General features: G+C 40.1%; 1 protein-coding gene across 1 annotated transcript; it reads right to left on the reverse strand.

Moving 5' to 3' along the window:
- Positions 1-47,130: 47,130 nt before the first annotated feature.
- TRIQK (triple QxxK/R motif containing) lies at positions 47,131-95,187 on the reverse strand. Its single transcript, XM_086609456.1, has 4 exons — positions 95,151-95,187; positions 92,822-92,902; positions 57,830-57,915; positions 47,131-47,354 (listed from the first exon to the last, which is right to left on the reverse strand). Exons 1-4 carry the CDS (start codon positions 95,185-95,187, stop codon positions 47,241-47,243), a joined length of 318 nt encoding a protein of 105 aa, XP_086465582.1. The 3' UTR covers positions 47,131-47,240.
- Positions 95,188-144,179: the final 48,992 nt, after the last annotated feature.

The following is a 144,179-nucleotide window of genomic DNA, read 5'->3' on the forward strand; positions in this document are numbered from 1 at the left end:
TACTTTGGATCGAGTCCATTATCTCTGCTTCTCTCGCTCCTTTTTCTTTCGGTTGAAATGTCACGTCTCACTTAAGTGCTACAAGGGTGGCCAACTGAAGAGATGGAGCCAGCAACAGGAGTGTCATGAGAATACATGAATGAGATATGTATATTCATAGACGGGTTCATTTTAAAGCAGAATAGCAGAGCGAAGATGCACCAGTTGCTCTTACACACTGATAATTTACACATTTTACACATTATTACTTTGCTGTTCTACGGCAAAAATGTAGTTACTATAGTAACTGGTTTGTCATACGATCAGAATGCTATTTTTAATATCGCTCAAAGATGTGTATTAACATGCATAATATACGGACTGATTACAGTGGCCGGAAATATATATACTAACATTTTTAAGCGTATAAAGGGTAATTCTTTTCAATTTCTTTTACTGTCTGCATTTTTTTATTAGGCTACGTAACTAAAGACTGTCAAAAAGTGATGGAGTTAAAACTGTCCTTACAGGTCCTGGTGAACCCATCCAGTTTTTTGCATTGTGGTAGAGGAGATCAGAGGTGCCTGTCGGGTTCAGAGCTCCTGAGAGAGTCCCAGGGCACTGCCAGGGTCCATCTGGATGTTACTGAGAGCTTTGACTCCTGAGTATCTTTATCACCAGCTGTCACCCTCTTCTCCTACATTTTCGTACCATGCTCCTGAGTCAGCTTATTTTTTTGGATGACCCGTATCTAATGAATCAAGAAGACATCTTAAAGCATCAGTTTCTTTTCTCAGTTGAACATATAAAATGTTTCTGGAAAGACGTAGTCCAGCTGCAACAGACACAAGCCATTTCCCAATATCATAGCACTTCTGAAGTTCCTTGCACCAGACAGCTGATATGATTCCTTTCTCTTTGCTGCTAAGCAGAATTTATCAAATCATGGATTTTCAGTTCAGTGGTCAAAGTGAGTGTAGGCAAAGGGGATGTTCTGGGAAAAAATAATTTTAGAATGGTGGTGGGAGAAAGTTGTACTCTTTTTCTCCTCATCTCATTGACTACATTATTCTGAAGCTTTTGGCAGTGTGGGGATAAGGAGAATTTTACTGAATTTGAAACTCCTATTCTGGGAGCTGAATATCCATGCACTCATTTGACACAACAGCCAGGGAATACACTCACAGCAGAGCTTCTCAGGTTACTCCAGCTCCGTTTGTTTTGGAGGCCAATGTAAAGCATTCCTACTGCTCTATTGAGCCTTAAACTATTCAAGATTGTAACTGGTTAGGGAGGGGGAGGGCTCCCAATTCAAATTATTTCAACCTTTTTATTCCCTGTAGAGACTTAACATGCTGTCAAGTCCCTCTGACTTCAGTTGATGGAAGACTTAGATGGTTTCTACTCCAATATATAGGTTTAACCTTACAGCTCCCTTAACACAGAACTCCATCTATACCATGCCCTATAGCCTTCAGCAAAGTTGCCCACATTGCAATTCTGAACTCTCAAAGGTAACTTTGAAGTGTAACTCAGGTTCTTTCTTGTCGTAGGAAACTTATAGGAATCAGTTTGCATGTCACTGACTTAAGAATAGTGGAGAGAGGTGACAGATGCAGAGCTGTCAGAAGTCAGGAAGGAGGACTTGTGGTATTTCTCTTGCATGTCTGAGCCTAGAGGATCAGGTCAGTTTCCAGCATCCTGCAGGAAAAAAGTGCATCTGTCTCTTAGCATGTTCATATCATCTGTGGAGCTTCAGTACACGGTGGATGCTGCAACTGCAGCTCATGCTGACTGGGTGACTGTGTTGTTCGTTGGCTGGTGTGGGCTAAAACTACTCTCAAATTGACCCAAACTTCAGTTTCAAAGGAAAGTATCTCTCTCCTGCTGTCATACTGCTGCAGAAAGTCTGCCACAAAGTACTCGGCTTCTAGGAAGCCCACCAATTGTTTTCACAAGAAAAGACAGAGTATTTTCGATGCAAAGAGCCTGGATGAAATTATCTCCTCACCTGACTGAAAAAGAGTCCAAAAATCAGCATCCCAAAAGGTTTGGGATCATGAGGAAGTTTGCGGTTAAAAAATTATTTACCCTATTCAGTGGCTAAATGGTTTGGACAAGTGAAAAAGATCTTTCTGTAGAGAGTGGCTCTGATATCTTGGCATAAGGAATTTATATGTAATTATTTGCGCGGGAGTACAGAATCATGATGAATGCCTTCTGTAAATCCCAGTAAATATATAAATCAAAACTGCTATCGTATAAAGACCTGTTTCTGTTCCTATGCTATTATCATGATATACAATGGAAAGCTTCATTATCTATTTACATCAACACTCTCACAGGCCAGAATGCTTTTTTGCTTGCTGTTGCCATTATGTTGTATTATGTGTGGCAATGTCATAGCAACCCAAGATAATACAAGTACTGTAGGGCAACAATGTAATATTTGCAGGTTTTTGTTTTTGAATGAGACAGAATACAGCTACCCACTCTATGCAAGCAATCTACACGTACCAAAGATTTAACACAATGAGTAGTAATTAACAAACCAACGTTACTTATTGCAAGCAAGCATTTTTCTCTGTTACATTCCAAAGTTTTAAAATAACTCAAGGCTAAAATTACAGCATTGCAAAGGTATGAGCAGTATACATAGCAGTGTAGTTCACAGGTTTGGTGTATGTCAGCGTGCACTTGTTCACGTTTGATCTAATTGAACATACGTATGAGATGTCTGGCAACTGACATCTGAACTGGGTCAGGTCTTGGATTAATAGACTAAAGGATAAGAATCATCTTAGGATATGTTTATTTGGCATTCACCTAAGATAAGAATCATCTTAGGATATGTTTATTTGGCATTCACCACAGCAGTACTATTTGTAATTGCAGTTGGTGAGAATAACTAATCAATATGTGCATGCAGAATAAAATGACATTTTTAGTCATCTTAGACAATGAGTTCAGAGTGCCTTCTCTGAAATATGTAGTGATTACCATGTCATGACCTTGGCGGAATAAGGTATTTACGCAATCGGACACAGGAAAGAATAAAAAAAAAGGTATTATTGGCTAAAGTACCAAACTTTCCTCCGGCTGTGCCCTCAAATCTCTTATGTTCTGGGGATGATGGAACCTGCCAGAGTTCAGCTTGTCAATATATTGGGATGCTCACCACAGAGTGCACATTGCTAGTGGTCTGGTTTTGTGCCTTGTATCTAAAAATGATATACAACAAGACAGTTCACACTAGCAGGATACACTCTGTGGTAGGACACTTTGCATTAACTTGACTACTTTCTTTTTTTCTTCTTTATAAGTGATTTTTTCCCATGCTGCACTAACTTAGTTACATTAGATGGGGATCAGATGACAACTGTTTTGCAAAAACTGACTTATTGTTGCTATGTGCAGAAACTAGACATCTAAAAAGATTTAAATTTCATTTTAAAAACGGTAATAAAAGTGATCTTACCTGTCAACGAACAGAGAAAAAAAAATATACCATTAACGTTTTGATTAAGTGTTGTTAAGACTGACATCTGTAACTACGGACCTGATGTTCAGATGCTTGGGAGGAGGCAAGAAGCGTACTTGGGCAAACAGATAATGACTGAAAGAGCTTCCTAACCCCAAAATACAGATATATGCAAATCCCCTCAGGAATCTGACTTATATGGATGCCAAAGCTTTGCTGACCCCTGTGTGTAGGAGTGGATGAGGATGATAGAAAGAATGTGTTTGGAGGCAGACGAGGCAGCTTAGGTTAGAGTCAGAAGCAGGAATGCAGTGAGGCTCTGCAGAAAAGCCCATCTAGGGCAGAAGGTGCTCTCTGGGACAGGCTTAAAGATACAAGTAAGACAAGACAAACTAAAACCCCCAAACCATCTGGAGTCATTTGATCCTCCCATGTTTGTGGCGCAGGATATTGATACTTTCTTGTAAACAGAATTACGTGTAACATGCATGACTAATATGGTTTTTTTTCTTAACTGGTGTGATCTGCAAGATGTCCAAACTGTTGGATAGTTTCTTGGATTAAAAATGGAAAGACATTTTATAAATATAGTTGAGCCACAAGGTTATTTCACAACCATTTAAAAAGTGCTCATTTTTATAGTGCAGATGAAGCCAGAGTTAATTAACACTAGTCACTGGAGACAGCAGTAACTCACTCACCTATTTTTTTTTTCTTGTGCTAAATGGATTGCAATTACTCCCCCAGTAATACTGTGATAACAAAGTTTAATACATAGAAAAAGTATTAACAGCATCAACGATGCATCATGGGACAGCAGTAACGTGAGGAAAAATAAAGTAGTGCTTTTTTGTTCAGATCTGGAAAGAAAATATTTTTCCTAATAAAGAAATGTATTTTCAACATTGTTTTCTAAACCCAGAAAGGATGCAAAGATTCAAAACCAGAAATCTTAAGTAAGTCTTAAATACTTTTATAACTACATACATCTGCATTATTTTATACAGATGTTTGTGATTAGGAATGCATTACTAGAACAAGCAAAAGTCTTTTCTATCTATAAGCAAGCAGGGCCATAGTCTCAGGAAACTGAACAAAACCCATTTATTGTCCCTGCACATTTGTTTGTGGTTTTTTTTTCAGTATTTTTTTTTTGTTTTTGTTTGTTTGTTTGTGTTTTTTTTGTGTTTTGTTGTTGTTGTTTGTTTTAAAATGCTGGTATTCCAACTTAATACAGTTTGCTAGCAGAGCTCAAAACCAGCCTACTTCCATCCCATCAAGTCTTAATAGTACTGTTAAAGAATCACATACAAAACATTGTTGAGAATACTCATGGGAATGGCTAAATCATTCCACAACAACACAGTATGGATACTGTAAAGTGCAAGGCTGTACAAAATTCAGGGGTTTCATTATTATCCCTAAGAAACTGTGAATAATTCCGTCACTGTCCTCCAGATTAAGTTGGAAAATGAAACTAGACTTTCTGTTCACTCATCTTGGTTAATCAAATTTTAACGTGTTACTGAAAGATAACAGTAGGTTGTTCTATGTAGTTCAACATGCAGAACACGTCTCTTAAAAATCCCACTGTAGGTAAAAGCTGAAGTCTACGGGACACAAAATGCTTTAGATTTGTAACTATTCTGCAATAATATGGTGCTTTATTTTCCAAAGGACTATGTTAGAGAGGCATGCTGTAAAAATCCAGAGATGTTGCCAGTAATTAGGCAGCTGGGTGGCCTAGAAATCTTCTCCATTACACTTTTGTTTCCTTGCCAGTTCTTCATGTTCTCTCCTGAAAGAATGTTTTGTTTTTGTTTACATAGCACTTGTAGGCAGAATGAATAAACCTTTTTTCCTCACGCTTGCCAGCCTTCACTGATACAATATTGGCTTCTCCATTTATGGGCTTTGGACAGGTATACCAGAGTATTTGGTTTGACCAGAAATCAATTTTCATGTCACTAAAAGAAAACATCTTTATAGCACTCAAAGTATTTTGAACTATCAGTCAGGTAAAATTGAAGATGAAGTTTGTATGTGTTTTAGAAAAAGAAGTCTAGATGGAAACCTTGGTTAAGCTGAACCAGGACCAGTTGGGCACCTGCTAAGAGGAAATTCCCTACGGAAAAAACACCTTTCCCCTCAAAATCCTCAATTTCCTGTCTCCCTTCTTCCTTTTACCACCATCTTTTCACTGTGAGTGTTACGTCTGTTCTGCTGAGATATTTATAATCTCCTCATTCGAACCACCCCTTTGGGGCTCTCAGGCTGAGCAGGGCAATCAGGCAATGGGAACTCTCAAAAAAGAAGCTATTTCATTTTCTGCATGAAATATTTTGGCAGAAACTTATTGGGCATGCATGGGAGGAGATTAGTCAACTGCCTAAGATGTTTGTGATTGTTAACTTCTGCTCAAACTATCCAAGTATGTGGTCCTCACTGAAGACAACAGCTCAAAATTAAACAATCTATCTTGTTTCTTGGAGCAGCAGAGATTAAAATTTTACATTTTTAACATATGGGGCACTTTTTCCCTTCCCATTGTCTGAAATGAAAAGAAAACATAAAGAAAAGGACTGTGGGATTTATTTCTAATTTTCAGAAGAATTATTCTCCTTTGGGCAGAGTCTAATCACAGTGTGTTTCAGAACAAGGGGAGAAAGTTTCAGAAAGATTTCAGTCACAGAATGTTCTTACACTGAACATTCAGAAACTTTATAATAAAGTTTTTACTGTATAGAATAATATACACAATATAAGAGTAAAGCAATGGTGCTACAAAAATCTTAACTCTTTCATTGAAAGAGCTTGTAATTTAAAATATTCTGCTAAAGAAAATTTTTTATATTCACCTAGAACAATCACCGGAAAGATCAGTACAGCTTTGTGACATTAGACTTGGCATTTCATGTCCCTTCTCATAGATACTGCCCGCTATTTAATATTTTCAGACATTTTCTGCTGTTGTTCTGAAATGCTCTGAGCTTCATTCCCTACTCAGATGTGAATATTTCTGGAAGTTTGAGAACAAATAAAAATAAGTTGTTCCATATTCTTGAAGTAGAATCAATGTTATTTTGTAGCAGATTAAAATTAAATACTGTAAAGATATTCCTTGCTTTGCCACAAACATCCTACATGACTTTATTCAAGTCACTGAGTCTATTTTTCGGTGTTGCTATAGATAGCAGAAGACAGTTATATGCTTGCCAACTGCAATGTTTTGTGCATATAGTTATCATCTCACAGTTCTTCCAAAATCTATGAAAACCTGGAAAAAGAGTGAATACAGAAATGTTAACTATCCATTTCCTTTTGCACCCATTTTCAAAATGCCCACGATGTCCAAAAAACTTTAGGTTTGAAATAAGAGATGCTCTGGGCACTAGTTTTAGAGGAACTTGGTCCACTTATGTAAGTGGACCATAAACTTTATGGTATATAATAAGAAGATGTCTGGAGATACCTTCACTTGCTCAGTTTAGGGCCAAAATTCTCTTTTAATTTCCAGGTGCAATCCTTCACACTGCTGTGTTTGTCTCCAAGAGACATGAGAGCATCCCCTGTACCCAGCAGAACGGAGACTCCCCTTGCACAGCGGCCATCCGTCCCCACGGGCAGGCTCAACCTGTGCCAGCTGCCACCTTCCACGCGAGCTTCCACCCTGCTTCCAAGCAGCTCACCGCCTGGGTAAACAATGCTGCTGCTTGTTTTGACAGCTTAAAAAAATATCACCGCATCACTGACATGCCACTGAACGTGTCAGAAGCTCGTCCATATCCCCGCGCTGGAGTGCTTTTCCTTTTATTGCCAGGCCTATAACAAGATTATTGAAATGATCCAACAATAGTCAAGCTGCAGCTATAGATACTTGTTGAGAGTAAATAATAAAAGCATTTTATCAGAATTGCTGTCATTTTCCTGTTGAGGGATACATCTGTTTCATAAGTACATTTTTACGTGTGCCTGCCTTATGTGAACCCGCTCTAATTTAGTTACACTGATAGGTACAGTTGTAGCTTTCTTTCTAACAATATTAACAGATGAATAGGGCAGTCATTTTCAGACAGCAATTTGCCACGGCTACAGTCAAAGTGGATTGGTTTGAGATTGCAACCTAGTAAGAACAGGGGTTTTTATTATTATTGTTGCACTTACTTTGTTGTTAGGTGGTTTGTTTGTTGCTTTTTTTTTTTCAAAGCAGCCTGCTGGAAACTGTTAGTTACGCAGTAATTTGAGATAAAAATTCATCACAAGGAAATCTAAATGGAGGTCAAAAACATTCTTATGAGAAAACCAGTGGTGAAGTACATCCTACAGATATAGAAACGTACAGAGAACATCACATTCCTGCGTCCTGAGGACTGTCTAGAAATGTAAACCCTGATCACACAACACAGCTGTCCGACATACATACAAACAGCAAGGGCCATTTTTAGAAGATGACAGCTAAAGAAAACTGTAAAGCAAGTGCATTTCTGTGTGAGGAGAGGAATCTGTGCCTGTACTTGGAGGTGCATGGAAAACTCGTGCGATTTTGAAACCAAGCGCTTTTGTAGTCAGACTCAAACCTCAAAGGTATCAGTTAGATAAGTCTAGATGCTGTTGTTCAAAATAGCAACCCCGTAAACCCTGCCCAAGCACTATCAGCACCTAAAGGCAACTAACCTCCACCTCAGAAGCACCTGTCCACTTTTACTGCCAAGTAAGTTTCAACCTGACCAATTTCAAACAGGTGTAACTGACAACCAATGGTCTCAAATATATGAAGTTCCACCTAGAAGTTGGTGACTTGACAGAGGAAAGAGATCTGAACCAACATCCCCATCTAAAGGAAAGTTGGGGTTCAAGCTCATAAGTGCCTCTTTCCGTTTGACTTCCTGGTTAGCTAACCAAACCCTTGCCTGTGTCCTGGGCACTAATGGCTTTTCCTGTCTTTACATAGACACTGGGGCTCCCCCCATTCCTACTCACAGCCCAGGACCTCGTTTCAGGCCCCCAGGACCGTCAGTCCCTGCCTCAGTGACACTGCAGCAGGGCTGGTCTTCAGCTCCCCACAGCCCTGCCCTGCCTGGCCATGGACCCTACTGAGCCAGGTCCACCTACAGGCCCATGTCCTGGCCCATCCTTGGCATGTTCCCTGTCCCCAGGGAGGTTCCCAGTGCCCAGAGCTGTAGCTGCCATGATCTCTGAACTCCACCTTCCAGATCCTTTAGGCACTGACCCTGTGGTCCTGCAAACACATAAATATATCCTTATATCTAATCCTATGTGCACATGCTAGAGGTTCTCAGACCTTCCCCTTCCAGGGGGCTAAGTAGGGAAATGCCTTGCTACTTGAACACCCACAAGGAAAGCTCCACAGAGCTTTTCACCCAGTGCTTTCCTCATGGAAAGCTTTCCAGGGAGGAAGACATTTCACACAAGTCTTCACCAGCACACTTTATTCCATCATCTAACATTGCATTAGACACCGGTATCCACCCTGCTTCTATTTTCAATGGCTGATAAATCAACGAGTAATGATGAGTGGCTCCTGGAGATCATCTGCGTTTCCTCCTCAGTGAAGCAATGGTTACAGTGATACCTCGGCCCCACCACTCCACCCTTCTTGTGTGATAAGAGGCACAAGGACAAAGATGGCCATAACCAAAATAATTTTCTTGTTAAATAAATAATGACCTCTTCCTGGGTCAAGAGGCTCCAAAGGTTAAATATATTGAAAATGAAAATAAACCAACAAACATTAAGATAAGACAAACACTGAATTAACAACTTTTCAGCATATGAATTTCCATTGCTATGAGTTTACAGATGTCAGAGTGCTTAAATCCCGTTACTTGTCTTTAATTTTCTACATGCATGTTCCCAGCTGGCAAAATTCAGGTAGCGGGAAAGGCTGCCGATGCCCTCTTTCCTTTAATTTGCAAGGAACCAGGAACAAAAGTGCAGTCATCCTCCAGAGACAGCGGTTTCTGAACAATATTGCAAACTGGCAATAATGAAATTCTGTCAATTTCTTTAGTGTTTGTACCTGATAGTGAAACTCAGAAACTCTCGCTTTTTGGAGCCTGGAAATCTCCAAGTCTGTTTCAATATCGATTACTGCCATCGCCTCAAGAATATCTACTGGAGGAAACAGGCAAAGTCTGTCTCTCTCCTCTGCTCCTGAACCGTATGGAGCAGTGAAACCTTACAGGGTAAGGGAAAGTGCAGGACTGCAAAGACAGTTTGGACTGTTTCAGAAATTCTCTTTTAACAACATTTTTTTTTCAATTCCCTTGCTTTTGCTTAGAAAAACACTGCTTTCCCTCACATTTATCTCCATCTTCTTCTCCTTTTAAATAATTACAGGAAGGAGAAGGTTAAGCAATCAACCTTGAGGGAACACCTAAGTCAAAGGTTACCTTCAGGGGTATTTTCCTTAAATTTATTTCCATAAAAATATACAATGGAAACAAGATATATATTCTGCAACATAGAGGACGGGAGAGCTGTGGCTGCATGAGCTCAGAGACCTCTCATGGTGTATGTTGCAGAGCGAACCCCCCCTAAACCTCACTCCAGAGCACCAAGGAAGAAATGAGTCCCTCCCTGCTCCTACGAGTTCTGCCTTTACTTGGCTTCACGGGAGCTGGCAGGAGCATCACTGTGGGCTTCCGCAGAGCCAGAACTTCTCCCCAGGATATGAGATTCAGCACAGTACTGTTAAACACATCCTGAAAATCTGCCACTTCTCATGAAAAAAGAGTTGGAGGTGGTTTCCCCCGTCTCCTCAGCAGTGGAGGGAAGCTCTTCACACTGTTTGTAATATGTCCAAGTATCTTCTTCAAACAAAATATTTCCCTCATGAAGAATCTCAGCCAAAAACCTGGATGAAACCTTGGTACAACTTTCCCTCTGAGATGACAGTCCTTACTGAGAAAAATAAGAATATAATTCTGTGACTGGGGAAGACCTTGACATCAGCGATGTGGGATGTCAGAATGAGGAAGGGAAAAAATAAATTCTATTGTTTCTAAAATAAAAACTAGTCTCTTTTCTTGTTGGCCTTTTTAAAAGAACTAAAGAAGTACTCAGTTTTTTTATGTGTATACATGTAAAGATAGATAGATAGATAGATAGATAGATAGATAGATAGATAGATAGAAAATTTATAAAAATATATTATGTATCTTAGGCATTAAAAGCCTAAATAATTGTGGAAGTTTGTTTATTTTACCTAGAAAAAGTAGACTAAGATCCTTGAAGGCAGAGCCTTTTCTTCTCAGTCATACAAAGTTTAGGACAAGGAGTCCTGGATAATACCAGAGATTCCTGGGCAGCACAGTGGTATAAAAGGTAGCTTACCCTTCTTGTCCCACTGTACATTATCCTATAACTTGTGTTGGTAAAGGCATGCCCATTCTTTTTTTCCTAGTTACTTCTCAAAGCTTTTCTGCCCTTACATTCAAAGAAAAAAATGTCATTAAACCAATGAAGATAATTTGCAGTGCTTTAGAAACCCAACTCCATTGGGGTCTCTTCTTACGGTTGGCATACAGAGAGCTGCTTGTTGTCCTTTTCTAACTGAAGTGGTCACACTGAAGAAACAACAAAGACAAATGTTGAAATTTTCTACCTCTTCTGAAGTAAACATTTCTATAAGTCAGATGGCCTGTGAGCAGCAGAACTAGCAAAGCCTTTTGTCCTAAATGTACATGCCCAACCACCCACATTTACACTCAAATCCACCACAGATCTTCTCAGAATACCTCCAGTTTCTCCTTTAAGTCCTCCTATGTATTACCGAGTCCCATACCCACTGGATGGATGAACCAGTAGTAGCTTATGCGGTGGCTTTTTGTGAAATAGGCATCCAGGAATACATTGAGGAACATACAACTTATTCTGCTGGTCAGCTATGCAGCACACAGCTGCTGGGCTCACTCTCCAGATTTTGGCTGTCCTCTTCTATCTGCTTGGTGATTTTCACAGATTTGGTATATTCCTATCTTTGAAGTACCTTTTGGTAGAAATTGGTAAATCGGCTCAAAAGGTTCGGGGAGAGGAGAGGACTAAGATTCCATGATAGCTTAAGTCTTTTCACATAACGCTAAAAATGCCTACTCTGAAAGAGCATCTTTTAAAAGATATTTTATCCACCAAATTTTCCATGCAAGTGGTTAATGTGCCACAAGGAGCAGAAAATCTGGAAAAAGATATTTTCAGACTACTTTTCTCAGGCCCAGCGTCTAGTTTTTCATTTCCACATTAAACAAAAGAGCCAGTCATATGTAGGTCAATAAAGTGAACACAAGGGAGATGTACCTCCAAATTGGAGCCAGACGGTGAATAACATAGCAGGAATGTACTTAAACCTTGGTACCAGCTCGTGACAAGGTCTGCTCTCTGTCTTAGCCCTTGGATTTTGGAAAAAACCTTCAGGAGCTAAGAGAAAAACTTTCAACCTGACAAATACTCCTTGGCTAGAAAAGGCTCCTGTTTTAATTCAACACAGATGTGACTTTTAATGAAAGCATTATGGCTTTGCAGCTGCATGGCTGATACAAACCTTTTTAAAGGAATAAATGACTCAAAATGCTTTATTTTCACTGCACCATTATTCTTGACCTTTGCTGGCATACAATCCTAAAACCAGCTACAATGCTGTTTATGGTTACCTGTCTCTTATCCAGTCTGATCTTGGGAGAAACGGGGCAGACTGACTCCTACTAGATGAGAAAAGAGAATAGCCCATGCCTCCCGGGTGGGACTCAGCACTTTGCAGGATTAGTATTTGCCTGGTGAGTATAGATGCCAATGGTAAACAAGAAGGAAAAAATCTAAATGGACCAGGCAGCTAACCGCAAAGAAATACTGGGTCATGTTAGCACAGAGTCACTCGATAACACTGAAAACTAGGTTAATGTGGGGAACACCGGGAGCTTTTTCTACAGCAGTCGTTCTCCAGAAATTAGGCTGGATCTAAAGGCTGGGTATTTGGCTTGCATTCAGACACCTGCTTCATGCAGGCACAGGGGTAAATCGTAAACTTAATTTCTTCCCTGCATTTCCCGTCTTAATTCTGCTGGGCAAGAGACAAGACAAGTACCTGTGTAATAAGCTTTTTTTTTTTATTTAGTCAGGTAGCATCATCTTTATCTCTCCTAACTTCTGCCTGATCAGAGAGTCCACTAGTCTTCCTCTGCACAGTGGCATCTCTGGGGGTAACTCACCACCTGTACCCTAGGATGAGATAAATCAGCTCCTAGAGAGAGCCTGTCTCTTTCCACATAAAGAAGCTCAGACTAGACAGTTTTCAGATGGCCATTAAGGTGTAGCAAATCCCACACTTATTATATAAGACCCCAGTGAGTAATTAAAAAAAAAAAAAGCCAGAAAAATAATGAAGATCAAGCAAATCTTTTCTACCTCCCAGAACAAGCACTATTGTTCTAAACACACAACTTGAAGTCACTTTTAGGTAAGACTTGTCAGTCCATCTTCTTTCTTGCTGTTGTTTCTGTATGCACATAATTCTCCTGATTTATTTCAGATTTGTTTCCCTGTAAGGAAGAAGAAATCAAACCCCTATGGTCAGTATTTTCTTTCAGCCAACATGCCCAGCACAGGCACTGCACTTGTCTGGCCCCGATTCAGCAGAGCACTTATCCATTTATTTAAAGACAGCTGAATCAAAGCCAGAGGTACCACCCTATGCTCAGCAGTGAACTAGTAAGCTAGATACTGTGGAGTCAAGTTCAACGTGCTGGAAAATTCACATTTCTCAACTTGGATTCCTGGAAGTCTCCACATTACTGTAAAAATTTGGGCTTCCAATGACTATACCCTTTGTACTGGAGCTGTAATATGTTACATCTTCTTATTGACCCAGCAAAATTTTAATTTTTTTTTTAACCAATAATCGTATAAAACACCAGTACAACAGCCTCCAATAACTGATCTAAAAAATATATATAATACGCAGAGCACATGGAAATAAAGGAAAAATTGTAACAGAAAAATTCTTTTCCAAGGGTAACAAGAAAAGGAAACAAGAGGACCCTGGACAACTGATGAGAGCGCCCTTAACAACTCTGTTTAAAGGGAGAAAGTTTAAAGTTATTATTCTTTAGCAAATCATCCTGAATGAATTTCATCATTCTTGATTCAAATGTGGGTTTTTGACACTTTAATTATGAAGAAACTGTTCCTCAACCAAACAATATGAACAGAGATGCCATAAGTTTAAGTAAAATGCTATTAACTCCTCATTTTGCAAAATTCACAGTCTCATTCAAATTAAACAGCATTTCTCTGCAATAGATGAAATGAATATTGCAAAAATGAAATTGTATACATGACTTCAGGAACATTTAAATCATTTTATGCTTTATATACATATATATGTGTGTGTGCACATATATATCAAGAATGGCATGCTGGCAACTTTGCAGTTTGATGAGTATATCTTTTTTCTCATAGTAACATACCCTTTTATCATCTTGGAAATGAGAGACATTCACTACAGCGGTATAATGAAGCAATGCTCATTAAAACAGGGTATGCAGGTAACGGATTTCTATTACCACATTACACCACCAGTTAACTAAAATACAGAGCACTCTATGCATTCACTGATTTTATTGCTTGTACCCTCCTGCTCCCCATTTATTATTGAGTTACCACATTTATAATTCATTTGGACAAGTTTGTTCCAGAATAAAGCACAACCAATCTGCACAGTACAATGTTTACCTGTTTATCTCTCACCTCTCCTCTTTTTTTTTTTTACCTCTCTTCCCTTTTGCAGTCCCAAATCATTTTTACAAGCTACAGCTGATTAGTTGTCAGTTTGCTCCCCTTTTTAAATTTAACACAAAAAAACCCTTGAGCTCAATTTGGTTTTCTTTAATAAATGCGTGCTTCTGAATAATGCAGGATGAGCAGTTACTTCACATATTACATAATACCCTAGCTCAATTGATAACATTTTAAGCCTGTAAATCAAGTTTTAAATTTGCATGACAAGTACAGCACATATGACATTTAAGCTAATGACTTGCTTTACAAATTTATGGACCCTTCTCATTCCTATAATGCTAGAAAAACAAGAAGCTTTTGTGCTAAAGTATTTTGATTCCAAAATATTGCAAACTCTGTGTTTCACATTTATGGGATCTGTGTTCCTCTGCCACGCAGTAAATTTTCAGGTGGTAAAAGGGCACTGCAGAGGGTGCAAAACATAAAAAGAGACAGACCGTAACAAGCCCTTTTCAACACTAGCCAGAAATGAACTGGAGCACTTTGCTCTACTACATATAAATAAAAAAATATTTAAAAATGTTTCCTTAGGGAACAGGGCAGGCATTTATAGAACTTATTTTCTTGTAAGGTGTCCTCAAGTCTATTTTGGCTGAGGGAGAGAAGTGAGATGATAGTTGCTGACCAGAAGCAAAAGCACAGCAACAAACCAAATGTCCCGCATTACCTCAGTTCTCCATTTTCACATTCAGTGTAGACGAATGCGCAAAGGCAAAAAAAAACCCAAACCAGTCTGTCTACACCATAGGTAAATATGCAGATATTTTTGTCCCACTGGCATTAGGGCTGCTAGGTTTTCACTGAGTTAGTTCCTTGCTGTACCTCCCTTGTCCAGCTCTATTAAAATACAGAACTTAAGTGTGTTAATTCAGATTACATAGTTGTATATACACATACTGACCTGATTTATAAGAACAATGTTCAGTAAGTACTTAACACCTTGAATCTCCAGCTCAGCTGCACTCAAATGACTTATATTGGACTCAATTCTCACCTCAGCTTGCTCAAATACAAAATTCCCTGTTGTTCAGGAAGCTGGTGGCTAATGAAATGCCAACCAATTAATGAAAAATAAGAGGTAGATACCAGATAGACTGAACACCACCAGCCAGCACAACAGGAAACAAAGCTGAGTGAAATGATAATTTCAGAATGCTATTATTAATTTGCAATCAAAGAAGGAAGACTAGTCTTGTGGTCAAGAACCTGTAATAGGACTTGTGACCAGACATATGATTTGCTTCTTCACGATGTTGAAGTCTCCCTGAATAACTTTCTACCGGCCAGTTTCTCTTCTATGTCATTTTCTCATATATGACATGATGATACTTATACCTGTTTCTCTTCCTGTCTCCCTGTCCTGTTTCCTCACCTTCGTCTGTGGAAGCACTGGAATAGGAGCTGCTCTCTCCTAAATGCCTGTTATGTAGAATTTCTACCCTTTAGGGATTTTCTACCTCTATAATTTTCAAAACGGAGTTTCATTTCCTTTTCTTAAAAAAACTCTCATGCGGTGTAGGTTAAAGAAATCTGAAATGCAAAATCTTACAATAATATTATTTAAAAAAAAAATCTATTAGCATGGCTAAAGAAAAACACTATCTGAAGATTCAGTGAAACTATATCTTTCTGCTAATCATAAAACACAAACGGTACACACATTAATTTATTACCTATATATTTCAACACTACCCAACCTTATTGTATCACAAGCTTGACTCTGTAGAAGTACTATTTTTTTCAGTAATATTGAACTGCATAAAACCTTCTGCAAAATAAATAGAAACAGATATGCTTTAAACATGATTCAATCTTAAATAAGTCTGTATATATATTTTTACTATAAAATCAATAATATTTTCTATTTTTTTATTAAATAATATAGTCAGCATTTTTCTCTAAGCCGGGCTGTCTTTTGGTGATGTTCTAAGGCTTATATTATGCAAAACATCATACTACAGGGCCCAGTTCATACATATATGTAAGTTTTCTTCCAGCAGCATCAGCAATTATAAAAATTTTCCATTTTTGTTAACTTTACACTGAAATACATTAATTCAATGGACAATATCCATAAGTGTTAAACCATAAGGGCTTGAGTGACTAGAGAAAAGCCTGTTTTACCTATATGAATTGGCCTACTGCCCTTCTCTTCACATAAATATAATCAACAAAGGCTAAATTTAATATTACTATTTAAGACAAAAATGTAGAAATGCTTGACTACACATAGAAAAGAATATAAATTAAAAATGCTTTAAAAATAGTTTTCCTTTACTTTAGCAGTATGTACAGCATGGTGTATCTCAACACATTTAATATATTAATAGATGTGTGCGTTAATAGATCAATATCCAGAACAAACTTGTTCATGATGCATTACAGATGGCTCTCCTCTAACAATTTACATATTGCTATATGAAGTCTATGATGCTTACTGCTTTGATGGTACTTTGAGTTACTGTTTTGATGACTGTATAACTTTGAAGCACTTCAAGGTGATGCTGCGTTCCACTTATTCCTCTTCTGTTCTTATATATGTGCTTAGCATACGAATTGGACAATTTCTATTTGCAGGTCAGACACTAAGTGAACAACAATCTGTATAGGATAATCTAAAGAATATACTAACTTATGCTTCTTATTCATTGTTTATATAGTTGACCAGCCAGCTTAATCTTTTGAAATTTAAGAATGTTTTCTCTACTTGCAAAGTTTGTATTGCTTTCTTAAGTATTTGTCAATAATAATGCTCAACAACTTTTCAAAGTGTTTCAGGAATAAATCTCACGCTAACCCTCTGATCTACGCTATTCTTCTCGAATGACTTTAAAAAATGTTAGTTGAAGCATTATCCTTTGGAGATTAGTTTTCTCCATCCAAAGCCTTATTTTTCATAACAAAAGATACTTCAGAAGAGAAAATTGTATTATTCAATGTAATTGAGAAGAAAGAGCAATGCTATATTAATAATAATATATAATATATAATAATATGTAATATATAACAATATATTAATAAATAATAATATAAATAACTGATTTTAACATTCAGAATAATCTTCCAAGCATATACATGTACCATTTCCATTGTTTAGATATAACTATGAAGTCAATTTACATACTCTTTTCTGATCTTCCTGAAGGAAGAATGATACAAATCAGAAGAACGAAGGACTTTGGAAATGGTCTTGCAGGAGTGGAAGAGGCGACTTTTTGTAGTATAAAGGTGGAAGAAGGCTTCTGCAAAAACTCTTCCAAATTACTTTGTTCCTCTGAGTCAATTTAATCCGTTGGAGAGAATATCTTCTGGAGTGACCTCCTTGAACCTTTGTGACCAATGCAATAAAACACTAAAAGACCTAGAGATTAGAAAAGAAGCCTTGAAACTAAAAAGAGTGTTCCTCAGGGCTATAAGTTACACCAAGAGAGTGAGAATGAATCCCAGTGGGAAGGGAAGATCCTGTATCCCTACCATTAATTATCTGCTTCGTAATCTACTCCCATTATAATTGTAATACTTTCCAAATGCAGCTCTCCTTTCTCATGCCTGCAGCAATGCACATTGTTCCCTGTCTGACAAAGCCCCTCTTTGTTTGGGAATTGCAAGCTATGTAAACTGTATAATAGTCTTTAAGAAAAGAATCGGATCTTTGTTGTGTTTATGCTATACATTTCTCTTTCTTGTTTTATACTAATGATTTGCCCATAGAAACCACATGGATGTTCCAATAGCATAACTTAAGAAATACTAAGCTACATGTCTAAATGCTGTTTTAGTCGGTGCGCAGCTTTACCCACTGTATCCGTTTTCATTAATTATGTTTGTTCTTCCCTGTCATTTAAAAATAAAGGAAACTAATTTTATCCTTGGGTACAATGAGAACACCAAAGGCTTGCTCAAAGTTATCCACAAGAATCATTTTGACCGCAGACAAATACAGTGCACATGTTTAAAAGAGGAAGAATGCGTTTATTCCCACAGATCATACAACTTGCCTCCACCTCATATAAGGAGCATTGTACATTGGTACAACACAATCTGCAAACAACAGTCCCGCACAAGCCAGCTGGAGGCACTACAGTCATATCTCTTGCTTTACTGCCTGGCCATTCTATAGCATACTCTGCCTGAAGTCCAAAGATAGGCTCCTGGGGGAGCAACTAAATGCTGTTGTCTCTAGTTGCAGAAGACCTCCCTGGTCTTGCCAGGGTTGCACTGGCTCTGTTATGGCGCATGCACTGCTAACAGAGCGTTTCTTGCAGCTTCGCGGTCCTAGGCCTTGAAAAATACAGGACATGGAAGTTTTCAGAGAAGGTAATAAGACATGAAATGCACACCTGTAATTTCACAACAAAGTCAAATTGTATTTTATGCCTATATTCTACATGGTCATATATAGCATGCACCAATTTTAGAGGCATTAATTGGTTTTTGCTCATGTTTTTTTTCCCTTTTCCCAAAATTACTAGAGCACTAAGACTCCCTCAGTCAGCATTGCTGAGTACAATCTTTCCTAAAGCCTGACTTCTGAGTGTATCAAATATAATTCAGCAACGGCTCCGTTGTTAATGAAATGTAAGAAAGATCCCTGAAAAAAGAATGAGACCTGTAGCTTGTGAAAGGATTTGTGGGAATTGGGGAACAATTACCTTTCACTAAGACACTTGCTTTGCCAGTTGCATGCACATATTTTATCTCCATGAAGACTAATCCACAAAGCTGAAGCAATCTTTCAGTGAAGGCCAATGTTTTGAGGGGTTCATCATTACAAAGGCAAGCAAAATAATCAAGAACTAGCCATTTATAATCAGAGCTTTTAGTAATAGACACACTGATTTGAATCAGGCATGTTTCTAAATTATTTCATAGTTATTCAATATCCTTTTTATTCTTTGCTTTATTTTTTTTTTTTTTTCAAAAAAAATATTTGGGTCAGATTTTATCTTTAAGGTTTAGTGTTCAATTTTCTAATACTTTTAAAACAGAAGAAAAGTGGCAATAGAGTAATCATTTTACATTAAGCAACAGCAGAAGAGTAATGAAGTGGAATCACAGTGTTCAAGTCCTTCATTTACAAAACACTCTTTTATCCCAAACACCTGCCTCTTTCCTCAGGCTGAGGGAGCATTTTGTCTTAAAACAGAATGTTAGAAGCTTTAGTGCATTATCGCTTCAGATCACCTACAGCAGACTGATTCTGGGTGTCAATTAATGTTATTACCACCTAATCAAATGCTACTTAATGCAAACTGTGGGCTATACTCTTGGCTTTGTATACAGCTAGGGATTCACAGTTGAAGAAAAGAAGCTGTTTTCAAAGGGCAGTTTACAGAAACTGCAAATATTACGCTAGTTTGTAAGCCAGGCAGAGAATTAAAAAGAATCACGTGTATTTCAAGGGAGAAATTTTAGTGTAATTACTTTCAGTGAATTGTATGCAAAGGTCATCTTGTCTAGAGTATCATGGGTTTAGAGGTTCCAAAAACATAAGGGATGTCTTGCCTGAGGGACGGGATGCCATCCAGAGGGACCTGGACAAGCTCAAGAAGTGGGCCCATGTGAACCTCATGAGGTTCAACAAGGTGAGGTGCAAGGTCCTGCACATGGGTTGGGGCAATCCTCAGTGTCAATACAGGCTGGGAGATGAAGGGATTGAAAGCAGTCCCCACAAGAAGGACTTAGTGAATGAAAAGCTGGATGTGAGCTGACAACCTGCATTCTCAGCCCAGAAAGCCAACCATATGCTGGGCTGCATCAAAAGAAGCATGGCCAGCAGGTCGAGGGAGCTGATTCTGCCCCTCTACTCTACTCTGGTGAGACCCCACATGGACTATCATGTCTGGCTCTGGAGTCCTTAGCACAGGAAAGACATGGAACTGTTGGAGCAGGTCCAGAGGAAGGCCACGAAGATGATCCGAGGGCTGGAGCACCTCTCCTGTGAAGAAAGGCTGAGATAGTTGGAGTTGTTCAGCCTTGAGAAGAGAAGGCTCCGGGGAGATCTCATAGCAGTCTTTCAACACTTAAAGGAGGTCTATAAGAAAGTTGGGGACAAACTTTTTAGCAGGACAAGGGGCAATGGTTTTAAAATGAAAACGAGTAGATTTAAAATAGATATAAGGAAGAAATTTTTTACATTTAGGGTGGTGAAACACTGGATCGGGTTGCCCAGAGAGGTGGTGGGTGCCCCCATCCCTGGAAACTTTCAAAGTCAGGTCAGACAGGGCCCTGAGCAACCTGTTCTAGTTGAAGATGTCCCTGTTTATTGCAGGGGGATTGGACTAGATTGACCTTTAAAGGTCCCTTCCAATACAAACTATTCTATGATTCTATAATTCTAAAGTCTTTATATTAAGTGGGACTTGCTCCCTGCTCTGTAAAAATATAAAATATTCCCAAAATGGGAGTTGGGGGCAGGGTGGACTAGATGATCTCCAGAGACACTTTCCAACCTTAGCTGTTCTGTTATTGTCTACTAGGTAGGGTTAGCCTTCCAGGTGGTGAGCATGCAATTATGATACACAGCCAGCTCTGGTAAACAACCTTGTGCTTTCTCACAATCACATGATAGGTATCTCACATGTGAAATCCAAGGTGCCTACCTTTTCACCTTTATTTTCCTGAGAACACATCTTAATCAACAGACTGTAATTTAAGGTGATATCTGAATTCTTCCTATCTTCTTTGTAAGCAGTAATGCAATATTCATAGTAAGAGAGCAGGCATACAGAGTGTGTGTTTCCTATGCTCAGTAGAAAGCTCAGACATAGAAACATTAGCCTTTGCTACAATTATGATATCATATAAAACACCAAAATATGCACTGCAACATGGTTTGGAACTTGGGGAATTTAGTACTTCTTCCCTGAATGATGCTGGGACTACTGAGCCTCCTTGTTCTTTCATTCCAGTAACTGCCAACATCTCCAGTCCAGATCCCATAAGGGCTGATGCTTATAGCTGTCTCCTGGGAGTTCGCTGGAAGAGTGTCATACCTCTGAAAAAGAATGAGGAGGAAGCTAAAACAAGACTCTCTTCCCTTAGGGTTGTACTCCAGTTGCTGACACCCTGAGTAAAGAAAACAACAGTTCTTCCTACAAGCATGAGCGTTGATGACAACGTGAGCTTTATCACCCGATCAGAGCTCTCTAAACAGAACATGGACAAACCTGCTCTTGCAAATCACAGTGAGGCAAAAACCTGAAGTAATCATATGATACAAAGAGCTAATCCAGCTGTTTAATTCACTTACCCAGTCCAAATTCATTCAAAAGTTCTGACAAAATTTTCCCACAGCCTTAATGCCGTATTCTTTGTCCTGCCAGAGGAAGAGTAAAGCCAGCATAAAAACGTTAAGTCTGAACTTTGTATTGCATGCTTTGGCTAAGTCAACAGAAATGTCTACATGCTAATTTTTGATCCAGATCAAATCTAGACTTAACAGATTGTATCCTGCACCATGCAGCCACCACCTTCCTGCAAAGGGGAGTAAGCGCTTCTCACGCGGAGGCCATCCTATCAACCTGCTTTGGTCAGGATTGATTTTTTTGGTTCAGTGTAACAGTATGCTTCTCCAGTTCTGATGCAGTATCATAGCATTTTGCACAAAAAAGTATCTGAATGCAGAGTGAACTCTTCCAAAACCTTCTCAGCACTCTATTAGATTTGGATGGGAGCTGGGCCTGTATAATGAGTTGGGTTAGTTGTAAGCCTGTCACACAATATGCGATCACTATCTGATACATTATTTGAAACCCTGCCAAAACACACTTGAGAAATAAGTTATCTTACAAATTATTTCTGAAGAATGTCTTTTCTATTATAATTAAAAGCCCACTTTATATACACTAGGCATCTTATTTCCTTAATTATTTTCAAACAATTCCTGAATGGTTTATGCATTCATTCTCAAACACACCAGCCTGTTATTCCCCACTGGAATATAACATATGCTGAAAATTAATTATTTTAATATCTAAATGACAAATATTCCTTTCCAATACCTGTTTGCTGACCAAACTTTCCACTATGAATTAAGCATGGCTAGGGAAGCTGCCTATTGTAAGAGCAGAGCAATGACATAACACAGACAAAGACTAATTTATGGTATGGACTGATCATGCTGCCAGATCTGCAGTACATGTTGCATGCTATGTCATGGCTTGAGTACAGAACCCTTCAGACTATACTTCTGCAACAGCAGCTGATTTCCACTTGACATCATTTCTTAGGGTTCTCCAGCTGGAATGTCAATGTCCACCACTAGACCTAATTGAGGCTCCAGGCTTAGTAGAATCCTATCTCCAGGCTGTGTTTGATGAAGTCCATCAGGCCCAGACTTTGACTGCTGCCATCCTCTAGGTCTCTGTGGTGGTCTTTGCTTACCTATGAGAGCTACCTTAAGCAATTTGTCTTAGTTGGTCACAACTGTGCCCTGAGTTTTAATGCCTACTGCTTCTACTCTTCTCTTTGGTATTATTTTCCAGTGAAGCATAGACATGACCACCTATATTTAAAAACAATCATCATTATTCTCTTCTGAACAAATGCCAAAAAGCTTTAAAATTAATAACATTCAATCCCTGAATAACACCTTTCTGCATACTTGAATGTGGCAAAGAAATATTTTCAGCTTTCAGTTTGAATTGTTTGGATTTTATTACAGTATTGCACATGACAACAATCTTAATAAAGCAGGAAAACATTTTTTTATTACATATTATATTTGATTTTTAACAAGTCAAATCCTTTTTGGTAAATCTTCATGCATCTGTCAGGAATCCTAAATATACTTCTAATTGCATAAACATTGAATAATTATACTTTTAACAAGAGAAAGACAATATATGGCTGGGTTTTTTGTGTGCTCCAAACTCATATCTAATTCTCACTTTAACTGCATGAGGTCAGGGCCTTGATTCTAACAGTCAAAGAAGAAAACAGGTAAATTAATTGCCATGTTAATAACTGCTTTCAACTCAGAAACCACCGAGGTAGCTGTACTTTATGTGCTAAAGCTGACTGTACATGGTTGTGACCATAATGAAGGCTTTTGAAATTTGGTGGTAAAATATTTGAAGTGAAAGAGGAGGAAGCTGTGAAACCAGCTCCTAAAAACAGGCCAGAAAAATGCAAAGTGCAACTATTTTGAAATATGACTCCATATTTAAAGCCTTTTTAACTTGAACATGCTTCTGCTGTAATTTTTCCCAACGAGTTAAGAGGTATAAGTGTAAAAAAATTTGTCCCAGAAAAGCATAACCAGACAGCCAGACTGAGAAAAAAGTGAAAGAGTAAAAGAGATGTTTTATATGGCCAGTGTTTCAAACAAGCAATATGTTAGCAACGCAAACTGCAGAGCAAAGTTTCAAGCTTTCTGAAGTTTGGGGTTTTGGTTGTGGTGTTTTTGTTGTTGTTGCTTTGTTTTGTTTTGTTTTTTTTTTAAGGCTCTAATTGTGACCTATTAAGAAAGTATGGGCTTGCTGTAATTATAGCTGAAATTCTAACTGTCACTTCTAAGAAGGAATACAGTCAGTTCTTTTTGAAGTGATATAAAAGACAAGTCCATGGAAAAAAGTCATACCTTGATGTAACAAAACGTTGGCTGCAAAGTTTCTTAAGAGAATGCTAAAAGCAAACAAAAGTCACTTGGGAGTTGGATTTACCATAATGAGCTTCCAGGAATATTTATGACATATCTACCTCAGTGACCACAGGTGGATATCCCTGCTGGGTAACACTCGGCTGCTCCTGAATAAAACAAGAGAGAGCAACCAAACAGAAGAGAAAAAAGGAAAAAAAAAAAAGAAAAAAAGAGAGATTTATGTCAGGGTACACTTAATGAACACCTGCACTTCACAGGCCTGGGTAACTATTTACCACCTTCTTCTCTCCAGATAAATATCTACTAAGAAATTACTCTTCTTTCTGTATCACTGACAAATTAAATGAAACCCTTGAAGAGTGCTTGGAGGTAAAACACGCATAGGTTAATTTTCCTTTTTTGTATGCCAGGAAAATAATCATCATGGGAGCACCTAATTAAAAAGGACTCAACTCTCTTGCATTCAGTCATGCTTGTTGCTTCGTAACAGAATGACTATTTATCTGGACACGGTGAATGCAGTTAAACAGAGCTTCCAACTTTAGTGGTCCAGCTGCTTGGGATCAGAGCAACCTAACAGTTATCCATCAGAAAATCACCTGAGTAAATTTCAAACCAGGCATAGTGAGAGAAATCAAAAAGTCTCAACATCCTTTGCTTCACTGACAGTCTAGGAGTTTGGTGCATTTGTCCAGATCTGCCCTCCTTCCTCTCCTCATTTGCAATCATTATTTATGCATGGGCATCCTGGGCCTGTGCAAGACATTTATAAGCCCAAAACAAGCTACCCAAAGAGGCTAGTAGCCTACCATCAGTCCTTGGCACTTTGCAACCTGAATGCAAGCTATATTTGCAATCCACATGCAACAGCTAATGAGAACCCTGACATACAAACATCCCACCCCAAGAGAGCTCAAAAGCTAATTTTGGGTATAGAGTATACTCTATATATACCACAGAGCATATAGGGACAGCAAAATAAGCAATGCATTCTAGACACCGTTCCAAAAAACCTCCCTCTTGGAACATGGAAAACAATCACTCTCCATTGCATACTGCAAACCAACTGGTACCAGTTGAGGTGAGGCCATGAGTTCCTCCAGACCTGCCCAGACCAGAAGCTGAAATTCTGGCATGTCCAGCACACTATTGTTCAGAGGGTCAGATCTGTCACCAGGACAGCGTGCCATCTTGTCCTTCAAACGCTTCTGTAAACCACCTGTGCCCTTGTGGTATGAAAAACACGTATGCCAACAGTGGGCAACCTGTTTTTCAAAGATGCTCCGTCAAGGACTGACATGAATCTGGAACAGCTGAAAAGTGAAGTTTAAAGAATAGAGGTAGAAGTCATCTTAACCAAATTTACTAAGGTGTCTAATCCAAATTAGTCACCTGAGCATATCTGGGACATCTATCCCACTTTGCTTGTAGTCCTGACCACAGACTGGGATGGTAGTTCATCAGGAGGTGACTGTTCCTGTTCAATGAACATAAACGGAAATTAAGCGTAAATCTGGAATAGCCATGGAGCGTCAGAACCTTTAGACTTGTTTTAGATTAAGACATTTGCATTTAGGCATTCAAACGTGCATGTCTTAATCTCAAACGGAATCCTGCCCTGAACTTCTAGCTCAGCCTAGGAAAATATTGTCTTCATGGGTTGAGGAGAAGCTACACCTGGAATAATCTTCCCCAGGTTCCCGTAATCAAGCAGAACTCTGTGTAGTAATATTTTATCTCCTGAATAATCCAAATCAGTCATTTTCAGATTTTCAACCTTTATGAGCAGAGAGTAACTCACAGCACATTCATAGAGGAGATATTCCTCAGGTGCTAAACTCCTGTTACTTTTTGTTTTTCCTTTAAAATATCCCAGAGGAAATAATTTCTTTCTAGACATATTAATGCTCTTTCTTTCATTCTTTCTATTCATCTCAGGCCCCTCTTTACTTTCTGCTACAACATAAATCACAGTGGTTTTCCTTCTTCTCTCTCTCTCCTTGCTTCGTAGCCTCACATGACTCCTTTTGTAAGTGGTTATGCAATCGTCTGCACTGCCCTGGATCTGAAGAAAACAAACTTTATATTCTTTATTTTAAATGCTAAACAAGGAGAAAAAGGATGAAAATTCTATTTGCAAAAGCTTCTTCACTCAGATTTCTATATTCTAACTACTGAACGTGCATTTTCTGCATTCATAAATTTTGACTACATAGTCAGAGCACAATACTTAGAGAAAACAGCAGTACTGGTATTATTGCATTAATGTCAAAACAAATGTTCCATGGTCTGATGGCAAGAGAGTCAGTCCATCACCAAGGGTCAATTGCTTTTGCTTAAGGTGGCTTAGTTGTCGTTAAAACAAATACACTGTTGTGACAAAAGCATCATAGGAATTATGCTCTGTGCCCCTTACAAAAGGAGCCTTGACATCCTACAACAAAACTGGACCTTTAGTACAAAAGGCCAAAAGCTTCAAATACTCTGTGTATGACAGAATAGAACAGGAGAGGTCAAAGTGCACCTACTGGTGTCTTATGTCCTCATAATAGCAGCTAGAGAAAAAATAGATTATCCTAGGAAATGGACCATATCCTACAAAGGCAGAAAAAGAGCTCTCAATGTTCTTTGCCAGCTTGACCAGGGGAAATCCTGACCCCAAGTCCCCAGTGTGTGAGCACCCGGGTACCCAAGCTGCTTCACAGTCAACTTGGGACACCCCCTCTGCCTTGCCCAACATCCTGACTCTGACTGCGGCCAAACTCCAGCTCTACAGGAAAGCACATTCAAGAACGTGGGATTCTGTCTCATTTGGGAAGTGTGAATTTGCAGATTCTTTCAAACATATTGCAAGATGTTTATCTCAAAGTGCGTTGATAGCAAAAAGATACCCACTATGCTGGAGTCTTCACAAACAAAACAATATATTACCTCAAACTGCAAATAAGACAGTAATTCAATAGAGAAATTTATAGACAACATACAACACTTGAATTCATTTTAAAGACTGCACTTAGAGTCCCCCTTGGGTTAAAGCTTTTCTAACACATCGGGGAGAATCAAGCAAACAAAGTCTATATTTTTGCATAGAGTGTTTTATGTTCAATACTTCAATATTTATGTGTGGCATTATTTACCCTACACAAAAATATAGGCTTTGTGTCTTTCATTTATTCAACACTTCAGAATTGCTAATACTCATGAGTATATTACACCCACAGGTTTATTCCTCTGACAATCCTTACCTCAGGAAAATGAAATTTTTACATTTTAAATTAAAGCTAACTTTAATTTGCAATTGTAATGTACTGTAAGAGATTATTATACAGTATGTGTGCCAAAGGAGCTGCCTTATGCTGGTAAGGTACACTACAGTAAGGGCTGCTGTGAATGAATGTGACACATGAGAATGGGAGAAAAAATAAATCAGGTAACTCAGGTTACTAACTATAACTCCACACTGCTAAAGTAATTTCAGATGTGGCTGATAATCTGCTAGAACCCACCAATCTCTTCAGCCTGGCAAGGAAACATCACTCACACACTACTTACCTGCAAAACAAACAATGTCTTTGTAACTATGCAGAAAAAGTGATGTCCCCAGGGTACCTCTCTTTTTTAATTGCCTTGGCATTAGCTCTTCTGTTGTAGAACATTTGATCAAGGAATCTTTCTGGATATGTTGCATAAACAGAAAATTCTCAGTGCATCAGTTACAAACAAGCATAGAACCAGATCTATTCTAAGTGTCGATGTCAATTCTCTCTATTTCAAGAAGCCACTCGGAAACAAAGCTGCTAATGCTCTTCCCAGATCTCTCTGAAATGCTAGCCTGCTCAGCTACCTTTGTTTAATTTCACTCCTATGACAAGGAAGCTCCTGCTCCGTCATCAGCCTCCTCTTCCTTCAGAGCTAGAAGCAGGATGCCAGGTAGAGCTTGGCTATACCATCTCCAGAACCCACTTCTATACTTTGAGTGGTGAAAAAAAGAAAGATTCACTCAGGATGATGCTGTACTACCTTATGTAGACCTGTCTGACACATATCAAGCCTAAATTACTCGCTCCCTGCATCCCAGAGATCACTTCCATGGCCTTGCTGCAGGACATAGAAGTTAATAAATCTAGTGCTACCATTTCTCAAAGTGTAGTTTGTTGTCCTTAATGCAGCAGGAACAAAAGAGCTCATGCTCTTTGACAGCTTTAGGTGCCTTGCAGAAAGGGATTGCCCATCCCTCATGAAAAACTGCAAGGATTCATAGGATTTGTGGTCTGAAACAGGCCAGATGTTCCCACAGAGCCCTTCCAGGGATCGGAGGCAGAGATGCCAAGCATCCTCTTACACTGGTTATGTGCATCGGTTGGCCTTATATTAGAAGAGTGTCTTAAAAAGGCATGTATGGAAACAGATCCCTTTGCCATCGTCCATTGTTTGCTGCCAGTGACTGCGGCATGGGAGTTACTCTCCCTGATGTGGTCTATCAAGTGTTTCCTGCTTAAAACCAATAAACTGTGAGAGTGTTATTTATTCCCCCACCTCTCACTTTTTTAATTTTCACTGCAAACACAGCTTATTTACACTCTGTCTCTTTTAAAAATCAAGTGTCGACCAAGTGCTAAACTGCAGCTATTTGCCAATGTTTCATTAACACCTTATTAACTTCCAACAGCTGAAGGTGACTGGACCCTCACCTCTGTTTACTTCCTCAAAGTAACAGTTAACTGGAGCATCAGGATAGAGGCACCCCTGTAAATATGACTGAAAACAAATACGCACCCAGAATATAATCACGCACAACTTCAGCCAGATCTGCTAACAGACACATCTAGTTAATTTTATGCACAGTCACATACTACTGAGTTTGGAGCTCAGATACTTATTAGAGATGATAATAAAAATTTCTGTGTGCTTTTTTCCCTAGTCCATACCAGAAACTGGCTAAACCAGAAATTTAAACCTTGTACAAATTATGCCACCAGTAGTCTGCTATCTCAGTTTAGATACCAGGTAGAAAGGTGTGATCCTCTTGTCATGTAAATCAGCACAGCTCCACCGATTCCCATAAAAACAGTGGTAGTTTACACAGCTGAGCCTCTAGCGTGTGCATATACATTCTTCTATACTGAATTTGTCCATGCAGATATAACTAGAAGAGAAAAAAAACAAAGAGAAAAGAAAAAAAAAAAAAAAAAGAAAAGAGCAAAACCCAAGAAATAAGACTCCCAGAGCAGGGAGACGGGAAATACCCTCCTTCGGAGGGACTCTTGAGGGGTTAAAACCTTTTTTTAGCTTTCCCCTGTTCCCCTGCCCTAATCTCTCCCCCTAACTCCCCCACCCTCCATCCCCTTCCCTGTTCTTATCTAATTTGAAAGGAAAGGGACAGGACAGCTTAGATAGATATGTTCGCTCTACCTCTCTCTTCTGTTTTCTATTTTATGAAAAATCTTTCTTGCTGTTTTTTGTCCTACACTTCCAGACCAGTATACTGCACACCTGGAAGAAGGAGCCAGTTTGGTGGAAGGTAATTTATAGAGGTTTTTGCTCCCCTCCCCAGATGAGCAAGGCCTTTTGAGCTTTGCTAATGCTGGAGGAGCTGGAGCTGTTCTGGTTGTTCTCCAGTTCATACTTCTATTTCTGATGGCATATTGGTTTCTACAACTGTATCGCACGTGTTAACACTGGGAGCTGGGCTATCAGAGTGCTAGTTATCACTTTTCATCGTTCAAACAGGAAGAATTCAGATGTTTCCAATAAGCTAAAAAGGGGGAGGGCTCTTCTATCATAATAAGCATTCAAGAAGAACTTTAACCAATCTGTTTTGATTCTGGTAATCATTCTCATAACAGCTATAAAATTTTCATACTGTTCTTCATGCACATAATAAAAAGAATTTGCTTTCTGAAATATCTCTGGAAAAACTGACAAATCATGAAGAAGCTAAGGTGGAAAGAGTAAAAAGTGAGGAACTGGCAGGTATTTGGGAGCAGAAGTACAAAGAACCATATGGGTGATTAATAAAACATGAATAAAGTAAATCGGATGTTGGTGCCACTAACAAAAGTAGCTTACCTCAGTCTTTGCAAGGTTGGAACTTTGCACTATTCTTCTCATCTCAAAATAATGTATTAAACTAGAACATTTTAAAAATAATTGCTAACTCATAATTTGAACATTAATGTAACTTATCTGATATGATTAATATTTTTTTTTTTCATCTACCAGGAACAGTCCCAGGTTTTACCAGTTTCGGTATAGGTTAGTGGTCAAATTTTAATCTGTTACTCTTTTAGTCCACTCTGTTAATTCTTACTGTTACACACAGACTTGTGTTCAAAGATTTAAAAAAGTCTGCAGGGTGGTATATTTTACTTGAGGATTGAAATGAGCGCTTTGCTCTCAGGTCTAACTCTGCAAGCACATTGGACCAGATTTTGGTCTCATTAGCACCAATATAAATCTGGAATAGTTCCACTAGCCTCTGTAATGTTACTCTTAATACATGCTGATTTAACTGAGATCACAAGCTGGTCCATTGACCTAAGTGGTGTCAGTGGGGATGTACTGAGAAGAAAATTTGATCTACTAAATTCAAATCCTTGAGGTGTTGTTCTAGCAGCCAAGTTATTTAGAAAGAAAACACTGAACTTGAATGTTGACCCTTCATCCCAGCTGGATCTCCATGTAAACTGTGCTCCTGCTGTAGCCTTTTAAATAGATCAGCAATTTACATTTTAAATAGATCAGCAATTCAAATTAGTGAAATGGCAGAATGTAGGTAGCATGGAGGGGGGAGAATTTAGCACTGCCTGAAATTTCATCAGCATTCAGCAGTGTAACTCTCCTTACACTTTCTGAGAGCAGAGACTAGATGGCTGTAAGGATTCAACTACGGCACATCTATACTCAGAGACAGCAGAAGTGGCTGTTACGTAAAGGACGGGCAGACATGGGCACAGCGTCCCAGATCTTGACCAGATCTTGACCGGCTGTAGCAGGTGAGCTCAGCCCTGAATCTTGCTGGGGAAAAACCTGCCAAGGGAACAGTTCAGACAACTGCAGCAGACACAACCATGTTCTAGCCAAGTGTGATTTGCTAGTGCAGATGTGTCCCACAAGTCTCCTCCAGAGCATGGGATAACCCAGGGGGAGCAAAGTATATGGAGCAGGGATGCAACAACCCTGCTGCTGACACTGGGCCCTGAGCCGACATGAGCTCAGAGAGCCCAACCATGCTTCAGTTGCCTCTTGGCTGCCGTGCACAAGCACTAGATGATGGTTTTGTGCTCTACTTCTTCCTTTAAACACCCAAATGTTTCTGAGAACAGGTGGTGTTTGCTCCAGCGAGCTCTGGGGTCTAAAATGGATGTAGGTACCTCTAGGGTTAAGCCGTGGCGGCTTGTAGGTTTTTAAATCATATTCTTGGATTTTAGCACCAAAGTAGGTGGTCTGAAGCTCACCAAAGATAAATTATTGGCAGTATTTTCCAATGTGTAAACAAAGGAAAATGTGGACGGAAAGGCCAATGTAAAACTGTATGACCGTGTGGCATTTTCTTCAGAAGGTCCTGGCCTGAGTGAGTCTGTCTTATACAACTGCTCATCAGGTCCCACTAGACAGAGATCTGTCCTTACATCTTCCCATGGAGTCGCATACACAACAACGGGGTCACTTGTTAACGAGGGCCCAACCTCTGCTCCTTACAACAGGCTGGAAGCAGCAGGTGCTTCTGATCTGCTTGCGGGAAAACATAAGACTGACAAGAAGAGTGAGATTTTAATGAGAAGTTTTGTTTGTTTGCTGCATTTTGCTTTGCTTCCTCATTTATTTGTCTCTCCCTTCAGGTATTTAATCATTGCTGCTGGGCACGGAAAGGACTTGGAGGTACGTTATTTCCACCTTTGACCTTCAGCACTCATCTTACTCTGAACACAGGATTTTTGGGTCATACAATGCTGCTGCAGTTCTCAAGGACGAGTTCATTTCCCTCTCGAGAAACGGCGAAGCCTCAGTGCTTATGTTCATCTCCATCGCTTGCTTGTCCCGCCGCAGCACTTCTGGCAGGCGGTCATCTGCTCCGCAGGGCTGGGGAAGGGCGAGCGAAGGGCTGGGAGCTCTGCTTTTGCTGGCAAGGGCCATGACAACTCTCTCAGAAGTACCCGGAGACGCCGGAGCGGGGCTGGGAGTGCGGGCGAGGCGGGCTGGCTGCTGAAGAGGGCTGGTTCAGCCCGGGGTTAGGACAGATCCTGCTGCCGCAGCTGCAGCTGCCGGGGCGTCAGCGGGAGAAACTTGTGGGATGCTGGCACGGCTCCACGGCTTTGCATGTGCAACATGAAACACGTGCAGAGGGTTTGGAGTATCTGCTCCTGTGCCTGAGGGATGACAGAGGCGATACAACCATTTACCCCTGCTTGGAGGAATCCCCCGTGGATGCATGCGGCAGTGCTGGCACACGTAGGTGTGAATTCCTCGCCCCGCAGGAGCCAGGCTCAACGTCCTCTGACTGTTCCTCTGATTTTGCATCAACCTAAATAAAAGTATCCTCTCAGAATAACAAATCACCCTAGGAACCAGGGATTTTTTTTTTTTTCTATTTTGTGTTTGCTAGCAGGAGATTTAAGGTTGTTTTTCAACATTGCAGTTTAAAGAGGATCTTCTCATCCACGAGAGCATCTAAATCAAACCTCAGACCACTCAGCCAGGGTCAGCACAAGAAAGCAACAAGAAAATCCAGTTACCTTTCAGCAGCCCCTTCCCTTTTGTGCTGTCCTCTTCTTCCCCCAACCCTCTGCCCCCCCGACCGGTGGTTAACCTTCCAGCAGCTTGACCTGCCTCCCCTTGCCTCTGGCTTGCAGCAGCACCAGGGCTCTTGGGACAGGAAAGCCCAGCAGGGCTGTCCAAAGCCCACTGACGTGAGTGGAAAAACTCCCGCTGACTTCAGTGGAGGCTGCAGCAGGCTTAGGTTGAAGCAGAGCCATCTTGCCTTCAAAACCTTTCCTTGACAGTTCCTAGGTGGGCGCTGGCCGCGTGGTGAGACTTTTGGAAGGCGAGTGCTGGCACAGCTGCTGGATCACTCCTTTCATCCGATGCCTCAGATAAGAGCGTGTCTCACAGCTTCCCTTTCCCCTCCAAATCAAAGGCAGCGACTGCAGCTGCACAGACCAGCGAGGCTGTTTAGTTTCTGTGGGCCAACAGCCACCAGCTGTAGAGGCTGCTGTGCTTTTTGCTGGATGGGAGCTTTTAAATCCAATAGACAATGTGTACAAATATTTCCCATATCAAAACTGTTCCATATCTTCCTAAGTTAATTAAATGCTAATTTTCTAATGAGGTGACAACAATGGCAACAACCTGTTATCAGCATGCTAGCTAGCACCCGTAACCAATGGGTGAACACAGAACCCTTGTGCTGTTATTAAACTGCATTCCTATATTAATTAATTACTTTTGCAGCTGTATTACTCTGAAGCTGGACAGAAATGTGGATAGTAATTAAACAAAAAAAAACGTTTACACTATTTGGAGATTGCAGAGTTGCTTTGTGGTATTTATTTTTTCGCAGTGTTGTTATAGAAACCCCTCATGCGTTTTCATGCCCACTCCATGCTAGTTTAGCAAGAAACGGTGGAAGGAAAACTCAGGATAAAAGTGCTGTTTAATACACATTGAGAATAAATTAAGGTATAAAAGTTTCCTCAGTTGTGCAATAAGAATGAAAAAGCCACTCGGAGTTCTGATTGAAGGATGGCCATGTATGTGTCACATCTTCATACTCAGAAAAGGACTTAGGCACTTAAAAGCTTGCAGAGGTGGAATTTATGTGCTTACACCCAAAACAGAGATTCTGCTGTCTGCTTCAGAAGGTTTCTAAACTCCCTCTGACTTCAACTGCCAGTATAAAAGCTCCTAAGGCATCTTGAATTCTGGTTATACCAAAGAGCTCATCAGTCTTAAAAACATCAAGTTGCCCGACATCCAGTTCAGGCACCAGTTTAACTGAGACCCAAAAAATATGTTCCTCTGTTATCTTCCTCCAGGGCTGGTTTGAGCGCTCTGAAAATTCCTATCAAACAGCTCTGAAATTGGATTTTTCATAAAACATAGTGGCAGCTATCAATTTATTCTGAATTATGGTCACTGGATTCCTCCCCTTTTCTAAGCTACTGCAGTGTTTGAATGGGATATGAGAGATACAGCTCAATGCCTCCTTCTGCCCAGTCAGAGCTCATTCCTCCTGTGACACACTCTGGTCAGGAGACTTCATCTCCCTGGAAGAAAAGGAGCGGTAACTCCCATCAGGACTGTGATTTAGAGATGTAACAGCTGCTCCACCTTTAACAAGAAATGGTTTAGGCACCTACTATCAAGTGAGCATTCAGACGGTGGGGAAAGGGACAAGTCTTCATGGTGAGACAGAAATTCAAAAGCCTATTAAAAAGCCATTCAAAAGTAGCGAAGTTCATGGGATTTCAAACAGGTTCCTGACTTCCACATCTTCTGTGTCCTGTGACCAGGCTAAGACAGCATGCCCCACCCTCAGGCACCTCCATGTGCTGGTCATGGACCTTCAGCACCCAACTAAGGATCAGGGACTAAGAAATTGCCTAATGCCACGGTAGAGTGTTGTGATGGGTAAAACCGTTCCTTGGTCTCGAATCCTCTTAAGCCCTGGGGTTTGTATTTGGGAACTTTCAAATATTTTTCTGCCATCAGCCAGGATGCTCCAGAGGTGCAAAGGACAGATTTTTCCCCACTGTTGGAGAACAAGCTATGTTAACAAAGATTGATCCAGATTTTATTAGGAATTAATTGTGTGCACCATGTTTAGATAATTAGGTAACAGATTTCCATGTAGAATATTTTACAGTCATTCTTTTAATAGTACAAATCTTGTCACAAGGAGCAACAGGTGAGATGATGCACCTGTAAATCATTTCTCTGAGTGCTTCATACAGTCAGTGTAACAATGTCCTACGATGGAATAATAAAGTGCCAAGAAAATGAAGCCGTAATGTGAAATTCATGTTCAAAACTGTTTAAAACAATTTGTTTACTGAATTCAGACAAACACCTCCAAACTGTTTTCATTACATTTAGTGCTAGCTGAGTCAAGGTGAAAATACAAGGTTGATAATAAACTATGAGTCCATTCACATTATGCAATAGGCACACAAATACCTTTGCTATATTCCTCCGTGTGGTTCTTTCTACTCCAAATATGGATAAATAAATTCTTATCATTCACTCCTAGCAGTTGACGATGATGATAATAATAATAATAATAACAACAGTAAAATAATCAACATTTAAATAGGATGTTTCCTCTCAAATCATTCTACAAACCTTGCAAAATGATATGGTGGGGCCACATTAACCAGTTACTGAAATGCAGCCATGTCTCGAGTGAATCACAACATCTGCTTAAACACGGATACTGTCAGTGCTGTGTGATAAATTAGGGTTGAGAAAAGGGAGAAGTGCTATGACTAAGTAATAATGACAGAGAAATTACTTCAGTGGAGGTTTGTAGGAAAACTACAGATAAAAACCCTTAGCTTTGGAGAAAAGTTCTATGAGGTGTTTAGTAATTTTTAGGTTTTTGAGATTTGCCTCATCCTAATGGCAAAATCTTAAGCTTGCCAGCGACAGGCCAGCACTACAGCTTCCCAATGGCTGTGAAACGTGTCCTGAGCAAGCCTCGGGATGAAGCCTGCCACCACCATGCAGTGAGCAAAGTGAACCGCTTTTTAAGATGCTGATTTTCATCCCAATCTATCGCTTTTATCTTAATGAATCTGGTATTATTCAGTGCGGTGGATTTAATTACAATATTTTAATTATTTAAATTAATGATTTAATAATTAGAAAGAAGTATTTTAATCCATGACTGAATAATGTATACAACTATTCAATTTATTTTTTTGGAAATGAGGGTCTAGGTTTATTCTTTTCCCTATATCTTCAATTCAAAACTATTGAGAAATTGCAGGTCTGCCACACTGGCTTCCTGCAAAATATACTGAGAGCAAAACATCTTATTTAATGCAGCCCAAGAAAACACACGTGTGTGGGAGATGGAAAGTGATACTGCCTCCTAAAGTTCTGCTAAAATCTCAGAGGTGGTTAGAGATACAGCTGTGTGAAAAACATCAGAAAAAAATGTCACAAGTCACAAACTAAAAAGGATATAATTATGCTAGAGCAAATTTAGAACCTTTACACCGAAAGTTGAATTACTTTGAATGTGCCCACAGAGTCTTTCTCAATACAATATTCATGCATATTCACCCTTTGTACAGGCAAGCAACATGGGCTACTTGGGGAGGAGCTGGGGACAGCCCTTCAGAGATGACAGCTCTTCAGAGATGACAGCTCTTCAGAGATGACAGCCCTTCGGAGATCACAGCCCACAAACCCAAGAACACCCAGAAGTAAATTTAATATTGTCATGGCATGAAGAGGGTCAGTGTGTTACCAGAAAGGCTGTTGCAAAGGTTTCCTGTGTCCCCACGGCAGACGGGGAGCAGCCAGCCAGGGCAAGCAGCAGCCCTTTGGAGGCAACACTCAACCAGCTGCAGCTCCAGACCACCTTCTGCTCTCCAGGGACTTCTGGTGTGGGCGTCTGTTCACCATACAGTCAGGATCAGCTGAGAATCAACCCTAAACCAGATCAACCTCTAATTTCCCTTCATTTCTGACTGGAGTTGGATATACACACTGTCCTCCTGACATCTTAGCATCCAGGCTCTGTGTCTCCTGGGGCTTCTGCTCATCCTCCCACCCACATTCCTGCCTTGGTTTTGCCTCCAGCATATTGCTTGCTCAGGTCTACTGCACAGATAAGCCCTGCCAATCCTTCAGCTGCTGGGAGGGCCAACGGGGCAGCAGGGAGCACGGCCAGCCGCCCTGGCCCTTCAGGCACCCAGGACTCCCAGGGCAGGCAATATCCCTGGGAGAAGTGCATCATGAGGGCATAACCACAGATAGGCTCCTGCCTTCTCTAGGACAAGCTGTCGAGCCGGAGGCACTCCACCCAGCACTGTGAGTGAGGGCAATCTCTGCCAGCCACAGTGAATCAAGCCACTATCTGTGTGGGCTTTTTTTTTTATTATTTTTAAATGCAGCTGCCATATATTCAAAAAATAAGTCATTAGGAACATTAGGGTATTAGTCAAATCGACTTCATTTTTCAGAGGGATGAAAGCCAGTGATATAATTCACAAATAGTGAGTGTTGGTGGGTGGTAGGATTACACAGAAGTTTTCAAGCTCTTTTCTCCTGTGTGAGCAAATTTTCATTCTTGGAGAGACATCCTGTGTAATTGCTGTTGAAGGGTCACACAAGGTTTGTTTTTCCCAAGGTCCTGGACAAAGTGAGCTGGCCGAAGGCTTGGGCTTCAGATGGAAAGGCAGTGCTGCTCCTTTGGGCCAAGGCACTGCTGTGGATTTGAGGCTCTGGAAGAAGGGGCTGCTCCACTTGCTGGTTGCTGTTCTCATTTCAGGACCGTCTATTCAGCCTTCTCCATCACTGATTATTCCTCCACTGGGACATAGACGACTCAAAGCTTTTCCACCGTGCTTTCCAAAGAGGAACAATAGCATCTTTCCCAGAGTAGTTTATCCCAGTTCTACCTCCAAGGACAGCTGTGATGTCTCCCTCTAAATGATTAAGACTAGCATATAGCAGAGGTTTTACAGAACGTCTTCTTTTTCCTCCTCATTAGCCTGCCAACTTCAGCTCTCAGCCTATGCTAAGGTCAAGGAACACCTTGTGAGAGGAGCAACATAAGACAAAATCTCTCACATACGTGACAGTCTTTATATACCTCAAGACTTCTGAGACACAGGAGAACTTGACAGCATGTGAACATGTTGGTGGACCTGTTTTTGATATTTGGCTGTGAGGCACGTAATAGTGGGGTATCTATATAAGCTGTAATTTAATGAACTGAGAGCTTTATTTCTGCAGCTCTCCAAACTGGGGCAGTTAAGTAGCCTGGTTTCATAATCCTGTTTTACCTAATTAAAGTATTCCTGTTGGTTGGGTGGAAAGATGTGTTACCCTGTTACTAGCACATGATGAAAGGAGGCAGACATCATTAGTGTACATGACTCCTTCCACAGACCCCATCAGAGCTAGGGCCTCTGTAACTCCTCTGGAGCAGAATTAACATATTTCTCATTGAAATATTTTTTCTCTCATATTCAGCTGCATAGATTTCCCCATTACAAGTATTAAACTGTTTGGTTATCTGTAATGTGCCTAGACTTTCACAAAGGTTCATTTACAAATGAACTCCTGCTGTTAGGTTAAGGAAGGTTTATTTTAGCACTTGCACTTCCTGTAGTCCTGAGATGTTAATGAACTGACCACCTTTTCATCACCCTTGGCATGACAGATACCTCTCATGGTCTTGACTTTTCCTCCTGAAGAGCAAAATTGCACTGGAGTCCTCTTGTAAGTTTTCTTGAGTTTGTGCCATTGGATGAGGGAGTGCGTAAGAAGCAGCATCTGGCAGTACATCTGCATCCAGTCCCTGCTGGCATCCTGAAATCTGTCTGCCTGGGCTCACTCCTCCCTTCGTACAGAGCTTGACATATCTGGTACCCCAGTGCCAGACAACCTCAGCAAATACTTTGCTCTCCAAGGAGGGTGAGTCACTTTTCCAGCGTCTTCATCTTGTGTTATCTCATTGCTAATACGATGGAAGAGTATGCAGTCTCTTTTCAAACTGCTTATGGCTCCCTGGAAGAAACCTGCTGAAGAGCCTTGAGTTGAGCAAGCTGGAAGGCCTGATCTAGGTGCAAAGATCAAAACCAGTCTTCTCCGGACCGATGACCCTGAAGTTTTAATTCTTTACAAAGGACACAAAAACTAAGATGGTAACTGAGATAAATGTTAATGAGTGGATGTGACAGATCTGTTCCTCAAGGCTTTGCAAGGAATCAGCAAGGAAGCGCTGAAGGCCCCCAGGCCAGCTCCATAATTAGCTGATCAGCTGAAAGTCAGTTAGAATTTTTTTTTTACTGTTATTCTACATCATTTTGTGTTATATGTTATTGTACATACCCTCTGGTAGATCATTTCAAAGCAACTGAGTAACTCAACTCTTAACAGGGATACTTTTAATTTCTTAAGTTCTGGGGAATACAAGATCATGTTTCATTCTGAGTTGGCAATGACAATCCCCAAACTAATGACGGAATAGGAGGAATAGTAGCTTTGTGGAAACTACTCTAAAGATCTATACTGTAAGGAATGATGGATATATGTGAGAGGAGTGAGGTCTACTTTTATTCTTTATAAACGTGCAGTCCAGTGGAAACTTCCTTTCTCTATTTACATTACTTTTTAAATTTAACACGTGCTGCAGGAATGATTCTTGTTTCCAAATGCCCTTGGAAGTATTTTTTCAGGGAGTATTTTTTCTTTCTCCTATCTGTGTATTTTACATGAAGATGTACAAACAGAAGTTATCTTCTGTATGTAGGAATTCATTTAGTAAGAGACATCCCATCTGTGTGTAAGAGCATAACAGTGTAGCAGAAACACTTGTCCCTGTGAGTTTGAGGGTGCAACAATCACAAGTAAAGTCGATGATTGTCTCAGCTGCGTTGTCTCTCCATCATAGTCCAGTCACAGCAATGTGTATACGAGAGGTTGAATAAAGCACATGAAGAGTCTCTTTAGTATTTTAGTTCTTTTCAGTTGTTCTTCAGTCACTACCCACTCATGATATCAACTTGAAAATTTCCTAATACAGAAGGTAAAACTCATTGACAAGAAAAAAATTCAAAACCATTGCTCTGGTTAGAGCCATAGATCTGATATTTCTGCGGAGAATTTACCAAATTTCAGCATCACAGTCTTTGGAAAAAGTCATACATATTACAAGTAATTCTTATTTTGAGGCAACCCTTAACCAAAAGGAGGTAGTTATCATTCTGTAACATTTCAGATGAGAAGCTACATTTGACCAAACTGTATCCCCCACAAACAAGGCAACTTTTCTATTAACTGAAACCAGCAGATGACTGTTTTATGAGAAAAAAATTCTGACGTATTCTCATGAATAACATAATCATGTTTATAATTTGTCTTATTTTAACATGAACTTGCAAGCCGTCATGTATAAGAGCAAAGACTGTCAAATGGCATTCACAAGAAGAAAGCAGGTTTTAAAGGGCTGGTTCTCAAAATAAAAACATACACAGCAACTGGGAAAACTTTCCCCACATATATTGCCCTACTCTAAATGAATTTATGGCTTTGGATATAAGAAAACAATTTTTCACTCTGAGGGTGGTGAGGCACTGGAACAAGTTGCCCAAAGAAGATGTAGATGCCCCATCCCTGGAAGTGTTCAAGGCCAGGTTCGATGAGGCTTTGGGCAACCTGGTGTAGTGGAGGGTGTCCCTGCCCATGGCAGGGGGCTTGGATCTAGATGATCTTTGAGGTCCCTTTCAATCCTAACCATTCCACGATTCTATGATCTGAAGAAGCTGCTCTACTCTTCTCTGTTCAGCACATCCTGTTATTACTGGAGCGGCAGAGACACAACAGTACAAAGGCAAAGCACTGCCTGAGAAGAGCAGGTCGAGAATAGGTACAATTATTGAGCAGATAAACACAAATATGATTGTTCGCCTTTTAAGGAGCAGTCACGAGCTCATTAGGGCAGGGAGAACCCATGGTACTGCTGTTAAAACAGCCCTGCTTTAAGTAGAAAACCATAGCACCTTCGCTCATCTTTTAAAATGAGAAGCTGAAGGAAGCCACCAAAAGGCAAGCAAGCAAATAAGGACATAAAACCTGACTTTCAATGTGTGGGCTGCTCTGAAGGCTCCTCAGGCAGGAAAGGCTAAATAAAGGTGCTCTGACTTCAGAATTTGTCATCCTTCCCAAAACAAAGCAAGTCTTACTACATCCCATGGTAACAGCTTCTTGAGGCTTCTTCAGCTTCAGCCGGGCGAGAGCAGAGGAGATGGCAGGTCACTCCCGAGCCCCTCCTCACTAAAGGATAATGTCTGCGGCTTTCCTAGCAAAAGCAGTAGGCATGAGCCTGGCACCTTTTGACTGGAAAGTAGTCCCACAGAGACCAAGGGAAATGACTACGCAGAATCAAGTTTCAGAAGGACAACAAACCCCAATTTTTCTGGCACCTTCCTGAGAACCTAATAAATAAAAGTAAAAAGCCTGAACATCTCAGCTTTTATGTATCTGTGATAGCAAATCAGGCACCAGTGATGGCAGGAGACTCGCCCTGCAGGTTAAGCTTTGCTCTGTTCTCTTTTGTATCCTGTCCAAAGCAATTCCGGACCACAGTCCTACTCTAAACACCAGCAGCTTCCCACTGAGCAGGGGTGATGCTTTAGGAGTGCAGAATCAGCAAAAGGGCTCCCCTGTCATTTCCCTCCTTGTCCGTCCTCTCTGCTGATACTATCACAGGAGAAGGTGTCTCTAGAGAAATGGGGACATTGCCAGTATCAGTACATTTACATTTAACTCAAAGCTACTCTAGCTTGGCCTAATGTGACATTTTTTTACATGAAGGAACAGCAATTAGCCTGACTTATGCTTTGTGAAAATCCCCCAAATCCCGTTTACTCCTTACTTAAATAAATGAATCATCGATCCAAGGAGAAACTGCTTCATTTCAGACACCTTCATCTCCTCCTGGCCTTTTTTTTACTCTATGAAAAATAAGAAGTTGAGGCAGCTCTGATTTAATATCAGAATTAGCTTTTCTTCCACTCTCTTCTTCTTAAGCAGCACAGTGAGTTGTGAAGTGGCTGTCATAGAATCACAGAAACAATGAACGGTTTGGGTTGCAAGAGACCTTAAACATCATCTAGTTCCATCCCTCCTGCCATTTTTCCTTCAGTTTTCTTCCACTCTCATTCCCGGGAGGAATAGCAATAGGAGAATGACATCAGTTTGTCACCAAACTCCACTCTTTAAAGTCTCTTTGCAAGATGGCAAACTCCCAAAGATCCATACACTGCTCAGTTTTTCCAAGGTTCAGCAAAATGAAGCTCTTTGTAGCACAGATTTATAACTGACCCGAACAAAGACCTTTTAGGGAGAACTTGGGCAAGGCATGAACTGCGCTGCAGGGCTGTCAGCTTTTATCTGCTTTTTCAGCCCTTCAGAATAAGACAACAGAATCAAGCCTGTTGTTTGACTAGGCATGTCTTTATTTGTGGCTTTAACATGCAAAACCAGTGTAACAATTCCAGAAATTAGAAAAAATATAGCACTGAAAAAAAGTATTCATGCAGAATGAGGCTTCTACTTGAATTATCCTTCACAATCACCCCTTAGTTGATTTGTCCCAATATTTATAGTTCATCATTACAACTGCCAAACCTGGCAACCACCAGGATTGTTGTCTCAATTAAGGACAGTAAACAGATTGTCCTCTTTTTTTTTTTTAATGAAAAAATCTAAAATGTAATACTTCACAGTTTAGCATGTTTATTCATTTAAACTAGCTAAAAATAGTGGTGTGACATCTGCTTGAGAGACACTGGTACCTAACATTTTGGCTGTCTCCTCACCAATTTGATTGTGGCTAAGGGGGGATAAAAGAAAGAGTAGAAGATTCTGTCAATTAAATGCATTGATGAACTACAGAAAGTATTTTTTCACTCTTGGAAAAGTATAGAAATACATCTACATTCTACTACAGAAGAATGTGTTACAGCAAACTAAGAGGATGATGGGGCAAAGTGTTGCAAAATATCTCCATCGGCTCCCTGAGGAAAAATATTGTAAGCATAAGATCACAGACAATCTTTGCCAGTTTATTCATCTCATGGATTCATTTCCCAAAGTGCAAGCATAATCCATTACAAAATCTTTTAAGAAGCAGTTCCAACATCACATTTCTGCTGTCTTATTGATGTGCCATATTGTTATTTTCTTAGTCATAAGCACCACTAATTATGATGCTACTGTAAGTAAAACTTGAAACGTGATAAAGATCTGTAGTATCCTGTTTGTTGGCACTCTAACTTGCCTACTCTGCATTTCCAGTACAGTCCTTTACTGAGAATTGTCCTGAATGCATTTGACCTTCGCCAACTGGCTCAGTTGTGCCTTACAGGCACAATCTCGTATCAGAGCAAAATGAATCATCACTCCACCGGGAGCCACTAGCAACGTTTTCCTCCCTGAAAGGGCAGCATTCAAAACTTGGCCCTAAGTCAGTGGATAAGCCTCTTCCATGGTACCAATTTTCATGGAAACGAGATGAGCGGTTTTGTAAGGCTTTCACTGTTGCCTTCATTTAGTAGGGTTGTTTAAAAACCGCTCGTTTTCAAACACAACTTGTTAGGTCAACTACTCTAGATGACACCTAGACAGACGAGTTTGCTCATCTTGCGTATGTTCGCAGCAGTTACGTGTTGCGGCATAATCTCACAGTCTGCGTGTCATCCCTGCTACAGCTGGTCTGACGCATGGAAGGAGCCACGACAGATCCTGAATCACATGATGTCTATCTGATATGCAACAGTGGACTTTAAATAAAGTGTTCTTCAAGAAAAGTTATAATATATCTCTAGGGTCCATTAGGGAAATGCTTAACATGCTTCCTAAGCTTCCAGTAAAATATATTTATGGACTCTAGGAAATAGAGTTAAAGCCTTTCCTTGGCAAAGTTCACCAGCAGCACTAGTAAAACTACTATATTGAGGCTTCTGTCCTGAGATGGTCTACATGCTTGTTCTGCTTTTGTAGGATCAAAGGGAAAAGGAAAACTGCTGAGGAAAGATTTACTGAATAAAATCACTGCTGGAAGACTGTCATGCCTTCCCAGCCAGAGACTCTTCCAGATGGGACGCTTGCTCCCACCCACAGTGTGAGGACTCGGTACAGGCATCTCCTCCACAACCTCTGCTGGAAAGAAATTCAGTTTACTCCACAAGCAGAGGGCAACAAAAATACTGACGTCTACCCTCTCCCCAGAGGTGAATATCCTCAAAAAAAAACCTGCCTCGTGAAGCTAGGGCTGCTGTGTAGATGGCTTGATCAGCAATCTTTCTTTGAAACAAGCGTATAAAAGTCTTACACTTATAATAAAGTCAATCTGCCTGAAGTTGATGGGAGCTACACGAAACAACCTTGCCTGCAGAAAGAGGTATTGGTATTTATACATATTATATATATATTATACCTTGCCTATTGGTATTGGGTAGGATGGCAAAGGAAGTTCTCTTTATTGTCTTAAGTATTCATACGCTATGCTTATTTTTAATATGAGCTTGGGGGCTCAAACTGCCTAGAATAATCCAGATATTCTAAATCTAGTGAGTATCACTGCTCGCATTTGAACATTGTGCTGTTTAGATTGCTTTAATGTCCCTTCAAATGTATATATAATACAGTGTGACACATCCAACATTAGTAAGAGCACAAAAATAGTAAAAATGCATTTATTATTAAAATAGACACTGAGTAACATATACAAAGATAGATGGTCCAAAAAACAAGAGGCATTCAATCTCAGATATAATTAAGGGGAAAATAAGCCACATGTTTGCAAGATTAAAATCAGTCTCTACTTTAAAATATCAGGCGTGGACAATGCAGTGCTCCAGAAAGCAGAAATAACTTCAGGTCAGTTTCTGATTTTCCCTTGGAGTAAATCAGTTGTTATTTCAGTGAACTTAGGGGAATCACAAATTAGTAAGCTCAGAATCAGACCTCATTGCTAATATTGTTGTGCTTATACGTTTTAGAAAACCAAGGACAAATAACTTGATGAAAAGTGGGAGCTTTTAGCTTAAAAAAACTATTGACATAGTCCCATTAGAAATTACTGTACTGGTAAGAGAAAAAATGTATTTGCTGCAATATTTACCATGCATTTCCATGTACATTTAGAAATTTTTGTGGAAATTTTTGTGGAAATTTTCTTGTTACATGAAAATATCTTTAATGTGAATGAGAAGGCCTAATCTAAACAAAGCCAACAGACAAACTGCAAACTACGGCACTTGTGGCAATATGGACTGATAAGCCACACATCAGGGAAGCTGCTTCAATCACACATACACGCACTTTGGATTTTGCCTATGAGTCATAATTATGGGAAACGTAATCTTCCTGTTCTAGGAACTCCGTGTTCATAAATTCAATAGCAAGAATAGCTTGCTTCTTGATGTAACTGATTCAGAAAGCAAATTATGAGACAACCTGTATGAAGAGGATAACGACACATTATTCTCAGGCCACACATCACTCAGAGAGCTACATGCAGACATTAAGAAGGCAATTCTTCCAGTACTTTATGGAATATGAAGCTCGCTCATGCAGAGTAACAGGAGAGGTCTGCAGCTCCTCTGACATGTGGTGTGGCACTGGTGAAGCGAAAGGCATGTCACATCCAAGGAGACAGCTTGTGATACGCTTTTCCTCCACTGAAAGTCAGACCATGTGTCAGATAACGCTTCATGATAAATGCAACAAAATGTTGCTAAGCGTCTGGTCATGTGTGCAAGTATTAGTGGACTCTAAGTCATATGAATGCATAAATGTTAGGATTTTGTGTCTGTAACAGTCATAATTAGAAAATGAGAAGTACTTGCACATATATCTTTATGCTTCTCTTTCATATTCTTCTTGGAAGACTGTTGCACTCTGAATTTCTAGAGGAGTTGTTTTGCATTGCAGAAAGTGAATGAGGAGTATGATAGATAAGAAGTGGATCCTTAGAGACTCATAATGTATATGGTCATAGTTACTGTATGGTTTAAAAATTAACTGTATTGATCTAAGTTCCTTAAGTGGTGATAATGGGACTGTGTCAATTTAAAATAAATATATTTTCCATTATAATAGTTGCTATGATTTGTATCCCTTTGTCTTCAAAATCTCTGTAAGAAATCTTAGTCAGGCATTTCTGGAACAAGTCCGTAAATGTCTCGGTTGCAACTAAACCTAACATTCAGCCCTGAAATTGGTATCAAAGATAAAGCCAAGCTAGTTTGCTAATAGAATTTCAGAATTATGGTAACTTTTCTGGAAGTCAATCTGCCTAACTCCCTTGCCACATTCAGCACCTATGCTTTTCTTGGTATCAAAGTGAATCCAAACTAGAGAAAGACTGATCACATTTTTAAAAGGATCAAAACTGAACCTTTACAACCACGAGCTCGGCTATATGCCAAAGCTGAAGCAGAACAGGATAAAGCCAGAATTTTACAGCTCCCTGCAGCTGCTTTGATATACTGACTTCTTCAAGTGGCTTGTGGTTATCAAAGGGATCAGAAACGTTATCTACAGTGCATATTCTGAAAGGTACTTTGCAAGAACTGAAGGATGTCATGGGGCCAAGATTTTCCCAATTATTAGTACGCATGAAAAAAAAAGGTTTCTTAATACTTACAACTTCTCACATTAGTTTGACGATTAAAATGATCGTATGACTGAAAAGCAATTTTTCTACAACATTCCCTTAACAGGTATGGCAAATTGATACCACAGCCAGCAGGAAGAGTATAATTAAAATACAATTTTGACTTTATATTAATAATAGAGCAATACACTAATTAAAACCAACATCGACTGAACTTTCTATTTACACTAGTTCAGACAGCACAGGAGGCAAAGAACTGTGTTTCAGAGGCATATGCGAATGTTAGAGCTTCTGTCATCCAGGTGCCATTTCTGACAGAACACATGTGTGCTGAACAGTTGGCAAAAGAATGAAAAAGATTACTGCAGATATATGGGCACACAGAATCTGGGATGACATAAAATTAAGTCCATATAGGAGGTGACAGACTGCTTCTAAAATGGTACTTTTTTCCTGCAATTTCTTCCATCTTCGTGCGCACGCGTGTGCACACATGCACAAGAAAGATTAAAAGGGAGAGAAAGGATGAGGGGTTTTGATATATTTTAAATACAAATCAAGAAAAGACTCTTTATTTGGTATTTCTGCTTTCTTTTGGGAAAGGAAAAGGAACCTAATTTGGCTATTAGGAAGCTTTGATTCCTAAATTTAGTCAAGGCAGACTCTCCTCCTGTGAAGTCAGCATCAATATCCATGATAATAATAGCACCTGTCTTTTGACATCAAAGTTCTCTGCCTGAGAAAAAAGTAACGTAAACAATAAACTTCATGTATTGTACTGCTGCTCCTGGCTTTGGCGTTAACCAAATACATTTGCTGTGCGTGAGTGTCCTCTTCTTTTGGACATCTGGAATGTAAAAATGACTGATGTATTGCAAAACTTTCTTATGAAATTTGGACTGCAAGAAATGGCATCATTTACTGTCTCACAGTGAAAGGACTGTATGTTCCTACGTAGTCTTGCTCAAGCTGAAGAAATCTTGATGATAGATTCATTGCATCTGTTAGTTTTCATCTGGATCCAGATCAAGGTCAACTTCATTGGAAATGTTAAGATAAAAGAAAGCATAGAAAGCCAACAAAAATACCAGTATAGCTGCAAGGACAAGGGCAACTTCCTGCAGAAATAAAATAAAAAAACAAAACAAAACAAAACAAAATCAAAAACACAAAACCTGTTAGAAATAGCACCATATTTTCAGATAAATCAGGAATAAATATTATCTCCATTTTATAATGCATATCAAAATAACATCAGACATATATAACTGCATAAGGCATTGATATTTTAATGATTTCTTCTTTGTGATTACCTTTTCAGGATGTTATAAAATCCATTCACTTAATAAAGGTTTTGGTGAGTCTGATATACTGCCAGAAATAGGATTTTTGGCTTGAAGATCTTTGGTCTGACCTAGAAACAGGAGCTTCACGTGCTTTTATTATGCTATTCCTTCTTTTTTAAAAGAAAAGACAGAATTCACAAACCACAGTTTTGAACACAAATTTAAGTTATGAATTTACACTGTGAATTTTGATGTTTTCTAGCAATATGTTACTGCTTTTTGCCAACAAATTTGTAATTTTTTAATGAAGCAAACACAGTATGGTGGAAGTCAATGAAAATTGCTACCTCTACCTCCCAACCTCCTGGCAGGCATTACAATATGGAGCTACAAGATTCTTCAGAATTGGACGAAACTTTTCTTCCTTCCCCTCTGCAATAAGGCAAAAAGCACAACAATTTGCACTTTCCTCTCTTCCCATAAAATATTGCAACTTGCTGCATCTTCCCTAATTAACATAAAAGAGTCTTCCAAAGTATACATGATTCATAGCAGCTTTCAGAAGCAGAAAAATGTTTTTGTACTACACGTCATACTCATTATGTGACTGCCTATCATCATATTCTATCTTAAGGCTGGACTCTGTTAAGCTCCAACTTGAGATCTCAGATACAATAAACCATAGCATGATCATCCTTTTTATAATAATACTTCTTTCAAAGTCTCAGTATTTCACATGTTTAGGTCTTTATTTTCCCGGAAAGCACAGCACGCTTCTTATAGTGTTGACTCTCATTTCGCTAGACAATGAAAGAAGAAATGTAAATTTGAGAAAAATCCTTATGTTCCTTCAGCTCACAAAGTGCCACTTCCACAGCTAACAACATGCACTGCTTCATTCCTTATCACCATGATGTATTTTTAAAATCATGCACCAAAGTGCTCAAAAGGAATGGGTTAGTTTGTACCCCCCAAAACCGTTTTCCCTCTATGAAAAGAAGCAACAACCTCCCCTCCAAATCTCAGCTTCATGTTAACCTGCAAACCATCTGCATTGGAACAATCCAGCTGTCTACTTGAAAGGAGAGAAGAACAACAGTTCAGTGACTTCATAACAACTGATCTGAATTGGTACAGAAGATGCCACATCAAATCTACTCTGCCAGTGGGACTGAAAGGAGATTCCTACACCGCACCTAGACAATCAGACACCCTTTACCGTTCAGGGAGAGAATCTGACCCTCTTCAGTGTAAGATTCATTGTGCCGTCTAAAAGAGGTCAGGTCAATCCTACCTAAAACCGCCTATTTCTCTCCTTAGACTAGAAGAGTGGAGATGGTGTCTCTGGTGTGGAGATTTGCACGGTAGGATGTATTCCATCCGGTACCTCTAGCTTAGTGGTGGTTTTGTGACCAACTTTGTGTGTCCACTGCCATGAAGGAGTTAAAACTGTGTTAGCTTCATTTTTTTAAAAACCTAGCCCATAATCTGGCATTCTTCTATAGAACAGCGTTTCATTTGCATTTACATGAATGCATTATATAGTTTATCAGAATGTTGGATCAATAATTCAACATATGCCATCTAATAAACTTTGAAATACTACTAGTTGGCGTATGCTCTATAGGAGTCTTTGTTCTATAGAAACCTTTGCTTTACATTTTATATGGATGATTAATTGAGACGTACTTTAAATTTATTTTACCACATTAAAACTGCTCCTGTAAATTTGCTGAGGCTGTTTGCTACACATTTCAACTACTTTTTTCCTTAGAATTATATCATCCTCTGAACCTCATCCTCATGATTTCATAAGATTTGATTAAAAAAATAAAGAAAGTACATCTAATTCTCTAATATATTAAAGGAAAGTGATTTTTGCTTTGTTGCAGTTGCAACACGTCAGTATCTCACAAAAGGGCATGGCAGCATCAGACAGGTTTCATTTATTTCCTTGTATCCACAGCTGTGCTCCCAGACCCATCTGGCCACACGGCTACTAATCTTAAGAGGATGTAATAAACAAGTGACATACAACTGCAAGCTCCATCTGCTCAGGAGAGTGGACAACAAAACCGTACAATGCAGGCACCGTTCACACTTGACACAGAGAGCAAATTCATTCCAGTATTAAAAAGTTTTTTCCCTTGTTTGGATGCCATGCTTGCCATGCTTTCTGCTTTACAATGGGTTCCTCTTTCCTCTCCCTTCTCCCCAGTCTCCCTTATGAAATGCTGTGGTAGCAACAGCAAAATTTTGGGGAATAGTTGCATTAAAGATTTGTTTTCTAGGAAGTGGAACTAGGAAAATCTTGATTTTTTTATTCTCAGGCTGCCCAGTGACTGCTTTGATGGGAGTAGGTCTTCAATTCCTCTGCCTAATTCTACAGTGAATAACACCATGATAACAATACTACTAATCTTACACAGACATTAGGAACTGGTTGGCTGGATCACTATTTATTAACCCTGGGAATGAAAAGGCTTATAGAGATTGCGGGTTTGAGAATTATGCAAGAACCTTAATTTTGAGTTACTGAAGAAGGCAGAGTAACAAAAATCTAAAATAAACGGCTTAACAAAGGACACCTGACTCTCAGCTAGGGATATGCAGTCTCTTAAGAATTGCATCCAGTTTACAAACTTTTATAAACATAAATTTTGCAGTGTAAATAGCAAATGAGATGCTACACCACTATACTGTCTTCGCAACAACAGTATATATTGTCATTTTAATTTGTTTTATACTTATCAGGCTTTGCTATTTGTATTTTAAGCCATGCATAGAAATGAAATGTTAAAATACTCCCCACTTGGCATATATAGCGCTTCTTTCTCTTGCACTTTATGGATCATCCCCATCATCCCTCTGCGAAACCCATTTACTCAGAGGATTTCACCATGAATAATTAACCAATATAGAAAAAGTCCTACAGAAATAAACTTAAAATGATCACAGGGCTTTCTCTGCTTTTCTTCTTTTATAACATAGTACAGAATGCTAGGAAATAACATCCCTGCTCTCAAATCCCAAAGTACAGTCAAAGAAGCCTTTAAAAGGAACAGAATTTTCTATTATATTCTCTTAATTTAGAATAATGTCTGTAGAACCCTACTGATTTCAGCTTGGTTAAGTTTTTCAGGAACTTTTCCATAAAAGAAACACATGCTATTACAGCATAACATAGATTTAATTCTCCTATCATTTTTTGTCAGTTTTATGTCTCTCGTGCCAAAATACCTGGATAATGTCCTCAGATTCACTGTGATGGAGCAAGTTGTGGAGTTGGAATCTAAAGAAGATTAATCAGGATATGAAAAAACAGGAGTGAGGAAAAAACATTGGCTATAATAACACAAATCTGGACACTGTGTATGGCAGCATCATCTCCTACACACACAGAGAAATATCACACTTTCAGGAAATTTGGGATTTTTTATATATTTTTAATTGTCCTCCAAAGAGAATCATACCTTTTTTTGCCTGAAACCAGCTTAAAAGTAGGTGAACAAGTATCACAAATTGTTATCTTTGAAATGCTAAACTATCCCTAGCTATTACTGAGAAGAGATGAAAAGAAAATCATGCTGACCAAGGATACCTGTAGAAATAAACCAAACATAAATGGACTTGACAATCAACCTTTTTATCTTACATAATTTCTAACTGGAAGACTTTATCTTGATATTCAGTGTGACCATTTTTAAGAGTTTCAATAAAATCATATTTAAAAATGGATGTTTACTTCTTTAATGCAGGACATTCTACATCTAATACAAGGTAACAAAAGTAATTTATTAACTTGTATCAGTAATTTTTATGTTACAGATTTTTAACTGAAAAAATTGGAGATGGAACAAAGATTATTATTGTCTCAAATACTGAGAACAAGGTACTATTACAGAGTCATCTAAAAGGCCTGGCTATATGATCACAAAGCAACAGGATTCATAGTGTATAGCTAAATGCAAGATAACATATAAAGGTATCAAAGACGTAGATAGTACTTACAAAAGGGAGGACTCTGCCTTGAAAAACTGTTTTTGAAAAGGTCTACAGATTTAAGGGGTAACCACTCCCTCAGCATGATCACTGGATATGCAAAGGCAGAGGGATTTCCAGTAGGGAGATGACTGGTATTTATTTTATCATAGAGAAGAATGAGAGGTAGTTTGGTTACAGCACGTAACTATATAGAATCATAGAATCATAGAATGGTTAGAGTTGGAAGGGACCTCAAAGATCATCTAGTTCCAACCCCCCTGCCACGGGCAGGGAAATCCTCCACTACACCAGGTTGCTCAAAGCCTCATCCAACCTGGCCTTGAACACTTCCAGGGATGGGGCATCTACAACTTCTCGGGGCAACCTGTTCCACTGCCTCACCACCCTCAAAGTGAAAAATTTCTTCCTTATATCTAATCTAAATCTGCCTTCTTTCAGTTTAAAGCCATTGCCCCTTGTCCTATCACTACACGCCCTTGTAAAAAGTCCCTCTCCAGCTTTCCTGTAGGCCCCCTTTAGGTACTGGAAGGCTGCAATAAGATCACTCTGGAGCCTTCTCTTCTCCAGGCTGAACAGTCCCAACTCTCTCAGCCTGTCTTCATAGCAGAGGTGCTCCAGTCCTTGGATCATCTTCATGGCCCTCCTCTGGACCCGCTCCAGCAGCTCCATGTTCTTCTTGTGCTGGGGACTCCAGAGCTGAACACAGTATTCCAGATGGGGTCTCACGAGAGCAAAGTAGAGGGGCAGAATCACCTCCCTCGTCCTGCTGGCCACGCTTCTTTTGATGCAGCCCATCCACCTGTATTTAACTAAGGCACTTCACAAAATCAAGTTCTTCTATCTTGTTTACAAGAACCTCTCAGGGTCCAGCTGTGATTAGATAAGCTCAGTCCTGACATAAGATGCCATTTCCTAGAAGCAAGAACGATTGAGCATTCCAGTTATCTCTTGGGGAAATATGGACTTTTATGGCTGTTAGTCTTGTACAGCCAGATCTCTCAAAAAAAGGACATTTTTATTTAGTTATTGGGAAGAATACTTCAACTTGGGCTTGTGTGAAAAGGAAGTCCTGGCTGCCAGCCTTGGAGTTGGCAAACACAGCCCTCCAGCCTGCTCCCCTCCTTCAGCGCCCTCAGAAGGCTGGGATTACTTACATGGTCAGTGCTATATTCTGAACCCTTGAAGTACCAGATTGTTAAAAGTAACGGCACCTCACGCTTCAGTGATTCAGACCTTTCTATATAGAATCAAAAGAAGTTTCTTTCTTTTTCAGGAAATTTTACTCCAACTGTATTGATTTCATTTCTGGGATTTGAGGTTTTGTTGTTGTCAGTTATCCTTTGAAGTGTAAGAGATCGGTCATAAGTAGACACCAAAGCCTGAGAAAGATGGACTACTGCTCCCAGATGGTACAGAAAATCTTCCTGAGCTCCTGCTTGGCGCGTCTTGTTCACATGCTCAAACCACCATGATTACTGTACTTACGTGTACAGGTCAGGCCAGGGTCAGATGGGAGCAATCTCATTTTGTTTTTCCTCTTTGTAAGGGTTTTTTCCCCTCCCTTCCATTTGAAGGTCAGGGATCAAAGTGTGACTACTGGGATCACTGGGAATATCACACTTTGTTCACTGGGGGCACATTAAGCTGCCCTGCTCCTGATTTGAGGCACGTAAGCTGGTTTGAAGACCCAGTATTTTGGCCGTTATAAAGTGCTTGGACTTCCTAGAAAGTATTTGGGTGAATTTTTATGATCTGTAATGCACAGAAGGCCAGATCAAATGATCCAATAGTCCCTTGTGGCCTTAATTTCTGCAAAGCTATGAAACTATATTCCCAACTTATCTTGGCAAATGTAGTAACTAACTTAGCAGATTATGAACAGCGTGAAATCAGAGAAAACCTTTTGCCAAAATACACTAGGAATGTCTTGTTATCTATTCATACAGAACTTGTTCCAGATGAGACAAACTCTTAATAGTGAGCTAGCTAGCTATACAATACACTAAGTAGACATGCAAAAGAATGACAGGCAGCAAACTTTCACTTTTTTAGGGAACACTTTTCCCCTAGCTCAATCGATGTACTACGTTGCTATTAGCTCTCTATGGAGTGGTATTCTGCAGTCAATCATGTCTTTGCAAGCAGGTGTAAAATACTGCTTCAGTATTTTTTCTACCTTTCAACAAGAGAGAAAACTTCATCGTCTGTCCCACAGACCACTGATTCATTCTTGCAGCACGCAAAAAGAATCTCCCCCTGAGAACTCCCATTACTTTCGGCCTCCTCACACCAAACCCCAGCTATCTGGGGCTGAGCTTCCCAACTCCTCAAACCACTTTCTGCTCGCCACCCTCCTGTTGGCACCTCTTCCTCACCTGCTGAGAGCAGGGTTAGTGCTCACGGTGCATACCCCTCACTGCTCCACCTGGCAAGGACAAGCAGGTGGGCTTCCACCAGCAGGAGCCCCCGTGGGGGGACAACAAAGCAACCACACAGAGAAGGTTCAGAGGCTCCCTTTTTGGTACTACTACAAAGAATTTTGGCTTATCCAAACACCAGGAGACATACAGCATACTGCTTTCTCTCCAAGTTGTTTCTCGAGACAGGGGTCTGGCTTTTACAAGAGACATCGTATATTTTGGCACTGTCTGCGTTGGTGTCTCATATACAAACAGAGCCAGCACAATACTCTGCTGCAATATTTAATTTTAAAACATATTTAAAGAGCAAATATTACACACCAAATACTAGCATGGTCACCCTGCTTGAACTAACTTTTGATAGTTATTAGTGCTTAGCTGCTTCTCTGACATTATCAACACAGATAAAATCTCTCATTGGGGAAATTAAAAAGTACCAAATGCCAGTGACTGAAAGAAACTTTGTTACTTTAAACCTTGCATTAAAATGACAAGGCAATCAAAGTTTGACAAGACAAGCTAATTAGTATGCCAGTGATGAAATGTGAAGGATCTCCAGAGGATTGGTTCTGAAAAGTTTTATGTCATTTACAGGGCCTTTTTTTTCATTCAAATGTTGTCTGCTCTCATGGTGAAATACACAACAGTTGAATTTCATTATCTTCATAGAAATTAAGGACTAAAATCCCTTCACTGTTTTCCAGTTTTCTTTTTTTTTTTTTTTCCCCTAAATATTACACCAAGTCTTAGTGTACAGCCAGGAATATAAGCTCTTCAGGATACCAGTGAGAAACAACTCTAGAGGTATCAATGAGCACTAAAAATCCTCATTGTAAGTGGCAGTGTGGTACTTATTGTGGAAGGTATTTCACAGAATTACAAAAACATTCCTCTTTCCCAGGCAGCTTGTACTTTTACATGTATGACAAGGACATCCTTCCAATGTTTTTATTAACTGCAACTTAGCTTTTTATAAGAAAATGTTAATATATTTTGAAATGTGCATACTGCATCATGAACTGAAACCTGGATAAAAAAATAAAATAGACGGTAAACACAGACGTATGTGTTTTCTCAAAGATTTACAAGAACTTTGGACATTTCTGTTTAAAGTGCTGCCTGTATTGCATTGTAATTACACCGCTTCTTTTTCCTCAATACAGACTGAAGTTGAATCAACTGCCACAGCAGAGAATTGGGTCCTATGTTATATAAAAAGACTAAAATCCCAGCCTTTGGAGGGTGAATCACGTCACTTATCACCACCAGAAAACTTTGTTAATATCAAGTGACAACTGTGACAATATCTTCCCAAAGGAAGAGCTCAAGCACACTCAAAAGCTCTGAATATTAGGAAACAATTAAAAGAATGCACTCTCAGGCCTCAGAACAGTTTCATGAATGTACATAACCTGATGGGACCTCAACTCTGCTGACTCTTCTGACAGCCAGAGGCACGAGGAACGGTTTAACACCCTGCTGTCACACTAAGCAGGAGACTTCAAGAAATTCTTGTTTCAAAATTTACCCAGAAGACAACAGAGAAGTATCTGGGATAGGTGTGGAGGATGAAGGTAAGAAGGTTGCTCTTGGACAGCGGGAGGAACTTAACAACAGACTGAGCAAAACAAGCCCTGCCTGAGAGAGGAGGAGAGGTTACGGGGCTTCACAACTAAGCAGGCTCTCCTAGGGCAGGAAGGGCGGTTTCCCTGCAGACACTCCAGGCACATCTGCCACCCACGGTGAAGCTCTGCTGAACCAGTTGGACAGAGCAAGGTGAAGTTATCACTGCGAGATGGGAAGAGGTGCAGGTTTACCCCGAGACTTTAAATATGCCTCGCTCCTGTGTTGAGCGCTGCAGGGTCTGTCAGTAGAAGTGCAGAGTTGTTTTCTACAGGGATTGCACATATTCCGGTAGAAGTATCGTAACTTTTAGTCAGCCTGAGGTTGTTGGCATTAAGCAGGCTCAGTGAGAAAGATGTGTACTAAGGCTTTGCTCACCTTCCCCCACAGCACATCCCTGGAGGGAAAGGTGCCCAACTTAACTTACCTTCCCTTGTGCTTCAGCTCTGACAGCTTTTCTCAGCAATTAGGAAGCAAAGCACATGACTGTGATCTGTTTGGGGATGATCCAGAGTCATACTTTAAGGTCCAGGCATGCAAAAAATATCACAGCCGGAAAACAATGTTTCTTTTTTTTTTTTTTTTTTTTTTTTTTTTTTTTTTTTTTTAAGGCAGAGGCAGAATTGCAAACTTGAGACATTGCACACTGCAACTAGCAGAATCCCAGAAACACGACATCCCATGACCTGAGGAGCACGTGTGCACCTTGATGGCAAAACTGATTCTTACTGAGAACTTGGCTGGTATCCTGCTATAACATGAAGGAACATATTTATACAGAATAATCTGTTCTTGATTTCTCTACTCACTAATACTTCGTCCTTCATTATACATATGACTACACATATGCTTTCCTATTCTCCTTCATTTTTAAGTAAGAATTACTTAAGAAAATAAGGAAATAAAACAGGTTTTGAAGGACCAAGGTTCATATTTTTTGCACTTGTGAAAGACATCCAAAAAATCTGCACCCTTTAAAAGAACTAGGCTGTACAGTAAAAGTGTCCAAGTAGAACACCACTTTTAAAAGGTCACGCCATTGAAAGTAAAATGAAAAGAAAAAGTAAAATTTAGTAAGAAAGGAAGGAAAAAACATTGAACTCAAAAGGTTAATAATCTATCCTTTAAACAAAAAAGGCAATCTACTTTTTCTCATTAAAACCTGACACACAGCACTAACTGAGGAGATTATGTTGTGAAAACATACTGCATTGCATGGTAATGCTTGATCGAGATCAGCAATCAGAAGCAAAAAGAAAGCACTGTTTCGTGATTATAATAGCAAATTCTGGAAGACAACCAAATACATCATCTGGCAGCTCAACAGCTGTTACAGCTTGGTAGTAATACCTTGGCATTTGCTATAAGCTATAACTTGAAAAAATTGATTTCTCATCTGCCAGAAACAAGGAAACGTTCTCCTTTTAACATTTCTGAAGTTTCTTTCACTAGAATGCCCAGGTACTTGATCCACTTTTTTATTTTGCCCAGTTTTTATCCTTGCTGCTAAGCTAATTATGTATCAATTTGATTCAAAAATAAGTTTGAGGGAAAAATAGTGGATGCAACTTAAATAAACAATGTGCATTCATATAAATCCCATTGTGATGACACGCTGGGTAGCAGATAGCACAAAAATTCTTAATTATCCTCCCTGCTCATATTGACACCCACGATCAACTAGCCGTCATTATACTTCATACCTGCCTGAAAAAGGGATGTTTCCAAAATAAAGTTCAGTACCTTTCCATGTGTTTTTCTGTTAGTTAAGCCTTCTGTTTCCAAGTCAGAGGCAATATACTAGGATGTAGACTGAGATAATAATGCTGAGAATTTACAATACTGAACAAATCCAGTCTTTAAATTACTCCTGGGTATAGAACAGGAAGAGGAAGAAGGAAGATGTTTATTGTAATTTCTGTAACTATATGAAATCATTAAAGCATTTGTTTTGTGTGTAGAGAGGCACCCTGAAAGGATCAATTTTCTAAGCATACAGTACTTTATTGACCTTAAAGTAAGTATGCATCATAAGGACGACATGGACTACTTAAAATCTTATAGCATTTCAACTATTCTAGTTAGTTTAGGGTTAAGTAAAAGCAATCCATCATAAATATTTTAGATTCTGGCATTCCACTTAGATTTTGAAGTGTCATAAACAATATCTCTCAGAAATCAATATTCACACAGTACATCTATGGGGAAAAGAAACAACATATACACAAAGGTGGTATAAGCTATCAAATAGATCTCTACCTTTACGCCTAGTGCAGTTTTCTTGGCCTCTGCTTTTAATCTTGTAGCTCTTAACATAGGCCTGGTTTTCTTATAATCTTGTTTTCCTAGAGTAGAAAAGCACACTTAATGAAAATTATGCAAAAAGAAGATAAAGAATGTCAGCAATTATTTCAGTTGAAAATTCAGACCTAACATTTTGAAAACATCCCACGGTCCAGCACTTTAAGCAGGAGCTACTCTATAAGACAGGGGCCCAATCCATGGAACGATGGTCCTTAACATAGACAATGACAGCAACAAGCAAGAGCCGACAAATCAACGTGGAACTCAGTACTCCAGAGAGACATATCAAAATACACGTATGGATAGCCATCCACTAGTACAATGTTTATTAAATTGTTCAGTAAGCATCAGACAGCAAATAAGTAGATTAAAGGTGGATGATGTTTTTCCCTTGCATTTCAGTCAAAACAAAATTTTCATTATAATTTTTGTTGGTTAGTCATCTCTAATGCATATATAAATGCGTAATACAGGACAGTATGGTGAGTGTAAATGTTTCATCATTCTGAACTGGGAAGTATCAGAACTCAGAGACATGCAGGTCAGTCCAAGTAAGCGCTAATAAAACCATTGCTTCACACCAGCTGCTTGTAGAAACACGTTACACAGAATCTGCTAGAAGTGTCTTAGATGGCCTTTTTAAAAGTTATGGGGACTATCTCTTGCAGCCACAAAGAGTGCAGCCAAGTGCTTGATTACTGTGATTCCATATGAACTGAGATCAGAGGAGGACAGGAAAGTACTTAGAAATGGCATAAATAATTTATCTCAATTTAATAATAAAGCATAAACCACTCATTATCTCTCAGGGATATTTCTTCTACCTGAAGGGCCTGTTACTGCTGAACTACGTACTATTAACCATAGCTTCTTTACGTCAACAGAAGTCAAGGTACAGATACAGTCACAAAAGGAGGAGAAGGAAAGGAGGAAACTGTGAAGAAACCTCTCAGAGGGGTAGAGCCTCACCACAACCACTCTGGCTTTTCAAAAAAGTTCCTCCCTTCTCCCTCCCCGACCCGCCCGACCTCCCCATGCATACATGTCTTTTTGTCCTTTTTGCCTATTTCCAAAGCTAGTCTACAATGCCTAAAGCAGAATTGTTTGGCCATTTTTAAAGTACTAATTTTACCTAGTTGTACATTAGCTTTCATTATTGTTACATTCAAATACTTTAACCCTTCCTCTAAAGCTGTGCCCAGTACTTTTGTGTATGCAACACTCTCATCTGCTCAACCGCATGTGATCTTGCATTCATAACCAACAGTGCAATCTTCTCATTTTATAGTCACCTTCAAAACTGGGATATTGTAGCAGTGGTGAAATTCTGAAACACGAGTGAGAAAAGAAAGGTCTTCTCCAGTGATATGCTAGATCCATGGAAACACATCTCTGTCTTTGTCTACTCTTTCTATCTCTATCTCTACCCTGCTCATATTTGACACAGAGCTCCTCTCTGTAGCATACTGTGGATGCTGAACTCGCATTATGAATTTGCTTTCATTGTATAATCTCTTCTCAGCCATAGGGATTATACATTGTGAAGGTCTTTTATTATCCTTCGGTCAGATATTATCCATAAAAGAACTAAAATAACTTAGAAAATACTCTATGACAAAAGGAAAAACAACTGAAACCATGTCTATTGGAAAAAAACTCAAACACATATCCAAGAAACCTTCTTGGAGTATGGAGTGAAGAAAAGATGACAGAATGAATATTTATGTATGATGTTCCAATATATTAATTCAGTCAATGTATCTCATTTGCAGGACATGACCACTGCAGCACTATTGTTGAGAAGTCAATGATACCTGGTAATAGGATGCAGCAGGAGTACAGCAATTTTTTTGAACAGTTAGGGAAAGAATTGCAGGAACCACCAAAACGGCTAAGTCATGAGACGAAGGCATCCAGAAAGAGAGTGTGTTTCTTCTCCCTAAAGCACTGCAGTCATACTTTTGCTACGAAGTAGTTAAAGAGCTGTCAGAATTTCCATTATAAATGGCAGGAGTTTATAACTCATAAAAATTCACTTCAGGCTGAAATTTGGCATAGATATACCCCAGTCTTGAATTTTTTTGTTTGTTTGTTAGGAGCCAACTTTCGATAAACTGATGCAGCTGTTCTTACTTACTTGTGAACAAACTATAGAAATGTATCCATCTGAGATGTTTTAAGCATGAAAAATACCTTCGTTTAGAAGTATAAAACTGACAAGGACTAGGTTCAATTTCAGCTCTCATAATTCAGGTTTGCTGTTCTCCCATCTAGGGTAAATAAAGCGGGACAGTCAGAGGCTTTCCTTCCAGTGATGCAACAGCATTAGATAATGAAAACTAGAAAGCTTAGTAAGGTTCATTAGGAATGGGAAACAAGTTGACTACTGACACCCACCTCCCTTTCCTCCTATTGCCCATTTTCCCTCCTCTCCAAGGATCAACTGTGAAGGTGACACGAGCAGGGGTAAACATTCAAGGAGCACCTTGGTCCACATTCAAGGAGCACCTTCTCCAAGCTCAGCAGAGGTGCATCCCGACGAAGAACAAGTCGGGCAAAAAGACCAGGAGGCTGGCGTGGATGAGCAAGGAGCTCCTGGACCAACTGAAAATGAAGAGGTTAGCCTACAGAGGGTGGAAGCGGAGACAGATAGCCTGGGAGGAATACAGAGAAGCTGTAAGAGTGACCAGGGATCAAGTGAGGAAGGCTAAAGCCCTGAAGGAATTGAATTTGGCAAGGGATATAAAAAGCAACAAGAAATGCTTCTATAGGTATGTAGGGGACAAAAGGAAGTCCAAAGAGAATGTAGGCCCCCTCCGGAAGGATACTGGTGCTCTGGTTACCCGGGACATAGAGAAGGCTGAGGTACTCAATGAATTTTTTGCCTCAGTCTTCAATGGTAAAGCCTCTTGTCTTACCACCCAAGCTGTGGAAAGAACTAGCAGGGACTGTGAGGATGAACCACCGCCCACTGTACTTGAAGACCAGGTTCGAGAACATCTGAGGAACTTGAAGGTGCACAAGTCCATGGGACCTGATGAGATCCATCCGCGGGTCCTGAAGGAACTGGCGGATGAAGTTGCCAAGCCACTGGCTATTGTATTTGAGAAGTCGTGGCGGTCTGGCGAGGTCCCCGATGACTGGAAGAGAGGGAACATAACCCCCATTTTTAAAAAGGGGAACAAGGAGGACCCGGGCAACTACAGACCGGTCAGCCTCACCTCTGTGCCTGGCAAGGTCATGGAGCAGATTCTCCTGGGAACCATGCTAAGGCACATGGAGAGCAAGGAGGTGGTGGGTGACAGCCAACATGGCTTCACCAAAGGCAGATCGTGCCTGACCAACTTGGTGGCCTTTTACGATGGGGTGACAGCATCGGTGGACAAGGGTCGACCAATGGATGTCATCTACCTGGACTTGTGCAAAGCTTTTGACACTGTCCCGCACGACATTCTTCTCTCTAAATTAGAGAGTCATGGGTTTGATGGATGGACCACTCGGTGGATAAGGAATTGGCTCAATGGCCGCACTCAGAGAGTAGTGGTCAACGGCTCAATGTCCAAGTGGAGACCGGTCACGAGTGGCGTCCCTCAGGGGTCCGTGTTGGGCCCGGCCCTCTTCAACATCTTTGTCGGTGACGTGGACAATGGCATGGAGTGCACCCTCAGCAAGTTCGCCGATGACACCAAGCTGTGTGGTGCCGTCGACACGCTGGAAGGGAGGGATGCCATCCAGAGGGACCTTGACAGGCTGGAGAGGTGGGCCCGTACCAACCTCATGAAGTTTAACCAGGCCAAATGCAAGGTCCTACATCTGGGTCGTGGCAATCCCAGGCATAAATACAGACTGGGTGGTGATTGGATCGAGAGCAGCCCTGAGGAGAAGGACTTGGGAGTACTGGTGGACGAGAAGCTCAATATGAGCCGGCAATGTGCTCTTGCGGCCCAGAAGGCCAACCGCGTCCTGGGCTGCATCAAGAGGAGCGTGGCCAGCAGGTCGAGGGAGGTGATTCTCCCCCTCTACTCTGCCCTTGTGAGACCTCACTTGGAGTACTGCGTCCAGTTCTGGAGCCCCCAACATAAGAAGGACATGGACCAGTTGGAGAGGGTCCAGAGGAGGGCCACGAAGATGATAAGAGGGCTGGAGCACCTTTCCTATGAGGACAGGCTGAAAGAGTTGGGGCTGTTCAGCCTGGAGAAGAGGAGGCTCTGGGGTGACCTTATAGCGGTCTTCCAGTACCTCAAGGGGGCCTACAGGAAAGATGGGGAGAGGCTGTTCAGGAGGGCCAGTTATGATAGGACAAGGGGTAATGGTTTTAAAATAGAGGGAGGTAGGTTCAGGTTGGATATTAGGAAAAAATTTTTTACTATGAGAGTGGTAGAACACTGGAACAGGTTGCCCAGAGAGGTGGTGGATGCTCCATCCCTGGAGACGTTCAAGGCCAGGTTGGATGAGGCCCTGAGCAACCTGATCTAGTTGGAGATATCCCTGTTCCTTGCAGGGGGGTTGGACTAGATGACCTTTGAAGGTCCCTTCCAGCCCTAACCATTCTATGATTCTATGATTCTATGATTCTATGATTAGGCTGGTGCTGTTTAACATCTTTGTCGGCGACATGGACAGTGGGATCAAGTGCACCCTCAGCAAGTTTGCTGATGACACCAAGGGATGCCATGCAGCGGGACCTTGACAGGCTGGAGAGGTGGGCCTGTGAGAACCTCATGAAGTTCAACAAGGCCAAGTGCAAGGTCTTGCACGTGGGTCAGGGCAATCCCAAGCACAAGTACAGGCTGGGCGGAGAATGGATTGAGAGCAGCCCTGAGGAAAAGGACTTGGGAGTGCTGGTGGATGAGAAGCTCAACATGAGCCGGCAATGTGCGCTGGCAGCCCAGAAAGCCAGCCGTATCCTGGGCTGCATCCAAAGAAGTGTGGCCAGCAGGTTGAGGGAAGTGATTCTGCCCCTCTACTTTGCTCTCGTGAGACCCCATCTGGAATACCGTGTTCAGCTCTGGAGTCCTCAGCACAAGAAGGACATGGAGCTGTTGGAGTGAGTCCAGAGGAGGGCCACAAAGATGATCCGAGGGCTGGAGCACCTCTGCTATGAGGACAGGCTGAGAGAGTTGGGGCTGTTCAGCCTGGAGAAGAGAAGGCTCCAGGGTGATCTTATTGCAGCCTTCCAGTAATTAAAGGGGGCCTGCAGGAAAGCTGAAGAGGGACTTTTTACAAGGGTATATAGTGATAAGAAAAGGGGTAATGGCTTTAAATTGAAAGAGGGGAGATTTAGATTAGATATAAGGAAGAAATTTTTCACTTTGAGAGTGGTGAAGCACTGGAACAGGTTGCCCAGAGAAGCTGTGCATGCCCCATCCCTGGCAGTGTTCAAGGCCAGGTTGGATGAGGCTTTGAGCAACCTGGTGTAGTGGAGGGTTTCCCTGCCCATGGCAAGGGGGCTGGAACTAGATGATCTTTGAGGTCCCTTCCAACCCTAATCATTCTACGATTCTATGATTCTGTGATTTCGCAGGAGACTCAGTCTATGAACTAGATCTATCAGTAGGACTAAGTCTATTTCTAGAAAAAGGAAAGCTTATTGGTATTCTTTCCCGCAGTTTCAAGCACTCATGTACTATTTATTCCAATATCGTCACTATGGCTAAGACTGGATTCTACTTATCTATAGAGAATACTTCCAGATTTATATTAAATCTGATATGAACAACTAACCCCCCGTATATAACAAATAGGCTATTTTCATAATGACTTTAGAGCTGGTAGTTCTCCAAATCTATGCACCTGTCATTAATTTACCACTCTCCTTGCTAAATGTGATAGCCAAAAGGAAAAAAAACCCCAAATGGTAGGGAAACAGTCTGAGTCCACCAAGTGCAAAAGTTTAAAAAGGGCATCTGTGTAGTCCTTTGTAATGAAAACCAGATTCAGCAATTGTACTAAAAGACTCTTAAAACATTTGAACTTTCTGAGGCCTTGGGAAAGACATCTGCACTACAGGACTATAAAGAACTATGAAATGCAAAGCCCTGCCACAAGTATACTGATCATTACCACCTGGAAAACAAGCAGAAATAAATAATATAAGCTCCCTATATTCTTTTGAGTCGGCAAATTCAACTAGTTGGAATACACATATTCACACTCTCAATGTCTTCTAGTTTTATCTCTTATCTTCAAGCTTTCTTGTGCATTTATCTGTCAGTCATCAGCTTAAGCTGTTTCTTCTTCACAGGAACTGACCGTCAAAGCCAGTTAAGATGGACTCATCAGATAAAGCCCAGTTCGCCTGCTTTATCCAATGTCTATTCGAGACAGACTGAGTTTTCCTGAGAGAATGTACAAAGACAAGAAGAAGCCAAACAGATAGACTTGGAAAATTTCCAGACCAAATCTTACTTTTTGTATTACTTAAGCAAAATCCTTTCCTCTTTTACTTCTCAGTATCATTATCAATTCTTCATCTAATCTCTTCTTTCAAACTCCACTGTCATCTTTCCTTAACTTTTTTTATTGTTAACTACCTCAACTCCCGTTTTTTGTTTGGTTGTTTTTTTTTTTTTTTTTTTTTTTTTTAACAAATTTGTTGCTTCTTTCTTTACAACTTTTCCCAAGTCTATCACTTTCTTTCCATTTTTAAGGCCAAAGATCTAGTCCATGATAAGGCAACTTTTCTTACTGACTACAGCCATCGTCTCCCTGATTGTCCTGCCTCTTGCCAGTCCCTCCCAAGAGTAGGTGCAAAGATCATCCACCTTTCCATTTCAGTATCCAAAGTTGCTTTTGCCCTTTGGAAGCTCTCCAGAGCTCACCTTTCATCTTGCCCCTTCCTTCCATCCTTCTTGTACAGTTTTTTCCAGTTCTCTTGTGGCAAGTGACCTCAGCAGCAGCTGAACTGAGTTGTGCTCCTTTTACAGAACATGCTTGGAAAACTTTCCACAGGTAGAAACGAAGACTATTCTACTAGCTGTAGAATTAGAAAAGGGTGAAGGTAGGGGTGAAATATAGTAGCTTGAGCTACTAAACACAGCTGTATTGTGAAAAATGTCCAAGTGTCTCCCTCAGCGCGAATATTAGGGATTCATACAATATGAAACCTGAGTTTGCTTCTCCTCATGTAACTAGGATTAAAAATCTCCAGATTTCACAAGAATTTTTGTGATTTATCTCTACTCACAAGGAAAACTGAGATCCCATATGTCTTCTGTTCAATAACTTTAATAACAGATTAGAGATAACCTGATCCGATATATTCAGTATTCTTTTTAACTAAATCTCCAATGACACCATGATTAATGCAAAACTTAAACTAAATAATACATACGAGCTAGACAAGCTCATTAAGTTCTAGGCGACCAGTTTTTTTTTGGTCTACAGAAATACTGTGACATTACCAAGTAGTATGTGTAACACTGTACTTTTGCATACATACCAAGCTCTGTTACATATGTAACTGAGATTGCAACATGCTGAGCACTATATTTAAGAAAACAGCCTGCATTTAAGATTGTGTTTAAAGATGCTGCCATTTAAGATACAACCCGAACAAATCTACAGAATAACTTTGAGAAGGAAAAATCAGATTCCCAGCCCTTCCAGATATTTACTCTTTCATTCTAACAATAGCTCATTACTGGAATTGAATAACAGACTAAAGACTGCCTCTCTGCTTTTCAATTCATCAGGCTTAAGCAGAAACGGGACTGCATCTTTGGCCTTTGTTGATGCTGCTGTCCAAGCTTATTATCATATGAATATCTAGTTATTGTTTTATAAACGTTCACATTTCGGGAGCTCCCCGCTTTCTTTTCTCTCAGTAGACTTTACAATATCCACCTTCATTATCATCATGTGGCAGCATTGCTCTTTGCCTGCATTTGCTACTTTAAAAATTAATGCACTGCTATTTTCTGAATACTGTACTGCGTAAGCTGCTTATGAGTACATTATGCTATCAAGCAAGCACATGCAGAAAAGCTTCCTAAACTGTTATTCTTTCAGTGAAAATACAGCTGGTTCTGCTTCAAAGGCACTTCTTTTCACCTGCAAATGGACTTGCTCCTACAGCTATTCCTCAATTCATTGTCTTTTATTTGTGTCTGCAAATCTTTAATTGCCTTTAATTAGAAAAAAGTAAATTCAGTGCTTTAATCTTGCAAATACATTCAATCATAATTCTGTCTGGGATGAATACCAAGTTCTATTCACTGACTGATCTTTATAACAAAGGTATATAAATTTATTGTCCGTTTATATAGACCACACCAATTAAGCCACAACGGAAAAGCAAATAGATAAGAGTCAAAATATTTGAAATGAGAAATGTGCAATCTAAATTTAATTACTCAGACAAATTATTTGAAGATGAGTTATTTACAGCATGCCAAAAAACCTGACAGATAGTAAAATTTGCTAATCAACATTACAGATTTAAAATTCCTTTCAACACTTTCACTATAATTCGTAACAACCAACAAACTGCTGTCCCGAATCTTTCTGCGCTGGTATTATAGTCATAATCAAAACATTAGTGAGACATTTCCATCCAGTAGCAGTCCATTTCATATGGTAAAGTATTGTTTAAGGTGTAATAAAACAGCAACTACTGAGTAAATTTTAGTTACCAGTAGCTGTTTAACTAAAGTACATTAAATGATGCTGAAACCCATACTAAAATGTATATGGCTATGTATAGCCAATTAGAAACTTGAGACAGTCTCTGGCAAGCTTTACTGTCAAACTGGAAGTGTGAAATCACACACCTAGCTAAGCTGAAATCCATGTTCTTACTATGATTATTGTTCTGAATTAGCAAAGGTTCCATGAACCCTTCACAAAACCCCACAGAACAAACACAGAACAAGAAAGCAGCCCGCTTGGTCTTCTCAGGGTTTCCACAGTTTGACCTCAAGCATCCTCTCCTTTTCCCCACTGTAACAAGGTGTTATGGTTTGATGTGGGGGGGTTCTGGTGGCAGGAAGAGGGGACTTGTTCCCTGTGACCTCCCTGGTTTTGGAACTGGGTCAGACCCAGTTCTGGCCACCAGATTGGACTCCCATCCCCCTCGGGGTTGAGCCAATCAGCACCTCTACGAATTGCCCTATTTAAGTCGGGACAAAGGAATCGGAAAAGGTGCTTTGCCCAGGAGTGAGAAGAGGGGACAAGGGCACTGCCCCCACTCCCTGGCTCCCGGCCAGGCGGCTGCCCGCACTGGACCAGCGCCACCCACTGAGGATGGCGGCGGTGGAGCCACTTGGGGAACTCGGGGAGCGCCTCACTCCCAGGGTGCCCGCTGGGCCGAGTTCATCCAGAGAGGACTGAGATCTGAGAGAAACGGCCACACAGACACTGGGTCAGTGAAGATGGAACAGAACGAGGTGTGCCGGAGCTGAGTTTCCCCTGCAACCGGTGGCGAGACGGCAGGCGGCCCCCCGCAGCCAGAACAGACTCAGTGGAGCAGAGACCCACTTGCAGCCCGTGGAGAACCCACGTCGGAGAAGAGATGCCTGAGCCTGAGGATGGTCGTGAAGCATGGGACGCACGACAAGGTAGAGAGGCATCTAGAGTCCGTGGGACAACCCATGCCGGAGTGAGAGGCAACAGCTCCTTAAGAATCCAAGAGTGTGGTAAAGCCCGCACTGGAGCAATACGATGGGGAAGGATTGCATCCGGTGGGTAGGACTCACACTGGAGAAGTTTGCGGATTTTCCTTGTGAGTAGGGGATCCACTGGAGCAAGGGAAAATGATGTAAGGACTCCTCTTCCTTTAAGGAGTGACAGGAGCAACATGGGATGAACTGATCTGCACTCCTCCATTCCCTGTTCCCCTGTGCCGCTGGGGCGAGGTAGAGCCGGGAAGAAAAGGAAAGGGGGATGGGGAGGTGTTGTTTTTAAGATCTGGCTTTGTTTCTTTTTATCCTCTCAAGTAATTGGTTTTCTTTCTCTTTGTCCTTTCAAGTAACTGTTAATAAACTGTTTTGCTTTAAGAAAGCCGAGTCTGTTTTGCCCGGGACCATGGTTGGTGGGTGCTCCTTCTCTGTTCTTATCTCGACCCTCAGTCCTTTTATTATATTTTTCTCCTCTCCATTTCACTGGGGAAGGAGTGAGAGAGCGGCTGTGTGGAGTTTAGTCTATGGGTTGGCCTAAACCATGACACAAGGGGAAGGGAAAAGCTGGCAGAGGCGAAGGTCCAAGATGGAGGAAGGCTCAGCCACACTATACTCCACAACCTCTTTACATGCAAGACACAGAAGGTCACAGCCATTTCACCTGACCTCAGTTTTAGGGGACTGCTTGCTTAGGTCTCTCTTTACTTCCTACAGAGAGATTTCTCCAAAGAGTGAGTGACAGCAGCCTAAGACAGCCTAAAATGCTCCCTGGCAGCACGTATTTTAGTGTCATTGACTAGAGAAAGCCTACCGTGGTTCAGTACCCAAGCCAGGTGGGTTCATTTCACCTCTAAGGTTAAGCAAAATGAGTTTGAGCCAAGGAAACTAGAGCTAAAGGACAAGTGGAGAAGGAGAACCCATCTCCTACACAATTTTATCTTGATTCTTGGGACATTTGCGAACATGGCCAAATTACCTTTGAAGTAATTATCTTAAGTATTACTAGCACTACAGAGAGAACATCACAGAGCTATGAAGGGACTGTAAAATGCATCTAAAATCATGGCTTAGCTGGTGGTTCCCAGTGAGTCCACCCTTGTTCTGCTACGCCATGGTGATTCCCAAGCCAGTTAGCTACCTCCATACGACAGAGCCACTGTCATGAAGATGTACCATAATTATCACACTGCTTCTTTGCAACCATTCCCGTGTGCCAGCTATGGTCCCTGGGGCTTTAAGCTACAGACTCATAGGATAGTTTAGGTTAGAAGGGACTTCTGGAGGTCTTCTGATCCAACCCTCCACTCACAACACAATCAACTAACTTCTAAACTGGATCTAAACTGAAAGTTAGCTCTGGTTGCTCAGGGAGCTAGCCTAGCTGCGTCTGTCTAGTTGAGTTTTGAGTATTTCCAAAGGTGGAGATTCTACAGCCTCCCTGAGCAACTTCTTCCAACATTTGACCATCCTTCTGGTGAAAATATTTTTCTCCTACCTAATTAGAATTTCCATGTTTAACTTGCCTGTTAACGATTGTTCATCTTTGAGAAAAGTCAGGCTTCACCCTGTCTGTTGCCTCCTATTAAGTATTAGTGGAAAGCAATAATATCTCAGATGAGCTGTCTCTTAGAGCTGAACAAACCAGCTCTCTCAGCCTGCCCTTGTACATCTGTGCTCCAGATGGTCATCTTGGCCCTTTGCTGGACTCACTCTGGTACGCTCATGTCCGCCCTCTAGTTTTCTTGAAAATGGGCTCAGCATTTGCCTTTTTCCAATCATCAGGGAACAGTTCCCTGGAACCAGCTAAATGGTTGACAACTCAGGAAGAATTTGACCATAAAATACATTGTCTGAAATACCTTAATGTATCTATGGCAATGTAACTAAAGTGCACCAAAGGAACCCAGTATGGTCTATAAACAACAAGTCAATGGACTAAAAAGTTCAAATCAGTTTGTTCTTTCAACAATTCCATAATTTTTTCAGTAGTTTGTTTTTTAATAGGAGGGTATGTAAGTATTTTTTTTTTTCTTATGTGCCCTGGGACTCCTGAAAATGGAGCTCTATCATCTCATGCACAGTAGCAGAATTTTTCTTTAAATGTCTTTATTAAAGCCAGCACGTTAAGTGTCTGGTATGGGGAAAGAAGTGTTCGCTCAACTGCTTTTATAACATCACCCAGATCCAAACAGGCACCTACACACCTGGCTTTTAAGGTGCACAGAAGTATATGATTAAATATCTTTGAGAGATTTTAAACCGGTCACTGCATACTCACTGAGTAACTGAATTTCAATCCAGTGAAACTCTGTGAAACTCTGCTCACACACGACACATCTTAAACACACGAGCTTCATCCACAACACTATAACTCTAAAACTGGAAATAACTATTTATTCAGGCTGTTAGAGGAACCTCAGGGAAACAAACTTCCAAAGGGATTTCAGGCCTAACCTCTGTTAAAATCAGACAGCAAATCATACATCAGGACTAGTGTTACAACCTACGTTTGAGAATCAGCGCCAGAAGTCTAGCTCATGTCTATGGAAACAAGACCAAGGTCCCTGGGATTTATTATTGGGTTTTGTGCTCTTAGTGTCACACAGATGTATTCAATGACCATTCTTTTCCTGAGAAGCAGAAGTGAGATTTTCTTGTTTTTAATTGCTGTGATTCCAAATGGAGTTTTTGGAGTCTTAGGTTAACAGAAACATTTTGATATGTCTTATACATACTCAAGAGTATGTCTGTACTCAAAAAAGGCATGAAAACCCCCCACAGCCTCTCTCTTTTTTATTCAGGTATAATGGCAGCTCAAATCACTGACCATTTTTCAATCTTGAGAAACGGAACAGCTTGACACTAATAATACATTTGCAAAGGACACATCATCATTTAACACAACATTAAGTGCTCAGGGACAACTTTTTACCGTAGACACAATGTGCTCTGAGCTCAGGGTTGACATTTAATGCTACAAAGATAATCCAACCAGTCATTCATGAGCGGTAAATTAATTTTCAGGCAACTATATTTCAGTTTTAAGCCAACAAGAAGGATGCATTAAAATGAGTAAGTTCCTTTTATGCTGCATGCAAGATTAAAAAAAATATATAAATATATCCAAAATATAAAGCATCCTTAAGTATACCACAATATACCCATTTAATTATGGCTAACTTTCCCTGATTCCAAAACAGAAGTTTGGTAATATTTCTTAAATATAATATTCTGACTGCAAACAGAATCCCTTAGAAAATCCCTCAGAATTTGCATAGATTGCCATGAAAAGCAGCATTTCATTAAAGAAATGCTTTACATTCAGAATTTGTATTAGACAGATATTGATTATGTTGATTATAATGAGTAATTAAGAACATATTTAATTTAACATCTTTTCTGATACTTATTTTAAGGAATATTTTAAAAATATATATAAGTAATTAAGAAAAGAAATTAGAAAACTGGTTATCGATACAGTACAAAACAAAAACTAACACCAACACTTTAAACTGGCTAATTAGTCAAGTAATTTCATTGTTTTCAATACCTGTAGAACATACTCAATTAACTGCAACACCATAATAAAAGACCTGAAGAACAGTGCTTACTAGGTACTCTTTTGATGGGCAGTCTTTTTTTCATGTGTTTCAATGCTAAATCATCTTTTATAATCTTTTGTTTAAGCCCAGTTGGTGCATGCCTACAGCCATTGAAAAGTAATAGCTCCATGTAAAAGGAGTATCTTGAACACACATGATGGCAGTTCTTCAATTAACCTTTCCAACAATCTCTTTAACATTTCGTACTCAGACAGACAACGATAAAAACATGAAATACCTTTCTTAAAAAGAAATGAACACAATTAATTAGAAACAGGTCACTGAGTGGGTGTTTCGCTTCCTATCTACACAATATGTACATGCATTAATGTGCTTATGTAGTTTTGAGCATATTTTTATTGCTTTGCTATGAAACAACTACTAGCAGTTGCACTTTCACATAAACAACCATGTTTTAGTAGAAATTCTGAAAATGAGAAAAGCGAAACAAAAATGCTACTGCTTAGGAGTGAAGTACCACCATTAACACAATTAAAAGCTGTATTTTTACCAACACTTGATTAGATGATTTTTGGACAATGGAAACTATTGTACTATTTCTTTGATGATGAGAGGTGTGAAAAAGGCATTGTAACGCATGGTAAGAGGGACATTCAGCACACAGAGTCTTCCTGCCTTTTCGACTGCACCCAACTCCAACTTGGCTTACACTGATTTTATTAACTTCGTTGGCTGCAAATAGAGGAAAATGTGATATACCTCAAAATAAGTGGACACAGACTTGTGGTCAAAGCTTTCTAGGAAGATGGAGATAGCATGCAGCACCATTGTTCCAGAGCTGTGCAAGTCCTGCAAGTGCTCTTCTGGTCTTTGTCATCTCTGGGCCTAGAGGCCTTGGACTTTTTTTAATATATCCCATTTGAAGGTACACTCATAGCTCACTTAACAGGGGAAAAAGCTAAACAGAAGAGGATCTGCCAGATAGAAGTTAAGTAGCAAAGACAAGAGAAAGAGAGATGATTACATCATTGTCACAGATATCGACCTGGAGGACACATCCAGCAACAATGGTCCCACACAGGGACTACAGAGTCACAGAAAAACAGGTCCTTAAAACCAGAGATGGCACAACCTCACTAGCTTTCCCCCAGTGCTTCACTAGGTTTATCATGAAAAGTTTCCTCATGTCCAGTATCTAACTTTAATTTCCCTTATTGAACTCTTAGCATCTTACTTTTTGTCATATCCACCATAGACTTGGAGGACCGTTGATTTATTCTCTTTTTCTTTCCATAAGACTTTCACATATTTAATGACTGTCATAACATCTCTCAAGTCTTCTGCTCTCGAGATTGAACTAGTCCTTCAGTCCCAGTCCTTCAGTCGTTGTTTTCTGGGCTCCTCTTGCTCTCCTCTGGACTTTTTTTTCTGATCCTTGTACAAAATCGAACACAGCACTTCACCTGAGGCCTTATCAGTATCTCATATATATACACTCTTCTTACACATTCAATCACAGTCTGCCTGTGAATCTGCTCATTGTTGCAAACACTTTCTCCAAAATTATTGTCTAAGCATTTCTTATCCATATTCAGTCAGTCTGTAGGTTGATTATATCTACCAAAGTTAAGAATCTTGCCCTAATCCTTGTTGGATTATATTCTATTTTTCAAAGTCATGTCATTGATTTCTAAAATTTAGTTTGAATTTTGATCTTAAACTCTTATCTCTTGATGGCCTCCCATCTTGGTATAATTTGCAAACTAAATTCATAATCCCACTTGTAATTAAAATATTGGGTCCAAGACAGACCACTATGGACCCCTCACTACACCTTTACAAACAGACGATAAACCATTAATAACTACTGAGGACAGCTTTCATATCAATTTGGTACCTATCTTGCAATAGCTTCATATTCATGCATCTCTAGTTTGTTTGCCAGGATATGTTGTCAAAAAGCCTTGACAAGGTCAAGGCATATGGCACCTCTTCCACTTTCCCATCGATAAGGTTTGCTGCTCTGTCAGAGAAGAAAATCAGATTGATTTGACAAATCACGTTGGCTGCTGCTTACCTCCTTGTCGTACCGTAGGTGCTTACAAGACACTGTCTGCCCCTGTCCTGAAGAGCTTACTGTGAAGGATGAGGAAGCTCCATTCAATAATTTATGAATATTATATGTCCCATCTGTTTGCTTTTTATTGTGATGTTGGCTTTATAATTACTAGAGGTTAGCTCCAATAAAAGCTAGCCTGTGCTTAGGCAGGAAGGTAGGAAAATACTACTAATAGTTATCCACTGAGAGCACTTAAAGACAATAAAGGAAAATATAGAGACTGATGACCAGGTCATCCAATTCAGCTGCCCACAATAAAGCATATCCATGTAACAGATGTTCCACAAAACATCTTCTCTGTTCTTCTCATCCCTGCAACTACACAGCCAGAAATTTATCCCACTGTCTTACATAAATTACATTCTTTTCACCTTAGACAGAACTGGAGCAACTGAGTTCACAGGAGAAGTCAAAGATTCCCTACTGGGGTATTTTTTTAAGGGAAAAAAAACAACACATATAAATGATCCTAAGACCATGATCAAAAGGAAAGCAATACCCCCTTCCCCCTTTCCCCACCGAAGAAAACCCCTTCAACAGCCTGAGCCTATCTGAACCAGCAAGAAACTCTTCCAGACTACATCTCTGGCAGTAAGTTTAACCTCTTGAGTACATAAACAGGACCAAACCAAACATTGCCTGAAAAACATTTTCAATATCAGTAATTTGAAATTTATTCCCAATTACTCTAGTGTATATCAGGCTACTGCCAGGCAACATGACTAAGTCATTCACAACAGTGGTTGCTGAATAAGCACCACAACATAACTGAGTACTGCAATAATAATATTAAACCTCCTGCATAAAGGGTCAGTGGTGCTTCAGGAAGGGATTTCTCTTCCTCTGCTGTAGTTAATCCTACACTATCTGATGTGTCCAAACTTATTAGGTGACCGGGACCTCTCCCTGGGGGATGTCACAGCAGGAATGTGGTACCACAGATCTGAAATCATCCCTTCTCCCATGCCCCTGCTTGTCCACGAGCACCCTCCCAGGAGCCACAGAACTTCCCAACCAAACCACAGCCATTCTGCTGTGGGACTTTACTCAGAGGAGAGATGGGGACAGCTAGTCCAGGAAAGGAAGGACACAGCCTGTCACCCACAGCTTCCTTTTCCCCAGCTGGAACAGAGAAGTCTTGGAGGTGGGACATAAAACCTGAGCAACTCAGAGAAGAGATGAGGCCATATGAAACAAGAATACAGGACTTCCACCTCAGATACCACATCGCATCTGTTTCTAACAGTTTCACAGTTTTCTGATCTCACACACAATAGGATGGCAGCATTTGAATGGTATTAGTGTATCACCCAGCATTAAACCATATATCTGATTTCATGAAAAACAAAAAAGCCTTGTGGCAAACAAAGGACATGGACAAAGTCACATGATGAACTAGGGGCAGAGCCTCAGAGACAGTGCAGCTCAGGAGAAGCTAGGGTCACTTCTCTCCAACGTCTGCCTTGTTGAACTGAAATCCCTTTTAACATTAACCTGTGTCCTTGCTGCCAAGATTAAAAACATTCTTTGCTTCAGATGGGCTCACCATTAATTCGCAACTGGTCACAACTTGCTAAAGAAAAGCTTCCCACCTCTCAATCAAACAGAGCCTGAACTGAAGACAGAACTTCTGTGTAACGGACTAAATTTACAGACTTAGTCCAAGTATGGGATTCATGGTGTTCACCTAGGAGTGGAGAAGCTGCAAGAGCTGACGGGGGGACACCCTATGAATAATCACGGCCACATCACACCTCAAGGACAATGGCACAGTCTAAAAAGGGAAAGAGTAGGGGAAAGAACAAAAGACATCTGGGTGAAGAGACTTGCATGAGGTCAGGCACCAGAAGAATGGCACAACCGTGATCCTGAATGCCTTAACTCCTGATCCAGTGTCTTATCCAGTGGATAATGCTTTTCTCAGAATTGAAAATAAATTGGATGCTGTCAGCCAAGATGCAGTAATTCCTTACTAGTAAGTCATATCACTCTGGACCAGCTGCATATTACACGACCATCCCAAAATACAAGTTGTAATTTATTAATTCTGCCTAAGTAAAAGGTTTCCAGTAATACTGTCAGCATTTGCAGTTCTCACTTCAATGAAGCATATTGCGAAGGATGCTTTGTCAGACCTATATATCACTGTCATTCCAGGAGTCAACGCACTGACAGTCTTAGCAGAGGTGGATGTTACAGGATACTGTGAAAGTGATTATGTAAGATGGAAAAGCAGGTTTTTGGAGTCTCACTCCAGCAATGCAGAAATCAGAGGCTTTTAATGGAATTAGCGGAGAAGGGAACATCTCTTGTACACATCACCATTATCCCTCGGGATCCTAAAATTACTTGTGAGGAATAATCTCTCCAACTCACTCATAATTTTAGCACTCCTGAGAACTACATATCTTCAGTTCGCCCATAATTTAAACTTCTTTCCTTCAACAGAAACACCACCTGACAGGTCTTAACTAAAAGTGAATGACAGCAATAGCAGCTTACTTAAAAGTGTAAAGGAAATGCATATTTATGAGCACCCAGAGTAATGGTTTATGGACTTCAGAACTAAAGGTGTAATAATGTCTTGAAGGCATATTAGGAGACAATTTTACCTTCAAAAGCCAAACTGGGCTACAGCCAGCAATGAGATCCGTGTTTGTGTTAAGATAACAGGATAGAGGAGCCTGGCTAACTTTAAAATTAATCTTTATTTTTCCAGACATACTACTCCTATCCTTTTGTTTTCCCTTTCTGAAGGCGCATAGAAAAGGAACTATGTGTGTATGCATGTAGTGTATTAAAACGTGTAAATTAATGGCATCTCACTCCTGACTTCAGGACTGGATTTGCTGCCTTACAGGTCAATGTCTGGTATCATTCACAAATACTGCAATCTTCAATATATAAAGAAGAATAGCTAAGGCTTTACTTCACATCTTCTCTTTAGGCATATAAATTTGACAAGTAACTTAAATGCTGTATTTTTCCCATCACTTTGCCATCAGAGTGATGGTAACATGTTTATCTGAGACCCTTTCATTTTATTTCATCATTTGCACCAGCATCAGTGCTCTGATGATGTTTTAATGAATAAAGTTGGTTTCAGTAACAGTCTTATTTTGAACATGACTATATTATAAACAATTTAAATAGTGAAAGACATGTATTACGGCAATTTATTCAAAGAAACAAGGATTGTGCTCAGCATAATTTTTTCTGAAACTTTATTCCACAGGATGATCTTTTAAGTACGCTACCTCTTGTAGGAAACGTACAAAAGCTGGAGAGACTGCTGAGGAAAATAGTCTACCATCTGGAAAACTACTTGATTAGAGCAGATAAAGCATGGAGCTGTTTCCTGTTCCTGAATCTTCCATAAAATTACTGTATGACCTTGGAAAATCTCTTTTCCTTGCAAGACTTTAGTACTCATCAAAAACTCTGAGATCCTGGTCTAATGGTGTAATAGAAGTGAAAAACACTCATGAGTGTTATCTATTAGAGATGATTCTCTGATGGCTTATATTAATTTCTTCATAAAGATTTTAAAATTACATTTACAAATATAATGAGAAACAATTAAAAGAAGTACCTGAAAAAGTAACCAAATCTGCTACTGACCCTTAAAGTCAATTTCTTATTCATTAAAGATGCGTGTTAAATATTTATAAACCCATGCACAAAGCTATTTCAGTTTCTGGAATTAAAAGCATAAAAAATTAAACAGAATTAAACAGAAAACTCACAAACTGTTTATATGGGCACCGCTCTGATCACCAAGGTTCTACGTAACCCCACACCCACCTCTCCCTTCCCTTGCTGAAGAAGTCCCTCTGTGTAGAGCCACCTGGTGTGGTCTAGCACACAATATGAGACACAGAACTTCAGCCACGCACCATTAGGTGACCAGTCACTCAGTCCTAGCTCAAGTGCATCTGCTGCGGGAAAGTCCTGATGTGCAGCATCAGCAGAGAAAATCCCCCACCTCCCATGATGGTCGGCTCCCAACAGACAGCACAGGCACTGCTCAGGGCAGATGAGAGCGGTTATTTGTAAAGTACCTGAACAGTTCTCTATTAACATTGCCTGCTCCGGTTGATTCCGTTCTTTAAACATACCAGGACTGACACATTTATTACACATAGCATGCAGAGTGAAAAACAGTCAATGCATTTCTTTTTCAGAGTCATGTTTAAGTTCCTCACAACCTAGAGATCTGTCTCACATGTGGAGTGTACTGTTTTTCTGAATGTCCCATTTCACAGATAGATACAGAAACACAGAACAAAAAAAGCCACACACCCTCCCTGTGGCCTGTTTTTCAACACTTCGTTTCCTTAGAAGAAAAGACACACAACTTCACTTCCAGTCACAACGCAGACATACTTTTCCTAGATCCAAGAAAAAGTCAGTGGATCTGATTATGTCAAGTTCTAAGAATTTAGCAAAAGGATTTTGCATATGTAGAACAGAGGACACTAAATTATTAAAATAAAATTACTGCAACTAACATTTGAGTGAAACATGCATAAAATGAAGATTTATATCGAGTTACTTCTTAGTTCTTCTGGTGCAAAATCCAGAGGTGTGGCAGATATACAATGCTAATTAATGCTTATGTTCTAATCAGTAAATTTTTTTTCTTACAATAAAAGGGCTACAGAGTGTGGCAAAGAACTCACTGACAGTTCACTCTGTGGTGTGCCAGTGCTTTATCTTTATTGTTTTTCTCCACAGAAATACCATTTAGGCACCCACCTGTATTTTTAATACAGATATGGATACTAACAAGTTCAAAGGCAGGCACTGAAAAGTCAAGGAATAAATATAAAGTTGTCTGCTCCTAACACATATATCAGAATACAGAATTTTATGTATTTTTATCATTTTATGATAATGTATGCTGCTCAGGAGTCCCTTCCTCTTTCAGTAGCTAAGTAAATATGGATGATAAGACTCATTGATCAAGTTGTATGAAGTGCAGTCAATGAGGCAGGGGACCAATGGAAGATAAGAAATGCATTTATGGTTAGGGTAACAGATGAGGACCAGGATATCTTTTCTTCTCTCAGCCACATGTTTTGAGTATGACCTCAGACAAGACATTCACATTTTGATTCCTCATATGTGCAGGCAGTCCTAGTTAACGGTCTTCCTTCTTTTGGATTAGGAAAAGTGCAGAGATTTGATGAGGTAAAACACAGCAATAGTCTTACCTCATTCTTCTCCGAGGCGTGCATCCCACACCACGATCAAGTGGCAGCCTTAGTTGATAAGGAAAGTAAGAGACTGGCATGGATGAGTCGAGACCTGCTGGTTAAATCAAAGGGCAAGAAAGAAATCCACAGGCAGTGGAAGCAAGGACAGGTATCCTGGGAAGAGTGTAGGGATGCTGCCCAGTTGTGTAGGGATAGAGTCAGGAAGGCCAAGGTGCAGCTGGAGCTGAACTTGGTAAGGGATGCAAAGAATATATAAGAAGAGCTTCTATAGCTACGTGTGCCAGAAAAGGAAGGTCAAATGTGGGTCAGTAGCAGATTCAGTTATTTTTTCAGGTATTTCTTTGAAATGTTTCTCATTATATTTGCCAATGAGCAAGACTGGCAAACTTTTAACAACAGACAAGGAGAAGGCTGAAGTACTCAACAACTTTTTGGCCTCAGTCTTCACTGGCAACCTCTCTTCCCACACCTCTTGACTGGATGGACTGCAAAGCAGGGACTGGAGAAGCAAAGTCCCTCCCACTGTAACAGAAGATCAGGTTCATGACCACCTCAGGATCCTGAACATATATAAGTCTATGAAATCTGATGAGATGCATCCCAAAGTCCTGGAGGGAACTGGCTGACATAGTTGTCAAGCCACTCTCCATGATATTTGAAAAGTCAGGGCAGTCAGGTGAAGCCCCTGGTGACTGGAAAAAGGGAAACATGCACTCATTTTTAAAAAGGGTAGAAAGGAGACACCTGCTGTAAACTGTTTCCAAACGCTTCCTATTTACTTACTGAATGAAACACGTTCCCAGCTTTCTTGACAACTTACAAATACTATGCGTTTCTATTTTCCGCCCCTCTGGACATGAACTAATTGCTAGAAGTATTTGGTATTAACCATTTTTTAGTTTCCCATTGACAATTTTTGATGACAAGAATGCCTGAGTCTCATCCTATTCCTACTAGTGGGACATGTTGCAACAGCTAGGGCCAGAAGGTGACATAGGGAAGTCCAGTCAAAGATGTACAACTGGGGATCCTCCAAGAAATTGCACACTATACTTAGCACTAGACTGTTAAGTACTGCACTTCTAAAATATAAAGAACAAAAAGAGCAGCCACATCAAATGTACACCTAGCAGTTTATTAAAAAAAGCATAAAAACAAACAGGAAAACATGATGCTGTGGAAATGTTTTGATATTTTCCCCACATTTATGTTGAGAGTGCAAACACTGAAAAACAAAGGTTAATGTTATGATCAAAATGTACCCCTTTTCCCTCATCTCTCTCTTTTCAGCCTGGACTTTTAGCATGAATTTTGTATTCTGTTCAACAAAAAGGAAAAAGCCTGTGAAATTCAAGATCATGTTTTCAGTTCTCCTGAAATCTTGATTTTGCTGAAAATACTCAGTATTAATTTTTCCACAAGTAAAACTACAGTCAGAAAGTTATGGTAATCCTTCCAAATGCATTTTCTAGCTATAAATACCTCGGAAAGCTGCTCCACTTCACAGTGAAACTTTGTCCATATGGAACATATGACTAGGAAGGACTTGGTGAACTACTAAAATCCAGTACTCTGTTAGTGAAGGCAACCATATCATTCAGCTTTGTTCAAAACTGATCATAGAAAATGATCAGTTGGAAAACAAGTTAGAACTTAGAGGTGGTTTTTTTTGTCTTTAGCTCTACCAGTAGGACATTACTCAAGAAGCTCAATCTCCTATTGGCAAGAAACTGCCTTCTAATTTCCAGCTGTGTTTCTTTACGGACAATTTATACATGGTTACAGACTGAATATATACGGACTGTTGTCTTTCCCAAGTGTTTGCTACCAAAACATTCACTCAGAGGAACCATATTTGTCTTAGTTTGTGTTCAGCTGTGCTAAACAAGGCTCTTGGTCACTCTGGTAGTTCTTTCAGCATCTCTTTCACTTCCAATTCATCTTTCTTAAACATGGATGAGCAAAGCAGTACTCAGTACTTCAAATGCTCTGTCTCCAGTGCCCTATTTAACGGCTTTAGTATTTCTTATCTCTACTTTAAATACATACAAGGCTAAACCACACTTTTTCTCATGACCATGGGTGATCATCAGAAACAAGGGGACCTTTCTTCTAAGACTTCTGGCTGATGAATTGACAGCATTGGTAGTGAGCTGGTTGGTCATCAAAGTAAAGACACAAGCCATGTTTTAAGATGCTGATGCAACCCACCCTAACATTCCCATACAGCAATGTACGACAAGCACCATATCATTAGTTTTCTATTTCTTCCTCTGCCCATGCACAGGACAGTACTGAGCAGCTCTGAGAACCTTTTCTGTGGTGAGACTCTACACGGTACCACTCCAATCAAACATTCCCAGCATTTCAGAAACAAATGAGAATAAAGGCAGAGAATGTCAGAATACTTCAGGATGGAATGGACTTCAGAAGCTTACCTACTCTAACCAGAAGGTAGGCCCAGGCTAACTTCAAAGTTAGATCATGTGACTCAGGTCTTCACACAATTCAGTTTCCAAAAATTTCCACAGACGGAAATTCTGCAACTTCTCTGGGCAACCTGCACTGTTTCCTTTACCGTGAAACTTTTCCAAAATTATTACTAAGTTAGCAACACACACAGTTATTTGACAGCATTTTAACAACAGACAACAAACAAATCGTGAAAAAACATAATAAACCTTTCCAGTATCTAAATGCTATTCATTTTTTCTTCACACTTACAGATTGGATGCTTCCAGTTACAAGGATGAGCATCTGAAATAACTTTGCTAAATTCAGTAGTGTGATACCTGTCCCAAATCTCCACCACCGTAAAATCTAACCTTCCTACTCATGGCCTCTTGACTGTAGGAAGTGTTTCTCTTCAGACTAAAAATTACCTGAAAGGTAGCTGGATAAAGCAGAAAAGTTAACATTGAACTATGTGTTTTAATGTCTCTTGATGCATCAGTGATAGAAGGAAGATGGGGAAGACAATCCTCTGCGGACTACATTTTTTCTGCTTTTGCCACAGCCAAAATATTTTATTCTTCCTCTCTGAAAAGTACATGAAAGCACTTCCCTTTGTCCTTTTCATGACGATTACTCATTAGAATTTGATAGTTCTCTACACAAACACAACAGGTCATATTTGCTTTTTCCATTAAGCCATTTGGACAGAAACTCTTCCATGGAATATATGCTATGGGGTCTGTGGTTTTCCAAGCTGCCTATCAAGATACATGGAGCCTCCTGTGTTACAGACATGAGTCTGATTTTCTTATAACTCTACCAATCGTTTCCATCTGGTATTGTACTTAACAGGTTGATTTTCTGAGACACTTCACACTATGAAGTATGGCAAGGATTGTACCTTCAGTTCTATTTGATTTGCAATTTATTCAATGTTTCTCCCTGTGCAATTCATTCTAGTTTGCACAGTCCCCATCTATTCCAGAAAAGACACAGCAGACTGCAGCCTATCTTTTCTGGAAAAGTATTTCTTTAGAGATAATCCCACTAGTCACTTCGGTCCATTTCTTTCTAACGTTTGGTAGGCAAAATACACTGTACTATACCTGAACATTATGGAAAAGGCTGTGCCAAAAAAAGAACTGCAGTCAGATTTTGTTATGCCTTCTACATGTATGGAAGACAACATTGTTGTTCACTGCAGACAGTTTAAAATACCTCTAAAACTACATGGATTTAAACTATCACAGTTATTATTTATAAAGTAATTCAGCCAGTAGGACTGATCCGATCTAGAGAGGCCACTGGACTGAAATGAAAAGTGACTCTAAGAAGTTGGAGGAAGCCTACACAGGAAGCTAATCCTTCTCATACTTTCTAATCTGTTCAATCTGCATGTTATACGGAATAAAGACTCTTCCTAGACTCACTCGAGGTGTGGCTTGGCTTTGCAATCTGTTCAATAGCAACACTGCCTTATGGCACTTGTTGGCCTGACTTTTGCCACATGCTTCAGTCCCTGCAGTGTGCCGTCCTGCCCTTCGATGCATATTAGCTCAGTTTGTGCATGCAGACAGATGATGAAGTAGATCAGGGAATTGATTCAACTGAAAAACTGCCCAGCACATCTTTTTCTTCAAGCTGGATCAAAATGGCACACAAACAGCTGTGTTATCCCAGAGGATAGCACAGTATATACTGTGACATGGGGCAGGAACAAGTAGAGGGAGGTAGGTGTTGCTAAAGGTCACTTTGTAATGTCAGATTGTACCCTCTGGCTATCTGGCTGCAGGTGTACCAATATGTTATACAATGCCAATAGGAACTGGAATTCAATGGTCTGCATGCTCCAATTGTTACAACAGTCCCTGGCACAGTTTGTGCCCAGAGTAGCCCTCTCCCAAGCAATTCTTACACGTGGCTCAAGAGTTAACACGGGCCTGGAGCAATTTTCAACAAACAGTTTGCAAGCAGCCATTCTGTTTTAGGGATAAAGACTTTAAGAGTATGGTCAGGGTCATTCGATGCCAGTCGGCCTCTGCTCCAGAAAGCAGTACCAGGCTTGTTTAACGTACATGTGCAGACGTGAATCACCAGCCCAAACTGGTGAGAACAGAAACCTACAGAGATGATTCTTACACATGCCCACCCAATGCCTGCAAAATTCCTAGGAGGCCCCGCCTGCATTCTGCTTCAACTTCAAACTTCTTCCAGCTCTTCAGCGCCAGTGCCTGGAGGTCCCTCAGGCCAGGACTATACAAACAGTTGCACACTCATTCTGCGTGTGATGTAAACTGGTTAGGTGCAAGCTTGCTTCAGACTGAGAGGTGCACTGCCATAATACACAGCGTTGTGGCCAAGTTAATTAGTTCTGCTAAGAGGCAGGTCAGCACGAGCATAACGCTCACGAGGTTGAAAGCTGAGGGATTTAACGCACCCTCTTGACTTCAGACTTACAACAGCTTCAGTGAATCTGGGCCACGCTCTCATCAGTATGCTGTAACCTTGAGCTGAAGGGACCATGTCTAATGCTTTCACTCCATATGCTAGTTCATTATCCAGCTCCTCTCTGTTTTGACTGCCAACAAATAATGATGTTTTTCAACACTTCTCCACTAGGAACTGAATGCACAAACATCGCATCATAAATGCCACCCAACATCTGCCAGGCAGTTACCATCTTCCCATGACTATCACCTAGGCTGAACCTGAGCAAGTGATTTAGTGACGAACTGTGTCACATCCTCTTACCTATAATATCCTAGATCATCCAAACCCCAATTCTTACGACCAAGAAAGCCCACCAGTATTTGGTTAACATACCATAGGAAAATTAATTCTAACAAAAAATCCTACATATTCTAAAATTACTCTTTGTTAATGAAAAATCAAATATCACAATCGAGAATATCAGTATTGCTACAAATCTTACAGCATCAAAGCAGATATGCTGATAATGATATTTTCTACCTTTCCTATTTAACGGGCAGTCAAAACTCTTCAAAATATTATTATTTGAGTTACTTTAGAACAGCACCAATAGCTTAGCAGAGCAAAACTCACTCAGTTGGTCCCATGGTAAACAGAGTATCAATGTAGCTGAGGTGATAACAAGGACTAGATTTCAAGTAATATATTTCAGAGATTAAACAACAGGTTAGTGACTTGCCTTATATTACCTGTAAATTTATTAACTGCAACCAGAGCACACAATCAGGGCAGAGTATTTGATTTCCCACACTCCACTTCTTGTTGTAGAGCTCTTTGTTCACTTCATGGTGCTTTGCTGCACTGATTCAACTGCTACACAAATGAAAAATCTCAAAGTAACTTTGAAAGCATGAATACTTTTGATAGTGCTTATTTTTAACCAGCCTTTACCATCGAGTAAAAGCAAAAGCTAGTCGCATGATGTTTGCAATTTCTGTAACCGTAATTCAAATTAAGCAACTGCCTTTTTATATTTTCATTGTAGCAGTTTGAGCTTACTAAGATCATTCTCGTGCTGCCCTGTTACTTCATTTCCCATCCAACACTTAAAGCCTGGAAGTAATATGTAGAGTCTAGCAGACAATCCCATAAATAGTTCAAGACCTTGAATGTAACCAGTTTGGAACTTTCTTCCAAAATAAGGCATAATAGAAGGAAAAGCTTCCACTGAAAAAGTATTTTTAATACAAACCAGTTACAGAAATCCCTGACAACGTGCAATTAATGGACCGCATGATAGCAATCACCAATGTGAACAAATTCATTACAAAAGCCAGATGACTGTTCTATGGTCATGCTTATCCTGAACACAGACATCTAACACATTTTTTTAAGGCCATAAATAGGTGCAATACCTGCTGAACTACATAATGCACATAGTCACATCCTGAAGCATGAAACACAAAAGTCCCTTCACTTAAAGCTCTTGAATTGAGCCAAGGGGACTGTCTTTCTTCTTAGACCAGTGACCCCTGCAATGCTCATCAGACTCCTTGCTGCCTTAATTTCTGCTAGTCCAGAGAGTGGAGGAGCAGCAGAGATTTAACAGACTGCCACCCTCCATTGCAGGACAATGGCTGGACAAAATTTAACTGCTCAGAAAACCTAATAAAATAGCACTACATTTCATAGCACTGTAACTGAAGAAATGCAGTTACAGCTACGCTTATGTCCACCTTAAACATCTGTCAAACACATCTTGACAGATGCACGTGCACTGAGCTTTTCATTCTTATACTTCTGCACTGCAGCCTTATTAAGAAATAAGAGGAAAACAGATTTGTAGTTCACTACCCAACTCTCCTTGCATTTATATTGACAAAATATTACCTACAAATACAAGCATATGCACCACGTGCAGAGAATGAAAATATATGAACACTGTATACATAGAAAACTTATGTCTGAGATTTTTTAGAAAGGAGTGTCTGAAGTTAGATTTACAGATTCATATTGAAAGATGAGTACTTTGAAGTCCACTCTTCACACATATAAGCTAAGATTTTCAAAGCCTCATGAAAGAATTTCTAAAAATATTAAACTGCTCTGCCTCTGAATGTAATATATACATGCTTGTATGTCTATAGTGAAATTTTTCTGTATTTTGGAGAGGATGCAAAGAAGTTGGTTTAGGTTGAATTTTTTGACTGCAGAAATGAATCTATTGAAGAATGGATCAGAAACTGAGAGTAAATACAAGCACAAATGGGTATCATTGCAAGAGCCCTGCAGACACCAGATATCTTAAAGGAATTGCAAATGCTTGAAATAACACCATGCTGAAACGCAGCTCAGCAAGTAGAAACAGTGTGTCAAATTTCACTCTCATTTACACCTATAAAAAAATTCCTAGCGACTTCACTGAGTGAAACGGTGATATCGTTGATGAGATTAAAATAAGAGCAGACTATGAGCCTCCATCTGTATAAAAGTACTAAACAAGTGTAATATTAATATATAGTAAAAGTAGTATAATCAAACAAGTTCAAAGAAACTATGGGGTTTTGCTATGGAGAGAGGATGGGAGCCAAGAGAGCTGGATACATCACCAACCTCCTCAGCACCCCTGCCCGGTGTGTTTACACACTCCCACAGCCCCCCGGCTCTGCAGCCACCCCTCTCGTCCCTGCTCAGGCTGGGGCTAAGGGCAAATGAAAACTAAATAATATCCACACTAACACAAGTACATAGCCAGATCTACCATCACCTTTTATGCTCTAAGCCAAGGCAGTAAAATATTGGACTTCAAAATATAAGTGATTGCATACTGTATGTGCTTAAAATCCATCATCAGCCTTCACAGAACATATTTAAAAACATCCCAATCATCACAAAATGTGGATTAAATTAGTACAGCCAGACTAGGCTTTACTTCACAGCAGTGTTTTCCTCTGCTGCTCCTGCCTGTTTCCAAGAAGTGATGCCACTGGCAAAAAAAAAAAAGAAATCAAAGCAGCAACCACTGACCAAAAGATCTAGTTCAATTTTTGTGACAAATAAATTCATTCCCGATAAAAATTTCCTCCCAAACAAAGGAAAAAGGACTACACATGGTATCTGTGGCATATCACTGTGAAGTATGAAATTCAGCATAGGAAAGGATTCCAAAACTTGCCAACAGTCGCACATAATAGCAAACAGAGGTTTTTTCCTACTTCTCTTTATTATGTGCTTAATAGCACATTTTTATTAGAAAAATTCAAGAGAGTAAATACAATGTTCCATATGGGAAAAATAAAAGGGCACGCCATGCACTGAAAATGCCTATTTCTTGGGTTTTTTTTTATACTTTAAATAAATGGTAGGAGAGGTCTCTTCCCATTTTGTCTCAACTTAGAACAGCAAGTATTTGTTTCTCTACTTTTCCCCTCCTTACCTTTCCCCCAATAAACAGGTGACTGACATCAAATATGGGGAAAAAAAAAGATGACTAATAAAAAATGAAATAAAATAAATAAATTTTCATTCCATTGACATCAGTCCTGCTACATCTTTGCTTATGACAGCAGAGAGCAATCTTGATGATGCAAATTCTGCCTTCTGGTCCTACGCCTTTCCTTAACAAATAAAAGGCACAGGAATTCCTGTTTTGTGACAAGCGGTGTGATTTTGAAATTTTCAGCACAAATTCAGTCTAAACGTCTTTTGCTGTTGCTGCTGTTGTCGTTGTTTCAGAAATGAATCTAAAATTTTGATGCTGATAAACATTTCCTGATCCAAAATGAAACAAAATAACACTTGAAATGAAACAAAATAACACTTGAAAACATGTAATATATTTCAGAAGAAAGTATCAAAATTAACACTTTTCCTTTTGTTGAGCTGAAAAAGACGACTGTTACCAGCCAGATTGATTTGAGTATGTAATGGCACTACTCAGGATAAGGAAGGCGGAGGGACATGAACTCTGTAAAAAAATAGAGCAGGTGAAGAATAACAGAAAACAGAGAAAAAGGTGAGGTGCCCTTCTTTTAGGAAGTAGGGCAACCTGCCACAAGAAGGGCTTCCCTCTGGAAACAAGGAGGCAACAGGCCCATGCTCACAACTGAGCTGGTAGCTGGAGGTGGGAATTCCTGAGATGTTCTTGCTGGCACTAGTCCCCATCCATCCATCCATCCATGCATCCATCCATCCATCTCACCAAGGTCTATTCCTTCACATTGTCAGTGCAACCGTACTACCACAATCGACTCCTGGTTTGGGAGACTGGGACTGCTGTCCTTTGCAATCATCCAGCAGACAGCTGAGCTTCTCTGTGCAGGAGGCTGGGAGGCAACAGAGCCCAGCTCTGCCCAGCATGCTCATGCTGAAGGACAAGATCTTCTCCATCTCATGGGGGCTACAGTGGGGCTGTAACCCTTGGCACTAGTATGAGGTGCATTTCTTCTGGACAAGTCACCAGTTCCCCACACCAGAGTTTAAAAAAGGGGTGATTTTACCCACAGAGTTTTATCAGTTCAGGTGGGCAGTTCTTTCTTCCCTCCTGTGCTGCTACAGCTGGGGTCTAAGGACTTCCACCCAATCCCCTTCACTGTCCCATCGCTCTGTGTGTGCTATGTCAATAAGGACCACCACCACCACCAAGCCATCATGCTCAGCCTAGCACCTTGCGCTCTCCAAAAGAGAATTTATTTTCATTCATAACTTCTACTCCTTCCCGGGGAGCAAAAGTACTCCTTCCGGGCTCCTTCCCAGAGCCTCGTTTACTCTAGAAATCCCCCGGGCTATGCCTATATAAGCTCCAGCCCCTAAAGGATCAAGCCAACAAGTCAGAAGACAGAGCAGACAATAAGCAGACCTCTGAGTCTACAAATTGGATGTTGAATGATTGGCAAACAACCTCTCCTTATGAAAAATTATGCTATAGCAACACAATAGTAATGGGAGCCAAAAGTATGTCTATTCCTGATTTGTAGACCAGGTTTTAGTTATGCTATAATCCTCTCAGTATGCCTGCTTAGGATCCCGCAATCACACGAGTCATGAACACTACCCACAAATCCTACGGCTTCCATGCCGAGCAAGCAACACACCAGATGAAGAAGGATGGAAAATATACATGTGGAATTGTTCTGGGAACTTAAAGCACACATAACAGTAAACAAAGCAAATATGGTGCAAAACCTGTTGCTATTTTCACAGCATTTGCGGAGCAAAGCTGCATAAATGCAGAAAGATACATGCTGCCTCACACCTTTCCTCCGATCCCAGCAAATTAAGCACAGCAGCACAAACAGCAGCAGCGAGAAGGAAACACTATGCAGAAGAGCTGTCCCATTTGCTGCTGCGCTACAGGTATATGTTTGGGTATGAGAGAGAGAGATGAAGAAAGAGTGTTAAAATTACTTCTCCTCATGCCTCCTCCAGAGCCTCGGCTGCTCACGTGGAACCGAACAGGAAGAGATTCCCTCTGCGCTGTCTTCCCTCCTCCAGGCATAGTCTGAGCCAGTTTGAAAAGGTTGCTGCTGTTGTTCCCCGTCCTGCTTGGGGACAGCCCTCACGAAGACGGTGCCAGTTTGGTCTGATAACTAGCAGGCTGCCTCTGCTCCTCGTGGAAAAGGCAGTGCCGCTGCCGGATACCGCAGCACTTGCTGAACGAGAGGCACTACAGACAAATTTTGGCTGGTGGCAGGAGAGATGGCTGAAAGCCAGCTGACAGAGAAGAGCAATATCAATCTCTGTACCAGGGGAATCCTCTGAAAATGCTACTGAAGCAAACAGCAACTGCTAACAGCACAGTGGCAAACAAGATACGAGTGATCCTGCGCTCACGGAGGAAAGAAAAAGGCAAACGGCTGAACTGAAGGGATCCACATGAACTTGAACCATGGCACAGGGCAAACATGTGGCGTGCCGTATGGAAACTCAGAACCAAACAGAAAGCTTGGAACAAAACGAAATTAAAAATCTGCTTTTATTTCAAATTACTCCACTAAACATCTAACTGAAAATTGTGTTGAAGTTGATATGACTTTGTGACATGTTGTTCCTTGAAGACTGCCATTTTCCATCAAAAAAAAAGGTATTACAAACGTTTCAATCTGGTTACCTTCTATCCAGAAAGGCGAGAAAACATTAAATCATGAGCTGAAAAATAACGTCACACCATTAGTCAGTAAGAGATAGCTGTTCAGCCAGCATCCATCATAGTATTTTCAAGAATCCATAGATACTGAACGCCTGGAAAGGAAGGACAGCAATCACTTCAAACGCAGGTTTGGAACTTTGATAAATCAATTTTTTTAAAGACAGGCCCCACACAGCCTTCCTTTGCCCACTGTTTCTCGATATAACCTCTCTGGGAAAGGGTGACCAAATGTCCATCTCCAAAACAGATGGGCCTTCTGTATCTGTTCTCCTACAAAAAAGAATGACCCTCCTATAAGTGACATGGTCCTGGACAGAATGACAGCATTCTGTATTCTGGAGGGTCCTCTACTGAAAAGCCTCAAACTAAAGCATCCCTGTAAAAGTACCTGAGCTGCCAAATCTAGAGCTTATTTAATGAACAGATTTTAACAAAAAACTGAAATTTCTAATAAGTATCTGAATGAAATCAGATCATGAAGAATTAGATCAGGAGGAGTTAAATAAAGGATCTGGAGCATCTCTCCTATAAGGAAAGGCTGAGGGACCTGGGACTGTTTACCCAGGAGAAAAGAAGGCTCAGAGGAGACATCATCAACGTGTGTAAATACCTCAAAGGAGGGTGCAAAAAGAATGGAGACAGGCTCTTCTCAGTGGTGCTCAGTGACAGGACCAGAGGCAATGAGCACACACTGAAACATATAAGGAAAATATTTTCTGCTTTCAGGGTGGTCAAACATAGGAACAGGTTGCCCAGAGAGGTTGTGGAGTCTCTGTCTTTGAAGATATTCAAAAGCTGTCTGGACACTGTCCTGGGCAACTGGCTTTAGGTGGCCCTGCTTGAGCAGTGGGGTTGAAGGAGATGACCTCCAGAGGTCCCTGCCAACCTCAACCATCCTGTGATTCTGTGATAAACAGGTGAATTATCGCTGCTGACACAAAACTATACAAGAAAGAAAAAAAAATCAAGAAGTTATGGCAAAAAAATGAAAGATTTCCATATTCATTACGGCAACAGAAGTTCTTTATTGGACAATAATTGTCAATAATACACCTATTTGTCCTATAATACACCTATAAGGTGTAATGAGATTAGAGGGATAGCTCCACTAAGCTCAGCTACCAGGCCTAAAGCTAGCTCAAAACACTTACATGTAAAACTCAAACATGTCCGCAGCACTACAATATAAAATCGTGTCCATAAGTTTTCAACTCCCCCCCCCTCACTCATTAAGTTCACTGGTGAGATCATAGAACTGATTTCCAGTGGCGAGCTCTATGACCAGAGTGAGAGCTGAAACAACCATTGTCAGAGCAAAGGCAGTGGATAGTCTATTTTAGTTCTTGTTCTCTGTCCTCTAAGGAATACTACCATCACAGAAACACCTCCTAGGTTATGCAGTTTATTTGCCTGCCGGTGTGAGATTCTTCCCTACAATAATTTTTAACACTTACTTTTGCCAAGTTAAGAGTAATGCATTGCATCTAACAAAAATGAGCTTATTATGAGCCCCCTCAGACACTGTATTTTGCAGCACCCAAAGGATCACGGTGCTGCATCGTATAACAGGGAAGGTGCCAAATTGTTCAGACAACATGATAGCCTGAAACTGGAGAGTCAGTTACATAACAGGATCCCTCTGAGTGCTGGGACCCGATACAAATCCTCTCACCCTCTTGCTACAGCACCGTACCCTCTCCCCTGCCCAGGGCGCAGCTGATCAGTCCTGGCACCTCACAGGTGTGAGACGTGCAGCCGCGGTGCCGCGCAGTGGTAATGTGCAAGAAATAGCCCAAACTGTGGAAGAGCAGGAGGTAATTTTACGAGTCTTAGACACAGCTTTACACCCCCCTGGTCCTCCAGGAGCCCAGCCTGCTGTCCAGGGATCCCACTGGAGATCACCAGTCTCTTTCACTCTGCGGAGGACTTCAAAAAATGACTCCAACCGTAGCCATCTGACGGTGTTCACAAAGGGAAGAAAAGCAACCCTAAAGAAGGTGGCTGGAAAAGAAGTGAGTGTGATAAAAAACGTGGAGAAAATGCTAGAAAGCTGATGCAATCATCCTTTCTCTGAACACCCAGCTACATGGGACAAGCTGTCCTGAAGATGAGTTGCAGGGCTCCCATTTCTCACCAAACCCATTCCGGTGAAATATTTGTGGTGTTATCTTCCGCTGGGTAATAGTTTCCTTGCAAGGTCTTCTACACAAAACCTAAACTGCACAAAAGCTGAGCGCCCATCTATGTAAACATTTTCCCAGTATATCCACTCCCATCCGTAAATGTACTCAGATGTTTTCAGCCATGTTTCTAACTATCTCAGAGAATTAGCCAAGGAAGCCAGCCACACTAACAGTCCACGATTAGGAAATATAAAGCATTCTACAGTTATCTAAACCAAATAAAATACATATAAAATAGTCCCTTACTTTCAATTTAAACACAGAAAAGACACGTTAAAACACATTAAAATAGTAAGGTAGTGCTAAAAAAATTAAGAGATGATAAAAATAAGATTGTTCACATATCCTAGCTTTTCACCATGAGAATGTACATTATAAACAGCCTTTTTTTCCCAGACACTTGCTGTTTTTCTGCATATTTAAACACAGATGTGGGTGCTTAGCAACTGTAAAACAAAGTCATTTACTTAAATAATTGAGTATAGATTAAGGTACTTCATTTTATATACGTACTTTTAAAATACTGTGTCTGTTTAATACTATTATTTAACACCTAGAGAGACATAATCATCATATATGGATTCCAAAAATAAGTCACTTACCTTTGCATTTAAGCAAATAAATAGGATTTGTGCCTGTGATGTACATATTTGTGTGAGTGTACGGGTGTGCGTTCATGTTTGCACGTGTGTACTTTGTGTACAAGTTACCTACACTTACGATGGGTAAGAAATAGGAAAACAAATGATTAAAACGTTAAAAGTATTCCATTACTGTGAGAACAAATGTCATTATACAATGCAAAGGTCTGTATCATTCAGCGTACCAAAAATTGTTACGAAGCTGGAACAGTATTTTGTCAGAAATGCCCATATTTTACACTGGAAACAAACAGAAAAAACAGGAAAGTTCCAACAGTTCAGAAACATCGTGTAGGCACTGCACTGCAGTATTTCACTAGCATTTCCAAATACAGAACATGGACTATCTTCAAGCTACACGAAATACTTGCTGCATAAAAGGTTTTGCTGAATGAATTAGTCAATAGCATATAAAAAATGTTTTCCTGGGGCATGCATTATTTTGCACCACTCACAAGCAACATGAACTTTTTGAAGGGGAACAATACATTTTGTTAAACAAGCTGGTATGGCTGCAAAAACAGAGATTTTTTTTTTTTTTTAAGCACACAAACTTTTTTTCAGATCTCTCACCTATTTGTTTCCTGTATTGGTCAACAGGAGTCCTTGCTGTAGAGGCATCTTTTCTACCCATTGCTTTCAATCCAAAAATCACTGTCAATATCAGAAAAAAAAAAAAAAGCAGCATTATTCCTAAATAAGTTACTAAGGAAATCTAATGATTTCTAACATCAGAAAAAACTGTAACGAGCAACATTTACGTGATTATACACAAAGACATAAGCGTTCTCAGAGCACAATGAGACACTGGAGTTAATCATCACTATTCTGAAGACTATTAGATAAATTCTAAACATACCTTTTTCCCCATTGCATGGTTTATTAACATTACAGAATGCCTGTTAGTTTGAATAAGTAAAAAAAAAAAAAAAGGATTTAAACTGATTGCACTGTAATTCAGCATTTGGTACCATTGAATTACATTCCTATATAATTTTTTTCTTTAGTAAACCAGAGAGTGAATGCAGTATTGCGAGCTGCTTCTATTGTCGGCAAACACATTTACACTACGCCCAGGAGCATGATGCAGAACCAGGCAGCGTGTGCACCCGCAGGTGTAACTGCTGAGGAACGCAGCTGCAGCCGCAGCCCTTGAGCCACCACGAGCAAAAGAGAGGGACACGCTACCTACAACTTGATGACCCCTCACTCTCTTACCTTCCCATCATGGGCTCTAGACATCTGCAAAGGAAAAGAAAGTGCAGAATAAAGGTGAGAGCTGGGGCTGTGCCCATTTCACACCTCTCTGCCAAAGTACTAAGAGTCTGAATCACCTTCAATGCGTTTAGGTAACAACCATCCTGCTCACGTAGTACAGCGCAAGCAGGTGACACTAGGATTGCACAGGGAACTGCACTATCATTCAACGAAAGATGCTCTTCTAGGTACTTTGGTGGTCCCACACCATCCATGTAACTGAACAAGTGCCACCCCAGTCATGTTTTAGCAAACTCCCAATATACCCATTTAATATGTGAAACCTTATGGTCTCTTATTCATCTCCTCACAGGGCTGCCACACAAAAGATACAGTAAGATTCTACGAACGTGCTCATTTCACCTCTTTTTCCATAGTCAAAAATTATAGGCTTTTATAGTTACACTTGTTGCTGAAAATACTGTTTTCAACCATTTTGGCTGGGCTGAAGACATCGCTCATCACAGTGACGATAAGCCCCACCTTTTGACCATCTTTTTGACACAAGCGTCCCAACATCAACTCCTGCGCTCACAAGAGGACTGACATTTTCCAGAAGCGTCAGATTTACTGTTTGAGTGTAGAAGACGCACAATGGCCAACGTTTGCCTCTTCCCAACCAGCGCCTTGGCGAGCACGGTGCCAAGGGCAAACCTTGGCTGAACCGTCCCGGGGAGCCACAAATTGTCTGCAGATTGTGCACAAATGGCCTTGGAGGAACTGCAAGACTTTTACTTTTCTGTTCTTCCCCAGACTCTGCCAAGGAACGCTGTCTGGGAAGTGCAGCCCTTGAAGGCACCATGACGCCAAACCATGGGCTGAAAAACATGCCAAGGCACTGCTGAACAAGCTACCGTCAGCATCACAACCTTAACCATCCACCATTATTTCCTTCATAGCTTCAGAAAACATTCAGATCATAGCTGCAGGAATGATCCCATTAGTGATTTGTGCATTTAAAACCCACAAAGCTTCTTATTTTGTATTTATTCTATAAGAATTATTGGCATTTAACGCCAAGTGACAAAATCGAACAACACAGATGGATCCAGGTTCCTTAATTTAAAGTGTGGGACACAGGTCATAAAATGAACTTTGGTGCTCAAAAATCAGCAAGCTTTTTAAAAGGTATTCAGGAGTAATAATATGGCATAAAAGAATACCATTATTTTGTAATTTGAACAGAAAAGTCAATTATAGTGTTCTGTTTCCATACATTACTTCAGTTTAATTCAGAGAATACTCCCATTTTATGCAAAACGCATAAGCAATGAACTGTAATTCACTGGGGTTTTTTTCTCCCTCTGTTATGCTACCCAGCTATTTTCTCGACTGAGTTAGATTTCTCACATAACATTCCCATCATAATGGCAAGAGTGGAAAATAGAAGTAACATTTGAACTTTCAGCAAGTCGAGGAGACAACAGATACATTTTACACTGCAAAACTAGTTCTTGGCTTATTTTACACCACTGTTAGAGACTGTTTTGACTTGCCTCTTGCAACTTCAATAGCCTACGAATGTTTTGTAACAAAACATCAGCTGTGAAAGACGTTTGCAGTTTTTGCAGTGCCAATAAAACACAAGAAGAAAACGCAGGCAAAAATTATTTCCCGACTTAATACGAGCCACAGAGATGCTGGCGTTTGCCCGTGTGGCTCGGTGTCAGCGACTCCCGCATCTAGAACCTCGACTCCTCTTTGTTCTTCAAAGCGATGCAGTAATCATCATTCATTTCCACCGCTTTGATGGTTAGATAGCAAACGCCCGAGAAACCCACGGAGACATTAGCACATACAGCCGCAACGTCTAATAAGACAGCTATTTGCATAAAAGATCAGCCACAATTTAAAATGTGTTGTGATAGATGTGGAAAGGGAATAACAGATCTATATTAGCATGTACGAAACCAAGATTGTTTTCACAATTTAATTCCTCAGGGACTGTGGCTCATCACCTTCTCTTGTAAAGAATCCTGCGTTCCCTGAGGAAGCAACTTGCCACGAGCTAGAGTTAAACTAAAATATGGATTAATAAGAGATAACATTCATTATTTATGAACCTTGCTGTAGGAGTGGTTTCTAACGTAACTTTCTGATCAGATTTCCATAAAGGAAAAGCCTGGGACCTTCATGAGTCATGAAACAATTTGAAAAGTATCTTTACCCCATATAAAGTAGCAACAGTCATCCTACAATAATTGGTCATCTTAATTTTACTGTAAATGAGATTTGCACTCAAGTCTTTCCCAGCCGTCTCTGGCTGCTCCTCTGCCTCTGATGTCAGAGAGTGAAGGATCTGGCTTTTCCTCTATTTCTTGCCGAACCAAAGGGATAGGCAGCGCGCTGTGCTACCTGCACCTTGAGCAGCCTTCAGGTCTCTGGAATTTTAATGACTACACAACCATTTAAAAAACACGTAAAGGAGCTTGTCACTGCTCTTTTTACAGGCTACTAAAAATACCTCAAGAGTAATTTCAGATTATTTCAAGGCAATGTGAGCCCTCCTCAACCTTCAAGCTTTTACAAAAGATGGTGTTAAGAAAATGAAGTGAGGTCCCTTAGAATGATGTTTTATTTATTTCGATTTCAGAGATACTACAAGGGCAAAAGATGTTTTTGGTTTTGTGATTCCCTTCACTGTTTTTTCATCCTCTTTCTCTTCTTCTCTAGTAATTCACCTGTGAAGGCTTACACTTTCAGAACACATGATTTTTCTTTTCCTCCTCTTTTATTCATAAGCAGTGACCGATAATAATTAATACACACAATAAATTGCCTATTATCACCTCCAACTGTCAATAGCATTTTATGAGATAAAAACCAGTTTTGAATGTTCATTCAAGGTCTGGCGACAGGAGTGTTTAAATCCCAACTCACTATTCTTGATGCATACATAGTCTGTATCAACCAAAAAAAAAATTAAAGCAATTACTTTAATGAAATAGAAACATATCATGAATTAACAACTTTAGAAATACTAATAAAAAATAAATACAGGGACTATACAGCACAAAGATCACACTTTGTGCATTTATGGTGCAATACAAATGACTCATAACAGTGATAAGGCTTAAAGCGTGAACCAGTGAATGCTCAAAGATCTACGTATGTGCATGCGTACAAACCTTCTTAGTGGTGGTGGTATTTGATAGTATGTCTGTATTCTTCAACAATAAGCTGCCTACATATTAATAGAGGGTACGTTAAAGATATAAAAATAATCAATGAAAAGACTGGTTTTGTAGCTGAAATATAGCTAGTCAGTTGACAGAAAAGCAAGTAAAACTTCAGGATAGAAGAGAACCACTACAGAATGTAAAAGTACTAGACTAAGCCTTCAGCTGTAATTGAAAATGCAGGTGAATATACAGTGAATATCTGCATATATGGAGAAGTACCTTATCCTTAACTGCAAATGGATACCTAATTTAAAAAACAATTTTTGTTGTTGTTGAATGCAATGCAAGTTGATAATTTGAACCATAAGCCAAATCATTCTTTAATATGATTCAAAGCTTACTGAGGTCAGTGAAAAAAAATGGTCTTTTACCAGTCAATTCCATAGCTCATAGTTTAATAAATAATGGATATCAAAACCCTTACAAGTTACAAGAGACAAAAATAGCCTTTTATCCTCCTCAGGTAAAATCCAAGGAGAACATCAGATCCTCTGCATACCTGAAGTTATTCCAAAGAACTGGTTGCACTGCATTTCAAATGGGAAGCTGTCTGTGTGTAGGTATTTTGGAAATCATTGCTGTTTGTTATTTTAATTGGCTTTTTTTGGCGTACTGCTGAAGTACAGTAACCAAGGTCTGTCTGTACAGTAGTGGAAGAAACGCAGTGGAAGTAAGTTGCAGTCAAAATTGCAAGAATAACGCAGCCAAATGCTTTAACCACACTTTAGTCAAGACAAAGAATTTAAAAACCTTTACTACTACTACTACTTTAAAAAAATATACAAAGAAAAAAAAACTGAAAAAAAAATAGGTTCATGTTTTATTGGTAAGTCTCACAGCAGTCTTCACCACTCCTCTGGAAAGTCCCTCTCAAAGGATGAGACTATTGTTTCAAAGGGAAGAGCACCTGCCCATGGTGCTTCTTGCAGAATCTAGCTCTACTGTCTTTGGGGATTTATTTCATTTTCTTTTAATAAAACTAATTTAATGTTTCTTTACTGAATTTAACCTTGAAAGCAGCAGAGATTATTTAAATTCAGTTAAATTCAGGAAAATTAATCAAAAAACAGGATCCATAACTTCAGTAGGAACAAATATTGCTAAAACTATCTCAACTTTCTACACAAGGACAGCAAACACTGTACCATATCCCAAGATTAAAAACATAGTGGAATTACAACTTTTATTCTGACATATATGTGGCTGTTTCATAGCTTCAAGTAAGCACTAGGAACAAAACACACATTGTTACTTCCAATAAGTGCCCTTTGGTCTCTAGGGAAAGGAGCTGCTCTGTTGTTTGTTAGTTATACAGCACCTACGAAACCCATGAAATTAGCTCTAAATTTACTTAACAAAAGTAGTACACAGGTAACAGTCCATATGAATGCTCAGAATATTCTCCTGGATGTTTCAAAATCCTGAGGCAACATATTTCATCAACAACCCAGGTTAGTTCCACCTAATTTCAGGAAGGTAAGTGAGACACCGAAGTTATGCAGGAGGCCACCTCTGCTTCCTTTACAGTGAATGGAGAAAGAGATGTCATGGTAAGGAATCCAAACCGCCTCTGGCAATCTTGCTTTCTCGCTATGCTCTTAAACCTCCTCTAAGTATCTAAAATTTGGAGGGATTATTTAGGCCCAAATATTTGCATTGGTTCCTCTAGTAAAAAAATCTACTTACTTTTGCTAGATGTAAAATGTTTTTAAATATGTGAAGAGTTGAAAAGATTATCATTAAATGTACGCACGATGGCCAGGAAAAAAGTGAAAATTTCAAGGACTGCAAAACCTAACATTTTTTCTTTTTAAAGACTTCATACTATTTAATTTTTTTTTTTTAAGCAAAAGGATGCTATTAAAAATCTTAAAGGTCCCTTCCATTCCCAGTAGAGTACAGTTTGTCACAGCTTCTAGGGGAAGAAGAATCAAAATGTACTAGGCCAAAACTCACTTATAAAAACACTACTTATATAGAAGGTATCTGTTTAGCAATCAGTGTTATATTTGTTATACAAATAGTACAACATTTTGCAGAGGAATATTCTTATTTGTAGTGAATCCATGCAGCTTACATTTACTTTTCATTATTAGGATTTGTTATTTGTCTTCAGAACCAAATTCCCTACTCACTTCAGAGCCGAGTAGAGTCATACCATCTGTGAAACATATATTCATTTTAATACGAAGACAGATCTTCATCTGAACAAATTTAAAATTCCAAACCTTCAAAGACAAACTTTTTTTCATTGTTATGGATATATAACAATGTTGGTGTGTCAAGAAAACATCCTTAAAGAAGTTCATGAAGGAAAAAAGCATACATGTAGCTCGATTCTGCCTTGCCAGACAGTTCAAACTGTAGTATTTCCCAGAGGAAAGAGTAATCTCCCCTAAAGGGAAAATTACACGATAATCGACACCATACGTAGTATTTCAGAATAAAATTCTTCAAAATAACAGAATCTGTTTAAACTTTTTTTGTTTGGGGGTAGGGGGGTGGGGTGGAATCTATGGTAGAAATCAGAGTAAAAAGGGTGGGAAGAAAACAGGCATCGAGACCACCCCAATGCCCCGGGGCACATCCACCAAGGATGGATACAGCCTCCATGGAAGCAACCAAGATGCTGTACAGACACCTTTGCAGTCTGAGAGTAAGTACACAGGACACTGACATCACCACCACCACCACACCTGCACAAGAAGGAAACGAAGCACACACTCTCTGACTCGCAAGTTAAAGTTCACCGAGTCAAGAACGACAACGAGAAACAATTATTTGCTCCGTCTCAGCAACTGAAGCAGCAGCAGTGAACATTCTGTGGTTCAGTTAAATCCGGGTGGTTTTATTCCTGCTTTGATCCCCATTACACACCCCTTCAGCACTCATTTCCTTTGATGAAGTAGGGAATAATTTAAATAACAGGTATAAAGCTAGAGGTCATAGACCTTAAATTTCCAAATCAGCTAAGTCTGCCTAAGCACTTCACTTCTAATATGTTATGAAGTTACAATTCTTGAATTTAATACAGCGCCACGTGGTTTCACTAAGGTCTTATTCCAAAACCTCAGAAATTTTGTTCTCCCTTGCTAGGTGTTACAGCAGGGGAACAGTGACTTCTTTTCCTTCCTTAAATCAGAAAATAACCCCTCTTCTCTCCCATCTCTTTAGTTTTGGGAAGTGACAAAAACTCCTTTTTTTCCAGATACTACTCCTCTCCTGGGACTGCCACAAGACATAGCTTGCTATGAGCCTGGGTGGTTTAATTATATACACTTGATAATTCCTCATCTGTAGATTTTAAGCTTAGACTCATTTTTGATGGAAATGGAATTCTTATTTCTTCCTTAAATTCTTATTTCTTCCTTAAGTGAGATGAAATATTTAGGGACTAATTATACTCTCCTTTAGCATATCCATCTTAAACTACAGTTCACAATCATCTGGAGGACAGAAAATCTATTTCAATAAGTAATTCCATATTGATTTTTTTTTTGTTTCTCTTGTGCCTTTTTTTTCTGCTTGCATTATCTTGGACCATTAAAATATAAAATTTCTGAGTGAATTATTTAAAAATTGAAATAGTTTCTTTGAAGAAATATATCAAAACAAGACAACTTGAAACTGCTGGAATTTTTCCTTGTCTCTCACCCTTTTAAAAAAAAAATTATTTTAAAAGTATGTTAGGCTAAGTTTCAGCTAAATTTTGTCCCCACTAATCCTAATACTGATATCCCATCTATTTTGACTCCATTTTCATTGAAATTTGTCTATCATTTGAGAAGAAAACCACCTCTCAGCAAATAGTTCATTCCTATTTGACAATCAACCTAATAACTGAAAATCATAAAACAGCCACAAATAAGCCACACAGGCACAAAGCGGGTGGCAGACAAATGTGCACTTCTGTTATATATTTCACTGTAGTATAAAACGACATCCCATCACACATAACTTCAAGTCATAATAATTGCTAAAACTGGTCACCAGTTTATAGCCTAATGATTGCCTCACTTCTTACCTTGACCAAGCATGCAAAAGCTGAAAGCACACTGCAAATGACAGCAGCAAATAACACTTCAGCACACGTAGACCTAATCGTAACACTTCAGCAAAACTGAATTATTAGTTCCATTACTAAACCCGGTGTTCGAAAGGACTTAAAAGGTAATCTTTCCATCCAGCGTTCCAAACGAATGTGGGTTTTTTTCCTTTCTCTGAAACTACTGCAGCTCAATAAGTATTAAATAGACTGATCTATCAATGAACAAAAATAGGTTTATGCCACTTTTGTTGTCTCACATGCTGTATTAGGCATTCAGGAAAGCAACTCAGCTTAAAAAAAAATAAATCATCTATTCTACTCACCAGAAAAAAGAAACATTAAGTGTAAATAGTTTTAATTTGGTCATTTTGGCATCTATGTTTTCTTCTATTTTTCAATGAGTGTTTAAAGACAGAACAACCTGTTAACCCTCCCCATAAACATCAGAAGATAAAGCTGACATGTATTTCCTTAGCCTTAATGCAATACATCATTTTTTGTAATTTTTCTTTAAAACTGTCTGAAGTGAAAACCAGTAGATAAGCCAGTAGATAACTTAGTGTTAACATATCAAATGTAAAGTTCGGCCTTACAGCACTTAATAGTGAGCTTAATAGTCAGGCTAAGAGAACCCATAGGTGTTAGCAGCAGCATTTTCAAAACCAAGACCTACTCTATTGGTTTTGAAGGATTAGGCCATAACTGGGTGAAGAGTTTAATACAGCTTAAATAACATCGGCTCAGTAGTTTTCAAAGTAGTTCAAAACAATAGGCCAAGAACGCTCTGCAGATTATATCTAAATTGCTCAAGACTTGGCTCTCCTGAAAGCCACCTACGGATTCCATTAAAGGCAATGATTTTTAAGATAAAGAATAAAATAATAGTGTACATGATACCATCTCTTGAGGAGCTTTATGTTCTATTTGGGCAAAAGGGAACATAAGATCACTGATATCTATCAAAAATCTGAATCTTGAACAAAAATTGAATTAAAGGAGTGGATGAAAATCAGGTTAAAACCTTCATATGCGCCAAATGAAAAAATAAGCTTTGATAGCCATCAGAAAGTGTGATGAACTGTTCACTTGCCTCATTTTAAGGCAGGGGAGACTAGGTGTGGAGTGCAGCTGGGAAGAAAAGGCAGCCAAAAGAAAAATTGTCAACCAGCAGAAAAGTATGAGTTGAAGCAGCAGAAGGTCATGTGAACGTCTGAAGGCCCTGGATGCAACCATCTGTGCCAATGTCTGCCTGGGTGAAAGGAAGAAATTTTGCTGCAGAGTTCATTGTCCAGGAGAACGCCAAAGGAAAGAATGACACCAACTGAGACTAATACACTGAAAAAAAGTAATCCTTTGGATGTTTCAAGTTACGCAGTACACATCATGAAATTCTATTTACTGTAAAAATATTATTAGTGAAATACAAAACTGAACACTTTTTCATGGGTTGCTGCTTTTGGAGCGGGCACATTTTTAAGATCCTGGGTTTTGACGTGTGAAAGCTTGGCCTTCTCTGGCTTAAAAGATACCTCGGATGGGTGATTCCTAACTAGTTAGGAATAGAATGGAATAGTTATGAGACTCCTAAAAGAGAGCATTTAGTAAGTAGCTATCAGCTCACAAGCATCCCTTCAAGAAACCCTAGCCTGCGATAAAACGGCAGATGACAATCCACTCCATTCGCTCTCGTTTCCTGACTGCATCTCTCTAAGCACTAGGGGTTTGCACATGCCCTTGGCTAGAGTCAAAGGAGAAAGTACGCTTCAGCACTGCCATAAAGTTTTATTAGGAGGAGGGGGATATACTGCCTGAAATCTAGCCTTGTAGACTGCACACAATACAAAAAAAACTGCTAGAGCATACAGTAAAAGAAGCTCAGACTGGTTTTCGTAAGAACAAAGAGATTCAACACCGACATCGCAAGAAACTGCGGGTCTTTTCTCTTCCTGCTACAATTGCTCAGCCTGGCCACTACTGTACCAAAAGCTGTACAGCCCTGCAACCAAGCTTCAGAAGTTTAAGGAGAGCTAGGTCAACTCTGAAAAGGACTTTAGCTAAGTTCCTTCTGCTTTTAACTTCCAAAATACTCTATCCCAAGCACTCAGTTTTACAGCTGTCTCAATTGTTCCCAAACTGATTTATTTTTTTTAATGAGGTGAGTTAATGCAGTAGAGGGGAAACATTTTTCCAGCTTTTCACTATTTCCAGCACTGACAGTGCTTAGGTCTGAAGGCTCAAAAACCAACGAGAGAAAAGTTTGGTCAGAGAGCCATTGTCCTGAGTTTTTTCCTACACACACCATTCCCTCCCCTTGAAGGTCTCCTCAAGGTACAGTACACATTGTAGAGTCCTTCTATGGTCAGAATAGCGAATTGAACCGAGCCTATACAATATACATTACTCGTGTGCAATAAATGACAGAATGCAAGTGCTTTGAATTCTTTGCTCTGCATATATGGCTATGTTTTAGTACGGTACCCACATTTAGATCATAATTTCCATGGGTCTATATAAACATGCATGAAGATAAACAGGCCCTCTTCCCATGTAGAACTGGAAGAATTCATCCAGAAGCTTTGTTTTGTAAATCATTTCAGATGTATTTTACTGAAGCCATAAAGGATATTAGCAAGTGCGCTGGGACCTTTTGTTTTAAATTATTATGATCTGTTACTTTAACAGAAGTTACTAATATTATTTAACCCCACTGGTGTACTTAAAACGAAAATAGTTTGAAGCTTTTTAAAACAGGTTTTGTCTCTATAATAATCGTTTTTCCAGAATAACCTCTTTCTAAATTATTTAGCCTGTTGGTCTGTTGCTTTGTATATCCAGGCTTTCAAATTATCTTATCTTTTAGAATAAAAAGGTAAACAGCAATCTAAGAATGCTTTGTTAACCTTTTCACTCCAAATTACAGAAAGATTCATTCATAAATTAAATAGCATATGTCTAAAAATTCCAAAGAAAGCAACATCCATCCTTGCTCTGACCATTTTATGACTGCAGAATCAAAAAAATAATAATTCAAATTACTAGCTGCTTTAATTCTTTGTGGTTCCATTCAAACCACTGTAAACCTCTGTAATGGGAAGAAATGATAAATTCACACAGATGCAGCACAGCCTTGCCTAGGACACACAACACGATGTGTGTAGGAGGGCCTCTGCAGCAGCCAGGTGGGATAGATAGGTAATAGAGCTTGCTGAGGTCCAACATGGGTGAGATAAGGTAGACGTGTGGTCAGAAACACCACAGCAAGCTTGAACCCACTCTCAAGCCCACCCACCAAAGGTAACACCATTAACAGAAGTAAGTCTGTGTCTTCCAGCATCTTCATCATGCTTTCAAATCTTTCAGGACATGTTTTTCATAGAAATAGAACTAGATGCAACATTCCAGCACTGGTCTTATTAAAGGGATTTAAGCCACCTTCCTACCTCTGCCCGCACCTCCACTAGGCAGCACCAGCCCTTCTTGTCACTGCCCTGCACTTGAATCTCCTTTGGCTACAGGTGCTTCCTCACAAACTGCAAGACTTCCCACAGTCACAGCTTTCCAAGACAAAAACCTCCCATTCTGCATACACCCAGCATTCCTTCTTCCTTGACACATTTGCAAACAAAGTACATTTTAACAGACTTACATTATCATGATCTCGGCCATGCTTTAAACTTCATCTCCTCTTCATCAATCCAGCACTCACGGACCATCCATAGTTTGTCACTATTGTTTTTATGTTTACACCCAGACAATTGACTAGAACAGCAAAAGGCATCACACCCGATATGAATGCTGCAGAAAGTCCCCACAAGCTCTCATCTGTTGACAGTGGCCTGCAGCCATTACTTCTGAGTGCTGGCAGCTCACCAGCTTTTGATCTGTTACATTGTTACTGTACAGTCCTAATTTTAAAATTAATTTTAGTTGAGTAACAGTAAATCAAGGACCTAATCAAATTTAAATGTTAGCTACACAAGTATTGTACTTACAGTTTGACAGCCAAGACACTAAACCAAAACAAGTAATACACTGCTTCAGGTTAACCATTTCCTCTTGGCAAGAACTAAGTAATACAAAACTGGTCTAGCAGTAAAGCAAGTGATGTAATCTTAATTGGAGGCTGCGTAATCAGCTCTACACGAGCGCAAAACTAAAACCGCCTGCTGGACAATTTCTATGGCATACATACTACATGAAAGAAAAATCTATGCTTTTTATTATGCGCTTTTAGGCATGATGACTTTTAAGAGCAGACAAAACCATGAGGTGAGAGTTTAAGTAGAGATGTGATATGGTAAAGCCACGTGCAGAAATGTCTTCCACACTGACCTGGTGCAGTAACAAGTTGAAAACATAGGCAATCTAAACTAGAAAGTTTTAAAAATGTTTAACTTGAAACTACAGGGAGTCCCATAAACAAGCTCTGGGTATCTGAGAGGCTTTAGGATGTTGCTGACCACGGGTGTTTAATCACCTCTCTGGCAGGGACGAGCAGCCTGTAAGAAAGGGCAACAAGAGGGGACACGTTCTGCCCGCAGGACCAAGGAACCCATTCTCAGCCTACGCATCAGTACAAGCCATTCAAAAAGAAACGTGAGTTAAGGTGAGGGAAGTGAACTGAGGTGCAGGTATTGCTGGCTCTTCCCTACAGACCACAATCTGAGGGGTGGGGAGAAGGCCACCAGCTGGCAGCATCTTAAACCCCAGCATCTAAGGCTTCCAGAAGACATCTGTCAGAGCCATTCCTGGATAAATTTGAGCGTAAGAGTTTGCAGAATTGAGAACTTCATCTGTAAAGATTACAAAGAAAACACAATAGATAAAAGCACAAAAAGCTACAAGACTGGTTGATAGTGTAAAAGTGAGAGCGAATTATCATGGGTAAACTTAACCTTTTCTTCATGTATACCACACAGCACAGCCGGAGAGAAAACAAATGAAACTTTGAAATCTACTACATTTCCAACCCAATCTGTTTCCCACTATAAAAACCAGTTCATAACATAAAAGGTTATTTTTTTCCATTATTTATTTTATTTCAAGGGAAATACATGAGGATAAATTTGGCTTTCTGGCTAGAGGCAACCAACTTCAGGCAATGTAACCCCACCTTTTATTTTGTTGTCTTACTTAAGAACAGAAATAACAGCATTAGTAGCTGACAACAAACTTGTGTACAAAACAGTGTGCTTCAGGTTGCCCACTGGATTTTAACTTCCAGATAGATAGCATTCTCAACACTAACCCAGTGCTAACCTTTGCTCTTTCCCTCTTTCATACATGCCCTTTCTGGTATAAGTGACTTCTCCACCATAAGCTTCTGCTGTCAGAACAGTCTTTCCCCATTTATTCACTTCACCAGCTCAACACCTATTCCTGGATTTCTATCTCACCCTTCCTCTCTTGACTGTCTCCCATCTTTCTTTACACCTGCCTTTGGGTTTACACTGGCTAATTCATCACACCATGTCTTTCCAATTCCGTCTTGGTTTTGATAGTAAAACATACTGGATGAAGGACGATGCCGAGAATGATCACCACACATGAATAAGCAGTATTTTGTTCATGTATGAATTCTCATGTTTAACATTGCAGAAAGTCCTGGGACACGATAAACTGTATTGTATAAAGCTCCGTTGTATCACTGCAATATGAGGTAAGAGAGGCAAAATCAAAATCGCTAACACTGATTTTTAGCCTTGCTGCTAAAAAAACGCAGAAGAAACGAGAAACAAAGGGATTAGCACTGCCCATGTCAAGAACGCCTGGAGTAAGTGTTTACTCAGCCCACCGAGTTACAGGGGTATCTATGCGCAGCCAGCGATGCAAAAGCACCTGGGGTGCCTTGACATTTTCTCATGACCTTCAAGCGTACTGCTAAGGAATAAAAATGTATTAGGAATCATAGGCTGTTCCAGATAATTTTGGAATATTAAAGCTGCATTAATGCAAGTCCTACTTGGAAAAACACATGCATAAGTGCTTTTTCTTCTTCTGTAGCAGTACCAGTGACCATCTATGTTTGTCATTACATGAAACAGAGTTCCTTCTTAAACGGCAAACACCACAGTTTTTCTGCAACTATCTTTCCCTCTTATCTTCTTTCCAAAGTGGGAAAAAAAAAAAATCTTACCTGCTTATTCTGTGTGTCAAAAATACTAAAACTGATTGTTAAAGAGCTGTAACATAAATTGTGTTTCTTCATCTCCTCTACCAATGACACCATGATGTTTATGTTGTGCATAACACTGCAATGATACATGAGATCATCAGCTTGGTAACTAAAACCAGTTTCACTGTGCCTGTGATTGATAAACTATGGAAGTATTAAAACATTAAAAATGTTAATCTTTGTAATAATCTCCTGAAAAGTTTTTATATTAATTTAAACCATCGATCATTTTAATATTTAATCATTGCAGACTTCATTTGAAATGAGGATAGCCATTCACTGAAAAGCACTTCATTTTTTATTTTAAAAAATGATCAGCTTGTATGTATTCTGTAAACCTCTTCACATTTTTTCCCCTCAATCAAAAGTAAACCTGCAAGCAAATGAAAAATCTACAAGAGCAGAAGAATTTAAAGCAGAGTTTGTGTCAGAAAAGATATACTTTCGCAGTCCTGTTTCCCAGGAGTAACTGTATTACAACAGTAGTATCGTAAGAGGGTTGGAAGATTGAGGAAGATTTCTGCTGTAAATGAAAATCATTAGCTTCTTTGTCTACACCTTACAGCCATCGATGTTTCGTTCTCTTTATGCATCTTGTAACATGTAAATGTTAACAATTTACTTACGAAGAATAAGTACTTAATAAAGTGACTCGTCTCTCCAAGATGGTATTAAACGAGTTTTTTTTAACATGTAACCTCTTTTTGTAATATTAGCCTGCTTTAGAAACATATAAAGACTTTCAAAGTATCCTATTCTTGTCTATAATTCACAGCTTGTCTTGCCTGATGAAAAATTTAGATTAGTATGGAAATATCCCAAAGGAAAACAAAACAAAGAACTTCCTAGTTATGAGAAAAATCTCACAGAAATTCTAGAATTCCAACCACGACTAACTACAACTAATCTTGACGGTATTTGGTTTCTTTTGAAAGATTTTTAAAACTACACAAGAAACAAAAACTAGTTCATGGTATCCAGAAACAAATTTCACAGACAAATCCAAGGAAAATGTCTTCATTGCACTGCAAAATACCCCTCTCGTTTTCTATGTAGAGTCTACTAAAACTGGATGTTTCCTGCAGCTACTGCCATGACATACGCTGAGCTTAAGTCATCGTTTAAGACTGGGCTGCAGGATCTGGCTGAAATATCTGAACAAAGTAAATACTAGATATACACTGGGCAGTACCACAGGTTAATGTATTAGCTTACATGACTAGTCCTTGTTCTGTATCCGTGACCAATAGCGAATTAGAAGATCTTCCTGAACCTGCTACAAAACTCACACATGAACTGGCTTCCTTTTCTGAAGAGGCTGCAGTGTAACGGGAAGAGCTATGAACTGGCAGAAGCACATGTGGAATCTTCCAACACATGCAAACTTACTCTGTATAGTTCAAGTTTATGAAAATGAAAAACAGTAATAAAAGCACTGCCTTTATTCTTGATTTTACAAAGAAAGGATGTATCTCGTTGCATATTACCTTTTGCTACAGTCTGCTTTTAAGGAAAGATGTATGGAAAAATCCTGTTCATTCAATGCGATGTATTCATTGAATTCAGGAACTCAGCTGCTTGCATCTGAAATGGAAGGGACAGTCCTGTTTTTATGGAACTTATTAGAAACACATATATGTGTTTGTATGTATATCAGCGCAAGATTTAAAGTTATAAATGGAGTTTTACCAATGCTAACAGGAATCTCTGTTTTAGTCATTTGATTTGAAATAATCTTTCAAAACCTAGATATTTGAAGAGCTCTCACATCTGTGTTGAAACAACTGATATTTTCTATATTGCTTTTGCAGATACAAAATACTACTTTAGGCAGACTAAGAAGTTAATTGTCGAACAGTGTTGTAATCTCTACTTGGTTAAATTAATAAAACAAATTCACAGAATTACAAGATTGTTGATGTTGGAAGGGACCTCCTGAGGTCATCTACTTCCTTCAAACAGGTTCAGCTAGAAGACTATTCATAAATTACAGAACTATAAATTATAAAATAAATTACAAAAAGGATTTGCAGATTGAAGTAAGAATAATAGAAAAAAAACCCAAGCAATTGCCCTTTCCTAAAAAAAAAAAATGTCAACTGCTTGTATTGGTGTGATTACTTTATTTCAAAGTCAACACTTCTTTGTTTTCTCAGTGCTTAGAGTACTGACCTGAAGTAGGTTTACATCTTCACAGTTTCCATGAAGACAGAAAACAAGTCCTAGAAGGGTAAATTGTACTAATACATGATCAAAGATAATCATGCCAACAAAAGCGTCTGCCAAATTTTTCCTTCGTGAGCAGACAAGCTATTTTCTGAACAACGAAGTTTGTTCCTAGCCTGTTTTGTACCAAGAGGTAAAGTGATTCAGTCAAGAAAGATGTGCCAAATAGCACTACTTAAGAAATAGTTCAATTTGCCCCATACTTATAGATTTTTTTTTTTGTATCCCTTAAACATCACCTGGCACAATTTTCCACTGTGAAGTCACACATCAGTAGCAAAGGCTGGAAGAACGTCTAAACGTCTTTATTAACTAACAGATACCCTTCTGTCATGATTAGCTCTTTAGGAATGAGCCTGGCCCCCAACAGCAAAGAACCCTGAGCCCTATCTGACACATAACTGAATTATTTTGTGTGAATGCATGTGCCATTCATACAGCCCAGCTACACCACGAGCTCTTTTAAATGAGCTTTCTGGTACCACACTCCGTCCTCATAAACATGTAGGCTGATGTAAGGTGGAGCACTTTGAGAGACGTCCAAATATGCTGGCAGAAATCCCTGCCAAAACTTCACATTTAGAAACATTGCAGCTCCCATACTTCTGTCCAGGATTTTCTGAGCATAAGCATGACCAGTGCACTCTGCAGGAAACACAATGGAGTCCAACATACCCAGAGCACATCACGCCTGCAAGGTAAACACCGGGAGCTCAGCAAGCCCAGGTTGTACAGGATTTACTGCCCACACACAGCCAGTGCTCCACATACAGCCCCCTCACATACCCAGAGACCCCAAAACCCACACGTACGGGGTACCACACACAGCCCCAGCCACAGCACGCTGGCAGCCACAGCACGCTGACGGCCACAGCACGAGGAGCCAAGCTCATGAAGGACAGCCACCGGGTGTCCTCGCAAAGAGGTATCGCCGGCTCCTGCCAGCTCAGCCAGCCTGAGAGCCCCCGGGCCAGGCCTCGAACACAGCCCTCGACGAAGAGACCCTCTGGGAAGGGGTTTGTTTCCCTCCAAATCCGCTGATGACAGCCCAGCGAAGGACCTGCCTGACACCAGTCGCCAGCGGGCACGGGGAAAACTAGCCAGGCAGCCGAGGAGCGCTCAGCGATACGTGAGATGGCACGGCCTGGCCCTGAAGGAAGCCGCCCGCTCCCACCTCCCGGGCACAGCGCACGCCGCCGATGGGAGGGAAAAGAGGCGGCTTTTCCCGCCCACACCCAAAATGGCCGCTGCGGCCGCTGACCCCTCCCGGCCCCTCAGCCCACGTTCCGAGGGCGGCACCGGGCGCCCCCGGCACCGCCCCGATTGGCAGCGCGCTGCGGCCAATGGCGGAGGCGAGCGCTTTCTCCCGGCCAATGGCAGCGGAGGCCCGCGGCGGACAGCGGGCCGGCCGAGCGCGCCGCCAGTGCGGCCGCTCCCTGCCCGCAGGCCAATGGCGGCGCCGGAGGAGCGGCGGGGCCGCGCGCCCCCCGCCGCCCCACGGGAGGGCGGTTGCCGTGACAACCGCAGGCCCGGCGGTGCCGTCCGGCCCCGGCGCCCGCGGCCCTTCGCCCACCCCTGGCAGCGGCGCGGTACCTCGGGCCGAGCGGCGGAGCTCCGCCTTCTCCCTCCTCTCTCGGCGGGGCGACTTCCTGTGCTAGCGGGGCTGCCGCCGCCTCCTGCCCGAGCGCCCCCGCCGCCCCGCCTCCCGCTGCCGCCCGCCCCGCCGGGCAGGGGCCTGCGCGGGGCCGGGGCGCCGAGCCCGTCGAGGTGGGGGCTGCTTCGGCCCCGCGGCACCTGCGGCGGCGGGAGCGCTGCCCGGCCCCCGCCCCCCCCCCCCTCCCCCGCGGCGACCAGCAGCTGCGCCCGCAGGTGCGCCGGGGAGGATCCTCGGGCAGCCGCGGCCTCGGCCCTCGCCTCCTGCCTCGGCCCCGCAGCGCCTCTCTGCCTGCGGGAGGCTTGGCTCCCCCCGCCTGCGCCCCGCGGGTGTCTCGCTGGGTTTTCCGGGGAGAATCCTCTGTGGAGGCTGAAAGTTCAGTTATGGAGTATTTCGGCGTCCCCCGGCTTCACACCCTCCACTGAGTTTTTACCACTGTTTTGCCAACCTGTATCAGAAACCTTGCTCCAGACATGCGGAATGAAAAGCAATTAGCCACCTTCGCATCATCATCACAAGCCTGCTGCAGTGGGAACTTACGTTTATGGTCCTAAAAACACAACACATGGAAAATTATTAACCCTGTCAGGTGATTTTTTCGCCACCTTGAGATGATGCTAGGTCCTTTGCAGGAGATACTTCTTGCACCAAAGTAAATGAATTAAACTCTTGGAACAACTTACTGATTAGTATTGCGAGTGCACACTTTGCTTCCTGCAAAATGGCAGTTGATAACCAAATGTAACGGTCCTCTGTAAGGAACGATACACAAAGAAGAAATATTTGCACTTGTTCTCCTCTGCAACTTAGGAAGTGAAAGCCATACCCAGCTGAACTTTCCCATCTTTCTAGATGGCATGCATGCAGAGTGGAGAATGAGCCTACAGAAAAGTTGATTAATCAGAGTTTCTGACTGGCATGCATACCAAACCGCAGGGTTTTCTCCAGTCATTTCTGTACGAAGCTTAGTGGAAGGCTGAAATGAAACAGCTTTCATAGAAATACAGCCAATCCTGATTTCGAGTGATGAGACATGAAGTTTTTGTACCTTTTCTGCCAAGAAATCTCACACTAAGGGTATTTAGCTGCTTTGAACATAGCAACTCACTGGACACAACCTCATGTTTTCTTCCCAGGGTATCTTATCCCTTGTGGGACAGGGACTGTCACAACCACTGTGGGCATCACCTCTGTTTTTTGCAACTTCTGTGTGTTGAGAATATTCAACAATATTCTACTTCATTCATACTCCTAATGGTAAGGCAGGAACCATGTACATGTAAAATATTTTAATAACTTATTTTGATTCCTTGATTAATTTAATGTGATCCAGTTAAACCCAATTCATGATTATGCTCATGGATATTTGAATATAGTATTATGTGTAAAACAGCAGTCACATTCAAATAGCTGTTACACATGATTTTTGACTGCGTAATCACAATCAAAATAAATAAACATGAAAGAATATCAGAATCAATGTATCCGGCTACATGATTTTGCATTATCCAAACCACTGCTGAGGCATTTGTCCTTGTGAGTCCTTGTAGCAAGATACATTTAGTCTCAGTTCAGTTTCACCTAATTTCACCTAATCACATTACTCATTTCACCACCAAGTTACTCTTCTAAGTAATAAACCTGTGTATGCCCAGCAATCTCAATGCTGAATGCATAAAGAAGAAGTCATAAGGAACTAAAACGTCATGAAAAGGAGCTCTACAACTACTGAGAAATTTTCACCATTTTTAGTTTCACTGTCTTTAATTTCTTCATTCTTAATCCTCATTTTAAGGGAAAAATGTTTGTTTCCCATTGCAAAGTTTCTTCTGCACAGAAGGCATGCATATTGGTGGAATGGTCAGAAGGGTGGTTGACATTTAGATGATAGGAAGTGCTACTGACAGGCTTGCGGTAACCTGAGTGGAGTATATGTGTCATAGGATATTTGTAATCTATCTCTTACAGGTATAAGTACACAAGGGGTAAAATTACTAAATATGTAACTATAACTGAAATGTATATCAATCAGAGAGGAATACTGATCTTTCCGCACCCATCAGTTTGGTGCCACATCCCTTAAGCAGATGAATTTTAAAATCCAAAACTGTTTTTTAACAGTTTTAACTGTTTTAACATGGTTTTATTTTATCTCGTAAAATTTTGAAGAAAATGTATTAGCTGTTGTTTTCAGTGACTGTCTTTTCCTGGTTTTCCTCCTACTTTTAATTTCTTCACAAGATCTTCAGCTTACTCTGATAATTTGACAAGAATTTGTCCCTTTTTGTTCTTATAGGCAGTGGTTCTCAGCTACGATTCGTGGAAAAAATTCTAATAGAAGTTAAGCCTACTGAAAATAGGCTTTCTCTTCTTATTTATTTTTTGCAGAGCTCCTAGAAGCCATCCCTGAGCTTTTAGAGTTCAGTAGATAAAAGGTTGGAAAATGATGCTCAACATCTTTGTTCCAAGTTGACAACACAGGTTAAATTAACTTATAGAAAACTAGCTGCCCAAAATGCAACAACTTGTCTACTGTCCAACCCGATGTCTCCTCATGTGTGTCTAACTACCAACAAGGTTAAGCTCAAAGATGTGAAACAATGTTCTTAATTATTTTTGTTCTATTCATTTTGCCATCACTATGAGTAAGAGTTTTGCCCCTTCTCTCATCCAGAACTGTAGCCTCGATGTTGCCAAAAAAACAGCTATTTAATTGGGGCTACAATTCAGGCTATCATTAAATATTTCAGGTAACACCTTTCTCCAGAACTTTTAAAAGCGACAGTATTCCCCATCTAACCACAAAGCTAAAACTGTCTTTATGCTCCTGTCACTTCCTAACAATGTCATTTCTGGTGGCTTTGACAGATACAGTCTTGCTCTCCTCCTATCTGACCAGAACTGCTGCTGAAAGAAATAATCCCCTCAGCTCACCCCTGTGTCTGTGTTATTCCTCACTTCGCATCCCTCCAATGTTTCCCATCTATACGCCAGCTCTGTATGCACTTTGCCTTCATTTGGAAATCCTTTATTCCTCTCCTGTCTTGTTTTCACTTAGTTTTAATGTGTTCCTTCTCACCTCTGACTAACCTAGGATACTGGCTTCCACTGTGCTTTTATTCATGGGTTTTTTTTAACGAACCCTTTTGTGCTTTCCCCCATATAACAATATTACTCTCAAATCCATCCAAAAACACAAGCGTAGCAGAATATGTAACTTGACGCCACCGGTGTGCTGAGCCTGCTCCTATCGTGCTTCTCCTGTATTTACCATTCCTGTCCATTAGTTCAGGTCATGTCTTACATTTCAATTGCAGTCTCTTCGGGACAGGAACATTTCTCTTGCTCTTTGCTTGGTTAGTATTTAGCACCACTGTCCCTAAAATTGTACCTTCCTAAAACCTCTGCAGCATAGCCTGTGGCAGAGCAACCCTGGAAAACTGTCCTTACACCTGCTCCCTGCGAGGGTGGAAGAGACGCGGAGCCCATCCTCTCTCCTTCCAGCCTCAGAGCTGAAAATCTCAATGTGGTGTCAGTCATGATAGATGGTGCATTTTGTGACACAGACAGCCTGCCATTAGGGCAAACTCATTTCAATGAAGAGCCACCTGATGGTAATGACTTTCAGTCACAGACTGACCTAGGCTGGCTCGAGTCAGTGTGCTGGTGGTGAAAGGCTCCATATTCCATTACCAGTACCCTGAGCCATCAAGTCTGCTCCATCCCACCCCTAGTTAATCTGTATTGATAGACTTTGTAGCATTTTCCTAACTGCTCTCATCCATACAGATGTCTGCCGTCATTTTGTTGATACAATCAATACTACATTAAATGTTACCTTCAGTTTACCCTTAATTGTCTAAAGTAGATGTGGTATTTTCATTATTTATACCACTATGCCATTAAATTATGCATTCCAGATTAAAGAATAAAAGACTTGTTTACATTATTATTATTGCTCTGGCATCAACTTTTGGATTTCTGTGTAAAGAAATTAATCTCCTATCGGAGGGGGAAATGGGGACTGACAAGCACTAGCTCCTGTTGCCTCTGGGACATAATTATGCTTGCAAATACAAAACCAGAAAAATCATAAGCTTAACACAGTAGAGACTCTTGAAAGTTTCATCTCAGCATGAAGCTATGTTTTAATTATTATTTTTGTCTGCATTGTTCAGATCGACAGTGCACCAACTAGAATAAGTGCTTATCCTAGTTAATTCTTCATGAGGCTTATGTCACTGGAAGATGCATTTAATTTACTTCCTTCTTCTTTTCTTAAGCCAAGACTGACTAAGTGGTTATCTATAAACATTCAACAAAGGTTTTACAACTTTACAGCCAGATCCAAAGCCTGTTGAGTTAGTTGGAAGCTTCAAAGGTCTTTGGAACAGACCCTGTTAAAAGACAGAGGTAATCTGTGATTTGTTTGAGGACCTTGCAGAATGAAAATAATTTGTATTCTACAGTATTAACAGATTTTCTATACGGTAGAGATTGTCTGTCCTTATCAACTGAGTTTGGATCTTCTAACACCCTCCCATCCCTCAGTAATAACATATATATATATATATATATATAAAAATATGTCCATGTCCTTATTCCAACTGAAGTTTAATAACGTTATAATATATGATGTTTTTTCTAATACAGTCCTTGGAAATGTGGTTCTGTGTAATATATACAGTTCTTACACCTGAACAACCGTGCTGTCTGTGTTGTAGGAGAGGATTTTCATGTTTACGGATTTATTTGGATAATTAAAATTATTCATATTGAAATTATTCAATTTCATATTGAAAAACATCACATATTTTGAAAATTACTGAGATAATAGTTTGGTTCATTTTTTGAAAAAAGCTAACTTGGTAAGTATCAACATAATAGCTATCTATTACAATATCAAAGAAAAAGCTCAACCTCCAAGAATGAATGTGGATTTTGCCATGCTGAAATTAATCAAATAAATGCTGTGCATCCAAATATTAGAGTGGTCATCTGGGAAAAAAAATCCTATTTACAATTTTATAAAATATTTGTAATATAGTTAGGGAGCCAGGATCTCCATGTTGCAGGATGGTGCCCCAAATTACTAGGTTGATAGACTTCTCCCCAGTTCCCCTCAGAAATCTCCTCTATTTTGTACAAATAATAAAGTATTCCATTAAGTCTGGACTTGAACTTACTTCTTTCTCATCATAGATGCATGCCTTCACTGAATTATGCTCTGTCCTGCTTTCTACACTACTATTGCATTAGCTAGTACAGAGTTGAACACCTTGGTAGGAGGAACAGAGAGCTTTTCCTCATACACCCAGTTACCCAACAGCAGAATCCTTAGGGCTCTCTCCTAACAAGTGTGAGACCTGAAATCTACTTTTTGTTTTGAATCAAGTAGAAAGAGGGGTTGAAAACAGTCCCCACCAGATGAAAACCCTTTCCTCTGGACTGCAAGGTAAACCAGGAATTTCCTCCTTTCTTCTCCATGAAGAGTCTTGTCCTTGAAAAACTGTGTGAGGTGTGATCTAAGAAGAGCCACCAGACCAAATGCTGTCATGCCAATGAAACTGGCATGGTGATGCAGCACTCTCTGAGAGACTAGTGTCTAAGGGACAACTAAATGTTGAACTTTATTTTTATGTGAACGTCACATAAAGTGACAGTTAGATGCCTAAGTCCCTCTGCATATCTAGCCAAAGGGACTGTGTAAGACCCCAGCCTCAGGAACCTCAATCTGTTTAACATAACAATGAAAATTTACTGGATGCTTCGATCACCATCTGTGAAAAACTATCTAAGCAATCAAAATCTGATAACAAAGAACTCCTTAACCTTTATATACTGTTAGAAAGAATATATATATAAAGAGCTAATAACCAGAAGTTCAAGTTATTAGACAAAGTGAGAATAGAAATAGGCATACACCTTTTCTAAGCATTATGCTGGATTCTCCCTTGTTTTACTAAATAGGTGTTTTTTTCCTCCCGGAAGAGGAGACCTTTTTCTGTGAGGATGTCTTCTGGCTTTGGAGAAGCTGTAAAGCAAACCAGGGAATGATAATCATCCCTTTCAGCTTTAGACTCTGTGCTTCACTACACTACAACACACTACGAATAACAAGTAGCTCAGTATTTTACTTCTTACTGCTGTTTATTGTGTGGTCTCTCTTTTTTATTTGCTACCTAGTAGACTTCTCTCAATAGCCTAAATGCCTTATAGTCATTCATCTCACTCATATTTGAGTGATTCAGAAACAAAAATTAATTAATCCTCATTGCAGGCCTATAGGATAAAGAGGCAGCAGAGTTTTACAGATGGGTAAGTGAGGCATAAAGAACAGGTGGGAGGAGCTGGGAAACTACCGACCAGCACATCTGGCTTCTGTACCAGGGAAAACGGTTGAGACTACAATAGGAAATAGAACTGGAAAGATGACACATATGGAGATAAATACCCCATAATTTTTGTAGGTGAGGGTCATGCCTCCTGCATCTGTTAGAGTTCTTTGAAAAAGTCACCTAAAAATATGGCTAAGGATGACTAGCCAAAATATAACTAGAAAGCCAAAACAGCTAAGTTGCTATGGGATAAAAGGGAAGTTACTTTTCTTGTTTAAAACCTAGAAAAAAAACAGATAGAAATAATAGCTCTGTTTTCATACCAGTGAGGTAGTGGCGTATTCACAATGACCCGTCTGGGATCCATGCTGGTCAATACAGTCCTTAATCACTCAATAGTAAAGCAGCAAAACTTTCTGATTGTACAAAATAATTCAAAGCCATAAAAAGTAAAAGTTCAATGATTATCAGAAACATCCCGTGATATTCGGGGATTGCGTTTTAAAGTGTCTGATGAAATCCAACAATAAGAACACATACATCATGGGAAAAATAACTGTACAAACGATGGACAAAACCACTGTCATCTGCAAACTTGCTGGGGGTACATTGTGCCCCGTCAGCCAGATCATCAATGAAGATATTACGCAGGACTGGACACAATATTGACTCCTGGGGTACACTGCTAGTTACTGACCTCCAGCTAGACTTTGTGCCGCTGATCACCACCCTCTCAGCCCGGCCATTCAACCAGTTTTCAACCCACCTCACTGCTCATCCAGCCCATATATCAACATCTTGTCTATGAGGATCTATGGGAAACAGTGTCAAAGACCCTACCAAAGTCCAGGTAGACCATATCCACTGCTCTCCCTTGTCTACCAGGCCGGTCATTTCATCGTGGCAGTTTATCAAGTTGGACTTCCCCTTGGTGAAGCCATGTTGACTACTCCTGATGATTTTCCCATTGTTAATGTTCCTGGAAATGGTTTCCAGGCTTAGCTGTTCCATCACCTTCGCAGGGATCGAGGTGAGGCTGACTGACCTGTAGATCCATGAGTCCTCCTTCTTGCCCTTCTTGAACGTAGGAACGACATTTGCTTTCCTCCAGTCTTCAGGCACTTCTCCCAGTCGCCATGATCGATCAAAGATTATCAAGAGTGGCCTCACAGTGACATCTCCCTCATCACTCATGGATGCATACCATCAAGTCCCATGGATGTATGTATGTCGAGTTTGCTTAAGTATTCCCTGACCTGATCCTCTTCCACCAAGGGTACATCTTCCTTGCTCCAGCCTTCCCCGCTGGTCTCTGGGACCTGAGATTCCCAAGGGCCCATCTTGCTAGTAAAGACTGAGGCAAAGGAGGCCTTCAGTACCTCAGCCTTTTCCATGTTCTGTATAACCAGGGTCCCCATCTCATTAAGCAATGGGCCCACATTTTCCCTGGTCTTCCTTTGTCACCTAAACATACTTGTACGTTAGGTTTACCCAGGACTGTTGTTTGAGGTCATGGCATATGCCCATAATATTTTATTATATTCCCTCTAACCTTTTAGAACAGTGTGGCTACAAGCAGCTTACCTGTTAGTAAGCATTCCTGGTAGACTCATGTTTCAGGAAGCTTGAATCATGCTTGGGAATTGTTTGGGAGAGAGCTAGCTGGCATAGGCCAATACTGTGTTGGGGACTCTTGTAGCTGTTTAGTAGCACAGGTGTTCAAATGCAAGTGCCCAGGATCAGGGTTCAATGTACAGCCATAGACACAGCCTTAGCGAGCTGTTACTGCTCAATAAAGAAATCTTAGAGTCATTGTAGACAGCTCTCTGAAAATATCTCCTCAGTGCTTAGCAAAGCTCAAAACATCAAAATAGAATGATCAGAGTTGCTTAGAAAGGAAGAGAGAGCAAAACAGAAGCCATTATTATACCACAGTATGCAACATGTTTTCATCTTGAATACTGCATCTTATCACTCTGTCTCAGGAAAATACATAAAACCAGAAACATTATGGAGGTGGGTAACAAGGATGATCAGATTTGGCTACTGTACAAGAAAAGTTTAAACTGATTAAAGCTCTTCATCCTAGAAAAAAGATAACATGAGAAGGGGACACAGAGTCATGGCTTGCACAGAGCATATCTAAGGAGCAATTATTTGCTGCTTCCCAAAAATGAGAAAGAAAAGGCCATCAGATGAAAAAATCAGACAGCAGGTTTAAAACAGTGGTCCATGCTGGACCGTGGACCCACTTCCTCGCCTTTTTTTCACCTTATCTGGGATGGTCAGTACACCCAGTTATCTCCCTCGCTCTGCCTATCACATACAGATGCTGTGGGCTTGGGTCCTGCTGGAGAGGGCAATGCCTGCCCTGTGGCCACCGGCAGCTCCTGGCCAACCTGCCTTGTGGAGAAGCCCTGCTTTTGCTCCTTCCTGACAGTAAATTTGTAATTTAGCCAGAAATTCCATACCTTACTCTATGTTAAAATTTTGTATACGTATATATTTGCATCTCGAGTGGATAAATATGACATTCGTCTCTTTTTTTAAAAAAAGTTTTTCTGTTATTTTAAGGTTACTACTGTCAGAGTAGCATTTATAGTTAGAGGTTAAGTCTACTTGGAAATATTTCTTTTCAGTTAATGTTTGTTTTATGTAGGCAGTGTTAGATTTTTATATATTGCGTGTATTTTGTGGATGGGTAACAAGATTTTTCAATTAAATGGATACATGATTCAGACTGAAGTAAGTATGGCTCCTGCAGAGTATTTTCTCACTCATTATGACAGGTTATATGTATTTCAGAGAAAGTATAGGTTGTCATGGACACTTATACAATGATGCCTACGTTCCCCACATTCATAGTTTAGTCAGAAGAGAAGGTTAGATCATCTGCTCTCATGGTCTGTATATCCTGTGCTATTAAAACTTGCCCACTTACTGTTGTGCTGAGGTTGGCTGAGCACAGGGACATGAGTTTCAGTGAAACACATTGAACACTCTGCAAAGGACTTATGGAAATCCCAAGATGGAGAATCAGTCATTTTTCTGCTGTGATTTGTTCCCACAATTAATCACCGCCATGGTTAAGAGAAAAACCCACAAGAAAAAACAGCCAAAGAAAGTTGTTCCTAATTTTTCATTTGAATCTGTTTGATTCCCTCTTTCAGCCATTGGCTCTTGTTCTGTCTTTATCTATCAGAGAAGTCTTCTTAGAAGCTCAACATGAGCTGGCAATGTGCACTGGCAGCCCAGAAAGCCAATCGTATCCTGGGCTGCATCCAAAGAAGAGTGGCCAGCAGTCAAGGGAGGTGATTCTGCCCCTCTACTCTGCTCTCGTGAGACCCCACCTGGAATACTGCATTCAGCTCTGGAGTCCCCAACACAAGAAGGACATGGAGCTGCTGGAGAGGGTCCAGAGGAGGGCTACGAAGATGATCCGAGGGCTGGAGCATGTCTCCTGTGAAGACAGGCTGAGAGAGTTGGGGCTGTTCAGCCTGGAGAAGAGAAGGCTCCAGGGTGATCTTATAGCAGCCTTCCAGTAATTAAAGGGGGCCTGCAGGAAAGCTGGAGAGGGACTTTTTACAAGGGCGTGTAGTGATAGGACAAGGGGTAATGGCTTTAAATTGAAAGAGAGGAGATTTAGATTAGATATAAGGAAGAAATTTTTCACTCAGAGGGTGGTGAGGCAGTGGAACAGGTCGCCCAGAGAAGTTGTAGATGCCCCATCCCTGGAAGTGTTCAAGGCCAGGTTGGATGAGGCTTTGAGCAACCTGGTGTAGTGGAGGGTGTCCGTGCCCATGGCAGGGGGGTTGGAACTAGATGATCTTTGAGGTCCCTTCCAACCAAAACCATTCTATGATTCTATTATTCAGTGTCTTTTCACTGTGAAGGTACTTATATACTATAATCAGACCACAGTGTAGCTCTCTTTTTAATAAACTGTACTTAATAAGATTTGGGAAGTTTTACTGAGATTTCTTACTGTTAGGAATTTCCTTCAGCTCTCACATAATTTTTACAGCTGCCCTGCTGCAGTCTATCTAACTTTTCAAAATGATTTTAAAAATAAAGATGATAGAAGTGCGTAAGTTGTTCCATAAATGATCCCATCAGTGACAAATTCAGAATTAAATGTCATTAACCCTGACCATTACTTTATTACATGATTTTATAGCCAACAACTGAGTATGTGCTTTGTCAAAGCTTTGTTTTGGAAAACTGCGCTGAATCATTTGGAATCAGTGACTGTAATAGTTTCAAATCATCGTTTTTCAGGATAAAGCCTCCCACCTTTGTGGGTATCACTTGTAATTCTCTGGCTTCATTAAAATATGGTTTAATGGTTCTAGATTAGCAACAGTTTCTTATCACTCTGTATTTATTCCATCCTCAATGTTGTTTACTCCCTGCTAACTTTTTTGTTCTCATTTTTCATCAAAATGAATATCTAGCTGGAGCTTTGGCAAAAAATCTTAAAGCATGTGCGGTCTGCTGTCATTCCCTGCAAAACCTCAGTAGAAGTGTATCTTCCATAATAGCTACTTTTTTGGTTCACCATCTATTTCTTAATATCTTTAATGCATGCTCTATTGTTTTGTTATTAAGAAAGTCACGCTTTACCATTTCTTCCCACAAACACGAGTAGACTGCCAAAATTTTCTAATTAGCTTAATAACAAATTCACAATTAGAAAGCAGGTCCTTTAGTTTGACAGCCTTTGCCTAATTGACGGGATGTGTCGTGGTTATAGGCTACTGAAGTGCGGGAGCGACCGCAAGGCTGTCCTCCGGACCATGTTTGGTGCTGGTCCGCTGTCAGGAGAGAAGACAGAGGCAGCTCCCTCGCCGTGTGGCTGGCATGCTGTGTGTCGGGGAAGTTTCCTGGCTGCTATATGGGAAGCACCTGTGCTTTGTTGAGACAGGTGCTGTGAGTCACGGTGGTCAGCTGGAGACCACGTGACCTATGGGAGGTTTAAAGGTGGGGCACTCCCAAGAGGGAGTGGGGCATTTCCCTCCTAGAGTGTGGAGTGGTAGCAGCCCCTGGAGAGTGGTGTTTTGTAGCTCTCTGTTAGAAGTCTTTGATTGTGGTATAGACCTTTGGAGTGAAACAAACCTTCTGATATACGAGGAGAATCACAACGGCCTTCTGGGTTGTGATTCCCGAAGACGAGATACCAGCGGTCCACGACAGCTGTGCCTGCTGGGGCTGCCCCCCTAAACACCTTTTCCCTTTGGTAGTGATTGACACAAGGCAGAAGGATCCTTCCTAGAAAGATCCTGGCATCACCTGCTAGGAAAAGCAGATGGGATTTTTATACAGCCTGAATTCAAGAATAACGTGGATGCTTTCTCTGTCAGCACTTCAAACCACTTAAGTAAGCATAGACATAACCTGTATTTCCTGGCTGGCCACGAGTCTAAAGACATAAGGTGATTAGTTCCTTAATTCCCCTTGACTACAATATGGCTTTGTGAGTTTCATTCTCCCCTATGAAAGCCCTATTTAAATGTTACCAGATCCAGAGCTTGGATGCTTAATCTTAAACTCATAATGGTGGACGGCATTTATGGAGATCATCCCTGTTCTCCTCCTTGTTTTGCAGGGGTGGAATAAGCATAGAGCAGTAACAAGCTGGAACTCCTCAAACCTTACAAATAATTGCCAGGCACTGCTCCGGTTAACTGAGAAAATACTGAATGAAAATGATGGAGCTTCGTGCTGTAATGTTTTATTCCAGCTGCTGCATATTGTGGCTTTTCTTTATGCTGCCCTGCTTTAGTGACTGTGTAGATTCTATTATTTTTTTAAAATAAGACTTATATCAGAATGATCTATATATAAACTAAAATTACCTAAAAAGGATATTTTCAGCATTAGGATAGCCAAAGTGAGCCATCTTTTCATTTTCATCTGCTTGCAGCATCCACTGACTCAATATCGTTATTCCAATAAAACATTTACCCAAATGAAGGGCAGCCAGATCTGACTGTAATTGCCTCGACACATTTTGTAAATACATTGTTACTAATACTGGTCATGATATGTTGAACTATGCACTGTATCAATATACAACAAAAAGATATTTTTTGCCTGAAAATGTCTGAAAATGAGCTTCGTGTTACACTAATGAGCTACCCTGCACCAACAAAATAGTGGACACGGTTTGAAAGGGGGTCATTAGCTTCCAAGGAACTGTTCAAAAATGTCAACACCAGTTTAGGATAAGGTATAAAAATATACCAAATGACATAATAAGAAGATATTTCTTCAATGTCGCGTAAAAAAAGACACAAGTAGCTGAAAATAACTGGAACGTTCTTGGTTCAAGCCCAACCTGTATTTATAAATAAAAAGCTGGTTTCTCAAAAGATCAGGAATTAGGATTAACTTTCTACTGGGAAATCTGTTCCAAGATAATTGAATTCTGTAGTGACAAAGAGGAAGTACATGCAAATAATTAATTAGCAATAATTCAGCATGGAGAATTAATACTTACCCCACATAACAAGGCAAAAGGTAGCATAGCTGAAAAACATTATTATTCTTAGTTATGAATATTTTGTACATGTTTTTCTTCCATCCAGTATCTAATCTATACTTTCTTACTGAAAATATTATTCATTCTAGACTTATATGCAAAAATCCTAATTCTGCAAACATCTATGTATATGCTTTATATTTTATATTCTAGTGCTAAGTGAAGAAAAGTTCTAGCTTCTAGGGACTTCAGTTCTCAACACTTCATTTAAAAATCCGCTTAAAATAAAAACATTTTTTCCTCTTTAGCAGACTGTACGTTTTCAAGTTAGCAGAATAAATAATAAATTAATGCGACAGGAGGTAGGATAAGTATGAAGACTGTAATGTTGCATTTACGACTCTAACACATTTTGAGAAAAATCTGATCAAAGGCATTTTATGAACAGAAATTTTCCATTTCCCTTTTGGGGTAAATTGTCTTTACTGTGCAAAGAGAAGTACTACTGGGAGCAGAGAATCGTGTTTTGAAATCTGTTTTCCTAGAATGAGTGCTTTACTTTTGCAGTTTCATAGCCGTTAGTCTTTTTCCAGCACTAATCGTGCAAGTGATGTCATAAAAAGTAACTTTTATAAGTTTTAATCACATATATTTCAAGTCTCAAATAGACTGTTCAGACAATACGCTGTTTAGAAGACCCTATTATACCATGCAGCAGTGTGTGATGAGGAGATGCTACATTTATTTTAGGAGAGAAAGAAATCTGTATTTCATTTGTTACACTGCTAACTTCACTTTAGGTAATTGCATTCAGCTTTATTATTGCCCAGAGCAATAACTGATTGTTAGTTATTGAAGTCTGAAATGATTTTCTCATTTCCCAAGGGAATCTGGAGATTTGCATGGTGCACAGCAGTAACTAATAGATATAATCTGGTCATAATGTAGCCCTGTAATGTGTTATTTACTTGTTGAGAACACGGATGTTGAACATTTTAACATTTCCTCAAGAAGTGTGGCAGATTTTACTCATGATATGTGAGCTTTGAGTGTATACTGCTTTCAGTTTCACAATGGCTGAAATGCCAGCAATCATTAAAAGGTATATAAAACTCTGGAGAGCACACACCTGTACTTACCCAGCTGCACTGGAACTTGGACAGATTTTATCTTTGATTTCTAAAATGCATGCACATGGATTAAAAATAACCTACGGTAAGTAAGATTTCATCAACAATAGATACTCATTAGTTTGACTTGCAATATTCTTATTGTGTGAAGGTAATTACACCAGGACAGAGAGAGGCTTTTATGGAGCAGAGCTTGCTTTTCTTGCTCTCCTCTGAATTGTTTGTATCTATTTCAGTACCAGTGTATATGCAACCCTGAGTATTTTCAGTAGCTGTGTGCCTTGTTTTATGAACATCCTGTGCCATTCTGCAGTCAAAGGACATTAAGGGTGTGCAGTCACAAGCAAAATGTCCCTGGTTGTGTTCTGGAAGCAACAAACATTTTAAAGATTGGATAAGTTGCCTGAGCATAGACATCTAATGCCTAGGCACCTGTGTGCTGTGGTCTATTAAGAGCCTCCCCAGAGGACTGGCACATAAGGCACAAAGCCTGCAGGACATTTTGGCCTTCTGAAGCAGCCAGGTGAAATACCTTAGGGCACGTCAGGTGCCTCATGACACCCCTTTTTAGTCAGCAAACTACCCTTCTGGAAGTCTGCTGCGTTTATTTGGTGCCCAGCACAAGGGACCCCAACCTAACTATGACCTTCTTTAAGGCAGTAAAATAAACCTTAAATAACAACCCCTTCAAACTCAGCAGTTTTGTGGTACAGATGTCTGCCTTTGAAGCCACATTCAGAAATAGTCTTAGAGAAAGAAAAAAGAAATCGTTCTGTAAACTTGGGTTCATTCTGGCTTACTTAGTTAAAATACACTGTTTTGAGATTACAGTAATACGAACTGTTAATGTTAGATAAAAAAACCAATAATATGAAGTGATCTTAGCCTTATAAAATATACGGGCAATGCAAGTATGTTATACATGATACTCAAGTAGATAAAATACCAACTGCTGATTGTATAATAGTGGTAAACATGTTTTATTAAAGTAGGTTTTCCTTTCCATCAAATATGAATGTTTTATGAAGGTTTCAAAGTATTCCTCATGGAAACATTAAGGAATCTGTTCTTCTCTGAGTCCCCAAGGGATTTGTGACTGTTATTCACATTAAACCTAATGAGAATTACTGACATAAATACCTGGTGCATCAAGAGGCAACCAGGCTCTTAATCCTTAGCATCTTCATTATCCTTTCTGCACAGGCTCCACCGCTTCCCAAGCTGCTGCTTCTTCCATTCCTAGTGCTCATTTCCTCATGCAAAAATATTCCTGCTAATGTGGGCACACCTTCTTTAGTGTGGAAGATTGCTTAAGGAAAATCTTGCTCGAGGAAGTTGCTTTCTTCTTCACTAGAGACAGACTCTATAGCACATGGCTAAGATCTGGATGCCATTTTAACATTTTATTGGGATCCTTATTGGGTGGGGAAGGAATCAGAGCCGTTTCTGCTCTCTGGATTCAGCTCCAGACTGTTTATTGTCAGGATGGAAGATGAAAGGAGAGAGAGAAGGAAGAAAGCAGTAAAGTGAGGGCTGCAGGAGAAAAGGAGGGGGAGTGAGAAAGGACAGGACGGGTCTGTGCTCTGATAAAAACAAAATATACAATTAAGAGTTCAAAGCCATTCCTTGCCAAACGGCAATCAGAAAGAGCAAAATAAATGAAATCCAAACAACACCATCCTCCCTTGAGACACCAACCCTTACTATTCTCCCTCCCTGCCGAAACCCAGAGCAAACAGCTGGACCTGTGTCCTGGAGTTAAGTGTCCCTTTAAAGCCTGTGAGAGCTTTTCAGCGTGAGAGACTCGACTGACAGTTTCTCCTCTGTCACAAAGCATGGTCCAGAAGGAAGGTGCTTTGTTTGTTTGACTCTTGGTATGCTAGCCTAGATTCACTGCCTCATCTGCACCTGCACAAGCTATAAATAAAATCACCTGAAGCACAAAGACTGCATTCCGGTAGGTAATCTTACATATTATGCCATGATCGATCACTACCAATAACGTACTAAAAATGTCACATTTCACACTAAAGCCATACATCAGCGAACTCCAGTGCTGGACCATCAGCCAAGGCCACATATATAATCAGTAACAGACTATGGCTTGAAATCTTTTCAGAGAGTTTCAGTCAAAATTAAAATGATTCGGTCTCTCCAAATCTTACAGTGGTGTTCTTTTTCCTGTATCTTCATCCTGATCTCCAGTGCCTCCAATCATGCTATGTTCTCTGCTAGTCATTTTTTCCCAGTCACCTTCACGAAGCTCTTCTCCTCCTTTTTGTTCCTGCACTTGCATGTTATAGAGAGGTCCTGTATTACAGAACCTTTCAAGCTTTTTAGTTTGCTTCGAATGGTACCTGTCACTGCAGTGCTTCTGCCCTTTCGCTAATCCTGACTCTCTCAAATTGACCCTTTTAAATTACATTAGGTTGGGTTTTTTTTCATAGGTTTTCTTCTGATAAGTAAAAAATCTATACGTAACTAGAGGATAAGCTTTTGAGAACTTGTCATACGATAGCTTACCTTGTGAGTTTACTTTCTCTGATATCTGTCCTTGTACAATTTCTGCTATAACCACATGTATGTGCACCTGACTAGTTCAGAACAGCAGCACTCAGTCTTTCAGTATCGGAATCCTCTTTTCTTTACTAATTATAATTCCACCACTCCATTATGTGTTTGTCATAGCTCTCTGTACCCCAATATTTGATTCTCTTCTAATGAGACCACTTCTGCAAGACTCATCAGCTATATTCCAGAAGAATTAGATGAATCTGGAACAGACAATGAAAAGCTTTGGTTGGTCAGGTAAATAAGAACTATTTCATATGGCAGTGAATTAGAAGACATGGAGTTTGGTGGAATATATGCCAAGGAAATGGTAATGTCTGGTAGTGATAATGATAGTAAAATAACAGAAAGACTATGGTAATGATTTTATAAAAAATAATACAGTGACAAAACTTACATTGAGTGATTTTTGTTTGATTATTAAGATTTCTAACCGTTTGAGAGCAGAAGGACTGGAGTAGCTTTCAATAGAAGTATTTGTAGCAAGAAATCCAACCCTTTTTAAGAGAGGCATTAAGGAGAGTGCCTGGTGTGGTGCTTGTGATAACCAGGGTATAGACTTCATGATCCAGGGGTCTTTACTGTTCCTTGCTTTTTTTCACTGACCTTGAAAATGTGTTTAGGAATGCCATATCCCTTTCTCGGATGCTATATAAACAGTCATCTCTGCTGTGTGGCTTTACGTTGATCCCTTCCAGTCTGCCCAAAATGCTGCTAACATTTCCTCCTCTGAATGCATCTATCTGATAAGATCAAAGTAATCTTTTTGTATTTTAAATGTAGTAGAAAAACAGACTTAATATACTGATCTTTGTTACCTCCATTACTAAACAAAGTAGGAATCGAAATGCATAATTGTTGCTGATGTCTTAAAGAACCAAGTCTCTAACTTGGTAAACGTAATTTTATTGAAGCCCAAACAACCTCTTGGATAAATATGTCAATACTGTACATATCCTCTTTGGCTCGCTACTGTTTTCCTGTTTTGGACAGATTAACTCAGCAAACAAACTAAGTACACATTAGCTGTATTGACCGTCAGGTGAATAACTTATCAATTATAGATACCTAAGTTAGATTGTATTATCAATAAAGAAACCAAGACCTACTAAAATCAACATTTAAAATTAACTGTTTCAATGCTTACTGCTGTTTGATGTTCTCCGGCTGTATGTTAGAGCCATAAGCAATTATTGGCTCCTTTATTTCCAGAATCTAATTTATTAGAAAAGTGCTTTCTTTTGGAGGCAATGGAGGTTTCTGCCATTCTGTTGTCCATCGAAGGCTGACAAGAAGGTCTTCAGCTGCTGAACTGTCTTGTGCAACTAGAAGGGAAAAGCTCCTTCTTCCATTGAATTCAGTTTACATCTTTTTATGATACTAATAATTTTTGCTGCTCTTTTAATTTCTTGGAAATTGTTTTAATATCTCCTCACATCCCATGCCCAGACCTTTCTTCTTAATAATTTTCTGAATGAAAATAAGTATTCAAGTAGTTGGTTGTTTATCTCCTCATGCAAAGGATTCAACTTTGCCTCAAACCATACCTAGACCTCTTCAAGGTCTGCATTGAAATATGACTCTGTGTTTCCTAACGTATTCTATAAGGACATCTAAGGTTAAGGCCTTTATAAAGATGTTCATAAAAATTTCCCTAGACCTCGGGACACAAATTCTAACACTGTATCTCTTCACTCTCTAAAAGGGCATGTGATAGCAGAATTGCCACTGATTTATCAAAGGATAAGGCGACCAAGTCATTGGTATTATTCATATTGTCTTCCATCAAACTACTCAGGAAAACAAGATCTCTTGAAAGAACAGAACAACATTTTTGGTGATGGCAGGGAACCCACTGCAGTATTCTTGCAATGCCTTACAGATTAGTAAGCTTTATTAGCAATTATTCAGCAAGGTGAGAGCCGTCGCCATGGAATACAAGTGCTTTCAGGGAGGAAATATTACTGTACCTGGGTACATGGAATAGATATTTTGAACCATAACACGCAATCGTACACAGGCTATTACATAGTCTTCCTCTCATATTTTACATCTTAGGCTGCCACTGTTTGTTTACAGCAAAATATTGCAGTTCTGACTGTATCATTTTTAATTGACCAATTTACGAATAAAGATGAACTACACCAAAATGCTGTTTTTCCAGGCTTTGGGGGATTATTAAATGACCTTGTCAACTCCTGGAGGATAACGAAAACCAATGTCTTGCAGTTAAAGTGAGATTTTTTTCCCTATTGAAAATTGCCTTTTGTTTTTATTATTGTAAGAACTGGTCCACTGAACTTAGCACAGCCTCTGAGGTCTCAGTGAGAATCCTATGATTAATGAGGTAGCCATTAATGTCAGTAGATTGAACAACTGAAATCTGATTATATTAAAGTGCTTCCCAAACATTAGGGTCACATTAACAGTTTATTGAAACAAGCTGATAAAATTTAAAATGGTCATCTAATTCCCTAGGGTTCCTAATTGTTGCATGATAAATCACTCTGTAGAGAAATCTATTACAATGTTCCAAATGAGAAAATGTAATTTACTGTACCATTAGTGGGGTGTTTGAAGCACATCAGTTCTTTCATGGGGGAGTTTTGCCAGAATAAGACAAAAGTCTGTATATGGAGATTTTTTTTTCCCTTTTAGGTCAAGATAATGCTCATGCCTTGAGCTGCCTAAATTATGTACGAAAAATGAGGCATCTTATGGAAACAAATCATCTGACAGTGACTTGCAAGCCTATTACTAAAGGTCCAGCATGAATGAGCATTCATCTATGTTTATGATATTACTCTACTTACAAGCACATTTTTGCAGAGATTAAAAAGTTTTCATGACTCAATTATGGTAGCTTCTTAAAGGGAAAGAATGAAATGAAAATTCATGGGTTTTATTCAGAACCTCAGAACCTCTGCGCAGAGGACCTAAGTTACTCAAACCAATGTCTGCAGAATCAGGGTCAGTCTTCGTAGTTTTTTCTCCTTTTGGTGTCAAAATTTCCCACACACTCACCTGTATTTACATCTTTATTTTCCCTAATTTATTCATTAAATAATTTATTACTCTCATTCTGTGTTTAGGTAGAATTTGAGCTTCAGACATTAATATATGTATTTCATTTTGTACATGTAAATAATGTGGTTCTAATACTTAATTGTTTATAGAATTAATTTCTATGCTTGGGAGCAAAGCTGGTCATTGCTGTTGTGTTTGGATCTTTCCCAAATTAACAGAAAACTAAAAAAGGCATGACAAGTAGAAAGACCTGTCACAATCATAACTGACATGGATAGATAGGCAGATATCCCTTTGTCTCAAAACTAGGCATCAGACAAAAATATGAAACTGAGGACATGCTAGAGACTAGGATATTTTCCCACAGAACAGTGGAAAAGAGTTGCTGAAGGACTGAAGATTCGCTGTTGGCTTAAGCACCCTTATTTTTCTTTGGTCACACTGGAGTAAAAATGGCACATAGTAAGGGACAGAAGTTCTGTGATGGAGGGGTAACAAGTAGCTGAATGATGAGCATCTCAATGTGCACTAATTCAGTCTCTCGTTTGGTGGTAACCTCGGTCAAGTAACATGGTCACAATAACCATGCCCTTAACTTGCAGTGAGAATGAGAAATGGATTTAGGTCTCACCAAAACTATTATTAGAGGGGAAAAAAAAATCTCAGCTTCATTCCTTTTGTGAACAGAGTGCTAAAATATTGTAAAAATGAGTGATTGAATGAGGTAAAATGCTGACAGTTATACCTGGCATCCTACCAATAGGTACCCAGGTTTTTTTGAAGTCTGTCATTCTACCTGTGACAAAATTTTATTCACATTGCATATGAAGAGGAAACTTGTACATGTTCTGCATTCAAAAAAAATTGGTGCAGGATGTGGAGTTATTAGGACTACTTGCAGCTTGGCAGCATCTGGGAATCTCAGCTGCACAGCAGAGTTCTGTCTACAAGGAGAGGCACAAGCACAGGACAAAAAGACATGTTTCAGTAAGTTTAAGAGGATAAAAAAAGATACGGCAGATGGATGTAAGGAAGTTAAAGCGAACATTAAAACAAGCAGCAGTCTCAGCATTGTTTGCTGTAGGTTTCACAGAAAAGGAGAATTCTAGACTGGCTGTGCAGAGAATAATAAGGTGTAGCTTTGCGAAAATTTGCTGTTCCCAGAGAAAACACATCTGGAAGAGGAATTACTGCCACTGCTTCTGTTTTATACAGTGCCTCAGTGGTCAGAATAGCCTCATGGGAGACTCAAGTGCAATTTGCCAGCCTTAGCAGCATGGAAGTCAGGTTGAAGAGGATTCAGAAACATTTCTGGAAGAAGAAACTAAATTTTCACAATGGAAGAGACAAGAAAAGAAATAAGCTGGCAGTTGAAGAGCAGTCTCTTTTAAGATGGAAAAATAATTGTTTTTATAGTGAAAGGAAGGAGCAAGATGAGGTTAAACAAAACCAGAAAGTAAGAGAGTAACTCTCAAGTTGGTGTCTTGAGGAGGCTCAGGAAAGATCAGGCAGCAGACTTAAAAAACATATTTAAACTGTGGAACTCATTGCTGCAAGATACTGCGGAGATAAAAAGTGATCTTTTTTTTTTTTTCCAAAAGAAATTAGATTTTTTATGTAAGATAGGTTCCTTAGTACCTATTAAGCATGACTGACTCAAAGGAACCTTCGGCTTAAGAAGTCACTAAACAACAGTGGTTTGTGGGTTTTTTTTTCCTTACCACCTGCTTATTTCTTTGCTTTCAGATACAAGACACTAAGTCCTGAACAAGAAGAGTTGCTAAAGATGATGAACATACCAGTCTTTATATGATGCTCATGAAAATACCAGACTTTCATGGGCCTTTTTGAAACCACTGACTTGGGGCTGCTTGATCTTTCTGAGAGACTGAAATCTGCCCCAACTTTGAGTACAAACCGCAGTTCCTTTTTAACCTCTCATATTTACCCATTACCTCATGGGGCTCAAGGTTCCAGCTCCCTTTCCCCAGTCACTAAGCCCAGGAGTGAAACTGCATGAGATCCAGATCACTACATTGGACCTGCTTTCTCTCCCCTAGGCTGGACAGCTCTTGGTTGTCATCTCCACTCATTTTTGGTCTTTGTGTTAACTTTGTTCTTTTCAGTTGATCAATTGTCTGCCCACACTACAAAATGGGGAAGGGGAAGAAAGAAGAGTCCTAGGGACCACTAAATATTGCTGTGGAATACTTGTTAGAATAATGCGCTACTTTGTTGGTTTTTTTTTCCTGAGAGGAAGAGATGGGATGGAAAGGTGAAAGAAAATGTGTAGAAATGTCGTGGTTTAACCCCAGCCAGCAACTAAGCACCACATGGGCACTCACTTGCTCCCTCCTGGTAGGATGGGGGAGAGAATCGGAAGGGTAAAAGTGAGAAAACTCGTGGGCTGAGATAAAAACAGTTTAATAGGTAAAGCAAAAGCCACACACGCAAGCAAAGCAAAACCAGGGATTTGTTCACTGCTTCCCATGGGCAGGCAGGTGTTCGGCCATCTCCAGGAAAGCAGGGCTCCATCACAGTTACTTGGGAAGATGGATGCTGTACCTGAACTTCACTCCCTTCCTTCTTCCCCCAGTTTTATATGCTGAGCATGATGTCATATGGTACAGATATCCCATTTGTCAGTTGGGGTCAGCTGTCCTGGCTGTGCTCCCTCCCATCTTGTGCACCTGGTAAAGCATGGGAAGCTGAAAGTCCTTGACTGCTTAGCAACAACTAAAAACATTGGTATAGTGTCAGTATTGTTCTTACACTAAATTCAAAAGCATAGCACTATACCAACTACTAAGAAAAAACATTAGCTCTATGGTGTACCAATAACTAAAAACAGCAGTGTAGTATCAGTATTGTTCTCAGCACAAATCCAAAACATAGCTCTATAGTATCTACTATGAAGTAAATTAACTCTACCCCAGCCAAAACCAGCATGAAAGATCAGATGAAGAACTTTATCTGAGGAAGGAGAGAGCAAAGGTAAGCCAAGGACAGGAGACAAATCAAGGCATGTGAATCAGTATGTTTCTGGTTCAGGATCAGCTGTGACTGTAGTCATTCCAGTAAAGTTCTGATTCAGGTCAGCACCAATTTATTATTCAGTCTGGGAAGCCCAGCATAGTTCGGACAAGTTTGGAAAATTAATGACAGAACAAAGATAGAGAGGTATGTTACAGGAACTGGGCTATATGGCAGGGCTTCTGTCAGGGAGAAGCTTCTGTTTCTGTCTTCTCACCTTTGTGCTTTCTCTCTGTCTTCTCAAGTCTGACACACAGGGTGGAGGATTTGGAAGGAAGCAGAGCAGAACATGTGCAGATCATCTGGTGCCATCACCATAACACTGGGAATGCAGAGGAGAGAAGGGACAAGGTTAAAGTCTCCGTTAAGTGTGTCAACTTAGTAAATAGAAGGGCTTTTTTGGGGTCCAAATTTACTTTATGCCTATACGTGAAGTAGTGCTGCATACCTTCATACACACCACTGCACTTGAAGAGGTTTCCCTCTAGAAGAGGTTTCGCTTACTGGAAACAAAGCTGATGGCACACACTGAAGCCCCATCTGAGTGGTTCACCTACTGCATGGCTTCAGGTTCCTCCACCAGTTTGTCCTCTGTGCACAGATAGTGTGTGCCTGGGACTGGTACCTCCTCCAGACCTCCTTGCCATTGAAGTCATAATGCGCACTTACAGTACTGGATCCATACAAGGTCCCAGCAAATCAAACCCCTGTCCTTCCTTCTTTGTGTCATACCAATTGGTAAGGTAGACCTGCCCTTAGTGTCCCCTCCTTTCTTGTCTTTGTAAATCCACATCAGTCAAAACACAACATAGAGGAACAGAAAAACATTTTGATGAAATACACTGGTAGAAGTGCTGAGCCCAGTAAGTCACTAATGGAAGTAACAGCACACAGCTCCCTGCTTGCAGGACAGATTTGAAGATCCATCCACTATCTCCATCATCTCTGACCAATTTTCTCTCCCATGCAGCAAACAAGAAGGGGTAAGAGGGAGCGGAAGGGCTGTGGAGCTGCCCCATGTAGCACAAACTTACGGTTCCATTATGCCATGTTGTCATGCTGGTTACCTAAAAAGACCTGCCTCTCAACCCAGAGGGACACTGCTGAGGTTGTGTTGCACTCACTGCATTACTCGCCATCCTGAAGAATTGGTAAGAAATCAATAAATACGAAAATGAAGTAACAACAAACTAATAAATTAGCAGACTATTTCCCTGACAGTGACTGATTTCCTAGACTCTGTGATGTTAATTCATTGCACAGCTATTGGTTTGGGAGGCACAATATTGTACATCGCTCACGCGCTCTCTCTCCCCTTTTTTATTCTTTAGGACTTGGCTGACTTTGAATTGAAGACCACGGAGTCGCAGTAGCTATGGATGTGCCCCCACAGAGTTTTTTTAATACAGTATTTTACTAGGGAAAGGTTCTTCAGATGTAACACATCTGTCAATTTTTCACTAATTATTATTATTACTGAAATCTATGAATGATATCTGTGAATTTCTGTGGATCTATGATAACTATGGATTTCTAGGTTTTGGCATTCGAAGTGTGAATATTGCCTAATGCGCAATTCAGCTCCTCTGAAGCTGCTGAAGGGTTCCATGCTGGTTTGCAGGGACTGCTTGCACACAACACGTTGGAAATTGGCACTTTGAATGGTTGGCAGTAGAGTTTTTTGTGATACCCTTTGTGTGAAATTGCCTTCTTGGTTTTGGTAAAACCTGACTGAAGTCAATAGAGCAACTGCAGAGATGAATTTGGACCTTTGTATTTTGTTTATTCTAGAAAAGAAAAAAGAAAATCAATTGCCTTTATGGAATAAGAAAACATACATAGTATTTACCTGAAAGCTCTCAAAAGCTTTTTCATAAATACATGTCGTATTTCCGTTCATGTAGATGTGTATTTGTATTTTTACAAAAAACCTGCTTATTAGTAGCACAGTTAAATAAGTGTTTTGGATGTGTAGTAGGAGTTTCTTACCTCGAGCATGATTTACCTGATCGGCTATAATGACTACCAGGATAAACGCATATTTTGCTGTACCTAAAAATGCATATTATTAATATTTTTATAATAGTTTACATTTATATAACACCTTTCATCCCAAATACCATAGGGTATTATGTATGTGAATAATCCCATTGAACTGGTGTGAATAGCCCATTGAAACCGATGGGACTATTCACACAAGCAAGACTATTCACATGAGTTAGAGCTATAGAGTCTGGCCGTCATTCTATAACATATTTTTTCCCCGCAAAATTGACACTCACCATACATGTTAGTTTTAAATAAATTAATTGGAGAGGAGATGAAATTGCAAATGCTGCTCCTTTTCAGAAATTCACATTTATGAATAAGGGTAAGAGACCCAATAATTTAATATCTCTTTCTCTGTCTTTTTTTCCTACATTAGCATGATAGTTTAGCACTGATTTAAAATTAAGATGTCTCTTGTTAATGAGTCATCCCAAAACAACTTAGTACAAATAAGGGGCTTAACCCTAGAAATTTTTACTTAAGGAAGGAGGTTTTAATCATGTTAAGAATCCTATTTCATTCAGTGGGATTACTCACATGAGTTATGATTCCAGGATCAAGATCAAGGCCAGACAAACCAGTGTCTAATATAATTGATTGCTTTTTGGTCTGTATTAAATATACATTTTACCCTGAAACAGCCACTTGAGGAATCAGACTTGAGCAGCAAATACTTGGTTTTCAATGCTGACTTTTCATTTCTGTGTGTTAGAGATGCTCAGGAGGCAAACTTTTTGCAAGATTCAGGGTATGTTATTTTTTACTTTACCAGATCAAACTGAACAATGTACCAGCAGTAAAATACCATGAGAGAATAATTTAATTTGGCATTATTTCTTGTAAAAGGATTCTTGCTCTGCTCTGCTCCACGTTGCTTGTTCCTGCCTTCTCAGTCCACCCTGGGTTATGTCTGCCCAAGCGGTTGTGGACCCGTACATTGATCAGGTCAAGGACTGGTCTGGCTGAAAACTAATAAACTATCATTTGTCCAGTTTAGCTTTAATCCTTACTATTTGCCCAGCTGAAGTCCACGACTACACAAATAGCTGTGCCAGCACCAGAGAGAGAGTAACGTTCCTCTTAAATTGTAAAATTCTTCACTTTCCTCAGAATTGTCCATGACACTATAGCATTAGTGTGCAAGGGCTGAGGTTACCAGGGACCTGCATGTTGGAAAGGCTTAGCACCCAGTGACAACTCAAGTTGGTTTTCCTTCAGGCAGGAGCAGAGTTAAATATCTTGGAAAGGTATCTTAGAGCACAGAGGTAGGAGTGGTGGTATTCAGGAGAAGATGGCAATGTAAGGGTTGTGTGGGCTCTTGAGAGGCTCTTATCCACCTCTCTGTGTGTGAGATAGTCAAGGTTAAAAAAAAAATTTAAGAGACTGCCTGGTAAAGTGGTAAGAACAAAAAAGCGATGCAGCACGGGTCGTTATTAGCACAATGGCTGAAGGAGTCACTGTGGATGTGAGAAACCTCCCTTCAGATCCCCATAGTGCCTGATTTGGAGCATTGACTTCCACTCCTGTGACTTTCATGTGAGGTCCCTGCACACTGGCTGAGGGAGCAAGCCCCTTGCTTTTCTTATTTGCCTTTAAAGTGCAATGCAAAGCAAAACATCTCCCACAGGAGACATTAGAAGTGACCTGCCCCAGAGGAGGGCACACCCTGGCAGATGGGGGACTCCCTTGAAGATGTATGAGACCAAGGCTGGTGTTCTTGCTCTAAAGCACATGGAGTGATGATGAGAAATAAGAGGAGAGTGGCATTCACCTACCAATTCAGTAAAACTGAGCATGTCACTCAGCTAGACCCTAATGTCTTGAGTCATGTCCAGTGAGGAGGCAGGTCTGGGAATGAGCCCTAGATGAGGGTTTACAGGACTGATCAGTGTGGGCTTGCTGATCTCCAGATTACCCAGGCACACGAGTCAGTAAGCTTGGCTTGGACTGTTGGCAGGCGTATTGGCAGTTCCTTGGTGTCGAAGGAAATGGAGGCACCTGGGGATTTAGTTGCTTTTGAAGACCTCAGTTTTTCTTGCTGTTGAAGTTAAGTACTTGAAGTGGCAGAGCAATGTCTAAATCCCTTTGCAGATTAGTTCTAAATTGTTAGAGAAAGAGTAATTTATTCAATATATATACTGTCTTCCATGTAAAGCTTTCTATGGCCTGGCCTAGAGATTGTATTACCTCGCCTTGAGGAAAGATCACAGCCATAGGAGGAATACGAGGACAAAAATTCATTTTTCAGTTTTGTATTCATTATGTGGGTTTGTTCATTAGCTCCGAATATCACATGGCCAAAAAGGGCCTTATTCTCTTTTAAAAAAGCAAATATTCCCTCAAGGGCATTTAAGAATCTCTGCTTGAAGGTCTCACATGAAAACGTGGCAAAGAAATTTTCAGTAAAATTTTTAGGAAAGCATATTTAATACTTTGTTTTCTCAAGTATTTATTTCAAATACTTCAGATTCACTATGCTTTTAATACTAATGTCGTACTTAGAATAAATCACAATGTGTACTTCCTGTGATCTTTTCAGAACGCAATAAAACAGATTGTTTTTAATGGCTGTTCCAGCAATGAAAAATATCTGTGTTAGGTGGAAACAACAAATTGATGCTTTTTCAATTCCTTTTAATGGCATGAGGATCTTTGCAACATGCTGTGAAAAATATTCTCTTAATGATAGGCCTGTGGCACAACTTAAGGAGTCATCAAGAAATAAATGCTCTGCTGTCTGGCTGGCAGCTTGGTGTCCCTTAATTGAAGTATTATAAGATTCTGTGCAGAGTAAAGCCTCCAGGGTTTTGTAGCTAAATGGCACGGACACCTCTGATGAGACATGCAGATGAAGATGTGTCAATACAATCTTCACCAATTTGCTGTAATAGCAGAGACTGATTAATTTTATAACCATGGGTGCTTCTATTAGCTAACCTAAGGAATGATTTAGACTTTATTAAGCAACTTATTTCTATCTTTTTCGAGAGACTTCTACAAAACAGTTTATCTCTGAGTGCTAGACAGCAACACTTTTTCTAATAAGGATTCTAAATTTATTATTTAAGGAGGGATCATGAGCGTGACTCAGTTACGTGTAGCTTAGTCGGGTCAAATCTTTGTGACTTGGCAAATCAACTGTGCTTAGGTTGGTGTTTCTCAAAAAGTAAAATGGCTTGATAGCCTATGCAACTGAGATGGCAGCTCCTATATACATTTTTAATGTACGAAAAGGGAAATTGAAGCAACTAAATCAAAAGTATGTGGCTGTATATTTTTATCTTTTTCTGCTAGACTATAAAACTCTTTTAATATTTTATTATAATTGCTTATGGACATCTAACATGATTTGGTTAGCCATAATCAACCAACGCTTTATATTTTAGGGCTTTCTTCAATAAAATATGAATTACCACATGGACAATGCATTCATGATTGCTCTACACAGGGCTGACTGTGCAGTCACACTGCACTTTCTCCCAGGAATAAGGAATCCAAAATGACTCTTGTACATCCTGGACACAGCAGACAGTTAGGAAAATGGCCTTTCTTGTCTGGATGGAAAAAAACATTAATTGATTGTTGTCATAAGTTTCCTTACTCGTTCAGCAGGAAGACTGATGGTCAAGTTTTTTCCATCGCAGATGCCAGCATGCCTCCCACTGTGGAAACCGTACGTCCTGCATTGAACCCTGCTGCTGCCTTCTGACATGGGACTGTGTCCTGATTGCTGAAGGAGAATGTTTTGCCATTGAGTGGAGACAAGCCTTCCTCCTGTGAATAGGAAAGTCTTACTTACCAAGAATTCTGAAGACAGACTGACCTTGTCTTTTAAATTTTCTGCTATTTGTTAGTGGTTTTTTTCCAGCTAGCCAGCTCTCATACGAATGAGTAAAGAACATGCTGTTCACAAAAGCCAAGTCCACACATGACAAATTACAGCCATGAGCATGGGTGTGGAGTAAACCACTTCCAGACCATGGGTCAAAGTTTCACTCATACACAAATGGCAGGGAAAGCAGTTACTCTCTTCACTCATTGTGGTCGCAGCATCTGGACACAATATAATCCAGTCTTGTGCTTCTGTATTTACAGTCTGATTCTGGGATGGACTCTTACTGTATGAACTCACCTGTTACAAGGTGAAAGAGCTGCACATACAATCTGAGGTTTGCATTTTTCCCCCACCATCAGAAATGTGAATGTGGGAGGGTGTTTCTTTGGATAAGGGTTTTTTTCTTCCTTCCCCGCTCCCCTACTCTTTCTGTGTTTTGGTTTTTTTTTGGTTTTTGTGTGTGTGTGTGTGATTCACCATTTTTATATATTCACTTCTCAGTTGTGGCTGAATTCATAAACATGTATCAACATTTATTTGTTTGAAAATTGTTCTTATTACTTGTTTCATGCAGTCTCTTCTCCTTGACCAACTGTTGGAATTATGAAACAGTAATAAAAATTTCCTCAGCAGCGAACAACAAATTTCACTTGTTCTTATGCATATGTGCAACTCACTTTAATAGCAAGATTCTTCAGAATCACAGTACTTCAATACTTCATTCTTGCAGGCACCTGAAAGTTCAGCCTACAAAATTTATGAGAATCCCTGTTTTTTGTCTTGCTTGAGATCTTCTGAAGGTCAAATTATTTCTAACTTTGCCTCCTGTAGGCTCTATATACATTTTTCTCATGTATCTGGTGCTAGCCACGCGCCAGCAGTTGTCTGATCTAGCATGACAGATCCAAATGCTTGTCACTGCAGACACGTTCAAAGAAATCATTCTCCAAAGGTTTGTGGGAGCCAAAGGCAACTTGCTTGTGAAGAACAGAAACAGCATCCCTTTGGAATTCAAGCAAACATTGATGATCACTTTTTATCATGCTTACTTTGCTTTTTTCTTTCTTACATCTGTAGGCTTCATTTTTTTTGCTCTCCTAACTAAGCTCACTGTCATCCCCACAATTTCAGAGTTGCAGGTCAGAACTGGAGCAGCGTGTGAAATCTGGCTGCTTTATGTCAAGCTGGTACATGCCATCTATATCTGGACTGCTTCTCTCAGGCTTGTTCTTCTTGCAAAGATGAAGAATAGTGGTGCTGATTCAGGTTGCATTCTTGTTAGAGTGAGTAAGAACCTGCTCTGATGCTTACATTTCTCAGGGAATGCTGCTGTGGCAGCTCCATGATATCCTACCCACCAATTAGTTTTGCCTTCGAGACCTTCACAGGGAAATGAGATTGAGGCTGCTGAGAAAAGGTACTGTGGCATTTACTGAAGATCCATTCCCTCACGCTTGAAATGGGAGCACAGAGACATGGTTGGGAAATGTATTTAAAAAGTAAATTTGTATATGTGTATCTGTGCATGTTTGCATTTACACATTAATGAGCAAGAAATATGACTTAAAAATAATTATGTATGGCGAGATCACTTTCCAAATTAAAACATAGGCTATTACTTCAGCTTCTACTTGTAATTCAAGCAGTGCCCCTAGCACCCTGCCCTCTGCGTCCTCATGAAGAGTCAGGAAGGAGAGCTAAGCTCAAATAGGCTTGTTGGCACCATATTACCCCGTCCAACGAGTCTCCCTAACCCTTGAATCGGCGCTGCACCTAGCACTGATTGAATCACTAAGCACTATTGATTTCAACTTTCTAGAGAAGCCATTCATACAGCCTGCAGTGTATAAAAGAGTTTCTATTCTCCTTGAAAATGATTTAATATAAATAACTAAAATAAATGTCAGTGGGAGATCTGTGAACTTATTAAGACGAGGCAGACCTCGTGATGTGTTGCACATAGACTGAATGTGTATGTGTATAGATTTAAATAATGATATATGTATTTTCAGTCCAAATCTGGCACAGCAGCAGAATAGACCTCAGAGTGAGTGCAAATACACCGGACAAATTACATAATGTGCATCTGCATAGGGACACCCGGAGCCCAGGCGCACCGTGTCGGTTAATCCTGCCCCAGAGGCTCCTAAAGGTTGGAGAATGCATACTCATAAACATGGACTGCGTCTCCTGGTCACACAGGGGGTCTCCGAAGACCTGTTTACACTTGCCTTGGTGAGGTGTTTTTGTGTCTTCAGGGGTGACCAGATCGGGGAAGGAATTCTACCTTACAGCCAGAAAGCACCGACTTGGGTCCCTCCTGCTTGTCAACTGCATGAACATGCTGCTTTCTTTGGCCATTTAATTTGGGTATAGATTCCTAACAATCTGACCAGGTTTCCAGTGCACCAAGAAGACTTTTTATTGCTCTGCACCCTTCTCCCTAAACCGTGTCAACAGGTGCCAGGAAGGAGGGACCCTGAGCCTTCCCCAGCTTCCATCTCTGCCCACCTTGGGAAGAGGATGATGACGACCATGCAACCCCTGCTCTGTGTCCACATGGGCCAAGCAGCTCTGCGGCAGGAGGAAACAAAGAGCTTCTACTTTGTGAAGAAGCAGCGCACTTTCCCAGATTTTTCCCAGCATCTCCTCATCTTTAAATAGTCTTGTTTGTTTATGCTTTCTGGAAGTGAAGCATGAAAAATACAATACCACGCCAGATCCAGGCATTTCCAGTTAACTCTGATTCATAGTCTGCTGCAGGCAGTAAGAATTTCTCTATCAGCTCTGATGGACTCTGGATCAGGCAAATATTGAGGCATTAACAAAATCTAAAACTCTACATACGTGTGCACAGACACACATAGTGTTCATACAATATGTACATCTATGCATTCCTTTAAATTTTCATACTAATATAGCATAATGCTAAATTACAAAGTGGGCGCGTTACTCTTTTAGCTTTTGAGAAATGAAAACAAAAAATATCTTCCCTAAAAATGGCCAAGATTTTTAACGTTACATGTTGTTAAGGCATGACAACCATTGAAAGAGCTATTTAGTATGTTACATGGTTTAATAAAAATAACTTGTCTGGCAATGTCTGAAAGCTTTTGCAGCTGCAGGGGTACTTCTTGGAAATAAATTTGTGTTTACACAGGTGCAGCCATATTTAACAAAATTTTTATATGCAATCCAAACAGCTGCCTGTCTGTTTTCTTTGGCAGAGCTCTTACCAACTGAAACAATTTGTATCAAACATATCTCTCCGTGATACCTATATAAACAATAGACAAAATTCCTGTGAAAGGAAAAGGTTTTCAATGATGTGTCTTTTAGATAAACTGGAAGCAGTCTGATTAGAAAAGCCTGGCCCTTCATGAAATATTTTACATTTTAGAAGACCTCAGGAATTCCCTAGGGAAGTATTAAGCACTCTGTAGGATAACTCCGAGGGTTTTATCAAATTGCAGTCAAGCCAAAGGATCCCATGATCAGCAGGACATGTTTGGCAAATTGGATATTTTCCTTAACAATAGCACAGTAGATACTGAGGTACACGATATTATTCAACTTTCACCATATTTTTATATAGAATCAAGTCTTTGCCAAAATATTTAACCTTAAGTCAATTATGGTTTTTTGGCTATACTCTAAATATTTTGTTGTATTCTTTCCATTGTATGAAATTCTAGTTCATTCAGAAAACTATAATTTACAAAAGCCTTACTAACACCTCACTTTTCCAATTTCTTCCAAATGTTGGTGCCTTTTAAAAGGCTGCCCTATCACCAGCTTGCTTTCTTTCTGTCAAAATTCAGTAGAGGAAATGAGAAGTCTGTGGATTTTAAATCGCAGTCTGGAGTTTGGGTTTCATAGACACCTTCCTCAGTCTTCCCTGTTCCCAACCAAAACAACGAATAGGAAAGAAAGATTTCTCCACTTAATTCATCTTGATGCTCACAGTTCATTCCACTATTTTTTCATGTACAAAGGATTTCTCTGTTTCATTTGCAGCGAAAAACATTAGCATTAATATTTACTTCTATTAATTCAAATTGTGTTAAAAGATTATTGTACACATAGACAAAATACAGCTCTAACATTAAATATCAGTTTAATTATTTTAGCATTGATGTGGAATAATTTTCTGTCCACAAAGGAAGAGCGAACTCTCCAACAGCATTATCTTCTCACAAATGGTTTTTTCCTTTCTTCTATAACCATGCAGTATAGCATGTGATATATTTGGTCAGTTCCTTTACTTCATCAGAGAGTGAAGTGGAGAAGGTAACAGTGCTTCTTGCATCCTCACTACAACAGAAACCATGTGTCTAGCTAAACATTTTAATAAAATATATATTTGTATAACTCCACTGACTTCAACAGAGGATCCAGTGGGCTTTGTGCTGCGCTTCCATTCGTGTGGAGCTGACAGAGCTCCTGAGTGCTCAGAATGACAAATCTGTGCTCTGTTTGTCAACATCACTGCAGCTCTGCTGAAAGCCCTTCCACAAAATTCAGTGTTGTGTACTGGCATCGTGGGGGCTTGTCACACCCTCTCCTAGGCAGTGTGCTGGAAGCATATTTTTAGTGAGGTGGATTGTTTGTTGTTACCCTGTGGATTTGCCCCTCAGTATAAATAGAGCCCAATAAATGACCTTTTCTTAAGCCTGTTCCACACATGACATATTCACATGTCTCCACGAGACGTGTTTACGTATACATATCATATCCTTATATAGAATAAGGCAGTATGTTACTGCTGGTTAGAATTACAGCCACAGAAGAAGATTCTGCGATTGTACATTTTCTACACTTTCTAAATTGTTCTGGCCTTCTGTTTGAACTTCAATCTGATGAGCTGAGAACCCAAAAGACATATTAAAGAAAGTTGTGCTCCACGTGTAAACGCTGCTTTATGT

This window comes from Tauraco erythrolophus, chromosome 3 (genome assembly GCF_009769465.1).
Source record: "Tauraco erythrolophus isolate bTauEry1 chromosome 3, bTauEry1.pri, whole genome shotgun sequence".
Lineage (NCBI taxonomy): Eukaryota > Metazoa > Chordata > Aves > Musophagiformes > Musophagidae > Tauraco > Tauraco erythrolophus.

What these genes read in the sequence shown, in the direction of transcription:
- TRIQK (XM_086609456.1), bottom strand. Translation starts at nt 95,187, where the DNA reads ATGCGGGAGTCGCTGACACCGAGCCACACGGGCAAAC. An exon ending in ACCGAGCCACACGGGCAAAC is followed by an intron (nt 92,903 to 95,150) that starts GCCAGCATCTCT and finishes TGATATTGACAG; the next exon opens with TGATTTTTGGATTGAAAGCA. An exon ending in AAACTGCACTAGGCGTAAAG is followed by an intron (nt 47,355 to 57,829) that starts GTAGAGATCTAT and finishes TTATTTCTGCAG; the next exon opens with GAAGTTGCCCTTGTCCTTGC.